The sequence below is a fragment of the Struthio camelus genome, chromosome 12, assembly GCF_040807025.1.
Source record: "Struthio camelus isolate bStrCam1 chromosome 12, bStrCam1.hap1, whole genome shotgun sequence".
Lineage (NCBI taxonomy): Eukaryota > Metazoa > Chordata > Aves > Struthioniformes > Struthionidae > Struthio > Struthio camelus.
This window is the reverse complement of record NC_090953.1, coordinates 23,287,799-23,421,179: the sequence shown is the minus strand read 5'-3', so window position 1 is coordinate 23,421,179 and position 133,381 is coordinate 23,287,799. Positions and strand designations below refer to the sequence as shown.

The 133,381-nt window shown below is 56.1% G+C and overlaps 10 protein-coding genes and 1 long non-coding RNA gene across 27 annotated transcripts in view; 6 read left to right on the top strand and 5 right to left on the bottom strand.

The window, feature by feature from the left end:
• The window catches only part of CSK (C-terminal Src kinase), a 16,697-nt gene extending 3,687 nt beyond the window's left edge, over positions 1 to 13,010 (top strand). For 4 of the 5 annotated variants that reach the window (XM_068958172.1, XM_068958171.1, XM_068958175.1 and 1 more), the window contains exons 2-13: positions 6,003 to 6,080; positions 6,936 to 7,049; positions 7,830 to 7,942; positions 9,174 to 9,393; positions 10,553 to 10,646; positions 10,735 to 10,800; positions 10,958 to 11,057; positions 11,137 to 11,227; positions 11,353 to 11,426; positions 11,509 to 11,704; positions 11,885 to 11,971; positions 12,072 to 13,010. In XM_068958172.1, the coding sequence (XP_068814273.1) occupies positions 6,003 to 6,080; positions 6,936 to 7,049; positions 7,830 to 7,942; positions 9,174 to 9,393; positions 10,553 to 10,646; positions 10,735 to 10,800; positions 10,958 to 11,057; positions 11,137 to 11,227; positions 11,353 to 11,426; positions 11,509 to 11,704; positions 11,885 to 11,971; positions 12,072 to 12,254 (1,416 nt within the window). In that variant the 3' untranslated portion in view covers positions 12,255 to 13,010. Of the gene's footprint in view, positions 1 to 188; positions 317 to 6,002; positions 6,081 to 6,935; positions 7,050 to 7,829; positions 7,943 to 9,173; positions 9,394 to 10,552; positions 10,647 to 10,734; positions 10,801 to 10,957; positions 11,058 to 11,136; positions 11,228 to 11,352; positions 11,427 to 11,508; positions 11,705 to 11,884; positions 11,972 to 12,071 lie in introns of those variants that run through there. The other variant, XM_068958174.1, reaches the window with a different exon arrangement.
• An 8,497-nt stretch (positions 13,011 to 21,507) lies between these two features.
• Positions 21,508 to 25,865, top strand: CPLX3 (complexin 3). The gene is made up of 3 exons (XM_068958759.1): positions 21,508 to 22,466; positions 22,944 to 23,031; positions 24,581 to 25,865. The coding sequence occupies exons 1-3, from the start codon at positions 22,306 to 22,308 to the stop codon at positions 24,803 to 24,805; spliced, it is 474 nt and encodes a 157-aa protein (XP_068814860.1). The 5' UTR covers positions 21,508 to 22,305; the 3' UTR covers positions 24,806 to 25,865.
• Positions 25,866 to 29,737: 3,872 nt separating this feature from the next.
• On the bottom strand, positions 29,738 to 39,266 carry ULK3 (unc-51 like kinase 3). Of its 6 annotated transcripts, XR_011143756.1 has the most exons (18): positions 39,132 to 39,266; positions 38,152 to 38,292; positions 37,770 to 37,890; positions 37,426 to 37,530; positions 36,634 to 36,777; positions 36,091 to 36,173; positions 35,544 to 35,699; positions 35,297 to 35,402; positions 34,824 to 34,864; positions 34,414 to 34,516; positions 33,998 to 34,062; positions 33,739 to 33,817; positions 33,615 to 33,655; positions 32,937 to 32,984; positions 32,789 to 32,843; positions 31,390 to 31,634; positions 30,901 to 31,196; positions 29,738 to 30,795 (listed from the first exon to the last, which is right to left on the bottom strand). XR_011143756.1 is itself a non-coding variant. In XM_068958649.1 (16 exons), exons 1-16 carry the CDS (start codon positions 39,231 to 39,233, stop codon positions 31,618 to 31,620), a joined length of 1,407 nt encoding a protein of 468 aa, XP_068814750.1. In that variant the 5' UTR covers positions 39,234 to 39,266; the 3' UTR covers positions 29,738 to 31,617. The 6 variants fall into 6 exon arrangements, 3 of the variants coding, with proteins under 3 accessions (XP_068814750.1, XP_068814752.1, XP_068814753.1); XR_011143755.1 differs by having other exon boundaries at positions 29,738 to 31,196; XM_068958649.1 differs by having other exon boundaries at positions 29,738 to 31,634.
• Positions 39,267 to 41,581: 2,315 nt separating this feature from the next.
• Positions 41,582 to 58,662, bottom strand: SCAMP2 (secretory carrier membrane protein 2). The gene is made up of 9 exons (XM_068958992.1): positions 58,391 to 58,662; positions 50,872 to 50,952; positions 50,093 to 50,182; positions 48,229 to 48,346; positions 46,669 to 46,797; positions 45,986 to 46,145; positions 45,370 to 45,471; positions 43,150 to 43,267; positions 41,582 to 41,991 (listed from the first exon to the last, which is right to left on the bottom strand). Exons 1-9 carry the CDS (start codon positions 58,445 to 58,447, stop codon positions 41,845 to 41,847), a joined length of 1,002 nt encoding a protein of 333 aa, XP_068815093.1. The 5' UTR covers positions 58,448 to 58,662; the 3' UTR covers positions 41,582 to 41,844.
• MPI (mannose phosphate isomerase) lies at positions 58,568 to 65,479 on the top strand. 2 transcript variants are annotated; one of them, XM_068958989.1, is made up of 8 exons: positions 58,568 to 58,813; positions 59,194 to 59,321; positions 59,781 to 59,981; positions 60,200 to 60,341; positions 60,871 to 61,053; positions 62,662 to 62,835; positions 63,145 to 63,353; positions 64,226 to 65,479. In XM_068958989.1, exons 1-8 carry the CDS (start codon positions 58,798 to 58,800, stop codon positions 64,442 to 64,444), a joined length of 1,272 nt encoding a protein of 423 aa, XP_068815090.1. In that variant the 5' UTR covers positions 58,568 to 58,797; the 3' UTR covers positions 64,445 to 65,479. The 2 variants fall into 2 exon arrangements, with proteins under 2 accessions (XP_068815090.1, XP_068815091.1); XM_068958990.1 differs by lacking the exon at positions 58,568 to 58,813 and adding an exon at positions 58,880 to 58,997 and having other exon boundaries at positions 59,095 to 59,321.
• Positions 65,480 to 66,384: 905 nt separating this feature from the next.
• On the bottom strand, positions 66,385 to 75,342 carry FAM219B (family with sequence similarity 219 member B). 2 transcript variants are annotated; one of them, XM_068958993.1, is made up of 6 exons: positions 75,289 to 75,342; positions 74,597 to 74,699; positions 72,687 to 72,777; positions 71,435 to 71,512; positions 70,776 to 70,824; positions 66,385 to 69,732 (listed from the first exon to the last, which is right to left on the bottom strand). In XM_068958993.1, exons 1-6 carry the CDS (start codon positions 75,334 to 75,336, stop codon positions 69,574 to 69,576), a joined length of 528 nt encoding a protein of 175 aa, XP_068815094.1. In that variant the 5' UTR covers positions 75,337 to 75,342; the 3' UTR covers positions 66,385 to 69,573. The 2 variants fall into 2 exon arrangements, with proteins under 2 accessions (XP_068815094.1, XP_068815095.1); XM_068958994.1 differs by having other exon boundaries at positions 66,385 to 69,729.
• Positions 75,343 to 77,128: 1,786 nt separating this feature from the next.
• On the bottom strand, positions 77,129 to 86,641 carry COX5A (cytochrome c oxidase subunit 5A). Its single transcript, XM_068958467.1, has 5 exons — positions 86,410 to 86,641; positions 82,041 to 82,157; positions 80,489 to 80,610; positions 78,903 to 79,025; positions 77,129 to 77,291 (listed from the first exon to the last, which is right to left on the bottom strand). Exons 1-4 carry the CDS (start codon positions 86,486 to 86,488, stop codon positions 78,912 to 78,914), a joined length of 432 nt encoding a protein of 143 aa, XP_068814568.1. The 5' UTR covers positions 86,489 to 86,641; the 3' UTR covers positions 77,129 to 77,291; positions 78,903 to 78,911.
• LOC138068890 (uncharacterized) lies at positions 86,201 to 88,445 on the top strand. 2 transcript variants are annotated; one of them, XR_011143735.1, is made up of 3 exons: positions 86,201 to 86,298; positions 87,435 to 87,787; positions 88,317 to 88,445. It is a non-coding gene; the product is annotated as an uncharacterized lncRNA (long non-coding RNA). The 2 variants fall into 2 exon arrangements; XR_011143734.1 differs by lacking the exon at positions 86,201 to 86,298 and adding an exon at positions 86,733 to 86,922.
• Positions 88,446 to 90,218: 1,773 nt separating this feature from the next.
• RPP25 (ribonuclease P and MRP subunit p25) lies at positions 90,219 to 92,240 on the bottom strand. Its single transcript, XM_068958466.1, has one exon. It carries the CDS (start codon positions 91,880 to 91,882, stop codon positions 91,232 to 91,234), a length of 651 nt encoding a protein of 216 aa, XP_068814567.1. The 5' UTR covers positions 91,883 to 92,240; the 3' UTR covers positions 90,219 to 91,231.
• An 8,306-nt stretch (positions 92,241 to 100,546) lies between these two features.
• Positions 100,547 to 113,046, top strand: SCAMP5 (secretory carrier membrane protein 5). The gene is made up of 7 exons (XM_068958628.1): positions 100,547 to 100,675; positions 104,607 to 104,680; positions 105,010 to 105,138; positions 108,109 to 108,265; positions 109,510 to 109,611; positions 109,994 to 110,111; positions 110,728 to 113,046. Exons 2-7 carry the CDS (start codon positions 104,674 to 104,676, stop codon positions 110,920 to 110,922), a joined length of 708 nt encoding a protein of 235 aa, XP_068814729.1. The 5' UTR covers positions 100,547 to 100,675; positions 104,607 to 104,673; the 3' UTR covers positions 110,923 to 113,046.
• A 299-nt stretch (positions 113,047 to 113,345) lies between these two features.
• On the top strand, positions 113,346 to 132,735 carry PPCDC (phosphopantothenoylcysteine decarboxylase). 5 transcript variants are annotated; one of them, XM_068958051.1, is made up of 7 exons: positions 113,346 to 113,455; positions 114,291 to 114,459; positions 115,885 to 116,051; positions 121,982 to 122,077; positions 125,425 to 125,553; positions 127,638 to 127,806; positions 132,084 to 132,735. In XM_068958051.1, the coding sequence occupies exons 3-7, from the start codon at positions 115,899 to 115,901 to the stop codon at positions 132,167 to 132,169; spliced, it is 633 nt and encodes a 210-aa protein (XP_068814152.1). In that variant the 5' UTR covers positions 113,346 to 113,455; positions 114,291 to 114,459; positions 115,885 to 115,898; the 3' UTR covers positions 132,170 to 132,735. The 5 variants fall into 5 exon arrangements, with proteins under 5 accessions (XP_068814152.1, XP_068814153.1, XP_009672136.1 ...); XM_009673841.2 differs by having other exon boundaries at positions 113,447 to 113,784; XM_068958052.1 differs by lacking the exon at positions 121,982 to 122,077 and having other exon boundaries at positions 113,365 to 113,455.
• The last annotated feature ends 646 nt before the right edge of the window (positions 132,736 to 133,381 follow it).

The window sequence follows — 133,381 nt, the reverse complement described above, 5'->3', positions numbered from 1 at the left end:
AGCAGGAAAAGCCTCCCCCCCCCACCCGGCCGCGTCGGCGAGGCCTCGAGCAGCATCTCGAGCGCCTTCGGGGCCTCCACCTGCCTCCGAGTATCCCCCAGGCGCGTTTTGTGGTTTGACAGCAACATCTTCTCTCTTTTTTTTTTTTTTTTTTCTCTTTTTTTTAAAGAAGGAGCAGCAAAACCCTTTTCCTCTCTCAGGGCCGACGCAGGCAGCTGAAGGGGGCAGGAGGAGAGGAGCAGCCCAACGGTCTCTGAGAACGAGCAGAGCCGACTCGCTGATGAGATAAAAGAGAAACGTTTTTCTTTCGATTAGGGTAATTGTAGGTGTTACTCATAATAACCGTTGATAAGATCTCGTGGAGAGGGTGAGGACGTCGTCGGCTGTTTTTTTGGGTTGCGTTTTTTTTTTTTTGTGTGTGTGTTGTTGTTGTTTTTTTCTTGTTTCCGAAGTTTAAAGAAACTTCGAGTAGACCGCTGGGAGAAGACTTGAAGCGCCGGCTAGGCAGGCCGCGGGCGAGCAGGCTGGACGTGCGCGGAGCCCGCGCGCGTTTTTCCTGCGGGAATGACCCTTTCTTAACCGCGGAAGCTAAAGCCGCCTGTGAAACGGAGGCGCCCGTCGGCGAGCCGAAGGGCTCCGGGAGCCGGGAGGGCCGCGGGAAAGGCGCCGCGCGCCGCCGGCCGGGGGCTGACGCCGAGGCGACGTCCCCTCCGTATCCGGGACCGAAGCGGGAAGAGGAGCACGGCTGTCCCCTCGGCCGGGGCGAGACGTTTGGAGGCCTGCTGAGGTGGAGTCCGCGGCGCGGGGCGGCAGCCGCCGGCTCCAGCCGTCGTGGGGTGCAGCGGCTGGAAAGGGACGGAGAGGCAAGAGAGAGAAGCAAACAGTGCGGGGGGGGGGGGGTTCGCCGCCTCCTTAAAACAACCTGCGATAACACCCGGAAAGGGGCATGCCTGCCCCGGCGCCGGCGAGCGCGGTCCCGTCCTTGCCCCCGCCGGCGGTTGACATCCAGCATCTCTAGGGAGCGGTGCGGGACGTGACGGCTCTGGCTGCAGCCCTTTCCCTCGGGCCTCCTCCGAACTTGCTCATCGGGCTTGAAATGCACGTGCGGCATCTTCCCTCCTGCCCTTGCCCGCCGCCGGCCCCCTCCGAGGCACCGCAGCCGGCGAGGGGTTTCTTTTCGGCCGTCCCCGGCGGGAGATGCGGGAGAGCTGGGGGGAGCCGGCAAAGCCCAGCTCCTCTTAACGCGATGAAGGACGCTCCTGGCCTCTGCTCCGCTCTGCTGAGCTTGGATAGGTTTTTTTTTTTCTTTTTCTTCATCTTCCTCCGCTTTCCCCCACCCCGGCGTCTCCGGCCCCCCGCTCCCTCCCATCCCGCAGACGGGCTCGGGGAAGGAGCAGGGGGGAGCGTGTCGCGCCGTTCGGGGAGCTTCGCCTGCGGGAGCGCTGGGCCCCCGGATGGATGGACGGACGGACGTGTCTGCCCCGGTGCAGCCTGCGGCGTGGGTCCGGAGCTTCCCGCCGGGCGCCGCTCGCGCCTGGCCGCGGTTCGCGGGTGGTTTCGCGCCGGTGGTCCGGCCGCATCCTGCCACCGGCTCGGAGAGGAGCCGTCGGCCCGCGGCGGGGGCGGACGGGGCGGCTGGGACCCCGCCGCCGCTCGGGGGAGGTTGCGCTGGCGCTGCGCAAGCTCTGGGGCGGGCAGCAGAGGAAAGCCGTGATTTTGGCAGCCCGGCTGAAGCTGCTGTGGGATTGCTCCGTTTTTCAGGGTGCTCTGGGCCCCCAAAGGGGATCGCTGGAAGGGGTGCGAGCCCCCCAGCTCGGGCCGCCGGGGCGAGAGCGGTCTGCCTTGGGGGGCTCGCGAGCATCCAGAGCTGGGTGCCACGCTCCCACGTGGCTGCGGATAACGTCCGGGCCTTTATCCGGCGCCTTCCCGTTTTTCTTGCGGCTGTTTTTCCCTGGGAAGGTCCCTGCCGACCGGAGACGCCGCTGGAGTCCTCCTGCTTCCCACTCCCGAATCGCATCCCGTGGAAGCCCCCGGCGCCTCGGCCGCGGTCGGGAGCCGGCGCGGGAGGACGCCCGCTCCCGTGCCCGGGCTGCCGGCTTTCGGATGCAAAGGTCGGCAGGTAGCAGGGGAAAACGCGGGGCCGGGCAGCGCCGAGGCTTGGCAGGGCCGCCGGCCCCGCGCCCCTCTGCCGCCGCTGGGGCTGGGAGCGAGAGCCCGCGCGGAGGTCTAAGAAGAGCAAAGCCCGAGCGCGTCGAGGGATTTGGTGCAAACCTGGCGCTTAACTTTGCCCAACTGGTCGAGCTGCTCCGCGGCTCTTGTTTTCTTCTTTTCCCCGAGCCGATCTGTGCCGGCGCGTGGCCCGACGCGACGTCCCTCCCGTCAGCCGACCCCGCCGCGGAGCTGCCGAGCTGGCCGCCCCGGTGAGCGCTTCGCCCCGAGAGCCGCGTGCGTCGACTCGCAGCCCGCAGCTGGCAGCGCATCGCTTGCGCGTAGCGATGCCACCTTCCGACCCCGGCCGTTTCCACCATCCGGGAAAGCTGAAAACGTTCGCGTTTGGCCCGAGCGCGTTGCCCTGGCAGCTTGAATTTGCTGGGACGCCTTCCGCTTTGGAAAGAAGGGTTTTTTCCCAGGCTCGAAAGCCCGGAGATGGGCTCTCCGGTTGGCGTCCTCTGGGCGCTACCGTTGAAAGCCCGGCAAGTTCGGGCTTGGAGACGTCCGGCTCCCGTGCGCCGAGGGAAAAGAGCGGATGAGAACGGCAGCCCGCCGTGGACGCCGTCGCCCGCGGCACCGGCACGCGCGCCGGGACGAGGCCGGGTCCTCGGGGCCGGTGCGTGGGACAGGGCGGCTTGAACCAGGGCCAAGCGATGCCCTGCTGCCGGCGGGGGAGCGCGAAATCACGGCGAACCTCAGCCAGGGCGTCCTCGCTGGAGTCGAAGCGCGGAGGGATCCTCCTGCCTCCGGCTTGGGCTCCCTCGGCCGCTTCAACGTGCCAAAGCGCAGAGCGAGCTCTCGGCGGTCGCCCGGCCTCGGCGGTGTCGAAGTGGGGGCCGAGCAGCGCCCGAGGGGCCGGTTTGGCTCCCGGCCGGGAGCTGCAGAGGAGCCCGGCTGCCGGAGCGGCTTTGCAGCGGGAGAGACCAGTGATGCTCATTTAATATGTTAAATGGGTTTTTTTTTTTTTCCCCCCCTTTTTTTCTCCTCCCCCTGATTTCCCCCTCTGGCAGAGCAGTTTCCTTTTTATTGCGCATCCGAGCGCGCAGGTTGGTCGCGTTGCTGGAAGTGGCTTTTCCTGCCGCTTGCGGGGAGCTGGCTTCCTTGCGCTCGGGCCGCCCGGGCATACGCAATCTTGGACCGCCCTGCGGGAACGCAAGGCATCTTTTGTGGAACCGGCTCCTTTTAGGCTTCGGCAGCATCCCTCGGCGGACCTGCCCCGTAAAGGATTACGTGTCGTTCCCTCTCTGTGTTTTTATTGGGTTGTGCTGCGGCCTGGCAGTAACCGGAGCCGTCCCCGAGCTCCCTCGCGCCGAGCCAGATGTCAGCTCCGTCGCCCGCCCGGGCCCTTTAACCAAAACTCGGCGCGCGAGCGAGCGGAGCCGGGGCAGGTGCCGCGGCGAGGGCGGCCGCGGGCAGCCGGCCGCGGGCTGGGGGCCGGCCGGCTGGCCTTCCCGCGCTAGCGGGGTCGGCCCCCGTCCTGGCCCAGCAGCCGCTGTTTCGTAGACGCCTGTTTTTAGAGACGCGTCAAAGCGCTAGCCGCCGTGGGCAGGGGGGGGGCGTTAAACCGGAGCAGCGGGGAGCGCGTTTCGTGCGCGCGACGTCCGCTCGCCTCTCTCTGAACCCCAAAGCGGGAGCACAGGGCCGGGATTCGGGGAAATTGGGGGTCCGGCCCCCGTCCCTCTTGCACCCGACCCGGCCGCAGCCCTCGCTCTTGCTGCCTGGCCCTGGGTGTCTTGTCCCTCCTGAGCCCGCGGCAGCAGCTTCGCAGGGCTCCCTGCGACCCCTCGTCGATGCCCTCTGCCCTGGCTTTTAGCCATGTGATGAGCTGTGCTCGGTCTCTGTCCCCTCTGCGCGGGAGGAGGATGCCCGGCAGCTTTCAGCAGCTATTCAAAAGGCCCCGGACGCCTGGGTCCCATCCGCTCTACCGCCGGTTTTGAGTGAGGTTGGTTGCCGAAACGCAAACCCGTTCGCCCCGCCGTTCCTCATCCTGCCGCGGGCGAAATAACGGGAATCCGGGTGTCTCCGAGCTCCCGAAGGCTGCGTCCCGTGCCCCGACGTCGGCGCGGCCGCGCTGCCAGCAGGGCCCTGCCGGCGTCCGATCTCTTCCTCCCCCCGCCGCCGCCGCTTCTGCCCCTTATCGTCTTCCTCCTCCCGGCCCCGCCGGCCTTGCCCCTCGTTTCGGTTCCTCTTTCCCGAAATATTTTTAGCTGCGTGCTGACAGCAGCTGTCAGCTCGCTGCCCTGCGTCGACGCGGCCGCTTCCGAAACGCCCGCGCTGGTCGGGCGCCAGGGCGAGCGGAGGGGACCGGAGCCGGGGGGGGACGTCGCGGTGTGCCGTGCCGCGCCGCTGGCGGCCGCGCGAACCGGCTGCCCTTCCTCGGCGAGCCGCTCGCCCCTCGCCGATGCTCGCTGACTTCATCCCGGCCCCGGGGCGGGGGGTCGAGAATAAAGGCAGGATTGTTCCCCCTCCCACGCGCCGGCCGGCGCGGGACCGGTTCCCCCTCGGGCAGGATGCTCGCCACAGGGGCCGCGAGCGAGTTCGCCGGGGCTCGGCGCCGGCGTTCGGCCGCTCTGCGTTTTTTCGGTTTGCGGCAGGCGGCGGCGCCGCCGGCGAGGGCAGGGTGGCCCCGCTGCGAGCGGCACGGTCCGGGATTTAGGGTGTTAGGGAGGGAGCGGGGCCGAGGCGGCACGTCTGCCCCTCGCCCCCCGGGCTCGGGGGTCTCTCCTTTGGGTTTCGCATCCCGCCACCACCACGGCTTCCCTGCAAAAAGGGGCTGCGGGCCCCGGGCAGCCCGGCCGAAACGGGAGGGCCGTGGGGGCTTCGCCCTGGCTGCGCTCGGAAGAGCCCTTCGCCGGCGTTGCGTTTTCCCGTGCCGTCCGCTCGCGGCCCGGGAGCGATGCCCGGGGGCGGCCCAGGGGCCGGGCACAGGCGGCCGGCCCCGAGCGAAAGGGCTTTAACGGCGGCCGCGGTGCGCCGAGCTGCAGACGGAGGAGCGCCGGGGCCCGCGGAGGCGGCGCGGTAAATCGGTGCCGGGCGGCTCACGCGTGGCAGCGCGGCCAGGGGATTTCCCGGCCGGCCGCGGGGACTTCCCGGCCCTCTGCCCGCGCCGCCGGGCACGGAGGTAGCGGTCCCCTCTCCCAGCGCCCTCGCGGCCGCCAAGGAAACCCCGGTGCCGCTCCCGGGTACTTTCGAAGTCCTTGAGCGCATCTCGGCAGCGCGGCTTGCCGCCTCTCGGGGCTCCGGCGGGTGCGCAGGGCTCGCCCCTGCCGACGTGGGGCTGGAGAGCAGCGTGGCGGCGGCGCGGTGCGGCGGGCCGGCACCGTTTCCTTCGTCTCTCCTCTTCCTCGCGGGCCGGCCGGCGCGCGCGTCCTCCTCTCCGCAGCCCCACGGAGAGGCGCCGGCGGCAGAGCCGCTGCTTCGGCCTCGCTGCCCTCCGCCGGGGGAAGCCGCTGCCCTCCGCGCCGGGGCCGAGCTGCTGCTCGCGGCCGGGAGGGCAGCCGGGCCGAGCGGGGCGCGGGACCGCCCAAAGCGGGGAGGAAACGGGGTCCCTTGCGTGGGGGTTTCGTGGCGGGGCTGGGGTGGAGGCTGCCGTTGGAGGAGGAGGAGGAGGAGGAGGGCAGGGAGACGGCAGCGGCAGGCGCCGGGGGCCAGGCGCAGAGCCCCTTCTGCTTTGCTCCATGCGGGAAAATCCCGCTGGGGACGGAGAGCCCGGTGGCAGGCTGCTCTCCGCCTGCGCTCCTCCTAACGCGTCCCCGCGGTGCCCAAGTCTCAGCTGTCCTTTCCCTCTGCAGGTCTCATGGTACCGAGCGACGCGTCCCTCCCGTGAGATTCGATCCCCCGAACCTCCTGAGAAGATGTCAGGGATGCAGGTGAGCCCCGCGGGGGCAGGACGGGGAGGGCCGGAGCTGGCTGAGCCGGGCGGGCAGAGACGCGCCGGGGCCGGAAGAGCTCGCGTCAACCTGCGGCTGGGTCCCGTCCAGCCTCTGGTCCACCGAAGGCAGCTCGTGTCCGGCGGGTCCAGCCGGCGCCGGGGGGTTAGGTGGGGACGCCCCATCGCTGTCCCCCCCCGGAGCCCCAGCGGCGGCTCTCGCCTGGGAGGAGGGCAAAAGCCCTGCGCCCTAGCGAGGCCTCCCGGCCCCCGTGGTTTTCTCCAGCTCGGCTTGGGCAGCGCTCGCTAGCCAGAGCGCCTGGCGGCGAGCCGGCGGCTCCTGGGCGCTCTCCGGCCGGCTGAGCCGGGGGACAGCCCTTGGCTGCGGAGAGGAGGCAGCGGGCTCCCGCGCCGGCCGTGGCGTAAGCCCCCGCCGCCGGGCTGGTGGCTGGAGGCAGCTGGCAGCATGTTGATTTAAGCCCGGCTGAGATTTCGCCCCCTCCGAGGGGACAGGGGGCAAACGCCGCTGCCTGAACAGCTGAACGTCGGCCTCCGGGAATCGCCGGGCGCAGAGGCGTTGCGTCGAGTCCGTGCCCGCGATCAGGAGAGGCGCGGGAAAAGGCGATGCGAGCTCTGCCGCCAGTCCCCAAACCGCTGCCGGTTTCGGTGAACCCCGTCCGGGTTTGCGTTAGCTGCGGACCCGGGGCTTGGCGAGGCCGGCGGCTGCGCGAGCGCCCTGCGCTCGGGGGGGCTGGTCCCCGCGCGGGAGCCGCGGAGGGAAGGAGCGGGGCCGAGGGGGTCCGGTGTCGGGAGAGGCGCCCGGCCGCGCCGACGCCTGCGCTGTCTTCCCCGCCAGGCCGTTTGGCCGTCCGGTACAGAATGTATCGCCAAGTACAACTTCCACGGTACCGCCGAGCAGGACCTGCCGTTCAGCAAAGGAGACGTCCTCACCATCGTCGCCGTCACCAAGGTAGGGGCTGTCCCCTGCGGCCACAGCGCGCCGGGCTGCTGCCGCTGCCTCCTGCGAGCCGGAGCCCACGCTGGGCTCGGTCGCCCGAGATGCGCGTGCCAGGGAGGCAGCCGGGCCAGGAGAGGATTTCCTCGGGATGCGCGGAGCTCCCCGGGATGCCGGTCCCGCATCGCACCTGCTCCCCGCATCCCATCGCACGGAGTATGCCGGGGAAGGAGCGGTGCGAGCGGGATCCGGTTGTCCCGCGAGGAAGCGTGTGTGGCTTTGCTGTCCCCACAGAGTCAGCAGGCCAGGAATGAGGCCATGCATTCGGTTAATTAATTCACGGCCTCATTAGTTAAAGTTACTCCGAAATTTAAGTGTCTCAAGTGCGTCCCAGGAGATGGAGGAGGGAGGAGAGAGGGATGCGCTTTGGGAGCAATGCTGTGCTTAGCTCCAGGGGAGAAAAAGAGAGCTGCCCGGGGGTCTCAGAGGTGCCCAGCAGCCCGGGGAAGGGTGACGGCAGGGGGACGGGGTGTCCCTCTGCCCTGGCTGCCACCGCTTCCCCAGCGTGGTGCCCGTGGCGGAGAGGTGCTCGCAGTACCCCCATCCCCGAGCCACCAGCCTCAGGGCTTGCTAGCCGCACCACCGAGCCTGACCAGGAGGCCTTTTGGGGCTCCTCTCCGGCCCACCTGACCCCGCTGCGCAGGAGCACGGGGGCTCGGCCGGCGGATGCCCCGGCGGGGGCCGCATCAGTGTCCCGGGCAGGGGCTCCTCGTGACAGCTCTGCTCTCCCCACAGGATCCCAACTGGTACAAGGCGAAGAACAAGGTGGGCCGGGAAGGCATCATCCCTGCTAACTACGTGCAGAAGCGGGAAGGGGTGAAAGCTGGGATCAAGCTCAGCCTCATGCCGTGAGTACCCGCGGGGGGCGAAGAACGGTCCCAGCCATCGCTCCTGCCCCAGCGCTGCCTGGGAACTCTGCGAGGGTGAATTTGGGGAGCCCCAGCTTTACGTCTAAGCGTCCGTGCTGCTTCAGACCAAAGGCCCGGTTAACCCAGCGCCCCGTGTCCAACAGCAGCCAGAAGAAAATCCCCAGAAGGGCTTAGCGATGTCAAAACGCAAAAGCATCAGGGGCTTGGGCTTTCCCAACAGCAGGCTGGAGCTGCTTTGGCTCTTGCCTCTGCTGCTGTGGCCAGGAATAGGAAGACTGAAGCAGCCTCAGATCTCGTTAATTTGGGGTCTGGGGCTGCCGGGGAAAGCTCTGAGCGCTTCTGGAGCTGTCTGCAGAGTCAGGAAGGTGACGGATGGCTGGACTGCATTGCAAAATGGGTCATTTACCCGAAGCTGTGCCTGCAAAGGCTTCCTAGAGAAAGCAGGGCGATTGCAGGAGATAGGTAAAGAGAGAGATAGGTAGATGTACATAGGTAGGTTTAAGGTCCCTGCTGTATCCCAGAGCCACCAGCACCCCCCAGGCTGGAGAAGCTGGGGCTGCTGTGGGGAGGAAACCCCCGAGGGAGCGTGGAGGGTCTGTGCCCCGTGGCAGGGCTGGAGGAGGAGGAAGGCAAAACCGGAGAGGGGACACGGCTTGCGTGCCTCCTGCTTGCACCGTGCCAGCTCGTCCGCAGCCAGCGGGTGCCGGCTTATCTCAGTGTTTCCTTCAGCCAAAGCAGTTGTGTCCCCCAGATCTCTCCTTCTCCAACTGCTTCTGCCCGATCGGGAAAGTCCCCCCGGGGACCCTTTCTCCGGTGCCCGGGTATTCGCCCCTGCCGTGGGCACGCTGGGCACAAGCAGACGTGGTGTGTTCCCAGGGCTGTTCGTCCCGGCACCCTCTTCTCTTCCCCGCCTGCTCTAGTACCTCCTCCTCCCCGTCGACCCGGGACAGGGCAGAGGGCAGTTTCGGGAGAGCGGGAGCGCGGCGTTGGCCGGACAGCGGAGATGGAGGGAGCTCTAGAAAGCAAAATCCCTCCCCGGGGGAGCCGGGCGCCTGGGAGCTGTGCGAGGGCTGGAGGAGAAGGGGGGGCGGATCAAGGCCGCGACGGGGAGCCGGGCAGGGATGAAGGCTGCCCGCACGGCGCGCCGGCCCCGCGGGATGCGTGGCCGGGGCGCCGCGGGGCCCTGACCAGCCTGCCCTGGGCGGCCCAGGTGGTTCCACGGGAAGATCACGCGGGAGCAGGCGGAGCGGCTGCTGTACCCGCCCGAGACGGGGCTCTTCCTCGTGCGGGAGAGCACCAACTACCCCGGCGACTACACCCTGTGCGTGAGCTGCGAGGGCAAGGTGGAGCACTACCGCATCATTTACTCCTCCAGCAAGCTGAGCATCGACGAGGAGGTCTACTTCGAAAACCTCATGCAGCTGGTGGAGGTGAGGACTTACCCCGCCGGGGGGGCCAGCCCGGCTGGGAGCACGAATCCCCCCCCCCCCCCCCCCGTCTGACCCACGCATCCTCAGCCAGCCTCCCCGCGAGGATAACCCTTCTCTGGGGACGGGTCTTGCTCACCCGCCCTGTCCCGAAACAAGCCGCGGGGCTGCGGCGCGAGGCCTCGGCCCGGCTGGCAGCCGGCGAGGGGACCTGCCATCCCTGTCTTCCCACCGCTGCCAGGCGTCCGGGGGCTCGGGGCTGCTCTCAGCGTGACCCCCATCTCTGTCCCCGCAGACCCGGAAGCGTTTCCCCGCTCCTGTCCCCCTCCGTCGCAGCGTTTGGGGTCAGCGCGCCTCGGGGTTTGCCCGCTGATGGCTCAGAGAGCTCGGCCGAGCGCCTGCTGCTCCCCTTGCCCCCTCGTTCCTGCCCCGTTCCCACCCCCTGAGCCCTGCAAAGCACGGGGAGGAAGGAGCCCGCCCGGGCGGGTGACAGCACCCGAAAGCCTGTGGCTCCGCAGGGGGCGGGGAGGCCTGGGGGGGTGCACAGGGGATCCCCCCCCCGTTTGTATTTCGGAAGGGGGGAGATCCTGGCAGACCTCCAAGTGATGGCGAGGTCCCCCGAGAAGGGCTGGATCTCGCCATCGCCCGGGTGGCAGAGGGGCCTCATGCAGCCATGGCGAGGAGCGGCCGTGGGGCCAGTAGGTTTGGGGGCTGGGGGGGAGCGACAGAGACGTCAGAGCTAGCGTGGCGCGATGGCTTAGGACCCCAGGAGCTGGTGGGACCTTCTCTGCCGAGCCCTTGGGTTGGGTCGGGACTGGCCAGGGGGCTCCGGGGGCCAGACCCTTGGGGCAAGGGGGTGGATGGGGTCAGGATGCACAGAGGGACGGGCAGATGGAGGGACGGAGGGACGAGGGACGAGACCCCTGAGCCGCTTGCTGGTCCCATCCGTGGCTTTGTGCTGCCACCTGGTGGGATCCCAGAGCCTGGCACCGCCCTGGCGGGGACCCCCGCCAAGCTCCCTGGGGCGTCACCCGCAGCCCTGCCTGCTCCGCGTGCCCCCTTGGCCAGGCGGGGGGCCCTGCCCCGCACCCCAAGGCGCGCACCCACCCTGCGGGGGCGGCGAACGCGCGGCGGGTCTGCCTCTCACCCCGGTCCCCTGCAGCATTACACCACGGACGCCGACGGGCTCTGCACGCGCCTCATCAAACCGAAGGTGATGGAGGGCACGGTGGCAGCGCAGGACGAGTTCTCCCGAAGTGAGTGGCATCGCCCCTTCCCCAGCTCCCGGCCTTCCTCCCCGGCTCCCCCTCACCCTCCTCCTCCTCCTCCTCCCCCCCTCCGCAGGCGGCTGGGCCCTCAACATGAAGGACCTCAAGTTGCTGCAGATCATTGGCAAAGGGGAGTTTGGAGGTGAGCCGGGGCTTTGTCCGTGTCCCCCCTCCCCGCGCCGCGGCGGCCCGGAGGGTGCCGGGGGGGCTCCCGTGCAGAGCTGCCGCAGCGCGGGGCGCCGGGCGGAGGGACGGCAGGCCGCGGCCCGTCCCAGCGCCCGTCCCTCCTGCCCCTGCAGACGTGATGCTGGGCGATTACCGGGGCAACAAAGTCGCCGTGAAGTGCATTAAAAACGACGCCACCGCGCAGGCCTTTCTGGCGGAGGCGTCGGTGATGACGTGAGTATGGCCGGCGAGGCGGTGGCGGGGGGGACGCGGCGAGCGGCGCCCCCGCTCTGAGCCCGTCCCCGCCGCGCAGGCAGCTCCGGCACAGCAACCTGGTGCAGCTCCTGGGGGTCATCGTGGAGGAGAAGAGCGGCCTCTACATCGTCACCGAATACATGGCCAAGGTGAGACCCGCTCGGACCCCGGCCCGGCCCGGGCCGCGTCCCCTCCTGCTCGGGGGCCGCGGCAGGGGCATGGCGGCGGCGGCGGGGGGGGGCTCTGACGGCGCCGTGTCTCTCCGTCCGCGCAGGGCAGCCTGGTGGACTACCTGCGGTCGCGGGGCCGGTCGGTGCTGGGCGCAGACTGCCTGCTGAAGTTCTCCTTGTAAGTGCGGCGGCGGCCGGGAGTCGCGCGGGCGGCCGGAGCGGAGCGCGGCGCTGAGCCCCGGCCGTCCCTCCCGCCCCAGAGACGTCTGCGAAGCCATGGAGTACCTGGAGGCGAACAACTTCGTGCACCGGGACCTGGCGGCCAGGAACGTGCTGGTCTCGGAGGACAACATCGCCAAGGTCAGCGACTTCGGCCTGACGAAGGAGGCGTCGTGCACGCAGGACACGGGCAAGCTGCCGGTGAAGTGGACGGCGCCGGAAGCGCTTAGGGAAAAGGTGGGTGAGCGGAAAGGTTTGGGGGGGGTCGGCCGGGTGGTGGGGGGGCCGTGTCGGAAAGGCCGGGGCGGCGCGGTGCCGAATTCCCGCTGGCCGGCCCCGAAAGCGGCCGGCGGGTGCGGCGCGTCCCGCTCACGGCGTGTGTGTGTGTCCCATCCCCCCCCAAAACCCGGTGCGCAGAAATTCTCCACCAAATCGGACGTGTGGAGCTTCGGGATCCTCCTGTGGGAAATCTACTCCTTCGGGCGAGTGCCTTATCCGCGAATCGTAAGTGAGGGCCGCGCCGCCCGGGCCCCCCCCCTCCCCTCCCCTTGGCGCCGGTGGGGGGCTCTGCGCCCCCCCCGCTCACGGCCCGCCGCCCCCGCAGCCCCTGAAGGACGTGGTGCCCCGGGTGGAGAAGGGCTACAAGATGGACGCCCCCGACGGCTGCCCCGCCGTGGTGTACGAGGTGATGAAGCGGTGCTGGACGCTGGACCCCGGCCACCGGCCGGCCTTCCGCCAGCTCCGCGAGCAGCTGGCCCACATCAGGGACAAGGAGCTCTACCTGTGAGGGGGGCGGGGCCTCGCGCAAGCCCCGCCTCCTCGCTCCTCCCCGGGGTGGGGGGGGTAGGACCGGCCCGGCGGTGGCCGCGGGGGGGGAGGCAGGGGACAACCCCCCCCCCCCCCGGCCACACGCCCCGCGATGGCTTCCAAACTTCCAAATCGATCTCTGTATTTTTATTTCCGGTCAGTTTTTTTTTTTTTGGGGGGGGGGGGTTGTTGTTTGTTTGTTTTCTCCCAAGCTCTTTTTATTTTTGATTTTGGGGGTGTTTTTTCGTTGTTCTCAGTTTTTTTGTTCTTTTTGGTTTTTTTGTTTTTTTTTTTTTTATTATTATTTCAAGCCGGGCCCAGCCGAGCGCCGGGCGTTTTACTAAAGTACGAATCTTATTTTTTAATGTAATTAAAAGAAGAAAAAAAAAAAAAGGAGAGGGGGAAAAAAAAAACAAAGGAGAGATGAAGGTTAATAAGGAAGAGAACAATAAAATGAATAAGCCAATGAAACGGACGTGCGAAAAGAAAAAGCAACCCCGCCGACGACAGACGCCACGGTCACAGAGGAGGCGCTGGCCGGGCCGCCCGCTCGGGCGGGCGCGCCGGCCGCCCCCCACCCCCCTCCAGCCGCTTTTTGGGTTGTTTTGCTTTAAACTTGTCGCCGTGTTTGCATGCTGTCTCCAGAGGCCTTTTTTCCAGTCCTGTCCAGTGCTTTATCTCATGTAATGCTACCGACTGTGAGAGTCAAACTGTAATAAAATCCATTCCATACGGACGCCGGGCCGCCCGCCCGCCCGCCCCGAGGGGCCCCGCAGAACTGGCGAGGTTGTGACAGCGATGAGCTCGGCCGCGGGGCGGTGGCCGCCGGCTCACCGGGAGGCGGCGCTGCGGGTTCTCCGGTGTCTGCTGCGGGGCTGAGCGCAGCGGCAGAGCCTCGCCGCAGGGGCGCTCGCCGGTGCCGTTTTGCAGAGCGGCCCGTCGGGCAGCGGGAACGGTTCCGCGCCAAAGACGCGCTCCCGGGCGGGCCGGGCTCGCCTCGGCCGCGGGGACGCGTTTCTGCTGGCCGGAGCAGCGCGCTTAGGAGCGTTAAAAAGTCCTTTCCCCCCCCCCGGCCCTCTGCCGGCGCCGCTCGCAGCGGTAGGGCCGTGCAAAGCCGTTCCCGGCGCCGGTCACCTCCCCGGCTCGCTCTGCGCCTGCGGCTCCCCCCCGGCCCGGGACCCCCGGCCCGGGGAGCGAGGCCGATTCGGGCTCGGGGCTGGCCCGCCCGCCCGCCCGCCTTGGTGTTGGCGGCAGGCGCTGCCAGGAGCCTCGATTAAACATCAATTAAAAAAAAAAAAAAAAGCCGTGAGCCCGCGTCGTGTGCTGTAACACGTGCCGTATCGCCTGGGGTAGGCGCAGGAGGTGACATCCAGGGCTCTGTTTTTCAGTCACCCTCTGAAACGAGCAGTAGGGAGGAGAGCGGCGGGGGCTGCAGCCGCGCCGCGGGCGAAAGGCGCCCCTGGAGGGGCAGGTGGCAGGGGCTCGGCCTGGGACGGGCTGGCGCTGGGGAGGCCGCTCGCCCTGCGGCTTTCCCAGAGCACGGGCACAGATTGCTTTTTTTTCATCTCTGCTTTCTACTTAGCCCCAGCTCCGAGCCGCCCAGCCCATGGAGCGATAGATGCATCGAGCTTGCAGGAGGGGAAAAAACTAAAAAATAAAAAAGCGCGATTCCAAGTGGCATCGGCGCAAGGTTCCCAGGATGCCGAGTTCGGGCAGTGCCACAAGCACACGAGCACACCGCCGAGCACCCCGCTTTTTACCAACTGTGCACCCTGCCAAGGCTGCGGGACTGTGCACAGCACACACCTCGCACTGGCCCCGTTTTCCCTAAACTATGATCCTCCCCTCGATCGCAAACCCCGGCGATGCCCCCGGCCCGCGGCGGGCACCTGCTTCAGCCAAACCCGCGCCGGCACATTGGAGCCAACGCCAGCGGCGAAGGTGTGGGAGCCGTCGTTCCCGACGTGCAGCTCCTCAGCAGTTTTACAAGGCTGTTTTCTTGTTTTATCTGCCTACTTTGACCTGGCAGGATGTTAGAAAAAGAAAGAAAAAAAAAATACCTGCAATTAACTTTGCTGAAACTTCCTCCTATGAGCAGGAGCCAAAGCAACTAGGCACAGGAGCCCTCTAAAACTTCGCTCGCTGCTTCATTTCTCATGGCTTTGCCCTCGCTGAGCCCTTTCCAACCCAGGGACGTGCCGGCGCCGCGGTGCTGCCGCGGGCCGTTCCCGCAGGGCACGCAGCGGCTGCGGGAACCTGCCGTCACCATCGAGGCCCGTCGCCTGGCCCAGGCTAGACCTAATGTGTGCACTAATTTCTACTAAAGACCAATTTGCACCGCTGCTCCCAACGACGTAGCCCACCCCTCGCACTCGGGGCACAACCCTCTTGCCCTGCTCCCAGGGAACGTAATTCGAGTTTAATACCAAATAACCATAAACCCCGCCTTACAAGATTTTTTTTCTCCTTAGGCGATGACAACAGAGATTTTCTGAACTTAAAGGTTTGAGTGCATGAAGTATTGCCGTAGGAAAGGCCTTACATTAAAATAGTTCCCCAGGTCACGAGAAGGCCGGGTTGTTTTTTTTTTTTCATTCCCATATGATGCTGCCTGCTGGGCCGCGTTTCGTCTCGTTTAGCCGAGATGAACTCCAGACTCCTTCAGCTTTATCTAATTACATCAAAGTAACGTGGAAGGAAGTCATTCTAGTTGATAATTTACAACACCCTAACCATAAACCTTGGGGTTTTTTTTTCCCCTCCACGTAAATGATGCGGTGGCACTTTGGCCCCCAAAGAGCTTGGGGGCTCCCGGCCCATCTCGACGCCGCTGCAGCTCAGCACCGCACCCCCCCCTTCCTCCCGCGGTCTGGGCAGGGGAAGGGCGCGGGGCTCCTCGGCGGCGCAGGACCCCTTCGGCCAGGCTTGGCCCTCCGCAGCCCCCTTAGCCACACAGAGAGAAAAAAAATGGGCTGCGGCAGCAAGATCCAGGCTCCCCATGTCCCCGCTCCCCCCCCACGACCCCCCAGGGAACACCCAGGGACCCCCCAAGGACCCCCTGGGACTCCCAGAACCTCAGAAACCTCTAGGGCCCCTCAGTGACCCCCGATGCCCCCAGGGACCCCAAGGTGCCCCCCCAGAAATGCTCTAGAGATACCCCAGGGGCCCCCCAGGGACATCCCAGGGCCCCCAGTAACGCCCAAGGGACACCCCCATGGATGCCCCAGTGACACCTCCAGGGCCCCTCAGCAACCCCTGACACCTCCAGAGACCCCTGGGGACCCTCCAGGGACACCATAGGGACCCCCAGAGCCACTAGGATCCCCAGAGACAGCCCAGAGCCCCCAGCAATACATAAGACCCCCCCCCAAGGACATCCCAGTGACACCGCCAGGGCCCCTCAGCCACCCTTGACAACCCCTGGGGACCCTCCAGGGACAGTATAGGGACCTCTGGAGCCCCCAGGGGCCCCCAGGGACACTCCAGAAACCACAGGGTCCCTCACATATCCCCTGAAACCTGGGGGACCCTCTAGGGACACCCCAGGGTAACCCTAGGGCCACCCCAGAAACACCCCAGGAAAGCCTGATGGACCATCCAGGGCCACCCCGGGCCACCGCACAGACACAGCTTGACCAGCACCATGTTTCTCTTCTGCCTTCTCAGCGTTTCCTTTCACCTGCTCATCCAAAGGGGCCGCGGGCCCCCGCGGGGATCCCCTCCAACCCCGTTTTCGGTCACAAGCGCAGCCATCCCCGCCCAAGCGTCCAAGGGCACACAATGATGGCCCAGCGCTCCCCACGGTGTCACCACCATCATCTCCGATGGGTACAGAGGCCCCACGGCCCCGTGCATCGCTGCCTGTCTGGCGGGATGCTCAGTGCCTGGGTCCGGTCCAGGTGCCACCGCCACGGCACGGACATCCGTCACCGTGGTCCTCACCGCCGGCACCTCTGCTGCGGAGCTGGCACGGGACAGGGCAGGCGGGTAGCCCTCTTCTGAGGCCGGCAGAGCTGGGGATACAGTCCAAAAAAAAGAAAAAGGGGGCAGGCGCACCGCTTCCCTGAGCACTGGGGGGCCCGGCCGACCGCCTGCGCCCTGGACCCGCTGGCCCGGCCCCGCAGCTGGGAAGCGCGGAGGGGAGCGTTCCCGGGCGGCGCGGCGTGCCCGGGGTCACGGCTGCGCCTCTGGGTCCCTGTGTTGGCAGTGACTGGCCTGATCACAAGAAATGACAATCAACGCCGAAGTGTAAGCATGACTTCTCCCAGCAGAGCCACTGTCTGCTTTATTTAGAAATGACTCCTCATTTCCGCCCCCGTTGTGTCTCCGGCACACACACACACGCACACGCACATCTTTCCAGGGCTGAACTCACCTTCTCAGGGTCTTCAAAGGTTTAAATCTTTGCCTCCCTCTGCATTTCTGGCTGACTCTCGTCAGCTCCCTGGCCCCCGAAGACCTTTCCCAGTGCTGTCACTGGTCTGCCAGCAGCTGCGTGGCCAGTCAAGGCCACGGACACCCCCCCTCCCACCCCCTTACAGAAACAGCCAGCCTGTGATTCGCACCCAGGTCTCCAGCAGGTGAGATTTGCCTTCAACACACTCATGCGCCGGTGGCAGCAGGGCGGGCGAGCCCAGGCTGCAGGATGCTGTGAGCCCGGTGCAGAGGGCACAGGAGGGCGCGGGGCGCCTTCGACGCGGCTTTCCAGGGCTCTGCTGCAGGGGCAGCGTCCTATACATGAGGCCTTGCCTCTGAACTCCCCGTCTCAATACCTCCAGGTGAAAGACCAGAGACAGGAGCTAAAAACACCTGGATACTCAGACTATCAAGCTGGCCTAGTTCTTTTTGTGCCTCTCAACGCCATGTGGTCCCTGACAGACAGAGAGAGATTGAAGGGGAGAGAAAGGTCCACGTCACAACAGGTTTCCACAAAGGCTTTCAAAAAACCTTTTCCATAACCGCAAGGACCAGCCACTCCAGGAAATCCTGGCAATATCCAGCCCCTCCAGGGCCCTCTGGAGCATCATACGAAGCCTGGTCGAGGAGACAGCTGCCAAGTGTGGCTTTGGAGCCAGTTCTCCATCGTCACCTGGGAAGAAGAGCGGAAACGATCCCTATCATCATGCAAGCAGATCTTACGGCGAAGGGAAGCCAACTGCTCGCATGCTATTCAAATCAGGTGTCAATGCTGAGAAACGATCCTCTTAACTTCCACCAGCTTGTCTGAGGCTGGCTGCTACTGGGGGAACGTTTCATCTCTCCCTCCTAATCCACAGAGATGTGTGATATAGCATAAGCTAATATAATAGGTCATGCAAGGATTTACATCTCATTATTGCAGGTTAGAGTCCTGAGAGGAAGGATGAGTCATACTTACTTGAATATATTTCAGGGATAAGGAACAGTTCAGCTGCCCAAAGAAAAGCAAGTGGAAAATCAACCACCTTGAGGCAACGCAGTGGGCCTGATCACCAGCCGTCCTCAGCCTCCTGGGAGGGGTGGGACATGTGGGTTGCGGAGAAGACTGGAAGGGGTTCGAGAGACAGTGCCGCCGGTAAATGGGGGACAGAGGGCCCCTTTCACTGGAGAATCTGTTCCTCCTGTTTTGGGATGCAGGTGATGATGAAGCCATGCTTAGTGACAAGATCAAGTGACATGGAGAGAAATAAAGCCTGTTGCAAAGCCAAGAAGTGTGGAAACTTCTCATTTCCCTCTCCCATCTACCTCCAGAGGGGACACTGGCCTCCCTAGAAAAAACATGAGCTAAAGAGAGGGGAGAAGTGCCAGTGACCACCTGGTGGCTGCAAGACCTCGCTGGACATGAGGATTCCCTAGGCCTTGCAGAAGGAAATGCCCTTTCCTTTGCCTTTCGCTCCATCCTTATCAAACCAGTGCCATATCTGCCCTGGACTGGAAGAGGGAAGCAGCCACAGAAAGCTCAAAGTCCTTGGGGCACGGGCACCTCCTGGAGAGTGAGCCTTGCTGCCCCCAGGCCCAGGGTAAGTGGGCCAAGCTCAGCTTTGAGCCACAAACGACCGTGAGTCGGAGTCACGGCTGGGGCTCTCGGACCTTTATTGCCCCCCGCTTCCCTGAGGTGCCCCACCACATGTCGCTGAAGCTGCCCTGGTCTCCGGGGAGCCTCCGGGGAGCCAGGAATCGCGTGCTGGTTTTTCACCTTGCTGCTTTGGCCAAGCAGCTCAGCTCATCAGGAGCTGTTTTCTCTTAGTTTCTCAGACAGGGAGGCTACATAATAGTTGACCCATCTAATCCAGCTGGAAAAATCGGTCCTGACTTCAAGTCTCTTGCTGTTAGTTAATGCTCTCTCCCAGCACGGACTGGAGGCAGTCTCCTAGCTCTGCAGAGCCGAGCAGGCGCCTGGATCCGGGTGCTTCAGGTGGCTGCGGTTTGCACCCCGCTCTGAAGCGGGTAACCGGAGATGGGCTGTACGATTTCGCAGGCGCAGTCCGGTCCAGCCACGCAGACCCGGGGGGCGAAGGGGGGATTTCTGCCGCTGTGTGAAGCGAGCAGCTGCTCTTGCCTTGCCTGATCCACCCGCCTCTGCTGATGGCTGCAGCTGCTGCCGAATCGCTGCTTTTGCCAGAAAACTGGACCGAGCGAAACTCCTAGCACCCGCCGCACCAGGACTCTGCTCTAACCCGGCCAGATGTTCCAACTTGCCCTACATCCAAGGACAAGTGAAGCTGAGATGCATAGCATGGCTGCTTTTTGCTCTCTCTGCCCCTCTTTTCATCCAGCCCTTGTCTGACTCTGTGTTTGCGATCAGAGGGCTGTAGAGCGCCTGGGGCTTTCAGCCTATTTCTAAGCGGGCTGTGAAAGCCCGTGGTCAGTGGGCTCCAATGTGCTTTCCCTGGGCTGTCCATGGGAAAATGCCTGCAGGTCAGGGTGAAGACTGAAGATCATTGCTTCAAACAGTTGACAGGTCTCAGGAGCAGCCAGCTCAGCACTGACTCAGGGCGGCAGCAGCCACAGGCGTGTGTCGGAGCGGCTGCGCGGTGCTCAGGGCGACGCTGGAGCTGTGCCAAGCTGTGCCTTGGATGTGTGTCCCCCTTGGGCCAGCCCAGTGCCTGGGCTGAAGGGCAATTTGCACAAGCGGGTGAGCACAGTCTGAGGCAGCGGGGTGATTTCCAAAGATCCGGATAGCAAATGTCAGGATTGCCCTCGGAGCCGAAGGAATTTGGGGAAGAAAAAGGAGAAACAGCAGCAAATCAAGTTAGGCACTGTCCCTCTCGAGTGTGCTCCCCGCGTGCCCTCCTGGGCTGGTGGTTGCGTCTGGAAAGCTCTGCCAGCCGAGCGGGGGGCCCTGGCATCAGTCGAGGGCTCTCCGCTCCCCTGGATTTAGCCATAGCCCTGCAGAACCTTCCCTGGAGCAAATCCTCTTTGTCACTTCAAACAGTCACCCCTGATGCACAACAGCAGCGAGGGCTGATGAGGGCCCCGCATCACTGCCAAACCCCTGTTTGTGGCCGTCACACCCTGGGTTATTATCCAAGCAAAATAAAGGTTGATTTTTTTTCCTTTCCTTTTAAGAGAAAGTTTCGCCTGGTGCTACCTTGAGGGAGGGGGAAGGGAGAGGATGGGCCAGTTCCCCCTCCCTCTTTCTCTTTATTCTATCCCTTCACAGCTGCTCCATCATTTTAATCTGCAGAGATTGTCTTTAAATTTCGGAAATGAAATGATTTCCCACAAGCCAGGATTGGAGTTTGGATATGCACTCATTTTTCATGAGAGGGGAAGAAAAAAGGGAGAAATGTATGCTAAAGCCAGGCTGGCCATCTGGAAGGGAGGTGCCATTCCTGATGCCGCTAATTGCTCACTCCCCACGGCCTGTGATAGGGCTGCAGGGAATAGCAGGAGTGGGAGTGGGAGTCAGGGTAGGACGAGGGCCGGGAGAGCTAGAGGGGCTGTGGGAATTATGCAAGGAAATCAGTGCCTGCTCTTTCCTCGGCCTCCTGATTTAACTGACCAATGAGCAGATGGGTCCCTAGGCCAGTTCTGGTACAACAGCAAGGCAGCGCTTGAAGGGAGTGTAGCAGCTTTTATTAGAATTAACTAATAAATATCATTGATATCACTAGGAAAGAGAGGGGCAAGCTTTTGGGTACGTCAGCCCTCAGATCTTCACGGCTACAAACAATTGCAACTCGCGTGTGCTGTATGTAGCTTTTATAGGGCACTAAATCCTGTCTGTTCTCCTGCCAGCCCCAAAGGGCGGTGAGCGCAATGGAAAAAGCTGCTCCGTTAGCCTGTGGAGCTGCTCCATCCGCAGCTCCTTGATGCGCACATTGCAGTGTAAAAGCGAGGCATCATCTCTGGCTGTCACTGAATATGTGGAGACGGGTGCAAGACAGACGCTGGCGCGTGTGCGCCCTGGCGGCGTTGCGCAGGCCTCCGGGCTGTCGGCACCTGGCTCTGCTGCACGCAGGACCCTTGGGGATCCCAGGGGGCAGGACCCTCGGGCTTTGGGGTGTGGGACCCGTGGGGCTCAGGGTGCAGGACCTTCAGGGTCTGTGACCTGCAGGGCTCAGTGTGCAGGACCCTCAGGGTTTGGGGTGTGGGGCTTGGGGTGCAGGACCCTCAGGGTCTGGGACCTGCAAGGCTCGGGGTGTGGGACCCTCAGGGTTTGGGGCGCAGGACCCACAGGGTCTGGGGTGCGAGACCTGCAGGGCTCAGGGTGCAGGACCCTCGGGCTTTGGGGTGCTGGACCCTCAGGGTCTGGGGTGCGAGACCTGCAGGGCTCAGGGTGCAGGACCCTCGGGCTTTGGGGTGCTGGACCCTCAGGGTCTGGGGTGCGAGACCTGCAGGGCTCAGGGTGAAGGACCCTCGGGCTTTGGGGTGCTGGACCCTCAGGGTCTGGGGTGCGAGACCTGCAGGGCTCAGGGTGCAGGACCCTCGGGCTCTGGGGTACGGGACCCTCGGGGCCTGGCAGGGCCAGGCAGGGCTCGCAGCAGCCCCCTGCTCCGGAAGCCCCCAGGCTCCTTCCCCCCGACAGCGGCCCCCGGCGCCCCCGTGCTCCGGGCGGGAGGGGCGGCGGCTCCGCCTCCTGGCGGCGGGGCCGGGCCGGGGGCGGCGGGGCCGGGCCGGGGCGGCGGGGCCGGGCCGGGGGCGGCGGGGCCGGGCCGGGGCGGCGGGGCCGGGCGGGAGGCGGTGCCGCCGCCGGCCGCGCACACACCGGAGCTGTCCGCGCCGCGGTGCTGCAGCTCCGCTCCGCTCCGCGCCGCTCCGCGCCGCTCGGGCACCGCTTCCCGGCCAGCCCGGCCCCGCCACGGGCGGCGGAGCGGCGCGGTCGGGCTGAGCCCCGGCGCCCCGCGAAGTCGGGAGCTCCTCTCGGCAGCACCACGCATCCCCGGGCACCCCGGGAACCCGGGACTCTGGGCATCCGGCTCCCTGGCTCATCGGTGACCCGGCACCCCGGGAACTCGGCTCCGCAGCACCCCGCCTCCCCGGTAACCCCGTACTCTGCCAGTCCCGGTATCCTACCTCCCCGGCTTCCCGTTACTCGGGGCACCCCGGCTGCTCGGTAACCCGCTCCCTGGTAGTCCGCTTTCCCCGGTTCTTCGGATCCCTGTAATCCGGCACCCGGCTCCCTGCTGACCCGGTTCCCCGAGATCCCCCGTAACCCGTCACCCCGGCTCCCCTGCTCCGCCGTACCCCAGCTCTCCGGCTCCCCGGCAATCCGGCTCGCCGGGCTCCCCCGTAACTCAGCACTTCGGCTCCTCGGCTTCCCTCGCTCCCCGGCTCCCCGGCACCGGGGACTCCTCGGGCTCCTCGGGCTCCTCACCTCCCCGGCTCCCCACTCGCTCCCCCTCGCTCCCCCGCACCCCACTTCCTCGGTACCCCGGCACCCCCTGGCTCCCCAGCTCCCCACCTCCCCGGCACCCCCGGCTCCTCGGGCTCCCCGGGCTCCCCAGCTCCCCAGCTCCCCGGCACCCCGGCTCCTCGGGCTCCCCGGGCTCCCCAGCTCCCCAGCTCCCCGGCACCCCCGGCTCCTCGGGCTCCCCGGCTCCCCGGCCATGGCGTTCATGGTGAAGAGCATGGTGGGGGGGCAGCTGAAGAACCTCACGGGCGGGCTGGGCGGCGAAGAGAAGAGCGAGGGCGAGAAGTCCCCGGCGGAGGCGCAGGGCATGACCCGCGAGGAGTACGAGGAGTATCAGCGGCAGCTGGTGGAGGAGAAGTGAGTGCGACCGGCCTCGGGCCCCCTGCATGCGGGAGCGGGCAGGCAGAGCCGGGGGGGGGGCAGACGGTGCTGGGGGGCAGCCCGGCCCTGAGGCAGTTTAATGAACCCCTGTAATCCCTTAAGCCGCTTCCTCGCCCGGGAGATGGGATTGCTTTCTCGTTTCAGGCTACATTTTGATGTTGCTGGTGTTGTGGGGAGGAAATGGGGGGATTGGGGCTTCGCAGGGAAGGTGGCGAATCCCCAGGTGGGGGAATGGAGATGAGCTGAGCCCCGGGGCTGCAGGGAGCCCGGCCACCCCCCAGCCGGACCAACCAACACCAGTCTTGGCCGCGGTCGAGCCCAGAGCCCCCCGCTGCCCTGTGCAAGCTGGGGAGCGGGGAAGGCATACACCGGGCAGATGGTCCCCATGGCTCCCAGCCCCATCTTGGGGCTCGGGGCCATCAGCCACCACTAATCACACCCTGTGGTTCACAGGATGGAAAGAGATGCCCAGTTTGCCCAGCGCAAGGCGGAGAGGGCCACATTCAGGTCCCACTTCCGAGACAAGTACCGGCTCCCCAAGGTATGGCCGTGCCGGGAGCGGGGATGTAGAGCAGAGCCCCAGCACAGCCCTCCCGCGGGCTAGGCAGACGGGGCCACGAGGGGACAGGTGGGACCCCCACTCTGCAGGGAGGGGAAGGGGCAGACCAGAGGGCACTGGACCCACTGGCAAGGGCCAGCGCTGGCTGGATGCTTTGCGAGCTACAAAGCCCAAGTTCAAATCAGCTACCCAAAAAAGCCTCCCTTCACCCAGCTCTTGGCTTTTTTCTTGGCCCCTTCCTGCCCCACATGCCCCTGAGTGCCCTAGGTCCCCTGCTCCCTTTGTCTCGAATGGTGGGACCCCTAACGCACATCCTCGGGTTTGCCTGATCCCCACTTTTGCCCCCTAACTTCAGCTCAATGAGAGTGAGCTGCCTTCACCCCAGACTCCCTGCCCCGTCGCCACGAGTGCAGCCAAAGTTGCCCCTTCCCTGGTGGATTAGCCAGCTCTCCCTCCCTGTCCCTCCCCAGGGTGTTTGGCAAACATCTTCTGGCTGAATCCCTCTTTCGGAACTTCTGCCCAATGAGTGATTCACTAGAAACAATCTAATCAGCCATAATTCAGCCATTCTTGGACTTACCGCAAGCTCTTCTCCCCCCAAACACACCCTTTATTCAGCAGGAGCCTTCCGGAGTCTCTCGGTGGTGAATACTCTAAATTGGAGCTGGGCTAATTTTAGTTCCGAAAGGTCAGCTAAGCCAAGGGGTATTGTTCGTATTGTTTGAAATTGTTCGTCCAACCTGGATGAACACCCCAGTCTTACGCCCGTTTTCCTACCGGGATATAAAAAGCTAGAGGATTTGTTTTCTTCTGCCAAAAGGGAAGGCAGGCAGAATAGAAGAAATCATGGAGATTTTTCTCGAGGGGAAATGGGGATTTGTTCAGAGATGGCCCCCGATCCCTTCGCTGCTTGCTCATGCTTGAGATGTCCCTTCGAATATTTAGACAAGTTTCTCCTGCTCATTACTGATCCCGCTTGGCAGTTGGTCTGCCTCTCGCAGAGCCTCCCTGTGGCTCCTTGGTGCAGAGCTGACCCTGATCTGATCTCCGGTGGGCACAGTCTCGAAGCAAACATGTGCCTTAAGTGCATGCCTGCACCTCTCCTTTGTCCAGCCAAATGCTCAAATATGAGCTGAAAGCCTATTCATAGTGCTGGCACACTCCGGTTTCCGTGTCAGCTCTTGCTCGGCCGATTGCTCACTCGGTCCGCTGGTGCGCGCGTGGGCTCTGCTCTGCCGTGTCCCCTCGGGGTCAGCAGTCGCGGGAGTGATAGCGCTCATGGGCACATCCCGGCACACAGCGAGGGCCTGCCTGCGAGTCCCGAGGGACCGACCCATGCGGGCATCGCAACGCAAACAGCCCAAAGCCCTGGGCTGCCTACCGAGGCCCTGGGCTGCCTACCGAGGCCCTGGGCTGCCTACCGAGGGCAGAAACATCGATGTGAGCTTTGCACGTGCCGTTTGTGCCTCCAGACGGCCCCTTTCCCACCAGCTCAGTGCCCCGTGCTTCACTTTCTCCTGGTCCGTTGCAGAACGAAACCGATGACAACCAGATCCAGCTGGTAGGAGGTGACGTGGAGCTGCCCAAAGAGCTGGCCAAGATGATCGAGCAGGACAACGAGGAGGAGGAGGAGAAGAACTCTGTTATCGGGCAGCTCAGCAACATCCAGAACCTGGACCTTGATTCCTTGAAAGACAAAGCCTCGGCCACGCTAGAGGACCTGAAGCAGTCGGCCGAGAAATGCGCCGTGATGTGAGCCGGCTGAGCCCCCCTCCCGTCAACGTGACAGCCCTCTCCCTCGCTGCGCCCGCGGGGGAGAAGGGAGGGGACGCCGCCAAGGGTCTGGCCGCGGCCTGCACGGAAGTCTGCCGCGGGGACCCCACTGATGTTGTCACCCTTGCCCGCGTGAGCCGGGTCCTCATCCAGAGCCATGTTGAGCCTCGAGTCCCTGCCCCAGATGCCCCTGTTTCGTACGTGCCGGTAGCCCTGACGTGCCGTTTTTTGTTCCGTTTTGTTCTCCGGCCGGAGGTTAGAGCGAAGAGCCAGCATCCCCCAGGGCCTCCCCGTGTGCCCGCCGCAGGGCCCAGCGCGTGCGATCGGCGGGAGCTGGGGGGGGTAGCGGGGAAGCGAAGCCCGAACGACCTTGGCGTGTTATTGAACCGCGTCAGCAAGCGGGAAGTCAAAGGCTTTCCAGCAGAGCGGTGGCCGTATGCTGCTGCTCCGCCTGCACGTTTAGACTGAGCCTCCCAGAAGCGACGGGGAGGATCCAGTTTGCTTTGCCAGGATGAGGCACAATGCGAAATGCCCCCCCTCTACCCAGCACACAAGAAATAACATCCTGTCCATGCAAGAAACAGCAAGCGTTTTGCCCTCGAGGGCGCCGTCGGTGTCTCTCGGAGGACTCGGCGGGGAAGGACCTGCCATACGATCCCACTTAGCAGAGCCGGGCTGGGGAGGGAGTGGGGGGGGGGGGCGAAGCCCAGCGAGACAAAGCCTGAATTAGTGCCCGAGCCAGGAATAAAACCCCTGCTCGGGCGGTGCTCATCATCGCCCGCACAAGCCCTTCCCCGCGGCGCGGCGGTCGCGCAGCCCTCCGGATCCCGGCGTGCGGTCGGCTAGCGCCCTTGTGTCTTCCAGGAGAAGAGAGAAAACGGGGGGGATGGAGGGAAGGTCCTGCACGCAAGGGAGAAATGCCTCCTTCTCTGTCGTGGTGTAACTGTGCGCTGTGCTCTTTTGAGTGTCTACACCTACTATGCTGTCCCTGTGCCATGGTACTGTTACAACCGGTGGAATAAATACCCGGAGATGTCTATGCATTTCTTTCTCTCGTAGAGCTCCCTCTGACGCTACGGTCTTGCCTGGAGAGCCATTGGCATCTGTGTCTCCATACACAGGGCCCGCAGCGCCTTAGCCCTTCGAAACAAAACCAGCCCGGGGTTTAGGCTGAGCATAGACCTAGCGGGAGCCTGTGCGTGTCCCCAGCCCCGGGCGCCCGGGCCAAGGTGCCGAGAAAGGGGGACAGCTCCCGGGTGAAGGGCGTTTGGGCGCCGGGCAGCCCCTGCAGCGGCCTCCCGTCCCTGTAGCGGAAATACGCGGCGCTTTAGCCAGACCTTCGCTCGGCACCCAGGCAGGTTTCCACGTCACGCAGCCCTTGCTCTGCCCAAACGGCCCCATAAAAGGGGGAGAAAAATCACAGCTCTCTTCCCACAGCCTGCAAGAAGAGGGGCCCAACCCCTTGCATGATTTCCCCTTCCCATCCCCTTCCAAGGTTTCCAGGGGAGCCCGTCACTTGCCCGCTCAGTGCCAACCCCCATGCCCGCTGCTGAGACCCCCTGCCCGGGGCACGGCCACGTCCTGGCTCAGATCCCTCCGAGCTCTGCCAGCTCCCTGCGGGCCAGAGGAAGCGGCACCATTAACACACGCAAAGGGGAGCCCGTCCGCAAGCGAGGGTGCCGGGCGGCACAAGGGATGCCGCGAGCTGCCGGGGAGAGCGACGCAGCAGCAGCTCAGACACCTCTCGCAGCAGCAGCCAGAGGAAAACGCCGAAAACGCCAAAAACGCCACGCGCGGCTGCTGCTGGGCGTTTCGCGGTGCCTCCTGCCCAAGGCAGGCGGCTGCCCCGTGCCAGCGGCTCGGCGGCGGCCGCGGGCTCTAGCAGCCAACGAAGCCCCGCAGCTTTCGCGGACTTTGGCCCGTTTTTAGCAACCAGCGCTCCGGTCAGGCTCGCCGTCCGGCCGCTTTAGCGTGACGCCCGCGGCGCTGCTCCCGGCAAGGACGCGTCTCGGCGGGGAGGAGACCGCTGCCATCCGCCCCACCGAGCCCTCCCGGGAATCCTGGCACCACCCGCGGATGCCCCGGCCCGAATCACAGCGGGGCGGCTCGAGGGCCATGTGCCGTCGCCGGGAGCACGGCAGCCAGCCGACGCTCCCTGCTGCGCCCCGGCCCGAAGGGTGCTGCCTCCTGCCCTCGGTGTGAGATACCACGCTGGGGCCGGGTAGCCCTGCCGCCGGGGGGAAAGCTGATACACCCCACATTTCGAGGTCATCCCACACCTCGGTGCCTCCTCATACCGGCTAACGGAGCCCCACTGGGGCTCGGGTCCAGAAACGGGCACGGAAAGCGGCCGCAAGGAAGGAGGAGCTGCTGCTGCTGCGCCGGGTTGTTTCAGGAGGCGCCGCGACCCGCAGGCGGGCGAGGAGCAAGCAGCCCGCTGGGCTCGCCGACGCGTCTCAGCCCCCGAAACGCTGCCGGCGCCGATGCCCTCCGGCAGCGCTGCCGTAAACACGTGCCCCGAAATCTTAAAGCAGAGACTCACGGGGGGTTAAACCAGAGACTCAGCCCCCTCCCTTATGTATTATAAACCCCCATATAATTCCCTAACCTGCAGGGCCAGGTTTCGGGGGCAGCGGAGGGGGAGGGCGCCACTTCATCCCTCCTCCGTGCTCCAGCACGGCCTTTCTGGTTGCTCCAGGCGTGATTTTTAAGCCAGGTTTCCCACGTGAACTATCCAGGCAGCGCAGCCGGCAGCTCGCGCAGGGAGAAAGGCGGATTACACCGGCGGGGGGGCCGAGCGGCCCGGGCAGGGGGGACGCACGTCCGAGCAAGCCCCTACGAGCCACTGGAGAACCTCTGCCACCAGGTGCCCTGCTAAATAAAGGTCCCGGGCGCCGGAGGGGCTTCTGCCTTCCTGCGCCCGGAGCCGGGGGCCCCGCGGCGCCAGCAGCGTCGCTCCGGGCCGAAGCCGCGCGGACCTGCCAGGATCGCCCCGAAAACCGGCTCCCGCTTTCCGCAGCCCCCTCTTTAACCCCCCCCGAGCGTTTCGCCGCGCCGGACTCGCGCTGCTGGAGCCCGTCTGCCCGCGCCGCCGCCGTCCCGAAGCGCTGCGCGGGGGCCGGGGGGGCCGCAGGGGCGCCCCGCCGCGCCGCCAGCCTGCTCGCCCCGCGGGGCAACGGCCGGCGATGCTGCCCGTCTCGTCCGCCCGCGCGCTTACACAGACGAGCTCGGCCGGCGCCAGGCAGCTGCGGCCGCGGCTCACGCTCGCCCCGGGCCGGGGGGCGGACGGCTTGAAAGCGCTTTAAAGCTTCAGGATGTAATCTCTGCTCAGAGGTTTTTTGTTTTTTTTTTAAAAAAAAAACCCACATATCAAACGGCCGTGACCCATCTGCCCGGGAAGCTCTGCGGAGCTGGCGCCGCAGCCCGGCGGCCCCGGCCGAGCCCGCGGCGGCACGCGGGACCCCGGTCCGCGGGCGAGCGGGACTCGCGCAAGCGGATAAGCCCGCGGCAGAGCGAGCGGCGCTGCCTATGTTTTACATAAAGAAAGATGCAAAGGGAAAATAAGGTCAAAGCTCGTTTTGGCTGCCTCGTGGCCCCGGGGGTCTTTGGGTGAGCTGGGAAGGGGGGCAGGAGGCAACGGTGGTAAAGCCAGCGAGGGCTACAGCAGAGGAGGGGGTCCCAGCAGAGGAGGGGGTCCCAGCAGAGGAGGGGTCCCAGCAGAGGAGGGGTCCCAGCAGAGGAGGGGGTCTCAGCAGAGGAGGGGTCCCAGCAGAGGAGGGGTCCCAGCAGAGGAGGGGGTCTCAGCAGAGGAGGGGTCTCAGCAGAGGAGGGGTCCCAGCAGAGGAGGGGGTCTCAGCAGAGGAGGGGTCTCAGCAGAGGAGGGGTCCCAGCAGAGGAGGGGTCTCAGCAGAGGAGGGGTCCCAGCAGAGGAGGGGGTCTCAGCAGAGGAGGGGTCCCAGCAGAGGAGGGGTCCCAGCAGAGGAGGGGGTCTCAGCAGAGGAGGGGTCCCAGCAGAGGAGGGGTCCCAGCAGAGGAGGGGGTCTCAGCAGAGGAGGGGTCTCAGCAGAGGAGGGGTCCCAGCAGAGGAGGGGGTCTCAGCAGAGGAGGGGTCCCAGCAGAGGAGGGGTCCCAGCAGAGGAGGGGTCCAGCAGAGGAGGGGTCCCAGCAGAGGAGGGGGTCCCAGCAGAGGAGGGGTCCCAGCAGAGGAGGGGGTCTCAGCAGAGGAGGGGTCCCAGCAGAGGAGGGGTCCCAGCAGAGGAGGGGGTCTCAGCAGAGGAGGGGTCCCAGCAGAGGAGGGGTCCCAGCAGAGGAGGGGTCCAGCAGAGGAGGGGTCCCAGCAGAGGAGGGGTCCCAGCAGAGGAGGGGGTCTCAGCAGAGGAGGGGTCCCAGCAGAGGAGGGGTCCCAGCAGAGGAGGGGGTCTCAGCAGAGGAGGGGTCCCAGCAGAGGAGGGGTCCAGCAGAGGAGGGGGTCTCAGCAGAGGAGGGGTCCCAGCAGAGGAGGGGGTCTCAGCAGAGGAGGGGGTCCCAGCAGAGGAGGGGTCCAGCAGAGGAGGGGGTCTCAGCAGAGGAGGGGTCCCAGCAGAGGAGGGGGTCTCAGCAGAGGAGGGGGTCCCAGCAGAGGAGGGGTCCAGCAGAGGAGGGGGTCTCAGCAGAGGAGGGGGTCCCAGCAGAGGAGGGGGTCCCAGGAAAGGGGGGGTCCCAGCAGAGGAGGGGTCCCAGCAGAGGAGGGGGTCCCAGGAAAGGGGGGGTCCCAGCAGAGGAGGGGTCCCAACAGAGGAAGGGGTCTCAGCAGAGGAAGGGGTCCCAGGAAAGGGGGGGTCTCAGCAGAGGAGGGGGTCCCAGCAGAGGAGGGGGTCCCTTTCGTTCTCCTCCTCGGCCTGAGCTGCTGCAACGCACAAAACCAAAACCGGAGAACTTGGAGAGAAAAAGAAAAGGTATTTAATAAAGACAATAAATTACATTCCCTTGAAACACAGCCGATTCTGAGCAAAGCCCCTCGCTTCACAAGACACGCGGCGCCCACCGCTCCCCGGACGCGGCCAGCAGACAGCGGCCGAGGGAACGAAAAATCGCAGGCCGGGAGCGCCCGTTCGCGGGGCTCCAACGAGGGCGGGCAGGGCCTCGAGCGCTCCTCGGGTACGACGGCCGCCAAGGCGAGGGCCAGGCCCTGCCGGCCCGGAGGGAAGGGGCAGGCGCGACGCCGAGGCCCTCGTCCCCAAAGGCGACTTCTGCTCGCCTGCTGTACCTGACGACTAGGAGCACGCACGCTAAAGCACTGTCTCAGCTGAGAGCTGGTAACACCTTATGACACGAATGACAAAGGCAGTTAGGATCTCCTGAGTCGGGTTACAAAGAGGTTTCGCATCGGGCCCCATCTCTGTCAGTGCGAGCAGACGAAATTTTGCGAGCCTGAACGGCCTCACCGGAGAGCGGGCTTACAATCCCCCGCTCCGCTGTTCGCCGCGGCTGCTCCCGAGAAGCAAGCCTGCAGCCCGACGCCGCGGCAGGAAGAGCCGCGCGTCAGCGGCGATGATGAAATAGTGCAATTCGGCGCTCGAGGCCGGAGGGAAACCCAGAGCGGCGGCGGGGCCGGCAGGGGCCGAGCAGAGGAGCGCGGCGGGCGCAGAGGTAGTCGGTGCAGTGACGAAGGCACGGCTGCGGGATGCTGCCGCAGCAGCCCGTTGCGGTCCCGCTTCCCACCCTCTCAGCTGCTAACGCCCTCCCGGAGCCAACGGGCCACGGAGAGAAATAACAGCAGCCAGCTCCGCAGCCAGCTCCGCAAACAGATGCAGCCCCCCGGCTCTGATCCTCGCTGCAGTCAAAGGTCCGTAAATAGCGGTGGGTTTTTGCCAAGGTGCCACAAAGTGTTTTCCGCCGTGGGTGCGAGCTGACCCCCCGTGTGCTGCTCGGCGCCAGGCACGTGCTTCTCCTGTCACCGCTCGGGTCAGGACAGAGCCGCGCAGGGGCCAGGCGCTGCCGAGGCAGAGAGAGGATCTGGGGGAAGGTCTCCCCACCCCCCCCCCCAAAAGAATTGGAGCTGCGGTAAGAAATATCCAGCCGAAAAGGCAAGAGACGTACGTGGCCGGCGGGGAGTCTGCACGCAGCGGGGCGAATTCTGCAGGAGTCCAACGCCAAGATAAAAATACTCATCCCATTTTAGCCAGCGGAGGGAATTAGAGTGGAATAACCTGCCTGCTGCGGTCACGGGAGGCTGCTTCAGCAGACGTTCGAAGCAGGGCTCGGAGGGAACTCCTTATGACGGGAAAATGAATTAACATATCCCATGGGGGCAGGGGCAGATGGGCCTGCAGATCCATCCGCGAGGCGCTCTCCAGGGAAGGGAGAGCGAGGGCGAAAGGATCAGCTGGAGCGAGCTGGGAACGGCAAGGAAAGGCGGCCGTCACGCCACCGCCGTCTGTTCGCCCGCCCTGGCTTTCCCAGCCGCCGAGCCCCGAGGCTCTCTTCGTGCCGCTGCGACACCGAGACGTGCCCACGTGCACGCTCAGCCCGTCCAGAGCCCACGTTAATCCGTACGCCCCCGGCAGCGCGAGGGAGAGACAAGGTTACCCTGATGCATCCGGCACGAGAGCCTCTCCTTTCTTCCCCTCCGACGGCAGCGCCTGACGCTGTTCACGTGGCTGTCGCAGGGCTCGCGCAGGGAGCGATTCGGGGACAGCGCGAGGCTAGGCAAGGCCAGGCCGAGCCGTACCAACCTGGCAGGCGAGCACTCGGGTCCCGGGATGGCCAAGCCGTCCGGCTGCAGCCGTCGCCGCCGCGGGCCGGCTCCCCTGGGCGTTACTGCAACGTACAGGCTGGGCCGGGAAGAGAGAGAAGGGCTGAACTGGGATGGCTGCTCTTAGACTGGGCCTTGAGAGCGGAGACCAGGCGGCTCCTTCCCCCCTGCCCTGTCCCCGGGGGACCTCCCGGGAGAGGGGGGACAGCAGACACCCATCTGAGGTTGCTCCACTGCTGTTACAACACCGGCTCCGCACTGGGAACAGTATCACAGCCCGATCTTGGAAGGACACTAAATGCTGCTCTAGGAACCAAACAGTGCCACCGATAGACTTGGAACCGACTCGCGCCCCAGACGGCTCCAGCGGAAAGCTGCTAGGCAAGGAGGGGTAACTTCCCATCCCGCGGGGCAAAACAACAGTCTCCGGTGGTCAAACGCTCTCCAAAGCTCTTCCCAAACCCAAGCTGCCTCGGACCCTCCACGCACACACACAGCACATGCCGAGATCTGCAAACCATGCCAGAGCTCGCAAGACAGATGTCCTGGGAAAGACTGAGCGCTCCTGGGCACCGATTACCCCAGACTGAAGGGGAGGAGGCTGTCTGGGGCCAGCACGACCAGCAGGCAGAACAGCCCTACAGCTGCTCAAGGAGGAGGCTCGGGCCGCGGCAGCGTGCCCGCCGTGCAGAGACAGCACTAGAACCCCCCGGCTCTCCCCGGCCCCACTGCCTTTAGGAGCTTATTGCCAAGAAGACGCAGGATTAAAATAATAATCATAATACAAACGCTCCCCCTCCCTCTGAGGGCACAGGGAAGGATTTTCATGTCAAATGGGGTGGTCCGAGCCCTTCACGTCCTCCCACCGCAACTCCAATCCCCGCCTGCCACAGCTGCGCTGGAGATCATGGCTAAAAAGGGATGGACAGTTCCCAGGAGCAGGGGGGCAAAGACCTCAAAGACTCGGGGACAACGTCCCATTTTGTCCTCCCTGGCACTGCACTAGGGCTGCCTTTTGTGTCCGACGGCTCTGTCTGCTTTATTGCTGGCAAAGGCACAGCCGCAGCCTTAGAAAAAGCCTGGGTTTCCCACCAAGCAGGACAACCAGCCAGGGCCCCAAGGGAGAGTGCTTTCCCAGACCCCTTTTGCAAAGCCCCCTCTCTCCTCCCCTGCTTCTGACAAGGAGAGAGGAGACGGCAACGGAGGCCGGGGCAGGACGGATGCCGTACTCACAGCTCCGGACGGACTCCGCCAGCGCCTCCTTGCCCATAGACTGCGCCTCCCGCATCTGCGACAAGAGAGGAGAGTGGTCCAGCCTGCTAACACCGTCGCTTCCCAGCACCCCCCAGCCCATCACCGAAGCCCTCCCAAGCAGCCGTACCTTGATATGATCTTTCAGGTACTCGGCTCGGGCCATCAGCGTCTGGATCTGCCAGAGACACATGCCAAGTCCCTTCAAAGCAATGCCACAGGGCAGGGGGCACACTGCCCCGAGGCCGGGCTCAGACCCCGCGATGGGGATAGGCAATTGACCTCGGCAGGGTTTGCTGACCCACTTCTGGCAGCCACTTTAGCCCCCAGCACGTGGGCAGCCAGCACCAGTGCCCCTGGGGAGACGGACACCAGGCGCTCCAAATAACCCCTGAACCAAAGCCCACCCGGCAGCCCCCGATGCATCAAAGAGGAGGTCCTGCGGGCTCACACCAGAAGACCTGAAGCACTCGGTGCACCAGGCACCTCTAGAGATAACACCAAAACTGCCAAGAGCCAAAACTCAGGGTCAGCCGAGAGAGGGTTAGGATCAGGCTGAGTCTTGCCAGCAGGAGAAGGACCCCAGGGGCGGGAGGCGACCGAGACAGCTATTTTTGATCATTCCTTCCATCTCCGAGCCCCTCTGGCCCCTGTGCTGCAGGCTACCCTCAAAGAGCTCTTGGTAGCCTGCCTGGCATCTGTGCTTTCTGCAGGAAGCCCAAGGCCTGCCCTGACTCTAGAGAGATGCCAGCCCCCAGCGAGCCCAGCTTGCCTGACCTCCGTGCCAAAAAGGCATGCTGGCACTTACCTCTGCGTGGAGCAGCTCCCGTCTCCTCCCCGCAGGCTCTGCTGGAGAGGGAAGACGTACCATCAGCCGGCTGCACCAGGCGCAGGAGCAGCCCCGGCCTCTACCCACTGTGGCCACAACTCACCAGCCAGAATGAGCAGCAGCTCGCCCAGGCTCTGCTGGTAGAGCTCCAGGGTGTCACCGTCGTCTTTGCCTTCCTCCTCCTGCAAGAGACCCCGCGGGGCTCAGTCAGGCTCAGGGCACGCGCAGGGATGATGCAGGATGGCTGCCGGAGGGATGCTGGGGGGAAATGCGAGTTCCTTCTCCACCTGGGTTTTCTCTTTCCCCTTCCGGAAACCCCCTGCCATTCAGAGGGTAGAGGGAGCCCCCGGTCCGCGGCTCACCTTAGCAATGGCTGCGGAAGCCATTTCCAGTGCAGCACAGAGACGAGGCTTGTCCTTGGCCATCTCTGCAAGGAGACATTTCAGGACAGGCATTGCAGAGCAGCCCCGGGCTGCAGGGAGAGGGAGCTACCCTTCAGCCCACAACCACAAGAGAGGCTCTCCTTCTGCTACGTTGACACCCCTCTGCAACTTCCTCCCTGCCCAGCGCCTTTCTACCCTTCTCAGGCGAAACTCTGCGTCACGTAACACATTGGGGTGCGTGGCAGAGGAGAGATGGTCCAACCGTCTTGCCAGCCTGTGGCCAGGCAGCAGGGAGAGACCTTCTACATGAGCCTCAGGCTTTGCTCCCGTCTAGCAGGGGTCCAGTTCCCAGCTCAGGCTTGTCAGGGGTTGGCTCAGCCCCACAGGAACGATACCTTTAAGGATCTCCCTGGCAGGGTTTCCTTGCTGCAGAAGACTCTTGCTGTCGCTCATGACCAGCGCTTTCAGCTCCTCTGCTCGGGAGATGTACTGCCCCACCTGGTGACAGCAGGGTGGCAGGTTAAGGGGGCTCCGGGGGCCAGCCCGTGGGGTATCTCAGTGCCTGGGGTGGCTTCATGCGATACAGTCAGGCCAGCCTCCCCCTCTCCACTGCTTGCCTTGGGGATGGTAGCAGAGGGCACTAAAACTCCCCAGGGCAGCATCAAGCATCACACAGACAAGCATCACATTGCCTGGCAATGCACAGGGGGACTCTCCCCAGGAGAGAGGACCTTGCAAAGCCAGACTGGACAGGGAAAGCAGGCAGTGCCATAGCCCTTTCCCCCACCAGGACTATTTTGCTCACCTTTGCCCGGATGGCTTCCTTCCGGCGAACATCACTTTCATCTGGGGGAAAGAGTGATCAAACAGCAAAGGCCAGGGCTTGCGAGGGGCTCGCAGAGTCCACAGGTCATCCCGGGACGGGCTGGCTGCAAACCAGGGGCTGCAAACCGGCTGCTGGCGTCCCCAGAGGCTGTGTTGCAACGCTGAACTAATCGTTCCTTGTGCCCAGCTCAGCTGCCTTGCAGAGGCCCACGTGAAAACGAGCCCCTTCCCCTTTGCAGGCAGCACTCGCCTCTTCCCTTGTCCCCCCTCGATTAAAGCACCCCAGTGTCTCCCAGTGTCTCCTGGGGCTCAGGCTTTCCAGCCCTCCGCTCCTCCCCTGCAGGGAAACACGTCTTGGTGCAGCCAGCCACCCCACAGCACAGCCTGGGGACAAGCACAGCTCCATGGCCTCTTCCACTGCCCCACATCTGGGTCAGAAAGGGATCAACTCACAGTGCAGAGCAGGCACAAAATACTCCAGGGCTTTGCAGTAGAGCGAGAGCGCGGCTGATACATCCCCCTCCTGGTCCTTCTTCACTGCCTCCACCACCAGGCTGGTCTGGGGAAGACAAGCCAGCACTGGGGCTCAGATCCAGGCACTTGGCCCCGCTGGGTCCCAGATCTACGCCATCGGGAACTTGGCCCCCCGTGGCCCTGCGAGCTCGTGCTCCAGCCCCCCACGACCGTGCTGCCCACTCACCGCTTTGCCAAGGCTCTCCGGGCTGGGCACGTGCTCCATGTCCACGAAGGGGTGGGCGAAGAACTCCTCAAAGGAGATGCGTTTCAAGGGGTCCCTCTCCAGGAGGCGTTGCAAGAGATCCCTACACTCCGGGGAGAGCCGGGGCCGGCTGGGCAGCTGGGGAGGGAAGGGGGCTGACCCCACGCTGCTGCTCCAGCCGGCCCAGCCGAGCGCCCTGGAGGAGGCGGGATCTACTGGCTGCGTGGAGACCACTGACCCCAGCATGGACCACAGGCAACCCCTTCCCAGGCTGGCACAGCCCTGCCGGGCCCCTGCCCCCGGGCCAGCCCGCACTGCCCCTCCGGATACAGCGCTGCTGCCCTGGCATGATTCAGCCCTTTCCCCTCCGCAGGCTCCAGGGCCAAGCCCCAAGGCTGCTGACCTCGGCACGTTTTCAGGCAGCTGCGGGACATACCACGAAATCCTCCCTGCACCATCCAGCCCTCGCCCGCGAGGCAGGGCCTGACCCTGCGCCCGGCCACCCTGCCCCGTGGTGGCCTCACGTTACCTCGATGACCCGGTCACTGCGGATCTTCTCCTCTAGCTCGGCAAACGACCTGGAGGCGAAGGGCGGCCTCCCGAAAAGTGCCTCTGCCGGGGAAGACAGCGACCAGGGTGAGCCCAAGGCAACAGCACCCAGCCAAGGGGCAAGTCTCTCCCAGGAGCACCCCTGGGTCTACCTCGCCCCAGGAAGGGGACACCGACCCCTGAGGGCTGGCGGCTGCCGGTCCCATGGCTTTGCTCCCCTGGAAGTGCCCTACATCAGGTCTGGGAGGGCAGGAACCACCGTGGGGCTGAAGGATGTTTCGGTGGAGGAGAGATGTGCAGGGGATCTCGGGCCCTACTGCACGGGAAGGGACAGGGGCTCCAAATTTCCCTGGACTGCAAAGGGATTCGGTGCCCATCGTGGGACCGGTCCCTCGGTTTGCAGCAGCCACAGCCAGGCCCTGGGGCACTACCGGGTGCAGGGAGGCAAGAGACGGAGCAGGGAAAACCTCCCTGCAGGCCGCAGAGCCAGGCAGTAAAGGCCAATAATAAAGTCAAGGCCCACCGTAAAGGATAACGCCCACCGACCACAGGTCCACCCGCGCGTCGTACTGCTGGCAACACACCATCTCCGGCGCCATGTAGAGCGGGGAGCCCCTCAGGACGTGCTTCTCGTCCCACGGGGACATGTACTGAGCAAAGCCAAAATCTGCAGGGAGACACGATGGGGAAAGGTTGTGAGAGCTGCAGGGGAAGGAATCGGCTCTGCAGGGGGCTCGCTCTGGGCTGGCTGCTCCGCTTGCGGCACCAGGACCAGCAGCGGGAAAGGTTTTCCCCATGAAGGGCAGTTCAGATGCAGCCGGAAGGCTCCTCGCCCAACAAGGTGGACCGCCTCGGCCTAGCCGCTGTCTGGAGAGAGGGGATCGGTCCCTGCAGTCCTTCCTAGTCGGGACCCACGGGTGAAAAAGAGACCAAACGTCCCTTGGGGACAACAGTGGTCAGCTCCAGTGCTCCCTTGCTCCCGGCGCCCAGGTCCGTAACCCAGCCAAGGTCTGGGAGGAGGGGACAGAAGCCCTTAGGGGACACACCACCCAGCACGGCCCTGGGACCTGCTGTTAGACAGCTCCCTCCCACAGCCCTTCTCCTGTCCGCACCCAGCACGGCAAGAGGCTTCACAGCAAGGAGAGGCTCAGGGACACCCTTCTTCAGCAATGGGTCATGCTGCTCTCCACCAGGGAGACACCCCCCAGACAGGCTCCAGCGTTGCAGCTGGGGAGGAGCTCCGGGGTCCCCTCTCCCCCCCAGCCCTGGGGAGCAGCCCCGGTGCCCACGCGGGGCCCGGCCTCGGCTCTCCCACCTGCCAGCTTGAGCTGGGGGTTCTCCGGGGCGCTAAGGAGGATGTTCTGCGGCTTGAGGTCCAGGTGGGAGATGTTGTGGTCGTGGAGGAACTTGAGGGCGCAGGCTGGATGGGCAGAGGGGCACGTGGCAGGGGGGATGGAGTCTTGCACCCCCTCGCTGCCAAGCTCCCTGCCCCACGCGGATGGATCCCAGCCCCTCGCATCCCCCCACTCCTCCAAGTCCCCTGCGAGGGTTTCCAAAGGAAAAAGGACTCGACGTTCGGACAGGACCAGCTGTCTCCCGGCTGCCTAGCAGCGAGGGCCGAGGGAGGCGGGGGGCAGCGGGGAGGCAGGGTGCCCTTACCGAGCTGCTGCAGGAAGATGCGCGCCACCTTCTCGGGGAGTATCCTCCGCATGCGGATGAAATGGGAGAGGTCGCCCCCCGCGCAGAACTCCATGATCAGGTAGATGTGGTCGCTGTCCCACTGCCAGGCAAGGTGACCCCGTCACGTCGCCCCGGCGGGGCCCGCCGCCTTCCCGGCCCGCAGGCACGCCGCACGTGGCCCTCGCCGGCTCCAGGCGTGGGAGTCTGCCTGGACCGGTCCAGCTGGCTGGACCCTCGCGGAGCCCGAGCCAAGACGGAGTGGAGGACCCCGCAGGACCAGCTGGTGTTGGCTCAGCCCCGGGGGAACCAAGCCCCAGGGAAGAGCGAGCCCCGGCCCCCGGGGAAGCCCACGGCGCCCCACCTGGAAGTCCTTCAGCTCCACGATGTGCGGGTGGCGGATGGTCTTCAGGATCTCGATCTCGGTCAGCAGGTTCTCCACGGACGCCCGGTTCAGGCTCCGCTTGCTGACGCACTTGACAGCCACCACCTCGCGGGTGTTCCTCTGCGCAGGGAAGGGAAACCACCCACGTCCGGCTGGCAGCAGCTACGCGCGGCCCTGCCGAGACCCGTCCCCAAGAGAGGGACCGCGGGGAGCTGGAGGCCTTCGTGGCCCTACCGGCCGTGCCAGAGACACGTCCCCGCAGCCGCACGGGGACACTGCGCGCAGCGCTGCCCTGCCGCCCGCGGGCCCAGCGCGCCGGGGACACCCAGTCCTGGCGGCCGGCCTCTCCCAGCAGGGCAGGTTTCGGGCTCGCCCTTATTTCAGAGCGGGGAAACTGAGGCACGGAGCAGCCGAAGGAGGCACCCGGGCGTCCCGGCAGCGAGTGGCGTTCAGGGACCGGTTCGGAGGGTTGGGGCACGCAGCACCCGCCTGCCCCGTGCTGCACCCCCCCCCGACACCCCTCCCCGGGGGTCCTTCCCGGCCCAGCTGGGGCCAGCGAGGGGCAGAGGAGGAGTACGGAAGGGAGGCGGGGGGGGGGGGAGCAGGGGGCCCCAAGCAGGTAGGGGGTGGGTGCTCGGGGCGCCGGTGATCGGGGGGGGGGGACCCCGATGGGAGGCTGTGGGGGGGGGGGTCCCGTGAGAGGAGGGTCCTATACGGAGGGCTGCCGAGGGGGTGCCACGGGGGGGGGGGTCCCAGCAGGAGGGCTTCGAGGGGAGCCCCACACGGGGGTGTCCAAGAGGGGGGGATCCCAGGCGGGGGGGGGGGTCCTGCATCGGGGGGGGGACCATACCGGGAGGTGCTGCCCCGGGGCGGGGGGGGGGGGGGCTGTCTGCCACCCCGAGGGGTGCTGCCCCGGGGCGGGGGGGGGGGGGCCAGCCCGCCGCAGGCCCCGGCCCTACCTTCCTGTAGGCCTTGTACACGGTGGCGTAGGTGCCGGTGCCCAGCCGCTCGGTGAGGATGAACTCGTCCAGGCGCGGCGGCGCCCAGCCGGCCCGGGCCATGCCGCCCCCGGTGCCCCCCCGGCCCCGCCGCCGCCGCCGCCGCCGCCCCCCTCCCGGCGCGGCGCCGCTTCCGGCCTCCTGCCGAGCCAGGCCGGGGCCCCGCCCCCTCGGCGGCCCCGCCCCCTCGGCGGCCCCGCCCCCTCCCCAGCACGGATGCCCAAGCAGGTTACAGAGGGTTATTTTATTTTAAGCACAAAAGTTTAACTTGACATATACATTTTCCCCCCCCCCCACGAAAAAGACGCGAAGGGCGGGGGCAGAGGGGGGAGTACACGAGGAAAGGGGGTTTTAAAAGTCTCAGGGCTTCTATCGCCACCCGTTCCGCGGGGGGGGGGGGGGGGGGGACGCCCCCCAACCCAAGGCAGCGGCAGCGCGGAGCCGGCAGCAGCCCCTGCCCGCGCCGCCCTGGCCCCGGCCGGCGGGGGGGGGGGGGGGGGGGGGGGGGGAGCGGGGCTGCTCCCCCCCAGCCTGCCTCTCCCTCTTCCCCAGCACATCAACGCCTGCAAGGTGTCAAGCACTCAGGGAAGAGCCACCGAGCCCCTACCGAACCCCCTGGGGCACCCGCCTTCATCAGGAAGGATGTCGGGGGGGGGGGGGGGGCTAGAGTACCAATTTCATAGAAAACCCCCCTGGCCCGCAAGCCAGCCGCTTGCCGGACCTGCCCTGCAACCCAGGAGCAGAGGCGGAGGGAGCACCGTTCCCCTGCTTTCCTCTCCATCGCTGCCTTCCCTCATCTCATGACCACGGACTGCTAGGCTGAAGCAGCAAAGCCAGCAGCTTCCGGACAATCTGCTCTCAGTGAAGAGTTTGGGAGAGGAAGGCCCCTGTCGCAGGTCCAAATTGGAATTTATTGCCACGTCATGTGCAATCGCCCTCTGTTTGGGGACTGCACGCATCACTTCCCAGAGATGCGGGTTTCTTTGATGTGTGCAAGCATTTGTACTTTTTCCTTGCAAGGAGAGGCTGCCTGGGTTAGAAGGAAGTCAGCCCTTCCCTCCCACCCCCTCACATATATACATACTTTCCCCAACGAGAAGAGGAGCATAAAATTCAACATCCCTCCTCCAACAGGAGGGGGAGAAGGGATGAAAAGCAGTGGAGGGAAAAAAAGACAGAAAGCCGCACCACAGAAGTCAAATCTGTAAGTAAAACCAGAAGAAAGCCACCCGCAAAACCGGCATGCCAACAAACTCCCTCCAGCTTGGTATCAAAATAGCCTCTGGAAAGCCAGATATGAACTGCTCAGGAGGAAGCTCTGTCCACATCATCCCTTGCCAAGGAGGGCACACGAACCCCTGCACCCCCAACCCATCTCTTGCAATGTCTGTTTTGATGTAGACCATGTGCATCTCGAGAGATAGGAGAGCACCTCCAGAGGACATGCCTGACGCCAGACACGCTGGAACACGTGCCCACAGCATGTGCCATAGGCTTAGCACAGACAGCTTTGCAAGTAAAACACACGTCAAACCGTTCTTTCCCAGCTAAAGATGGGGGAGGAGGAGCGCAGGGAGGAGTTATCCCTGGGGAAAAATTCATTCACGCTTTAGGATCACAAGCTCTCATTGGAGAGGGAAGCAGAGACGAATGTTACACGCATCAAATAGTGTTCTGAGCTGGGGGAAAAGATCTGAGCAGACTGGATAAGGTCTATAGCACCTTCTGTCCAAACTAGCTTGGCTGGCTCTGCTTGCTTCCCATGACTTCTTTCTCCCCCTAAGGACTCCTCTGCTTTTTAAGTGAGATGGGCACATGTGGTCCTGCAGGTTTCCCCCAAAGCTGCTGGCTTCTTCAGCACTGCTGCTCCAAAACAGCAGAGCTGGTCAGGAAAGGAAATCCCATTTCCCTCCCTCCCTCCCTCCCCAGGTGTAAGGCTGTGGTGAACACTGAACTCCCACAGATCCACTCTCTCTGCACGCCTGGGGGCAACGAGCGCCGGGGAAGGCCACAGGACTCCAGAAGACCATCATCTGTGGGGTCCTTGTGGAAGCAGACAGGAGATCGACAACACGGGAACAATGAGAAAGAAGTTCCCCCTCCTCTCTAACCCCGCTTGCTCCCATGTTCTCCTTTGTGCCATGTTACCCAGACTCTCAAGAAGCCGGGCAGTTAAGAGGTCAAAAATGCAGCATCACGTAAGTGCAATAAACTGAAACTGCAGTTCCTGCTCTTAAAATTAACAATGTAAACTACATGCAAGTTACAAAACCCCCAAAACAGCAGATAATCAAATTCTTCTTAGCAAAGGTCATTAGAAGAGAAAACTAAGTAAAATCAAAAATCCGCTTCCTTTCACCTTTCTGCTGCAAACAGGGCAAGGAGAGGAAGTGAGACAAACACTCAACGTGTCCTGGATAAGGAGAAATATATTTGCTTTAGAGAGTATCTCCTCTATCTCCCCATACCCTAAAACAAGAAAGGAAAAACTAACCATCATAAATGTAGGCCAGCTGAAGCTTTTTTTTTAAAAAAAAAAAAAAAAAAAGACCTCTTCTCATCTGGAGTCGGCATCACAGAGCTAATGTGGTACCCACAGAAAGTGCATCTTTAGAAAAGGAAGGTTGGGGTCACGATGCAAGAGGAAGCAAGGTGGAGACCCCCACACGAAGGGCTAGTTTCCCCGGAAAGCGCTCTGTGCAGCAGAGGAGGCCGCCCCAGCTGCTGCGTTCTGGAAGCCCCTGTTGGTGAGGATGCCTTGGGAAAACTCTTCCTGGGCCCTTTGGAAACTGGCTCCTGTGCGCCGATACAGAGAATGCACCTGGCAAACAGAAAAGCAGAGAATCAGCCCCCAGGTGCTAACGGAAGCCCAGCGACCTTGCCACTGCACGTACCTCTCGCCAATTTGCTCTCTCCTCGGCCCCACCACTAGCCGGCCTCCTTGGCAGCTAGAAAGGATGTGCTGGACCAGCTGTTGGCTCCACCTCACCCAGCACATGATGCTGCAAATTTTAGGAGACCCTCATTCATTGTAAAATGCGGAAATCCCAGCTCAATAGGAGATGCCAGATCAAAACCTCCTATCCCCTACTGTGACACACAGACGCTCTGTCCCTGCATTTTGCAGGGGCAGAATCTGAAGGTACCTGGTCCCTGTAGTTACAGGTATCTTCTTCACTGCACTTTAGAAGAGAAGGAGGAAGAAGCAATAGAAACAGGATCAGTTCAGTCTGTCCTTGCCTCCCTCAATGCTATCTAGATTTCTGCCGTTGAATGCAGAAACGCAAGCCTCGTGTGGCTGGCCAGAAAGAAGGGTGGCTTCCATTTGGGAACCAGAGGGAAGGCCCTGATTCATATCCCATCATGCTTTGAACAGCCACACAACGTTGCAGCAGCAGTGATTTTAGAACCTGGAATACCAGAGCAAAGGAACTGCCTTCTCTGCTCAGCCAGCGCACTCAGCGAGTCTGGACAGAGCCATAAGCTCCAAAAGGAGGTGCAAGAAACTTCATGTTGAATCTGTGTTTGACGAGAGTGACACCTGGGACCTTGCTGACCGTCTTCTGACTGTTAATTTAAGTGACGGCAGCCAACCCAACCCCCCTTACTATCCCCTTCTTTATTCTAATGTGCATTCGAGGCCCTTTATATGCATGGTTAATGGCAAGCCTTACTGAAGGATAGCTGTATGTTCCTCTTACTCTCCCCGCAGAGGCTATTTTCTCACCTGTGACTTCCCTTAGCGTGCAGAAGACTTGGCATCGATGCAAGAAGCACAAGTGAAAATATTTTCATTAAAAGCTTTTGGCCTGACAGTAATTACGTAGCCTACCACCCTGTACCTTCAAAAACAAGGTCCCTAGTCCCTGGCCAGAAGAGCAGATGAGAGGATGCTATACCCCTACCCTAAGAACAGCCCAACCTGAGGATTTGTGACTCAACTGAGACCTTGCTCTTGTCTTGCCTCTGAGCAACTCACCTGCTTCAGGAGGAAGAGCGAGAGAACTGCGCACAGCGTGAAGAATCCTGCCACCACCATCATGATAACAGCCACAGCCAGGTTTCCATGCAGCTGGGACAGAGCTGCAATCCATCCACTGTAACAGAGGGAGAGCGACGTGAGCATGGCACGGCTCAGAGGACTGTGCACACGGAGAGACAGGACTCAGGACAAGCATTAGATTCACTGGGGTCATTCAACGTGACCACAGAGGGGCATGCTTCACTGGACAGTCAGGCCATGAGAAAGAAGCCTCCCTGTCTTCACATTCATGCATTAGGAAGCCCCTTCCAGCATGCCAAATACTGGAGTAACTTTCAGAAGAGCCATAGGGTTCTACGCCCGCTTCCATCTCTTAACTAAGAGTACACTTCAAAAGCAAGTTCAAGGCACACAGAAAGCATTCGCACGAGGAAGATGAAGTAGAGGGAGAAGCACCACTGACAGTCGTGCAAGAACCTTTAGGTCAGGGTTACAGGGAAGTGCGAAAAATCAAACATAACGGCTGTGGAAACAGGGACCCAGAGCTCAGTCAGGCACTTGTTTCTGGGACAGGATTTCCACCGTCGTTTTTAGAAGCAATCCATCCCTATACCAAAGCATCGTGCTCACTCCACCAGCGTTACAGCTCGGCCCCCAGATCATCCCACCTTGGCAACAATCCGTAGGATTGGCGCCATCACAAATTAAGTCACCTAAACAGACAAAACACCTTCCCAAAATTTAGCTAAGTATTGTAAAGACAGGCTGGTACATTTGAGAATTGGAAGAGAGGCTGGTAGAGCTAAAGCCTAGTTCTATGTGTGATCATGACAGTTCTGCACGGCCAAGGATGTAAGTGTTGGGAGGCAGAGGAAGAGGAAGGAAGGAATAAAGTTAAGAGCTACAGAAAAAGCTCCTTCGGAATTGGCAGCTGTTGAAGTGCAAAGGAAGGGAGGATTCTGGGAGTCATCGGCACTTGGCTGGGGGCGAGAATGCCAAGATGCCTCACTCAAAACACCCTCTTGCAATTCTGGAGAACAGACTCTCTCCAATTGCTAAATTGAGCAAGCTACGTTCTGCCAGGAGAGACGGGATCAAACAGGACAGTTTGGCTCACTTCATTTGCTGCGCAACTTCTTGCTCATTAAAAGGAAGCGGCAATGCACACTATGCACTACAGCCAAAAATACATACGCTGTCTGGCTTGAGAAGGCGCAGGAGAAAGCTCAACGCACGCTCTCCAAAGCCAGGCTAAAAATGGAGTGTCCCCTCCCAGTCCCCCCTGACTAAGGCAGCACCAGCCAGCTGGGAAGGGAGGGCGCAAGCATGAGGACAGCTTTGTCCATGAGCCCTTCTGCAGGCAGTGGGCAAAAATAGACAGCAGTTTCATTGCACTCATCACCTGCAGGTTCCCCTCAGGAACAAACCACTAGCTGTTAACTTTTTCCACTGCTCCTCACTAGCACTCCAGTAACTTGGGAATTTGATCCACAGCCAACGCAGCAAGGTGAAAAGAAACCTAGAGCTTCCATTGTGTTGGGGAACTGCTGCCAGGAGGCCTGTTGGACCCACCTCCAGAAGCCTGCACTTACCGTTCTACACAAGCAAGGGTGAGGGGAAACCCCTCTTTGCACAGCCCTTGCTAAAGAGACTTTTCAAAACACAACCCACTGGCAACACATTAAAGAAAATCAGGAAGAGCGTGGGGACACGATCAGGCTGCTGGCAGCAGCACGGAGTTACGCTGTATCCAGTCTCTGGGTCACAGATTCCTCACCTCCACGCTGCACGCACAACCTCCATCAGAGAAGGCTCCATTTTAAGACAAGGCAGACAGTCAACACTGAAGACTCAGCATCAAAAAAAGGGATAAGAAACACTTAGAAAAAGAACTACTGAGAAAATATTAAGGGAGGGGACAGGCAACAGAGGAGGAGAGGGAGAGCCCACATACTCCTTTCTGTTCTGGCAAGCAATGGTAGTAGAGAAGGTACATGCCTTTGCTTGAACTAGGACAGGAAGAGCGGAGAAGAGAGGCACCTCAGCTGAAATCTGCCAAAGCTATGTACCACGTGAGAGAGAAAACATGGAAGAAAGAACAGATACCTTTCAGAAACAGAGGAGCAAAGGACCCCAAAGCTTCTGACAATCATAGCCCTGTTGAGATAAAGCATCAGTGCAGGGCCGTGACATACTGTCCTGTTAAGCCAAGCTTACCTGTCTCCCCAGCCAGGAATGCCAACTGCCTGGATGATGTAGATTGCTATTTGGCAGAAGAAGATGAAAAAGAAGATGAAGAAGCTGAAGGAGCTGTCAGACCTGCAGGAGAGAAGGCAGCAGAAGTGAAACCCAGGGACATGATCCCTGTACAGATTCCCTTCTCTAAGGGGGAACAATTTCAGTGAACCAGTTCTGCCAGGGGAAAGCTGCTAAGGGGAGGCGACTTCAGGAGGAAATCACGCAGCAACACAACTTGCAACATGTCCACTGCATAATGCAACCCCATCACTTTTCCAGTGCAAGAGGGGGGTGAACATAACTTCCTTAATGCATATAGCATGCTCAGCATATTAACGTACCAAATAGTTTTCTTAAAACGAATAAAAAGTAGAACCCTATGACTGGCTAGGCTACTATACTAAGATGAAAAAGGACCACCACAACCAAGTTCCATCAGATACTTTTAAATGTTTAGGAACAAGTGGTTTTGAGCTTAAAAAAAAAAAAACAAACACAAACCACACACACACCAAAAAACACCTTCAAGCAATATACAGTAGGAACAGATAAAAGAAAAGCTATATTCCCCCTTACAGAAAAAAATAGTACTTGCCTGAAAGCCTTGTAAATTGGCCGGTACCAACAAAGGAAGGCACAAGGGGTGAATAAAATAAACCACAGGATTGAGAGACCAAAGTCTACTCCTCTCTCTGTCTGGACTGTGAACCAGGCCAAGCAAGCAAGTAGGTTTAGGAGCAGGGTAACTGAGTGCACTGTTCAGGATGGAAGAAAGTAGAAACATATTAGCAAATTATTGGAAAATTCACAGAAATGTCCCAAGCATCCCTAATTTCTCACCAAACACACGGAGCTCTACAGATACTAGGGACCCTCTGGGACATCTAATTTCCTTCCCTCACTTGAAAGAGAAGTGGATCCTGCTACTTACACCCCAGTCTTAAATCTTTGCAACACATCAAAATTGACAGGGGGTTGAGACTATTTTGCACCTCCAAGCTCTGCTGTGTGCTGTCTTTCAGAGTCTCAGATTGTAAAGTCTCTCTTAAAAGACAATCAAAGTTCTGTCATGAATGAGCTACTCCCAGAGTAAAAACTTAAACTAGAGTCCTGTACAGTTGTCTTCATTCAAAAAAAAAAAAAAAAAGTAAGAGAAGCATCATTTTACTCCTGCAGATGCAGACAACACCTAGAGAATTTACCTTAGGGAAAAATTCAATATGTGATACAGAAACTTCTTAGAAAAAACTTCTGCTGCAGTCATAAGTTGCTACTTACACATCCACAAGTAATATAGCATCTTGCATATTCGCTGGTAGTCAGCTGGGATGTCTGCAGAGAAATCCTGATAGAAACAGGGCTTGATTGGACACTTCCTGGGAAGAGGTGGCCAATTGTTTTGTCTCGCTGCAAAAAGAAGAAAGGAGCAACTCTTCATTTGCTCTTCTCCCGCTGAAAGATTCATTAGCGTGCCAAAATTTACAAGTATCAGTTCACATACACTGACATTAAAACCTTGGAAGAGGCCAAGATCTTGGCAAGTAACTAGATTTGAGTTGGTAGCACAGAGGGATGTTTTAACTCTGCTAGAACCAGTGAGACAGGTCAGCTTAGTTTATGAGGGTTTTCCTCTGTGAGAGGCAGCATTTCCCTGCAACGGCCAAACGACCATCACAAACATCACCAAGTCCAGAGCGCATTTCAAGCTCTGCAGCAATACACGTCTAAAAAGAGCAGCTTTAGTAGGGTCTCTTTGTCCTCTTCTCTCAAAGAAGGAAAAAAACTGAGGAAAAGCTGCACGTGGTGATCAACTGCCTCACTGCGCTCTGAGCAGACACTCAGAGGAGGAGAACAGAACAACTCATGCAGAGGCTAAGTTACAAGAAATTATAATCAATATGGCAAAGGCACATGCTCAGGCTCAGAAATGCCAGAATTCAATGAAGTCGTTAATTGCCAGATCTGTAAGAAGGTGCCCTTTCCCTCCTCCCCAACTTTGCCTCAGGTGGAGATTTACAGAAAATTTCAGCTTCAGTCATTCAATCATTTGAAACTAAGGGTAGAGGAAAAACACACTGTTTTGCCCTGGCTAAGAGAGCCTTGAGACTGTTTGGTAAAAGCTCTATTGCCCTCATACTCTGAAGCCAGACCGCGATCAATTCAATTTTGCTAGAGGGTCAGTACAGGGATTCCCATCCATGCCCCAGAAGATACCTGGTTTTGCTCGGATGTTCCGAAAGCAAGCTCAGCCTAAGGCAGGCACAGAACAGAGAACCTTTAGCCACTTGCAATTTTCCATGATAAAAAATAAGAGGCTTCTAGTCTGGCAAAAAGCATCAGGTACTGATGGCATAGAGAGCCCTCTACAGGCAAGTGCGCAAGAGTACCCCACATCCCAGTGAAAAACCTTAATATGGCAACATCACACAACAGATCAGGCACGGATACAAAATTCGTGATTGAACTCCCTAACCTGGCAAAACGCACAGACACTGAGAGCATGCTCAAGGTCGCAGAGACCCAGCAGAGCTGCTCTTCAGCACCTCAACTCTGAACTTGTTTCCTGCCCACGCCAGCAACAGGTAGCCGCATAATAAGTTACAGGATCACAGGTACAGTCTCAAGAGGGTTGCCACAAGTGTGATGGGCTAGAGGAAAGACATATGGCTTGTAAAAAGCTGATGCATGCAGGGACAAAACACACACACACACAGCATTCATTTGAACAGGCTGAGCCTTCATCAAATCCGCTCCTACCAGCCGTTGTCCTGACAAATTAAGCGACCCAAGCTTCCCTGGGCATCACACATTGCAGACAGGGCATGAAATACTACTTACGATTAAAGTCAGCTGCGTTACTTTGCAATTCCCTTTCCTTCTTCTCCAGCTCAGCTGCCTTCCTCTCTAACTCTGCCTGCTGCTGAAGGAGCCCAGCCTGTGCTGCTGCAGCCACAGCCTAAAGCAGGGGGAGAAAGAGATAAGTCCTTCCCTAATGAAGCCAGTGGCGATAGCCACCAGTAAACATACTAGATGCCAAACAGGAATGTGGGCAGAGGCAATTCAACAGCAAAGACTGAAGACAATTAGAAAGCTGAATGCTTGTGGCTGATCTGTCTTGAGGCTTTCTGCCTCAACTGCTGCAAGACTTAATTAAGATCAGTGCAGAATTCCAGGCATTCCTTTCTTATCCCACAGGAAGATAGGACTCAAAGAGTCCTCAAGACGTTATCTAGTCTGCTGCCCATTCTCCATGCCCTTCCCTTTCAGCAGAAGCATATACTCCCTTGCAGGGTCTCCTACCTCCTAGTTAGCCTCACTGTTGTAAGTGCCTTCCAGTACCTCACCCACATCTTCCTCTTCAAGGCACTTAATTCCTGGAAGAGGATATCACACCTGTAGGCTCCTGTCAAAGTCTTGCAGGTGCCTCTAGATTAGCCTTAACATCCTGGATCCCTTTGTTCCCTTTCACTGGTCCAAACTTCAGCTTTCCTCATTTCTGACAAAGCATTTGTCCTTCAGGTTTTGGATTCACCTTTACCTTCTTCCATCCCCCATAGACTGTGTGGCTTCCAAGGAGATCCCTTCATCTCTCGGTGCATCATCTCTCGGTGCAGCTGACAAATATCTAGTAGCATTATTCTCCCCCAGCACAGAGGCCAAAGGAGGCAAGGACAGGACCTTGTTTTCCTTAGCAAGGAGAACAGCTCATACTGCTGGGGATCCACACTAGATGGAGGAATTTGGAGCTGCTGATTTAGCTCTCAAGTGTTTTAAGATTACAACGTGGAGTGGGGAAACACAGAGTCAAGAGTTTCCTCTATTCAGAGGGCCAGGTGTGAAAAGTTTCATTTCTCATTTGAAATCTTCACCCCTCAGAGTCACCTGTCTGAGTTGCAAGGCATGTAAGATCACAGAGGGCACGCTAGAATTGCCCTGTTTGTTCACACACTGGCTGAATCCTGCAGCCTCTGAACAGTAGCGGGTGACAGAAACTAGAGTCTAGAACAGACACATGTCGGCTGCGGCCTCAGGGAAACAGGGCAAGTGACCCCTTACAACACAGGGCAGCGAATAGGACTCCTGAGTTTACCAAGGCAATTCTTTTCCCAGTGAGGAGAGGAGGTTCAAAGGAAAGAAAAGGCAGCTATTCCTCTTCTCTTTACACTACATATCTTTCCCTTGGATCTCTTTTACCTGCTTGCTATTCTGAGAACTGAAGCTTTCTCCTAGCAGCCTCTGTTTCTCTGAGCAGTCTTTGGATGAGGCGATCCTGGGACTCAGGTACTTGCTGGCCTGTCTAAGCAGCAGCTGCAACATATAACTAGACTGCATTTACACTCCTGGAACCGAGCATGTCTGACCAGCCACTGGAGCTATGCTAAAAGCATTAACAGGTTACATTTTAGGCAGCGTTAGTAGAGGGAAGCCAGGACAAGTAGGATACAAGGCTAAGTTAGTTCTGCCACCAGAGGAACAGGCAAAAGACGCAAATTGAATTACATCTATGTATTCCCCACAGAGATCTACTTCATAAGGTAGATAAAAATGAAAGCCAAGGAGATCACCTGCCACTTCCCACATCCAACCCCAGAGAATCCCTTGCTCCCTTTTATTCCCACATGCCTTTATGGAAAGCACACGAGAGCTCATCCATGATCTCCAGCCCAGCTCTTTGGGAAGGCAGCAAAGGGGTTTGCCATACCTGCGGAGTGGGCTCCACAGACGTCTGCAGAACAGCAGGTTGTGAGGGGGCAGAGGGCTGTGTCGCAGGCGTCGTCCGTGCTGCGTTTGTCTGGATGCAAACAAACCAAGAACGACAAGGGAAAAGCATTACATATTGTTTCTATCAGCAAAGAACAGTTCAGATTTTAGTACTGCTAAAGCTGGAAGCACAGGGACCAACTAGCAGGAGGCAGTTCTATGTTTTCAGAAACGTGCGAGTTCCTTAACGCCTTGGGGAAAGGGCACCTGAGGATTACCGGTATTAGCAAAGAAGTAGCAACAAGGGGTTTGATCAATTGTTTATACTGTAACTATTGTTGTATCCCTGTTTCCTGCTCTCCTTTTCCCGCCTCGTGCATTACATCAGCCAGGAAAAAGGAATAGAGTTATTGTAGCAATCCATCAGTAATATCAGAGCAGCAGTTCGGCTCCCAACCCAGAGACCAAATCAATATTGATGTGTCCTGCCACAAAGGATCTTCTCCTTCACACTTCATACGGCTTTACTGTGAGCCAGTACAATCAGTGAGAGTTTGAGAGAAACCGTTCCATATGACTGGAAAACTCCAGCCGGGAGTTTATTAGTGCTCCAGTGTAGGAGTCTCTTGCTTGCAGCTTGCCATGCACACAATGAGCAACTGTCCACGGGGAAATCAGCTGCGAGTGCCTCTTTTTTTTTTAAACTGCACCTACCAAGGGACCTTCTGGACTGCTAAAACCACCACTGAGATAACTACTGCAAACATGTACCACACGTACCAGCTGGGAGCTCTCAGAAAAGGGATTGAATTCATCCAAGCCACCTTGGCTAGCATTTGTCAGCTGTGTTACTGAGGGATCCTGAAAGGAGAGAGATCAAAGACAGGTTAGCATCAGATGTGAGTTATCACTAAGCTTACACACTATCTGCTCTGCTTCTTTCCTCCACTGTGCGAGGAAGAGAGCGGGCATAAAAGCTCATCTGATTTTCCCTGGGAATAGGAGAACTGGGGTAAAACACATCCCTATCACAGGCAGATGACCTTATTTGGCAATACCTCTAGACTAGGTGGGGAAGACATCAGTTCATTTGTACATGCTGTAAATTCAAGAGGACCCAGAATCTCTGGAGGTAGCCTGGCTGACTGAGCAGAGAGGTGGATTAAGGACACCAGCCCCTGAACATCTTTTGCATCTTTCAGCTCTCCCAGCAGGGGAAGAGCCTCAATTATTCTCCTTCTGTACAAATAGGGCCTAGCTATGGAGAAGCTATCCCCTGGGGCATGCATTCATTCAAATAGGCACTCCAGATACTTGCCCAGTCAGTTTACCACTTCTTCAGGGCTTTACAACTCACTTTGACCACATAACGTGGTGGCTTTTACCACCTGAGGGACGTTTAGAATAGGTTCTACCTCCCAAACCTCACTGGCATCACAGAACAAGTGAGGCTCTGCCAAGTACAGGAGAGCCCCACAAAACGAGTTTCCAAGTACAAGCAGTCTTCGCTGACAGGCGTCAGCTGCCATCAATGGCATTTGGACTAACAAGCTAGGATGCCAATGAGCACTCTAGAAAGGTAACACAACCATGAAAACTAAGATAGAGGTGTCAGGTCAATCACTTTTGGAGGTTTTAGCTAGCTGGCCTGCTGACATATCAGCTGTGCTCTCCTATACTCACAGCATCAAATAGTTTGCTTTTACATATATATATATATATATATGTATGTATGTATATACACATATATATACACACACACACCCCACACAGAGCTCTCTGCACCTCTACCAGAAGTGTCTTTCTTTTCTCACCTGTGATGTTATCTTGTACACACATTTTTGTAATTTGTACACATAATTATGTTATCTTGCACACACATTTCCTTCTATAAAAAGGTCCCTCTTTAATAGCCCAACTTTGCCCTCTGGAATCTTCCTACTCCCAGTTATTAGGGAAACAAGGCACTGTTTTAACTCAGAAGTCCTACCCCAAGAGCAACCTGGCAACCCGATAGTCTGCATGTGGGTAGAAAAGAAAAGAAAAGAAAAGAAAAGAAAAGAAAAGAAAAGAAAAGAAAAGAAAAGAAAAGAAAAGAAAAGAAAAGAAAAGAAAAGAAAAGAAAAGAAAAGAAAAGAAAAGAAAAGAAAAGAAAAGAAAAGAAAAGAAAAGAAAAGAAAAGAAAAGAAAAGAAAAGAAAAGAAAAGAAAAGAAAAGAAAAGAAAAGAAAAGAAAAGAAAAGAAAAGAAAAGAAAAGAAAAGAAAAGAAAAGAAAAGAAAAGAAAAGAAAAGAAAAGAAAAGAAAAGAAAAGAAAAGAAAAGAAAAGAAAAGAAAAGAAAAGAAAAGAAAAGAAAAGAAAAGAAAAGAAAAGAAAAGAAAAGAAAAGAAAAGAAAAGAAAAGAAAAGAAAAGAAAAGAAAAGAAAAGAAAAGAAAAGAAAAGAAAAGAAAAGAAAAGAAAAGAAAAGAAAAGAAAAGAAAAGAAAAGAAAAGAAAAGAAAAGAAAAGAAAAGAAAAGAAAAGAAAAGAAAAGAAAAGAAAAGAAAAGAAAAGAAAAGAAAAGAAAAGAAAAGAAAAGAAAAGAAAAGAAAAGAAAAGAAAAGAAAAGAAAAGAAAAGAAAAGAAAAGAAAAGAAAAGAAAAGAAAAGAAAGAGAGAGAGGAAAAAAGTGACTTTTATCCCTCCCTCCCCCAGCAACTAATGTCTTGTGCTCATTTTACTTCTGTGGTTAATGGGGTGAGAAGCAATTGCGAGGCTCAGATGGGGGCAGAGAGGGTGAGGAATTCAGGTATGCAAAGGCTGACCGAGTCTGCGTGCTCCCAGAAAGTCAGCTGGCTCCTCTGAAACACACTGGAGCGACCCCCTGGCTTTTTAGTGCAGCCTTCCACTGAACAAGACACTTGTGTGAAGTTACTCATTAACTGTTCTGCATCTCCTTGATATCAGGCACTCCCTATGCAACAGGTTGCACTAGTTGATGAATCACCCAGGGGTGAGGACTCTCAAACGACTGGAGGTTGCTGAAGCTGGTCAAGGAAGCACAACTCCCTGGCCAGACAGGGCTGTAAAAAGCAGAGGATACCAAGAGAACCACCATCCTGGAAATAAGGACTTCAAGAACTCAACGCACGTGTTTTATTTCTTTTAATTTCTTTTTAAGCTTTAGCTTAACCAGCTTAGTAGATGCTGAAGACAGCAGGTGCTGTCAACACAAACTTACAGTAGCTATCATCTATTAGTTAACTAACTTGTGTGGTAGCGTGATACCTACCACGTGCTAGCATGATACTCTGTAATCCAGGCCAGACAAGGTCACGGACTGACTAAAGTCCAACAGGAGACAACTTTCCGAGGAAAACCACTCTTAAAGGTAAAGGTGTGGGAAGAGAAAGCAAAGACTGCATAACCATTCAGAGAGCTTGAATGGTCAGGAAGGAAGGAGAGTGCTCATGAACAAGGAGAAACACTAGAATACCCGCGCAAAACACGTTTTTCTTTCCATCACCATCTCTGCACAAAAAGCAAGCCCCTGAATTATCACGAGACTCGCCAGCACAACACTGCAGATCTAAAGGGCAGGATGCCCGTGGCCTGCAGCAGGGCAGGGAACAACACTGCCCTGGGGTAACAGCTATGGTAAGAAGAACAATTTCCTCATTTTATAGAGCAGCTGCAGAACAGTTCAATTTTAGAGGGAGATGGCCTCTCAGTTCATAGCTTTTTAAAAAATCGCTAAGTTAGCCAGTGCTGCCAAGGGAAGGCAGCTCAACTTAATTTACAGGCTATTACGCAACTGTATCTAAAATAAAGATGTACAAAGAATTTGCAACGAAACTGAAGCGTGCTTGGACACAGATCTACGTACCCTAGAAAGGGCAGGAAGGAAAACAGCAGCTGTTAAACCGAGGGCAATACAGAGGCATCAGCTTCTGGGAGCCTGGACTAGACAGCATAAAGGATAAGTAAGCACAAGAAACACAGGGGAGCTTTGCACATAAATGAGGAGTTACCACAAGCTTCACACCTTCAAATTATTTTTTGCAAGCTGCAAAAGTAACAGACAGCTGACTCTCCCGAAGCAAGAGCACACCTGGTTTTATATGCTGCGAAGCACGGGCGCAGGGAGGTTCGAGCGAATGAAACCCCGTTTCGCACGTTCCACAGACAGCACCCCAAGCGGCCGTCCCTTCCTCTAAGGGAGCAACCACGCTCCCCTCCCTCCTCCAAAGGCCCCAGATGCCTTTCCTTTCAGAAGCTCTAGCTTGCTAGGACACCTAGTCAAACCTGCAGCAATTGCTCTCAACTTGTTTCCTGCTTTATTTCAGGCTCAAGTACCTGAAAGCTTTCACTTCTCCAGCTATGCTACCTGATTTAATAAGTATGTCTAACCACAAACTTAATGCCATTTGTTCACAAGAAGTCAATTATTAGATTGATCTGTAAAAATGCCAATGAGCAGAGTCACACTTGTCGCCTTTTTTAACGTCGCTTCTACAATTGGTGAGAGTGATGTCATTTTGCAGACTAAGCTCACGCTTGGACCAAACTTAATACATAAATTAAAGCTTTGATCTGCTTTCAAACGCAACATTTAATTCAAATGCACAGTTTGCTGTAGCACTGCACCAGTTGATGGACCTGCTGAAAGGCTTTGATGCAACAGGCTTGTGCAAGAAAGGATATTCTTCAACTCCTTTCTGTTCCCACAGGTAACAAAACAGTTTCAGGACTGAAGATCAAGGCATAAGAGCTCAAACAAGAAGCACCTGAAGTTTAACACGGTTGTTCAAATAACACAGTAATCCCACAAATAAGGCTGTCCTGTAGCACCACTGAAGTGCAGTCAGCCACAAGCTTGGGTGTCCGCACCAGGCCTCAGGGCGCTGCCGTTCACCAAGATACGATTGAAAGAAAGCTTAAAACTTTATTACCGATATTTCTAAAGAAGATGGAAAATTCCAGGCCTGTCTGACACTCACATCCAAATTCTCAAAGACTGTGGAGGTACCTGCCATTTATAGCAGGTTACAGAGTAAATGAAGGCATCTATTGTTAGCCAGCTGGAATAGACCACAGGGGGGAAAAAAAAAGCCAAAGATGTTTTTAATGAGACCAAAAGCCTATTGACCACTGAACAAAGTCTACTTAAAAGGCAAACATCCCTCATTACATCAGGATTTGCAATGAAGCTATACTAGGGTCTGTGACAAGGAAAGAGCCCAGGTCCTCAGGCCCAAGAGATATCTATTGGCATGGCAAAGCTGAAAAGGCAAACACACTTGCAGTCTTTCAGCAAGAACAAGAATATTTGGAACCGGATATCAGAAGCGCCTGCTGGGCAGACCAGCCGTTCACCTCAGTCTTTTGAGCACAAAGCCAACATGTGGATTCAAACATCGACAGGGAACTGGCCCATTTCATCAGACTTATCAGATTAGGGGAATGCTATTCTACATCCCAAGAGGCAACTTCTAAAACCAAAGAGATAGAGCTTCTAGACTTTAGGCAGCAGAAGCTGGTGATTCTTCACATCAGTGACATGGGGCAATTTTTTAAAAAAGGACAACCGTAAACACAAAGCCTTACAAGAATCTCAGACTCCAGAAAGGAAAATATAAAAAAGACACAGAAGAACAGCTGCGAATGCAAAGAGCTGTTGGACAACCACAGTGGCATCTGTGGTGCTGCTTGCATTTTTTCTTTAACATCTCTAGCAGGGAAGCACGTGGGAGGAGAGCTGGGGGAGCGTGCGGGCTGGCATCTCAGACTACACCAAGTGAACACACTTTTCCTTACTCCAGTGTAACTTTTTGCTCAGCACTGCTTATTCTTTCCCGTTGTCACTTGACAACAAGCCAAAGTTGGACAAAACACAGTTGTCTTCCTACAGAATCGATTCTGGTGCCCACGAGCAAGCCGTTTGAGACTCTTAACCCTCTACCTCACCTTTTCTGCAGGCACACCTTGCTCACAACATTAAATACAATCACATTCAGAAAGGCTCGTATTACACCAGTCAGGTAAAAGTCACTCCTCTTCCCCCAGAGGAGCCTCACGGGGGCTGAATAAAAACCCTGCTGGAAAAGCAGACGACTGAAGTTATCTTGTCTGCGGCAAGAGAAGGAATGCTAGAAGCCGGAGTTGTTTGGCATTCCTTCGTTTGGGATAAATGCCTTGTACGCATACGCTTTCAGCTCCTACTCTAACCCATTTTACAAGGGTCATTAAAAAGTAAATCTGACATCAGTTACCTGTTTCTAGATTGTGTCTAATCTTTTGTTTAAAGAATGAGTAAGGCGTGAGCACAGCCCTGTTTGGTCAGGTACTATGGCAGCTTTAATATGCATAAAGCAGAGTATTTGCTTCCTCCATACTTGAAGCAATAAACCCCTACAGGAACAGCAATCGTACGTGTAAGCCATTAAACGACCCAGATAGAAGGACTATTACAGAAACATAGCCATTCAAATCCTTTCTGTTCTCAAGAAACACAAAAGCGTTTAAAATATCTCACTCAGGCAAATAAGATTTTTTCCTTCTCATTTCATTTTGATCTCTAAAAACACAAAGCCTGGTTAACAAATGGATTTCATTTCTGGTCAGTCATGGAATAAGAGGATAAGAAACCACCTCCTCCTGCAAATCATGGCCCAGTCAAATAGCAAAGGTAAAGCAACATCTGCAGTGACACACTTAGGAAAGGCAAAGCCTAGACGTTCATTTTCACAGCACCATCATGTGAGCCAAGTCCAGAGGCCACTCCTGGAGCTACTAGCCAACTCCCTACATAAATGAATGCATGTTTCAAACCTGCCTGTGCAGACATCAATCCCAAACAGGAGAAACCCAGCAAAAGCAGGCAAAGTCCTCATGAACCTTAGAAGAAAACCCAGGCTTTGGCTATAGTTGGAATCTTAAAACTACAGCCAGAGGATGCATTTGGCCCCGCAGGCTCAGTTTTAGGAGAAAGCACTACAGCATATTAAAAACAGAACGCAAAATAAACCGGCAGTTAGGTAGTCAAGAAAAACTCTTCACAAGATTATTGTTTATACATCTCCAGCTCAGATTTTGACATCTGCAACCATTTCAGTATCTTCTGATGCCAGGGCATGAGACTGTCACTGCAACTCCTTCGAGGGCACCCTGCGCGACTGTCATCATGGGACCCACCAAGAGCACGCTGCTTCAACGGCGAGCGCGGTTCACGCTGCCTGCTCCAGCAGCGCAGCGAGGGATGAACATGGGCCAGAGCAGGCAGAAGGCTGTAGTGTAAAAACGAAGCAAGGATAACTAACAAAGACATTATAACATGATTCTCTCTGCTGCTCCTCAGTGATTTTCTGGGGCCATGTCATTATGCACAGAACAGGGGCCGACCTCTGTGACAGAAAAAAATCTTCCTCTTTCTGCCCTCCACGTTTTCAGAGCGGTAACAAAGTTGGTGTCAATAGGCAATGGCTAGCACAACACACAGAAACAGTCACTTAAAGGAGAAAAAAAAAAAAGTAAAAAAAAAGTAGGACACGATTAGGTCTTGAACCACAGGATAACCTGCAATCTCTTCTCAAAAGGGTAAGCGCTGTCTTCCACAAAGAAATCTGAGCTTCAAGAACACGAAACAGAAACCAATCTCACAGTTAGCACTGCGAGCTAAGCTGGACTCCCAGCTATCCCACAGATTTCCTGCACGATTCGGGACACGTTCCTTCAACTCGCTGGCAAACCGGGGGCAGCCGGACATCACGGGACCCACAAGGAAGCAGAGAACATCTCCCACAGATGGTAAACAAGACCCCCCCCTACGCACAGGGCAAGAAATACGCCCCTCCGTGCACAGCACAACAGGACCTCCCGGCGACCCCGGCCCCCAGCGGCTGCATTACAGGCGACCGGCGACCCCCGGGTTTGGCCGGAGCGCGGGCCCCGGCCCCGGGGCAGAGGCCTGCCCTCAGGAACGGCGCTGCAGCAGGCAGAAAAGCCACAGGGAGCCGCAGACGGGGCACAGGAGGGAAAGCAGGCTGCCGCCAGCCCCCTGGGGGGCCGCACAGGGGAAAGCAGGGGGAAAAAACAGGGAAAAGCAGGAATTTATTGGGGGGGGGGCACCAGGGCAGAGCAGGCCCCGGGGGGGGGGGGCGACCCGCACACGCCCCCCCTAGTCCCGCCCCCTCCCTCTGATTGGTCGCGGCAGGCAGGAGCGGTAACGCCATTGGCCTGCGACCCTTCACTCAGTGCCACGTCCCACCGGCGGCCGGCAGGCAGGGAAGGAGGGAGGGAGAGGCTGGGCGCCCCCGCACCCACCTGGAAGGGGTTCACGTCCACCGGGTCGGCGAACGGGTTGGTGTCGAAGCCCGACATCGCCGCGGTCCCTCAGCGGCGCCGCGGCCGCCCCGCAGCTCCGCTTCCTGCTTCCCGGCCGCCGCCGCCGCCGCCACTGCTACTGCCAGGCACTTCCGGGGCAGCCAGGGCGCCTGCGCCGCGCCCGTCACGTGACAACCGCCGCCAGTGTGACCGCAACGGCCGCCGCGCGCAGGCGCCTTGGCCCCACCGGCCCCGGGAAGGGGGGGCGGGGCGCCCTAGAGGGGGCGGGGCAGCCCCATAGGGCCGCTCCTATGGCCGCTATAGGGCGCGCGTAGGGCCGCGTCCCCGCCCAGCGCCGCGCCGCGCCGCCGCGGATCTTCGGCTGCCGAGCGGGGCCGGGCGCGGCCATGGCGGAGCTGCGCGGTGAGCGGGGGGCGGGCAGGACGCCTGGGCCCGCGGCGGCGGGGGGTCTGCAGGGGGGGCGGGGGGGACCCGCGGGGGAGGCAGCGGAGGCAGCGGCGCCGTTGGCCCGCGGGCGCCTGCGCCTCCTGCCGCCGTCCCGCCGTGAAATCCCCGAGTCATCCTCTCCGGCGGTTACAGGTTCCCAGCCGCGACCCCCCCCCCCCCCGCCGCCGCCCCGGGGCAGCAGCGGCAGGACCGCGGCCACGCAGCGGGCCCGCGTCCCCGGCCCCTTCGGCCTTCAGGCGGCGGCGGGGGGGCGGATCGGGGGCTTCCTCCCTCCCCTGCCGGCAGGGACAGGGTCGTTGCGGCCCCCGCCTAACTTCTGGCCTCCTTCCCCGCAGTGTTTCCCCTGAGCTGCGTGGCGCAGAGCTACGCCTGGGGCAAGCTGGGGCTGGAGAGCGAGGTGGCCAAGCTGCTGGCGAGCAGCGATCCTCTGGTCCGCATAGAGCCCGACCGGCCCTACGCTGAGGTGAGCGCCCGGCTCCTTCCCGTCCCCCGGGTCCTTCCAGGCCCTGGCGCCTGCTTTGGGGAAGGGTCCCGCACGGTGGCCGAATGGGAAGGGGGGGCGCGAATCCACGGTGAGGGGAGCAGGGCCTTGAGGCGCCGCGTGCCCACCGCGGTACCCAGCGCGGCAGAGGAGCCGCTCCTACCTCGCGTGGTCCGGCCTGGGTCCAGTACCAGTCCCGGGTTTCTGGAGGTGCCTGGGGTGGCCGAAAGGCGAGAGAAAGCACTTTGAGGAGTTGGTGTGACTCAGCCCCTGAGGATGAGGCAGGAACAGTAGCTACCTTGGCTCTATTGATTGTGTCTCGGGCCTAATTGCTCTGAGAAAAGCCGGTCATTCCCGGCGGTTCCCTACCCGCGACCCTGCTGCCTTCCTGGCGGCGGAGAGCCGGTTGCTGACGGTGGTGTCTCCTCTGCCTCCTGCCAGCTCTGGATGGGCGCGCACCCCAAGGGCGACGCCGTGATCCGGGATAACCGCATCCCCCAGCAGACCTTGGGCCAGTGGATCGCTGATAACCCTGGCTGCCTGGGGGCCAAGGTCAAGGACACCTTCGATGGCCAGCTGCCTTTCCTCTTCAAGGTGCTCTCGGTCAACACGGCCCTCTCCATCCAGGCACACCCCAACAAGGTAGGAAGAGCTCTGGACGCAGCTCACTTTGGGCTGCCAGCCCTCAGCCCCGCGCGGTCGGCTGTCCAGCCCGACGCATGCCATGCCAGCCCAGCTGGGTTTGGGGCGCCTTGGTAAGCATGTCTCTCCCAGAGCCTGCGTCTGGCCGACCCTGCTGGCGGCAGGGAGAGGTGGGGTGATGGCAGGCGAAGTCACCTGGCTCCTCTCCTCCTTTGCAGGAGCTTGCGGCGAAGCTGCACGCCCAGTTCCCTGAGCACTACCCGGACACCAACCACAAGCCAGAAATGGCCATCGCGCTGACCCCCTTTGAGGGCTTGTGCGGTTTCCGGCCCGTTGAGGAGATCGTGTCCTTCCTCCAGAGTAAGGGATGGCTGCAGCAGGAGACACTGAGGGGGGAGCCGCTCTCCAGCTGGCACGAGAGCCGAGAGAGGGTGCCTGTAAGGTGGCTGTGCTGGAGGGCTGGGTTGCCCTTGTTGGCATCATTCCTCCCTTTCCCTGGCTCCGAGCCTGCGGCAGAGAGGCATCCTGGCAGCAAATGGTCAGAGATGGGCACTGGAGCATCCCGTGGCTTGGGGAATGCCGCGGTGATTCCCTGGGACACGGTGCTGGGGGGGGGGCCTTAGCTCGTGGCTAAGGATGGCCTGGGGCAGGGAGGGATGCGGGGCACTGTGGCACGTGCGCTAAGCTACTCTGCCCCCCTTCCACAGGAGGGCAGGAAGGACCCCAGTCCCTCCAGTGTGGCCCAAAATGCTTTTTGGTGGCATGACCCCTAGGAGGGGTGATGGGGCAGGGGGCTCTGCGGCCGGGCAGGCTGGCTTTATGGTGACAGGAGCCAGAGGAAGAGGGGCAGCCCTACCCCAGTTCACACTGGTGCTTGCTGTCCTCGCAGCCGTCCCTGAGTTACGGGCGCTGATCGGCGACGTGGCCGCGGAACAGCTGGAGCGCAGCGTGAGCGACGACCCCCGCGGCGTGTCGGCCGCCCTGCGCGTCTGCTTCACCCGCATGATGAAGAGCGAGAAGAAGTTCTTCGTGGACCAGCTGAACATGCTGGTGAAGAGGATTTCCCAGGAAGGTTGGTTTTCTGCTCGGTGCAGAGCGCGGCACGGGGAGCTGGGGTTGGGGGAGAGGCACCAGGCATGAGCTTCCCTGAGCCCAGAGGAAGAAACGCCCCGGTCCGTGCCCAGCTTGGCAGAGGCCATGTGGGGACACCGCTCCTGGAGCACTAGGCTGTCCTTGCTCTCCTCCCTTGGCTGCCTGCCAGCCTGGGACTGCAGGGACCAGAGCCTCTCTTCTCCCTGTAGCAGTTGGTCTATACCAGATGCAGCTCCCTTTGCCGGCAGCTGATCCTCAGAAGCTGTCCAGGCTAGCGAGTTGGGCGTCAGGAAGGGGCTGTGGGGGTGGGGATGGAGGTACAGCGCTCAGAAGCGGGTGTTTGCTGCCTGCAGCTGCTGTTGGGCCAGGAGGGTCCAAGGGTATCGCCAGAAGCTGCCCACACGGGGGGAACGTCTTGCCTTCTGCTGAGCTGAGTGACTCTCCCTTAGCACCAGGCAGACAGCGGCTGCACCGCCCTGGTCTGTGCAGGCCAGTCTCCTTGACGTGATGGCGCTCCAGGAGTGGTCCCAGTCCCGAGAGCTCAGCTCTGAACCGATCTCTGGCCTGTGGGTAATGCTATAGCCTGGGGCCAATGCTGGTGGGCTCCAGTCTCTCCTGCTCCAAGGCTTATCCAGTAAAAATAAACTGGAGGAAGCTGCCAGCCAAGGCTGGAGAGAGACGTGTGTATTTATAGCTGTATAATAACTGGGAAAGCGTGCGGACAATGCTGCCCTCGGACAGGGCAGCTGACCTGGGCAGGGGCAGCACAGTTAACCCCTCAGGCTCTGGTTATTTATGCTCACCACAGTGCTTGTCAGATGGGGGTGGGATGAACCGACTGGAGCAGAGGCACACAGCTTGCCCCAGGACCCTGCCAAGTACCTGGCGTGTCTTCTCCAAGCTGCAGGGCATTGTTTAAAGGGAGCCTGATGTGAAAGCTCTCTCCAGCGCAGACACAGCAGCCTACCCCACTGCTTGCCCGTGGGGTGAGAGTTGGGAGGGGGAGACTGTGGTTGGAGGATCCACTGGAGGAATGCTTTGGGGGAGGCTTTCCCTTCTCCTAGGAAATTGGAAGTAAACGCTGTGGTTAGTAGGAATTGTGCTTGTGGCCGTTTTCTCCATGGACAGGAGAGCGGAGGGGAGGAGTGCCAAGCCCTGGGGAGCCTGAGCATGGTCAGGGTATGCATAAGGCGGGGGGGGGGGGGGGGGGGCAGCATGGGAAGGGGATGGCATGGTGACTGCTCTAGATGTGCCTGCCCTTGCATTAGCAGCCTCCTGGGGTGCTGGTTTGGGGGTCACAGCCCATGTTTCCTCCTGGCTGTTGGTTCTGGACATGGAGGGATGTACACCAAGGACAGGGGCTCATTCTAGCCTGCAAACGCTTCTTCCTGCGCATGCCCTCTCTGCTTCCTCAGCAGGGACGGGGTGCAGCAAGGGCTGCCCTGCCTGAGGGTATGTTTTGGGCAGAGGGAACACAGGGAGCCCCTCACCCCAGCTCCCTGCAGGACACTGCTACCCAGCACTAGGGAGAAGTGACTTCAGGGTTGCCATTAACCTGAGCTTTGCTCCTGGGCTCTCCTCGCTGCAGCTGCTGAAGGGAAGGACACATCGGGGAGCAACGGGGACCTGCTGCTGCGGCTGCACTCCCAGTACCCAGGAGACATCGGCTGCTTCACCATTTACTTCCTCAACCTGGTGAGGCTGGAGCCGGGGGAGGCTATGTTCCTGGGAGCCAACGAGCCGCACGCCTACCTGCACGGAGGTGAGCACTGGGGCTGGCCGGGGCCACCCTGCTCTTGCACTGAGAAGAGCTGCGTAGAGATGTGCGTGCTGGCCACTGGCCTCTGTGTTTGGGACGGGCATTTCTAAGCCAGGACCACGCAAGGGGCCAACAGCCGACACTGTCACTTGTGGGTTTGCAGGGGGAGAGCCACGGTGTCTGTGGTCTCTCGCACAGTCGGGGCAGGGTTGCATCCTCCTGGGATGTGCCAGAACAGAGCCCTCAGATCAGGGGGACTCGTGGATGGGGAGGGCTCCTGGGTACGCTGACAGTGAGGCCTCTTCCCTGCAGACTGCATCGAGTGCATGGCGTGTTCGGACAACACCGTGCGAGCCGGGCTCACCCCGAAGTTCATCGACGTGCTCACCTTGTGCGAGATGCTCAACTACACACCAGCACCCAGCAGTTCCAAGATCTTCCCTGCTACACAGAGCCAGCTCGATCCCAGTGTCTACCTCTACGACCCACCTGTGCCAGACTTCACACTCATGAGGATAGAGGTGAGTGGCGAAGGGGCCTGGACAGCAACATAACAGGGAGGTGGGCAGGAGGGAAACCAGGCCCAACAGCATTAGAGCACTATTTTTCTTCCAGCAGTGCAGCTTGCAGACTGTACTGGCAGTGGCTGGGTGGAACCGGCATGAGAGAGACCTGGATGACTTATAAAACTCTGCTTACCTGTGCAGCACCAGGGGGCCAGGGAAGCTGGGCAAACTAGCTCTGCAAGGAGCTTAACCCTGACTTTTGGGATGCTAGTAGCATTGCTCCAAGGTGATGTGTGCAGGAGAGATCACATGGTCAAAAGGAAGCTTGCTGGAAACTTGCATCCTTCCCGCCTTGCCAGTTAGAGCTGGAAAGGATTATCAGGTTCCTCCGGAACGGCTAGCTTGGAGCTAAATCCAAGCTGCCCTATGATGCCGCATAGAGATCCCAAAGCACGTGGCTAGGTGACGATCCAGTGTCCATCCCGCAACCAGCTGGTCTGCTGAGGTGTCCTCTTGGGTTGCCTTCTGCCTGTCCCCATGCCAGGGCACGTTTGCTTCCTGCTGTATTTCCTGCTTGGCCTTTGTCTGTGGAACCAGTCTGCTCTGGGGCTATGAGGGACACCAGCTTTTCTACATCCTGGCTGTGTTCTTTGTGCTCAGTAGATCTTGGTGTTGGTTGTAGGCTGGGGTTTTCTTGGTGTCCTCAGCCAGCCTCTGATCTGAGGGCCCCTGAGCTGCCTGGGCTTGGGCTGCTACAGGCATGGGGTGGCCTGGGCACAGCAAATGGAGCCTGCAGGGTGAGAACAGGGGCAAACCCCTTCCAGCTCTCTTCAGAGAAGAAAAGCTGCAGGAGAAGTTTCAAGCCACAGTGACTGTTTTTATTGCAGATTCCTTCCTCTATCAAGCTGTACCTTGTTTCTGCTGTGGACTCTGCTAGCATCTTGCTGGTGATCCAAGGAATGGCTGTGGGTACCTCCACAGCTGCAGCGTCTGAAATGACTCTGCGTCGTGGCTCCGTGCTGTTCATCTCTGCCAACGAGAGCATCTCCCTCCACCTCTCCTCACCAGATGGGATGCTGCTCTTCCGGGCCTGCTGCCTCCTCTGAGTGGGGACCCCAGGACCCCTCCCCTGCAGTGACCCCACTTTAGAGTAGATAGAAACTGGCCTGGGCAAAGTAGGCTTGCCAGGTTGGGTGTTAGCTTGAAAGTTGCCCTTAATCCACCATTAAACCCAAAGTAACCCACACTCAATTTGTAGCGAAAGCAATTTCACACTCACCCTCTGGCTTCTGAATCAACTCCTTGATCATGGCCCAGAGTAAAGGGGTGAGGAAGAACCTCTCCCTTCGTAGCTTTGTAACCATGGCCCTGCGTGCGTGGGGTGGGGGTGTATCCCCTTAGCATCACACCACGCAGGGCCAGTACTTGTCAGTGCTGCTAATGCCATACGGCAACATTTTTTTTTTTTCCCCCTCTCGCTGAAAAGCAGCAGGGAGACATGAGATCCGTGCCTCTGGTCTTGAGAAGTCCTTACCTGGCGCTGCAGAGCTGCACCTTTGCCCGTCTTGTAGGGACATTCTGCTGCCTACCCATGCAAATGTGATGCTGAGGTTTTCTCCTGGGAGGGGAAGAGGGAAGAGAACTGGGGCTGCAGTAGGGCTTAGACCTGGCTTCATCAAAAGTGCTTTGGGAGACTGCAGGCAGGGAGAGGGGCTTGGCCAGTGTCGGGGAGTACTTATTCGCGATCCTTCTGTACTGCACATCACTGCCTATTGCTGACAAGTAACTGTGAAACACCTAACTCTCATCTAAAGGAGGGGGTGTGATCACATCAGACACCTCCTGGCTCTTGCCAGCACCCAGGCATGTTGTGCAGAGGTGTGCTGCAGCAGGGGAAGGCAGGGCTGGATGACAGCAGCCCAGGCCCTGGGGTGGGGGGTATGGTGGGTGGGCGCGCTCCTAGGTGTTTGGTGTTCTTACCATGCCCGATTGCTTGTAGGCAGTCATGTAAGCTGTATGTCCCCTTCCCTCATCTGTAAAAGGGAAAAGGCACAGTCCTACTTCACAGGGTGGTGTGAAACTGAAGGGTTGGAGATCCTCAGATGAACGGTGCTATGAATAAAGTGAAAACTTTGTCCTCAGTCACAGGGAAGTATTGTGTACTGAGCAGCCAGAGAAAGGGGACAAGCCATGGCATCTACCTGCTACAGCTGCGAGTGTACACGGGATCAGATAAAGCAATAGGAGAATCCACTTCTCTCTAAAAGCAAGTGAGTGCTGAAGCAGGAGCAGAGCGCTGCTGTCCTTGCTCTTCAGCCTGCACTGCACCCTCTCCAGTGAGGACTGACCTGTGTTCCTCACCCTGCCTTGGGCTGGAGGGCAGGGAGCCCTGGCTCAGGCTCCCTCCAGCCCAGCAAGGCCACGGGTGCAGGGTTGCGCAAGGTCATTTGGCTCTGCGAACGCGGTTCTTGGACAGGAAGAGGAGGCTGTGGGCAGTGGCAGCCGGTGCCTGCCTTCCCCTGCCTCAGGCTGGCACCCTGAGAGGGAAGCAGGCAGGGCTGAAGGTGGAAGTGACCTTTCCTATTCAGCCTAGCCCTCGGCTATGGGTGCTGCCCACCCTGCTTCACCCTCAGCAGTGCTATAAATTGCACAGCCAGGGGCAAGGTGTGCCACGACAGCTTTGCACTGTAACAGGACACCAAAGCAACAAGAGCCAGGCAGTTGTAAAAAGGAAAACTGGGTTGCTCCTGAGAACACACAGAGCGCTGAGTGCTCTCCTCCCTGCTCCAAAAACCTCCCCTCTGCCCGCAGGTCTCCCACCCTGGCTGCTTGAGGGACCGAGTAAGCAATGGGAGAAAGGAGCTGGGGAAAGAGCCAGCCCAAGTCCTGGGCTGCTGGGTCACAGCTCAGACTTCGCCCTCCCCACTCAGCAGGGGCCAGAGCAGCTCAAAGCAGCTGCAGGTTTAAGTGAACCAGTTCTTTAACTGCCAGCCAGGACCCTTTCATTTATGCAGCTCCTGGCCAGAGTAATAACACATGCTTTGAGTAACACAATCCAGTTTATTAAGTGCTTCCTTCAGCAAGGAACATACAAAAAACAGTTCAGTTCTCTAGACATCAAGTATTTAAACAAGGTTTCTTTATAAGAAGCTGATTGTCCTCTATATAGTACAGCTGGACCATGATTTAAGGCAGCTTTTAAAACTCATATGAGATAGATTCCACCTGCCCCAAAATCACACACAAAATGACTGACCTGTGCACAGCTGACACTGAGAGGGTCTGTGCTGCACTGGAGCCACAACTCCCTCCTACTGCCTTGGGAGCTCACTAGCACTAAAGCAGGTTTGGAAAGAACTGGAACAAGCTATGAGCTAAAACCAGACTGACCAGGAAGTCGACTTCCCCTGCCATGGAAAGCTGAAATTAAGGTCCTGAGGTTTAGCAGGTGAGCACAGTGCTTTTCAACTCCCTGTTTCAATAAAGCAAAGGCAAGTCAGAGGTTAAATATGAAAAAGGAGTCAGCCCCCAAAACACACATCCTACTCACAAGCTGCATGGCCCTGTAACACCAACTCCTCTGCGCCAAGAAGAAAACATTCCTTGTAAGCCCTTCCCTTGTGCCAAATTAGCGTGCTGACCACAACATGCTTCTGCTTGCTACATACTACAGTAAGGCAGCAGGTTTCTACGTGGTGGCAAACGCAAATCTGCTATAGTCCAAGCACTTTGTGCAATGCTGCTTTTTTCTGCCTCTGAGCGCAGCATGCAGCCCTTGAAGAGGGCTGCCCTGTAAGGAAGGGAATGTAAAGAGAAGGTCGAGCTTGGCTGCGCTGCTCTGGGGCTGCAGCTGGGAAGGGGCCCAAGGGGAAAAAATATAAATCACTTCATAAATACAGTACATGGACTTCATCAGCCAAGGACAGAACCATCAGCAGCAGATGGTACCACGTGCCAGGCAGGCCGTCAGCAGCACAACACGCTGCTCTCAAGCCCCCCACTTAAGCCAGGACGCAGCAGTCGCCGCCACTGTAGCGTTACTGCAACTCCACACGCTGTCCCCACTTCGAATCCTCACACCTGCCATCCTCAGATCCACAACTCCGAACAGCAGTGATACAGACAGACAAGTGTTCCCTGTGATGGACACCACCCTGTGGACACAAAGACCTGGGGGCTACAGCCTGTAGCCGCTAACAAAAGAAAAGACAGACAGATCTGCAGAGATATTGCACAGCTTCATCCTTTTCTGTGACTATCTAATAAGAAAGAAAAAAAAACATATATTCCAGTGCAAAGCAGGAAGACCTTGGTATCAGCCCTGGTCACGCTCCTCCACAACACAGACCCACTATAAAGAACAACTCCTCATGTCCGAGGGACAACCAGGCCAAGCAGAGCCTGTTCAGCCTGCACAAGCAACAGCTATGTTCAGCCTGGCAGGACAGGGAAACAAGCAGCACAAACACGTGGCAGAAACTGCACAGACACTGAGTGCTGAAGGACATTACTCTGAAGCTGAGTTGTTTCAAATTTGACTTTTTACGGACAGATGAAGGAGGATCACAGCAAGCTATGTCCTCATAAGGGTCAGCAATTTGTGGCTTGGGAGCACTCTGGATGCTCCGGCATGGTGAGTGATCCAGGACAGCATCAGTAGCAACTCACTGGTGCTCCTACCAAAGAGCAGGACGGACTCACTCCCAGAGGTGCATCTGTTGTGCTGATCTGACAGCAACAATATGACTGAGCAGACAATAAATAAATGTCCCAAATAAGAGTTTTGGGAAAACTCAACAGACTGAAGTTTCATCTCTGTTCTAGAGTCTGCCTTTCCATGGTCACAAGTGGCCCTGGACTCCCTCAAACTCCTGAGTAAGTAGAGAGGAATGATGGCTTTGGAGAGCACAGAGATCCCAGAGGAGTTACTCCAATACCAGTGGTCCAGTCAGGTTGCCATGAATCAGCCATGTAACTGGTCTCTCCAAGATGCGGAAAGCAGGGAGGCTCTCAGCAGACAATGCAGTAACTTCTAGTGCATGTATCAGACACAATTGCTTAAAGCTCTGGAGCCTGCCATGTGGTTTCCTCCTATCTTATCTTCTTAGCATCCACCACTGCACTGTCCTCCCTCAATGGACAGCAGCAATCTTTGGTTCAGATCAGCACGTCCAGGCTTTGGGAGAAGGAAACCCAGCAGCAATTGCAAGCAGCATTAGACACATTAATTAGGCAGCTCTCCTCCAGCAGCGCTTCCCCAGCACTCTGCTAGCCTACGCTGACCTCTGTGGTTCGGCCTCACCCAGCCAGGGGGAGAGGTAACTGTGCTGAGGATAAAATAAATAAATAGAAAAGGTTCCTTCGGTCCCCTCCACAGGGAAGGAAAAGGCTAGGGCCTGGCCACAGCAGAGTTCCTTAACCCTCTGTCTTCACAGCTGACGGGTGGGCTGGCAGGTCCCGCACAACAGCAGTTCAACCCCACCATGAACACAACTTCCGAATGACGGAGGTCCAGGGTAGGACAACTACTGCTTGTAGTCAAGACCCCCACTAAAAATGAACTCCAGAAAGACAAAGCAGGGGAGCTCCTGAAGGGCTAAAGCAGCGCACACAGGCAAATCGAGCCAGGGCAGTCAGCTCGCAAACAGCTTATTCCAGCACAGAATTTCACTCCTCCTTCACTCATCTGCTAGGCCCTGGGGTCCTGCTGGGAACAGGCCTCTGAGGAGACACGTGAGCCCCTCACTGCAGCACCCTCAGACTGTGGTTCAGGGCAAATGCTGGATCCTAATCCTCAGGCACAGCAGGCTGAAGGAAATCAGAGCTGGCCAGGCAACCCAGCATGTTTGCTGCTGCTGTCCGCATTCCTGCCCCTCATCAGTGTGAGCTCCACGCTCTTTCCCTTTACACCCCTTGAGGAGGGTACCTGGCTTCTGCCTCTTTTCTCCCCACCTCAGCTAGCAAAGAGCTTCTCATGCCTGGCAAAGTGACAAGTCCCATCCAGGCAGGCTAAATGTCGCTGTGCAATCTCTTTTATATTGCTATGTGTAACAAAAAGTAGTGTTGGGTTGGTCAGCTGCTGCTGCTCACCAAGAGCAGCAGCACAGCAGTGTAGCAGCATTCAGTTTTTGAGTCACTGTCCCAGTGCGGGACATTGACACCCACAAACATCCCAAGGGACAAACAAGAAAGTGCTGGCTCATGACCTGTTCTGGGCAACCCAGCCGAGCAGCCCCTACTGGATCACGCAGGAGAGAGAGTCGCCGAAACAACACAGGCAAGAAGAGGAGGCAACAGGTTTAGGGGGGATGAGATCCAGGTCTTCATCATCCGGGACCTCATCTAGATGGTACCCATCCTGCAGCAGCTGCCGGCTCAGATCCTGGTTCACCTGCTGGGTGGAGGCAGAGGAGACAGAGCTGTTGAAACGTGTCGGCACAGCAGGAAAACTCGAGCTGAAGCACTGGCCGGCACAGTGGAAACGTTCCCTGTGCTACCTGATGCCTGATCAATGCTCCAGACCCAGCGCCTGTCAGTCAGTGTTACTTGCATTCTCGTTAACGCGACTGGCAGGACGCAGACATCTGCGTGTGACAGCTCAGAGGTGAACAGAGGAAGAGGATTGAAGCACCAGTTGCCAGAGAGTGACTGAACAGAGCCAGAGCCCAGCAGATTTTAGGTTAGTCTATGTGACCTCAAAAACTAGCTGGATTATTACAGCGATTAGAAGCAGGGTTGTAGCCTCCAGAAGTTTGCAAACCTCTAACTGAAAGCAAAACAATAGTTAAAATTCAAGTGCCAAGGCTAGCCCCACGCACTCCCACAAAAGGTAGGACTGCAAACCAAAAGAGCATCGAGGTCTCCCTTCAGGGCTGCTACCAGCAGCTTCACACAGGGAAAAACACCACAGCCAGAGAAGACAAGCAAAAGATCAAAGATCTCTAGCTCCTGGGCTGCAGCACCCTGCACACAGCAGGACTGCAGCTGCAACTCCTTCCTCGCAAACCGAGCTCATCAGCTGCAGCGCTTTGGGGTCTGGAAGGACACGACGCTTTAGGCACAAAGGATGAAGCATTAATATACGACTGGCACCAGCAGAAGGGAGCTTTACGCATCTCTTTTTGCAGTCTGAATATCAAGCAGCAAAGGCACATGTTTGCAAAGCAGACTAATGAGCTTCAGTTAACCCTCCAGGCTGAAAGGGACACACACAGCAAGAGCGGGTTTGGCAAGGCAACAGCCCCTTCCTCTTACTGTTAGGGCTGTGCCTGAACAGAGCAGTGACAATTCTGAGTTCACCATTGACACTGCCCTTCAGTACCCAAAAGAGAGGGGTACGCTTAATTCCACTCTCTGTGCGGAGCTCAGATGTGTAACTGGGGCAAGGAAGCCTATAGGAACCCTACAGTCAGACAGGAGCGAAACACCTCCACTTGCCTCAGCGGAAGAGTAGCCAGAGGAACATCTTGATTCCAGCTCCCCGTCACTAAGAGAAGAAGGCAACAGTCAGAGTGAGCCGGAAGTGTGGAGCACATAACTCTCTGCTGCACCAGCTCTGAAAGCACAGGGCTACATATCGACTTGGCAGGGAAGCTGTGGCTTTACTTGAATGACCAGACAAGGGAATCTCCAAACCAAGGGAGCTGACAGCATAATCCCAAGGGTTTCAGGGGCAGAGTCATTTGTTAAATTTGGGACAACAGAACTGTTTCACTGCTCATAGGTGTCCAATCTAATCAGTGATGCATCTTTAGACTCCTTGCTCCAGAAGTGACAAGGCAAATCAATCACACAAAAGGTGAGGAATTTTTTTTTCTTATCTGTAGGTTTACAGATAGCAGTAAGCAGACTGCTTTTCATGACACATCAGCTCCTTTGACTTGGCAGAGCCTACTCAGCTCCCTCAGTCCCTCTCCCTTCAGCAAATCCCAGCACAGAGAAAGGCCGCTACATTTTTCAAGTCCATTAATCTCTTCCACGCTGAGGACAGCAGCAGCACACAGCAGGCTCACATTCAACACACAGTACGCAATCAGCATCCTGTAAAAACAACTACCCCAAAGCACAAGTGTGGGATATACATGCAGAGCTCTCACCTGTCTGAATCGAGGGATACCAGCTGTTCGTCTGCTGTCTGGCTGAGAGCTGTGTAGCCCTTGTTAAATTTCACTGACCTGCGAAAAGCAGACAAATGAGCCTGCAACAGTCACTTTGCTGTGGAAATGTAGTCACAGATCTGACGGACTGAGGAGCGAGAGCAGAAAACCCTGTGCTGGATGCCAGGCACATCCTCTCCCATGTAACTGCTAAGCTATGCCTCCCTCATCAGACACCATGCAGGGACACCACTGGCTGAGAATAAACTCTATCTCTAAGCTCTCTGCTTAAGCTATCTGCTCAAATCCTTAACACCAGACCACATCCAAGACAAAGAGAAGAAATATAGAGCCTGGTAGAACAATTTCCAACTTCTGCATGTGGACTGATGACTGTGGTGCAGCCTTTCTCAGCCTTCTCTGCCCTGCAACTCCCTTATTCCAAATCAGGTTTTCACAGCCTGATGTTTACCGCAGCAAAAAGCACTCTTAGCGAGCGGGAACGAGTTTGTGGACTAAAAGGTTACCACCCATCAGCTACACCGTCATAACCAAGCCCACAGGCAGCCCTAGCCTGCCCCAAGCAAGACATATTTTCCTGGCTTCCCCATCTCCCCTGAGACTCAGCCCACCCGACAGTCAAGGCCAGCTATGAAAACACAGTCATTCCTGGCTCCTAGACTGTCACTCGCTGACCCACCGTAACTAGCAGCTTGTCGGTCAGGTGCTCACACCCTTGGCCTATACCATTTATGTACATTATGAAAGCTGAAGAGAGGACTCAGTCAAAGGGGAGAGTGCAGGGAGGATGGGGAGCGATACAAAATTCTCTGCTTTCTCCGCCTCGCAACAGCCCAATCAAGGGACATTTCTGAAGCATCTTCTGTTATCCCAGAGAGGAAGCAGCCAAGGCAGCACCAACACGCTCAGTCCCGATCTGGAGGGACTGCCTCTAGCAAGAGGCAGTTCAGCCCCCAGCCCAAGGCTGCCAGCACACGAGTGCAATTCTAGCTTGAAAAGTGCTATATTTTATTGTACCAGACAAACTGGGAACGGGGAGAAGACACCAGCATCTCAGATGGGCTGCTGCTGACTGGCCTCCAGGGCTTTCTCTTACTGTATACCTGGGCCAGATTAGAACCAGCTGCCTGGAGATGGTCCTGCGCGCCGTTCTTAACCCTACAAATTGCCCAGTCTCACAAACGCATGTAAAAATACATCTCGGTACAAGTAAGAGCAAACGGGATCAGACCTTTTAGCTGCTGGCTTTGGTTGATGTGGAGCGGTTCCCCCCAGCAGGCCTTGTCTTCGCAGCACCGCCTTCGCCAGCTCTCGCTGCCGGTCTGAAAACCAAAAAAGGGGTCAGAGCTGCAGGCATCCAACGGTCCCGTGGTCCTTTGTGGGCCAGTGCAGGGCATGCTTCAGGAGAGCACAGCTGCCTTGCAGTGCCCTTCACAGGCAACTCAAACTTCAGTTCCACGGCGTCTATTCTTATCACTTTGACAAGCTGAAAGAAGCAGTTGATCCTGCTGCCCATATGTGCAGACTGCACACAGCAGGGCTGGTGTGAGCTTAATGTAAAGGCGCTCTAACTCCAGCCTAACTCCCTCTGTTCCAGCACCAAACACCAACCGGAAAAAAAAAAATTACAAAAGCATCTAATGTCAGCAACAGAAGTAATATTAGCTACCATGAAAATTTATGCCACCCTCAAACACTTCCTAGTACAAAAGCTATCCTCTTTTATACCAAGCCTGAGAGAATTTCAGACTGGGAGAGGTCAGTTCTGCCAGCATCAGCCTTCTGGGGATGTTCCCCAGCACCAGCCCAAACGGTGGTGTTGGCAAAGCACCCGCCGTCCGGTCAGCACCAGGCACCTCACTGGGGCAGGACGGACAGCCCACGGCCCACAACCTGAACTCTGTAACGCTGGGGATATCAGAAACAGTAGCGTGAACCAAAGCTGGGAACAAGCAGAGAGCAGGTGTGGACTCTATCACACACTCCCGTGACTCCGCCTGCCCAGGGGGAAGCACTCCAGCTCGGGGCCATCTGTCCCAGGGCCTCTCAGCCACTGCTCCGCGCAAGAGCAGAAAGTCACCTGCAGAACAAAGCCAGTAAAATCCTACGTACATCCACGCTTCCGAGCGGCTGGCGGGCAGGTGGCAATGCCTGCCACGGGACATAGTCCAGGGCTGGCTCCCAGCTGCTGCGAGTGCCCAGTTTAAGTGTTTGCAGCATTAACAGCCCGCACGGTTCTGTGAAGCAAGGCAATTGCATTTACCAGGAGCTAAACTCTTCACCATCCAGACTCTCAACAGCCAAGCATGAAGGGACAGAGAACAGTCAGTGGATTTGGTTTCCTTTCCCCTCAGGAGGCCAGCCAACACTCTGGTTGAAAGGCCGGTCTGAGCGACCAAAAGCAGGCCTAAGTTTAGCAGCGCTTGATTTACAAAGTATGTGGGCTCTTGAGGAGACCAGTGTTATAGTCACCTAGCTACGGGGGCAGGAGGAAAAGGTGTCTGATGGGCATCGCCATTCAGAGCCCTCCAATTTGCAAACTGTCACAGACAAAGAGTGAGCCGCTAGACAAGAGCGCAGAAACTACCACTGGATTTTCAAGATGCTTCTTCTCTGTTAAGCCCAGGATAAGGCACCTCACGCTCTGAAACCTTCTCAAGCCGTATGGGGAGCCTCAGGCTAGTCCACCGGTAAAATAACCACCCCTTCCCCGGTAACTTAACAGCACCATTACGGGGCGAGAATTAGCTGTAGACCAGCGGGGCTAACTAGCCAGGCCCACCAAAAGAATGGGTGGAAGCTGCATTTTAAATGCAGAAATTCTAATCCAGTCAAAGCTGTTTTTTCCACCTAAAGAAAAGTAGTAGTTTGTAGCATCGGACCAAAAGAGACTTTCCTTAGCTGGCACATGCAATTGCTAAACGGTGCAATTTCAACTGCTCTTTTCTCCACAAGACAAGCTCTGCAAAGGGCAGGGATTACCATCCAGTGCTTCCACTTAAAAACATAGCTGAAGCCATTACTGAGCTGGAATAAAGCACCCGACAGAGGTCTGGGGGCTGAGGTTTCTGCCCACAGAAGAGGCAAGGGGCAGGCATCACTAGCTTCTGCTCTGCTTCGGGAAAGCGCGGTGACACTTACGCAGTTTGGCGTGAACGGAGGGCGGCTTGCTCATGAGGTACGGTCCCCTCTTCTCCACCGCGCCTGCCTGCCGGCTCATCCTCTGGCTCTCTGCTCGAATCGGCTGAAAAGGAAAAGAATAAGGAATAAGAAGGAATAAGCAGATCTATTCGCAGATGCAGGGATTACTCGGGCAAACCGGTGCTAAGCTAAAGGGGCGCACGGTGGCCGGCAACTCCTTCGCAAGCTGCCTCCAGGGATAAAAACACACGGGAAGACGGGACAGAAGAGACTTAAAAAAAAAATAAATACCACCCATATTGTGGTTTAACTCGCAGGTTTTGAGCCTTTCAAGCTTCTCCCCGTGCAGTAAGGCTTCCACGTAAAAACACACGGTTAAAACGAAAGCGGAGTCCAACAATCACGTTTCAAAGCCCGGGTTTGGGGGGAAAAGCCGCCTTCTTCCCCCCCCCCCCCCCGGTTAAAGGGTTTATCAGCGAGAGGACACGGCCCTGCGAGCGCCAGAAACCTCCACAGGAGCAGCGACCCACCGCGCAAAGCCCGAAAACCACGCAGGCAAAGCTCCCCGCCGCCCCCCGGCCGCCCCCACGCGTGTCCCGGCCCCCCGCCCCCGGCCGCCCCCACGCGTGTCCCGGCCCCCCGCCCCCCCGGCCGCCCCCACGCGTGTCCCGGCCCCCCCGGCCGCCCCTCACCGCCTCGGCCCGCGGCCCGCCCGGCCGCCCGCCGCCGCCCGTCGCCATGGCCGCCCCGCCGCCGGCCCCGCCCCGCCGGACAGCCAATCAGAGCACCGAGGGGGCGGGGCGGCCGCGCCCCGCCGCGCATGCGCCGTTGCCCGCCGGGCTGCCTGCAGCCCCTTCTTTTTATTTCCGAGGCTGGTGAGATTTTTTGCAAGCTCTTGGTTCTCCCGTTCTCCAAAGCCCTGCGTGCAACCAGGACCTGCGCGCTTCGTCATGTCTGAAAAGCGAATCTTTACCTTTTGCCTCCCGAAGGTGGAGCTAAAAGCTCAGGCAAGGCCCAGGGGGAGCCACGGGCTCTGCAACCTCTAGAAGCAGCAAAGCACAGGAAGCAAGTAATGCTTCATAAGCCTTCTTCCTCCCTGCCCTAGGTGCTGGAGCACGTTTTCAGGAAGGTATTTCAACCTAGTAAGCACTATGCTAGAGGCATAGTGATGTTTCTAGACCACTGGGTTTGCTAGAGCACCCACACAGCAGCAAATCTGGAGCTAACACTGCTTGCATGATCACATCTGGACACTCACCACTTCAAAACAGCAACAGCCAGCAGTGCACAGCTGACAGAAGTCATGACAAGTAACTGCTTCCTCTCTGGCTAGCAAAGAATGAAAGACCATTAGTATCCCTTTCCCCTTCTGTCCTGACAGCAGGGCAGGGCTCACTGCACTAATGCACAGGCAAGATGAAGAGGATCTCCAGTTGCATTTAGCAGTTGTGACTGCACAGCCCCGCTGCTCCACCTCTCGGCCGTGGCAGAGCTCGGGCAGCGCTCAGACCGGGGAAGCGCGGTGGAGTCCAGCCTCCGAGCTGCCACAACACAGCAGGCTTGCTCCAAACATGCCTCCGTTTTGAAAGGAAGCCCTTGGTAGTTCAGGTATCTACTCCAGTGGCTTTTAGAGCTTTGTGAAGTATCTAGTTATGAGAACAACAGCTTTCAAGCGGGCAGAAGAGAAGGACACACTATCTCAGTGTTTGGGGAAAAATCTTTTCAATTGGAATGATAAATTCCATTGACCTAGCAAATACAGCAATGCATAATATTACAATTCATTTCCCCCCATCCATCCACTTTGTCACAGAATTCACCATGACTTGTAATATCCAGAGGGAGCAATTGGCTACCATTAATCACTCTGCATACAAAGACCAAGGCCCTTATACAGAGCCAGCAAGATAACGACCAAGCAACCTGCTGTACTGCATAAAAGCAACTGATTCTCACCCTCGCAGGCTCTAGCTTACAAACATATTCACAAGGCTCATGTCTTCAGTACTGTCTAGCCAGCAAAGAAGTCAGATTCAAGGTATTTCATTGCACCAACTTCTGAAGGCTTCCAAACCTGGTCCTGCAACAGAGAATAGCTATGGCAAAAAGCTGCTAGGGGTAGAAGAAAATATTCATGAAAAGGCATTATTGACACTACCTGTTCAATTCAAAGCCCAGCAATGATGCCAATTAGCACAAAAAGTCGGGTGCACATTAAATCCCATCCCAGAACAGGGCATGGGTGTTTTTCTCCAATTAAAAAAAAAAAAAAAAGAAACAAATAAGAACATTTTGCTTTACTAGCGTGACAAAGTCAGGATGACACTGTCTTGCAAACACCACAAGTTTCTTGGCATGCTGTACCTCTAAGCTAACACTACAGTTAGATTAGGAAATCAGCCATCTCCCTGAAGGCATTCAGTCAGGGCAGGCAAGTTTGCTCTTCCTTTTGCTCTTAGGAGAGTACACTTCTGTTTTGTCCCTCCCTTTTCCTCCCACTAAACAAAGCAAACAAACAAATCACACACCACATCAGTCAAAACAGTTTTTCCTTTATTAGGTCCAACTTCACATCACATACATTGTGACTCAATAAAGGAAGAAGTTATTTCAAATAATGTAATATTTTAACATTTATGTCTCCAGAGGACTGCATACAATCAAATAGCATCAGTAAAATGCACGAGTGATCCACCTGGAAAAGAACAGAAAAGCCATTAGATTAGGAGCTTTCCACATGGTTTCACGGGGTCACAAATAAGTTATTTCCATTCTTCACTTTTACACTTGCAAAGCCCAGTTTAACCACACTCAACCCCCAAATACAGTTACGGCATTCCCAGTACCTGTACCCCATTGCACCAAGACTTCATATCCCAGGGGAAGAAGGGCATGGAGGAAAAGTTGCAGAGTTTACTACTACTTGCAGCCTGAGACTTCACGGATCAATTTTAAGAACAACATATAGGTATTTAGAAAAAAAGAGAGGGCTGCACAACGTCAACACGGCCTTCCCCTGAATAAACTGATGTGTTAAGAGACTACTTCTTTATAGCTTCAGTTCCATCAGAATTTTTATTTGGGGCTTCACTTTATTCTAGGATTAGAACAAGTTAGGTAAGAGTCTGGTATTTATTATGGAAACCTGGATGTTTTAGTTATACTCATTTTCCACTCAGAATTTCAGCCAAAAAGGAAAGCCGCTCACTTTCTGAGACTTGAGGCCATTAGGCCTCAGACGCTACCTGCAATGTTCCTGAAGTTATCTACTGAGACTAAATAAAAGTTCTGTTCACAGAGCACTTAAGCTCTGGCTATACTAGAGCTGATCTGTTTATTCTGTAAGCAAAGCGTCCTCCAAATTAGTTCTGAATCAAAGAAAAAACACTGGTACTTTAAGTGCAGCATAAAGAAACTTCAATGTTGTTGGGTCATTAGCATCAATGGGGCCATTTCCTAGCATAAGGTAGTATTTAGTGTCTCCCAGTTTTCTAAATTGGCTAGTCTGTGACAATGAACTGAGCGCGTGTGTACTTCCAGAGGAAGTGATCCTCCCCTTTGCTAAAAATGCTTGCCAGTAAAAGCTAATGAGGAGCAAAGGTCTACATACTGCCAAACAAGTGCTGCAGTATCTGTTGCCTTGGCAATACGATTTAGATCTGCCTTGATATTTCTAGCAACTGCTATCCAGAAATCTCTTGAAGGCTGAGTACTGTTGCCAGCTACCCCATCCTCCCCTCAAGTAGCTGTACTATTTATTTTCAAACCTTCTTTGAAAAACCTTCTATTGCCTTTTCTAGAAGATCTGTACTTATACAGCCATTTGGTGAACCATCTTGATTTTTTTCCGTTAAGGAATGGGCACTCCAGATTCTACAGAGTTTCCCTCACTTTTAGGCAACAGATACCACAGCAAACATTTTAGGACTGAACAGGCCCACAGAGGTTGTTTTGTGCAGCAAGTCTTTCCTCTTAAACCACGATCAAGTTTAATAATGAAATCCAATTCTTCCTCAAATGCTCGAATTTCCCAGGAAAAGACTACAGCTAAGGAATTAACTGTAAACCCCACCTCAGATTTACACTTCTTGACACGCGGCCATAAACATTTCAATGTCACTAAAGTAATAGTTTCCTCATTACCAAATTCACCAATGTCACAAACTGCAAGTTTCATGAGAATCACTGTACAAGACCGAATCTGTGAAAGGCTGCGTAGTTCATGAAGGCAAGAAAGGATATTCTGTCTTTGTCAGGAGAGTTGCAAGGTACAGGAGTCCCATGCCAAGGATACTGTATGCCTTACCGATAAGGTTTATGCTTTGTCCAGGCCCAGTTCCTCTGGAGTGGAGATTCCCAGTTCACTCAAAGTTGGTCTAAGTTCCTGGATGACATAAGGGTAGATTTCCTTGTGAGGTCCTGCCTTGTCCTAAATAAAAGGAACAGCGTTAATTTGCCAGCAAGTTGTTGTCAAATCAAGGTCCACCATATCCCAGTTATGCTTACAGTCAAGAGGTGTGCTCACAAAACGGTCCGTGGCCTGAGCCACTTGCTGCTCATGAGAATAGCTCCTGCAGGACAGGAGGGCACAGTCCAACATTATCTCTGTGTGTCAAATAAACAAGGTTTTCATACATCTATACCGGAAAGTTCTCCTATCGATTGATCATGGCTGTGAAGCACTCCAGAACAGTGCTGAACTCCCAGCTTGGGGGCTTTTCAGAGTATTAACAACACTGACCTTTCCCTCGCTCAACATCAGGCTCATGCGATGTGTTGTAACACATAAAACTAAAGGAGTAGCTCCTTAAAGGAGGGAGGCTTTGCAAACCAGCCCAAAGACTGCTTAGGAAATAAAATGAAAACAATATCCAATCTGTAAAAGTAGGAAAATAAAATCAGTTTATGGGCAGACCCAAAAGAAAATTTATCTCGCTTGTGAATTAGGGAAAAATATCACCCCTTGAAACAGTTTTAGGCAAAGCTTCAGGAAGACCGCATACTAGCCTTAGGTTTCCCCACAAACTGAGTTATCCCCTACCTGAGGGGATGAAAGGACAGGAAAAAGGAAAGACACAAAAAAGAAACCACACACAGAAAGATTCTTCCATTAGTTTTAGGTCTCTAAAGCCACCAAAGAACTTTGGTTCTTCAGAAGGCTGTTGAAAGCAGAAATAGTGAACTGAGACAACTACTTGCAGAAGAGAGTTACTTGAAGCAACTGGATCCAACAGCTTAGCACTCAAGCCCTCCATGTCAGCCCTTCGGCATTCTGGCAACAATCAGTTAGGAGATTATAGCTGCCGGCTTCCGAGACTTAAACAGAAAAGCTCCTGCCTCCTTCCCCACCCATTTTAACTCCCTGTTGAATGAAGCCTAGACTCAGGTTTCAAGGCTGTTTTTCAAACCTAGCTTGCTTCCTAAGTCATTATTCCCAGCCAACTCAGTATTCAGTACAAAAGAAGCCAGTAAGGTCTCCTTCGCCTGGACAGTCTAGCAATGCTTATAAAAAAAAGGAAAAAAGGTCTTTCAGACTTCCCCACTACAGTTTTGCATAGGGGGAAACAGGAAAAATAAAGTCCCCCATTCTATTCTGGACTGCAATGGTCAGAGATGCCTGTTTATTCAATGGAAGAAAGGATCAAAAAGTCAGTATCAGGAAAGGAAAATATGAAAATAAGAACAATATACTTGTGCTCCTGTGCTGTTGAGCCCTTTTACCACAAAAGGTATTTTAAACCACCAACCACGTGATCACGGTCAACCTATTGCTTCTGGAAGCAGGAAACTGTGGGTTACGGTCTGCAGTAAGACAGGAAAATCCCTCTTCCTCTAGAGGGCTTTCAGCAATGCCAAAGCAGCAGTTACACCTTGTACTATCATTCCACTTACCTTTACAGCTTCTAAGATGCGGACTGCACTGGCAAAGTCATTTAACCGTCTGCATGCTCTCAAAGCTGCATCGATGATTTTTGGTTCCGGAACCAGGTCATAACCCACAAGTGTATTTATGCCTACGAATATAAGGAAGCATTAAGACTAATTTGTCATCAGGTCATCATGCGAATAAAAGGAACCTGCTGAGCATGGTTTGCTCCACCTCTCGAAAGCATTAAGTATTACCACATCACCAGTCACTGTTGGAATCTGACTACAATTTTACAATTTTCACTGCTATTCCGGATTCCCCACCACCAGGAAGTGTTTTATTTTGCTCTTCTCCATCTCACTTTTGTTCATTACTATAGCCGTAACCAAATTTTAACTGGGCCTCGTGAAATCCCAGTGGGCCAATTCCACCTATGCTCCAAAAAGGAGTCAACGTATCTACTGTGGCAAGCCAGTAATGGAATTAAGTGACTTTGTTCCTACGGGTGCAGGAAGAAACTAGAACTTGAGCTGTGTCTAATCCCTTCCTCTCCTTTCAAAGGGAAGGGCTCAATACCTAGTCCTCCAAGTCATCTTCGGATGAGCCCTCTGGCTGTTATGCAAACATTTATAAGCCTTAATTGGGGTAGTTTAATAGGAGCTGGCAACTCCACAGCAAACAATAGCTGGAGACAATCAAACAGTCTACAGCGAGTTAAGGCCAAGCCCTCTAGTGAAAGTCCAAAAATATTTTGTGTAGTTATCCACTGAGCAACAGTTGAGCTCAAATACACTCTTCTCAGAGCGAGTATCCCCCCAACCCCCCTCCCCGCAAATATGGTGTTAAAATGTATACTCTGGAGGCATTAGAATTAAAAAAGCCTGGATTCCTACCACCTCGTACCCCCAGCCTCCCTCATTCTGAACATCCTAGTTCCAGCATCCTTGCGTGGCTGGTGAAGTGCCATCACTTGCTGCAACAGGTTTAGAGCTGAGCAAACATCAGCAAGCCAATCCATATGCACAGGCTGATCGGCCAGATGACTCAGAACGGGAAAGAGCTCAGATATTGCCTTGCACTGACCGGTTATTCACAACATTTCTCTCCTGTACCGAATTCCCAGTTTTGACAGTCTGTAAGAAAGGTATGCTTGGGAATGCTATCCCTCTGGGATACACAGTATGCTTTCAGTACAATTGTACATAGAAGCAAATCAGAACTGAACCAGCTTTTTAATACAAGTGTATAAATTATTCATCACTGTGAAGATCCAAACACTCCAGATTGGCCCCTTCTGCATTAGTACTCAGTTATAAGCACATACTGAAGTGACAGTGAAATCCATCGCATTATTGACTTATAAAGATACTAACTACTTGGATCAGTGGCCACATACCTCTATCATTTCTACAAATCGAGCTAAGAAGTTTTCTAGAAAACACACTACTTCTGCTCTCAAGCAGTTCAGCAAAAATAAGTTACAGTCACAGTAATAAGTCACAGTGCTACTGCATAGTAGTAGCATTTTTGCCATATTACAGTAATAGGTACTTCTTTCCTTTTCATGCAACATACCTTTTCTTAGCTCCCAGGCATCGATATCTGGCTTGTTGAAATATGTCACCCAGCGAGCATCAAATTCTTCATCTGATTCTTGTGACCCATGAGAGTAGCAGCGGGCAGGCAATACAGCTGAATGAGGAAGGAAAGAAAGAGCAAAAAGGAAGTACAGTTTAGTTATGACCAAGATCTATAAAAAATATATATTCTCACTCAGTACATTCAGTCTGGATCAGCACATAATGTGGATAAACTCTGGGTCAGTACAGCTTATTTCATATCAGTTGCTTGTCTTGTCACAAAACGTTTATTTTCTATTCCAAAGCACAGGCTTCCAAAGCACTCTCAGATCCTTCAGTCAGAGCAAGATTATTTGGGAGAGGGAGGTGGAAATGCAAGGAAAAAAGAATGCTATAGAACCAGTCCCTACGAGAAGTTTTCTGGGTCCCTTGTTTCCATAAGACAAAGGAATTTTCCCCACAGAACCAAGAAAGCCAGCAAAACATTACTTTTTAGTGGTGCAACCTTCAGTTATGATTTTTAAAATGTTATTCAACAATAGACACTCTAAAGTAGCATGGTTGTTCTGTTCCCAAACTCAACCCTTCTCAAAACCATGAGGTTTGTCTAGGCAATCAGTTTGGCTAAATTAATCAGTTTTGCAGTAGCATTCACTCCAGAAATGAAAACCTCCATCCTAGATTATACAGCTATTCAGTTAAGATTAATACCCTGTTTTATTTTGAAGTAACCTCCCAATGTATACAGCTCCTGAAACTGCTTAGTAACTGATGTTGTAATCCAAGAAAGGAAGATTTCCCAACTAATAAACTGGCTCTGGGGGAGGTGACTCAATAGTAACAAGCTGTAGGTCTTCGATTCAGTCACAAGTTCAGAGCTGACAAAGGTTTGTTCTAAAGCCACAAGGGTTTAGGGGTCTATGCAAATGACCTGAGAACATCTATATGGGCCCTCAAAGGCATGAGGAAAAAGAGCTTTTCATTCAACAGGCTAGTGAAGATCTGGAGGGGTGGCGGGGCAGGAATACTGCTCTCTCCGCATCTATTGAAGATAAAAATCCTGTATCTTAAGGTTATAATTGCATTAATATTTGACAGTTAATAAAGAACGAGAGTGAACTGGACTCCAACAGAGAAATAAAACTGATATGGTTATAATCTAATTTCCTTCCTCGACACTATTCTTTTCCACAATTTTTGTGTATTTGTGTATCAGCTTTTGCCTTTTTTTTTTTTTGACCACCACAAAGGTTGGAACAGTTTGCCAAAAGGAACCAATACCCAGATACTTTGCAAGCTCGCTTGCAAAGTCCGGGAGTCTATAAAAGTCTGGGAGGACTGCTTCCTCTTCTCTGCTGCTCCTTTCACTCTAGTACTATTTGCAAAGAGGTCATACTCAGTGCAATGCCATCTTTCTGTTCTGAAGCACTGCTTCTGAGGAAGTTAGATATAGCTAACCAACCGCTTGTACTATCTTACTTTCTTAATCTAATGTTAACTACTCACATTGACCAACTACGAAGTTTTCTTCAAAACAAAAACACCCAAACCACGTGTTTTGTATTCTACCCACTAGTTACTACACCAGGCTGCATTTTTCCATCTTTCCCAGATGCACTTTTCTATTCATAATGAACAGTGTACTGTGAAGCAGATTTTCAGTTGTGCATAAAGTATAACGGCATGAATTCCAACTATTCCAAGGAATATCTTTAGCATGATTCCACAGCAGCCAAATCAGAATAAATTACAGTAAAAATCTGTATTGCAATGTGGTCCAGCATTTAAATTGCAATTCTGATTTATGCAATGCATACTTCCCAAACCGTGAAGTTTTTTTTTAAATCTACGTAATTGAATTAGGAATCACTAGCACACCAGGCATCTAACAGCCTCACGCGCACCTTGAAATTGACTTTTTCCAATTATAGAGTTCAAACTCATTAGGCTCAACTAGAGTGACTTCACGTTTACAACACCTCCTAGTCATCACTTCCCAAAAGAGAGAGTCCTGAAATTCATCTCAGTAATTAATCATTTTTTTCCTAGGTTAACCTCATATTTAAGCCTTGTAGTACATATCTAGTAATGGCGATTGTCTACTTCAAATTGCCAATTTTAGCTAGTGTTCTTCCAATGTGAAGCTTTAAACCGAACGAAATGTAGACAGCAATTTTTTTCTTCATCTGAGCCCAGGTAAGGGAAAGGTAGAAGAGAGGCCAGACCAAAATTATGGTACTCTTCTGCAGTCCTCTAGGGAGATTCCCCATCCTTTACCCAGCTCCAAAACAGATCTTTGACTTTCCTTTCTCCAGGACATCATACATGCCAGATGATGTCAGAGAAAGAACACTCCTCTATATGTGCTCCTGTACTTAGGTAAAATATGAGAGGACGCTAGTGAAAAGCCCTCAGATACTCTGTGTTTAAAAAAAAAAAAAAAAAAAAAAAGAGAAAAACCTAGAAGTTCTGAAATGTCATCTTTAAGTTGAAAAACAAAAGCCTCTCTCTTTTAGCCAAGTGCTCAACAAAACCATTTCCTTTAGCCTTAAACAAAGGAGCGACCATAAGAGCCATGGCTAGACTAGAAGAATCCTGGGGAAAAAAAGCCACAAAAATTCAGGAACTCCAGATTTACAGGATATATTCTTCAGCTGCTAAAAGGTTTCTTTACGACTCTTTGTTTACCACAGTAGCACTTATATCTGTTATCAGAAACATATATCAGCAACCAGACTTCTGCAAGTCACTTTGGCACAGCAGAAGTGCCACATGAAGGAGCTGGGAGCCTCTCATTTCATGCGGGGTCCATCAAGGTCACTCTCACCCAAATATGACCTGTATTTGATGGTCAAAATAGGCCAACCCATCCATGTTTGGATCCACAATCCAAAGAACAGGCAAAAGGCACATACGTTTTCAATGGCACAAGTATTTTCAGGGGAACTTAAGTTTCAAGAGTCAGAGAAGTGCAAAATCAGAACATCCTGTGTTACACAAACACAGGATCAACCTTCCTCGATTCCCGGAATTTGTGAAATTGATCATTTGCTTGTTAAAGAGCACAGAAGAAACATACACATCAAGAGGAGCACCAGTTTATAGACTTTATAGAAAAAGATCGCACTGAAAAACAAGATGCATGAGGGTGCACATGTCCAGACTGCACAGCAGAACGTTTTGTAGCAGTGGCAGAAGAATCTGCCTGACTACAGGTGGAAACGTATAAACACTAAGGAAGCTAAATGACAATGCAAGGCATGGCAAGAGTAGCTGTACACAGCCTCGTGAGAAGAATGCAATGACTTAGATTTGTTGAAATACAAATCCATGAGGCCAAGAGAACCAGCAAATCAGGTCAGAAATGTTAAGCAGGGCACGTGTAATACAAGACCTTGAAAACAAGCACACAGAACCCGTTCACTAGAAAAGGTGTGCAGAAAGGAGGATTACAAGACAGGATTCACTATGAGTATAAAAACACTGAAAAAAGGATTTTAACATTTGGGATAAGTGGTAAGGAGGCTTCTAAGAAACAACCTGGAAACCCCAGCACGCAAGCAGTGAGATCGCTTACTACCTTGCACTTCAAGAAAAGCAAAAAAACCCTGCAGCAGTCCACTCCCTATGGCAACTGTTTAGCTCAGATTACCGCAGGAGAGGCACATAGAAACCTGCATGCGATATAGTCTTTCGAATCTCGTCACCATCTGATAACCAGCTGTTACTTTAGACACACACACCGTGTCCGCAGCGGCCTCAATATTTCGCAGTAGCATTTCGGTGCGGTCAATCGACCAGCATCACCCTGCGCTGCTGTAAGTGCTTTTCTCCCCCCTCCTATTGAGTGACACGTTAATATGGAAAAACATATAGCCAGAGGAGGGGAAGAGCGGGCAGCAGCAGGGCTGCTCGGCAGAGGCCGGGACTGACGCGGCACCGACGGCCCCGCTTTCTCCGCGGCCAGCCGCCTTCCAGCCCCGCTCGCCGCCGGCCAGGAGAGGAGGCGGGAAGGGCCGGGCCGGTACCGGCCCCGCGGGGGCCTCGCCCGTGCGCGGCCGGAAGGGCCGCGGCGCTCAGGTCACCGCCGACCTCCGCTCAATGTCACCTTGCGGCGGCGGGAGGCGCGGGCGCGGCGGGGCCCCGCCAGGGGGCAGGACACCCCCAGCGGGCCCGGCCCGTTGCGGCGGGAGCGGCGCTGGCGGCGGCGCGCTAGGCCGCAGGTGCAGCCTGCCCTCGAGTGACGGCGGCAGGTCACTGCAAGGACGCGGCGCCGCCGCCGCCGCGGGGCCGGGCCGGGCCGGACCGGGCGGGGCGGGGGGAAGCGGGGTCGGGCGGCGCCAAGGGCGCGGGCCGCCACTCACCTGCGGGGCGGGCGGGCGGACGGGCGGCGGCGCGGAGGCCGGCGGCGCAGCGGCGGAGGAGCGCGGCGGCGGCCAGCATGGCGGCGGGAGGGGGCGGGGGGCACCGGGAGCGCGGGGCAGGCGCCGCTCGCTCCTCGCTCCGGCCGCGCTCTGAGGCGACCGCACGCGCCGCAGCGGGGGGAGGGGAGGGAGAGAGAGGGGCGGGGCGGCGGCTACGGCGGCGCCGCGGGGACACACCGGCCCCGCCACGTGACCCGCGGGGGAGGCGGGAAGCGCCGCAAGGGGGCGGGGCTTGGCGGGCGGCGGGGGCCGGCGGCCATTTTGTGTCGCGGAAGGCCGTTGACAGGCCGGCGCGGCTTGGGCGCCGGTGTCTCGGCGCCTTCCCTCATAAAAGCCCGTCGCGGCGTCTCTCCGCACGCCTCATGCCGCCCTAGGGCTTTGGGCTGCCTTTGCGGTGCCCCTCGGAGCCGTGAGGTGCAGGGCGGCGGGGTGCAGGCTCCGAAGCGGCTGCCTGTGAGCGCAGGGCAGGGCAGGCCCAGGCTGGCTCTGCCCGGCGGGAGCGGCCGCCGTTGTGCGCCGTTTGCTGCCGGGCGGGAGGCGAGGCCCGGCCAGCGCCCCGGCGTCTTGGCAGCTGCGTTGATGCAGGAGGGTCTTTGCCTCGTGGTGGGAGGCAGCGGCTGGCGCTGGGCTCGAGCGGGGCCCTCGAGAGCTGTCCGAAGGGGCACGCGTGGGCTGCCTAGCTGCGCCTTGCCCGAGCGCCAGGGCCTCGGCCCTGCCCGGCTGGCAGAGCAATTCCTCTTCAGCAGCGCCGAGTCTGTACGCAGCCCAGCCGGGCTGCCAGGGTTTGCAGGCACGTGTCCGAACGTGCCGCTGCCACGTGTGCTGAGCTGCAGGCACGGCCCCTGCGTGGGATCCCGTGCCAGGGGAGGGGCCGATCCTACTGCTGGCCGCAGCTTTGTGGGAGCGCGGAGAGGCAGGATGTGGCCCGATGTGACTGACCACCCCTGTCTGTGCTCCCTGTGAAGTGTCCAGGGCCTCCCTGTCCCTGTGCCATCGGGGATGCTGTTGGGAGGATGACGAGAGAGGCCTTTCCAGCAACCGCTCCTGAAGTCGGACGAGCCCTCCTGGGGATGTTCGCAGATCTGCGCTGCTGAAGGGACAGGACCCGCGCGTGCCCACTGACCGTCACCACGGGCACCTCTGCGATACTCGCCCGGGGTGAGGCAGACGTGCCCGGTGACGCCCCCCTTCCAGCTATGGCCCTGAATCTCTCTATAAACCATCATCATCCTGGCGGCTGAAATGGGACCTTGTCCCTGCGGTCTCATCACTGCCTACCGCTAGCCAGGGCAAGGGCGAATCACCTTACGTCTTCCCGGTAAGTCTGGGGAAACTGCCGCCCGGTCTGGCCCTGGGTACGATATCCCGCAGCGCCAAGGCTTTCTGGGGCTCTGACCAAACGAGCTGGCAAAAGCAGCAGCGGGTCACCTTGGACCGGAGATTGCCAAGTCAATTTGCCAGTTCATCAATGCGAGGATCGCAGCCTCCGTCACATCACCGAGGCACAGTCCCCAAACCTTTTTGCCCTGACTGCAGGTCGCCGTCAGCCGCTAACACCCCCGCTCCCAGGCACTGTAGGAGGCCAGCACAGAGCTGACCCTGTCGACCAGCCCGAAGGCCAACCCGCCTGACACGACTGGGCTCGCAAAATGACCCTGCAAATTGTTTTTCAGGGGCACACGGGGCTCTGACTCTGCAGAGCAACACGAGAGCTCCACGCCGGCTCTACTCGCAGCATCCCCTTAGTACCCCATGGAGCCAGATGCCATCAAGCTATTTTTAAACGCTTCGTATTTTGGGTTACAATCTTTTTTTTTTTTTTTTTTTTTAACTATTTTCTCTTGCAGGAAACCCTTGGTACGCAGCCAGCAGAGCGAGGAGTTTGAAATCCCCAGGCTCCTGTTGCCTCCAAGATTGGAAATTGCCTGCGTATAAAATCAATTAAAAATAATTTTCAACATTAACAAAATAATAAGGAGAATGAGTGATTTTTTTCTCTTCCTCTCCTCCTTGCTGGGAGCAGTGTGAGATGGCAGCAGGGTGTAGGGTGGGCTGGGGAGGGAGGCGAAGGGCTCGCAGTTCTCAGCTATGCAGCTGTGAAAGTCTTTATGCTTCAACCAAAGTGTTTATTGAGCGATGAGATGTCTCTATCGACCTGCCTGACACTGGGGAACGGTATAAAGCACAAGTGACGCGAGGTGAGAGGGTCTCAGCCAGGTGCCAAAATGAACACAGGCCACAAACTACATCCCCACCATGCCTAACGCAGAAGATAAGAAACATAAGGGCTGGACTAGGACAGCGATGAGTGTGGGATGGATGCGTGGAGGGATGGGCAGATAAAGACAAGGTATTTAAACGCTGAAATGCCGTGACGAGCAAGCGCGGCGCAGGCAGATGGCTGGCTGGCAGGTCGGACGGCAGCGGACGTAGCGGGGATAGCAAAAGAGGGGTCTAACGGGGCAGCCTCGGGCTGTGCCCGCCCGGCCAGACCTGCACCTCGCTCTCGCGCTCCGCTTCTTCTGCGTGCCTCGTCTTCCCTCGTGTGCCCTTCCCCTCCGCGCCCTGCCGCGGGCACCCGGGGTGAACTTCGCTCGTTTTGTCTCCGCGGACGTGCCCAGCTCTTCTTGACAGGCTCCGCTCGTCCGCTGGAAAAGCATCTGTCATCTCTTGCGGAGGTGTCAGAGCGGCACCAGCCAGCACAAATTAAACCCATCCATCAGTTTGGCTCCCTCTGCCCGTTAGTTCAGCAGAGAGCAGGCAAAATAAGCGGAGGGGAGGATGCCGGGACCTGAAGAGGTTGGGGGCGAAGAAGGACGAGGATTTGGGATTGTTGCACGGCGGGGAGGCGGGCAGCAGGCTGGTGTATTGCTGTATTTGCCAGCAGCCAGCTTAAGCCTGAATCACGAGCCGCCTCGCGCACCTTACAGGGATGGCCTGGGACAGTGGTTTTAAAGCGTTTTATTTCTTCATATCTTTTGAGCACAAGATACGTGCAGAACAGGAGTCGGCGCTGCTGCGGGGTACGAACGCGAAGAGCGAGCCGCCAAGCTGTGCCGGCCCCCGCTCCTTGCGGAGACAGCAGCGGTCCTCGCCCAAGGCGCAAAGTATCGCCAGCCCCAACGCCGTGCCGCTGCCGGCCCCCCAAAATCCCGAGTCCTGTGCAAGAGGATCGCTGCGGCAGGGCTTCCTCGGCGTGATTTCGCGCACGAGTCCCGGAGCCCCGGGAACTTTTTTCTGCATCAAAACAAAGAGACTTAAAACGCCAAAAAGAGCAGAGGAGCTCTGCACAGTTACAGCCCCGCGGCCCCTGCCGTCCCTGTCCCCAAAACCACATCTTTTGGCATCTTCCGAGCAGAGATCTGGGAGGGGAGGGAGGCTGGACTCGTATTCCCCCGAGAAGTGAAGACTGGATTTTTAACGGAGCAGGACACTGACCCTGAAAACCAACTCCCAAGCTAGGGGAAGCTTCCCCGTCTCGTGACTTCCCCCCCGCTCCCCCGGCTTTGTCCCTGCCTGGGAAAACAAAACGAAACAAAAGGCTTAAAAAGCAAATAAAACAACAACAACTGGGAATTAATATTCAATTACACGGCGGCAGATAAGTGAAAGGAATCAATCTGTGGCAGGGCAGATAAGCACAGGCCTCGGGCCGGAGGAGCAGCTGTCTGCTCGGGGAGATAACAAGGTCATGGCGAAACAAAACGCCCGAAACAAAACGCCCGGCTTCCTCCTCCTCCTCCTCCTCCTCCTCCTCCTCCTCCTCCTCCTCCTGCTCCTGCTCCTCGCCTTCGCCTGGCGCAGCCCTGAGCCGAGCGGAGCCGGGTGCCTTCGCGAACAGCCCTCCGGGAGATAAAACGCCCGGGGCGGCGCGGACCCGCTCGAGGCGCTTCGGAGCAGAGGGCAGAATAAAAACGACGACCGAAAACCACGCGAGCCCGGACCGAGCCGAGGCGGCTGCTCGTTTGCGAGCCGTACTCGGGACGAATCCCAGAGCCGCGAGGCGCTGAGCCCGGCTTTAATAAACCTGGCAGCTCGTCTCCGGGCGTAACTGAAGCCGTTCGGATAACGAAGGCGTTGCTCCAAGGGGCTCTGAGCGAAGCCATCGCGCCTGACGTCGGAGACATCTCAGCGCGCATCAACGACACGCGGGCGCCGGACCCGCGGGAGCACCTCTCCGAAAGGCGAAGGCTGCTCCCGCTCCTGCGGCGGGGCCGGCGCCGTCCCGGAGAGCTGGCGAGAGCCCTGCCCGGGCTCCGCGTTCCCCGCCGGCAGCCTGCAAATCGGCCCCGTCCCCTGGCATGCCGGGGAGCTCAGCGCTGAGACCCGAGCAACTCGTTGCTCGTGTGGTCAGCACAAGGCCACCCTAACCGGTTCCCACCCCTCCCTCCCCGTCGCTTTCCTCTGCGCGGGGGGCCGGGGTGCCGTCCCGCCGGGCAGGGGGAAACACCCGAGGTGCTGGAGACAGAGGGTGGTGGCGGGGAGAACAAATTTGGGACCGGAGGGTTGTCCCGCGCCCCGACCCGCCGCGGCCCCCCCCGTTCCGGCCGGCGGTGGTGCAACGGAGAGCCGGCGGGGCAGAGGGGCTGCGGCGGCCCGCGGCACCCGCCGCCGGCCGGGACCAGCACCCGCCGCCGGCCCCAGCCTGCTCCCGCGCCCCGCGGAGGGTCCAAGACGCGGGCGCTGGCTGCTCTTCCCCCCGGCCCCGGCGGCAGCCCCCGCGGGGCGAGCACCCTCGCCGGGCCGAGGGGCGCCAGGGGAGTCAGTGGTGGTGGCCCGCCTGGAGGTCCACGGTGCCGGCGCCCCGGGGGCCGTCGGGGACCTCTACCTGCACCTTCTTGCTCGCCAGCTCCTCGCGGGGAGGCGCCGGGGGTCTCTTCAGCCCCTTGGCGGACGAGCTGGGCGCCTCTGCCCCGGCCTGGCTCTCCTCCGCCCGCGGCCCCGCGCCGGGCTCCGGGGGCTGGTAGCCCGTCTGGGTGGGATCCAGGGGGTCCCGGGAGAGCAGGATGCAGATGGAGGGCACGTTCTTGTGGACGGTGAGGTTCTGCGCCGGGCTGCCGGGCAGCGGGTCCTTGTTCTCCCACACCTCCAGCAGGGTTTTGTAGCGTACCTTGGTGACCTGGTGAAGGCCTCCCAGCTTCCTCTTCATGATCTCCACGCAGGTGATGGTCTTGGTGACCGCCCTGCCGCAGCCGCTGAAGACGATCTGCCGGCTGCCCTTCAGCTCCATCTGGGCCATGGCGAAGCCCATCAGGTTCCTGATCTTGCTGCCCTCCTTCACTTTCATCTCCACCACGCCGGGCGGCAGGTCGGGGAAGGGCAAGGGGCTCTCCTCCTCCGACGTCCTGACCTTTCGGAAGTTCTCCATCCTGGACTGGGCGACGGGCTTGGCTCCCCCTCCTCCGGCAGCCATCCCTCGCCGGCGGGGAGCGCGGATCCGAGGGGGCACCTAGCCCCCGGCCACCACGACGCGGGTCCCTCCGCCGCCCGCCCGGAGGAGGTCGAGTTTGACGCGGCACCCCCGGGACCACCAGCCCCTACCGCTGTCCTTGGCTGGCTGCGGAGGAGCTAGCAGCTGGCGCGGCGGCGGTGCCGGAGGCTGTCCTGCGGGGAGCCGGAGCTGCTGGGTGCCCGGGGTGTCCCCTGCGTCCTCGCGGCGGCGCTGGGCGATGCCTGGGCTCCTGCGCTCCCGCTGCAGCGCTCGCTTCTGCTGCTCTTTGCTTCATTCTGGACTTCAGCAGCCCCCAGAGCCGTTGTGTGTAATTAGCAGATCCTCCCCCTCTCCCTCCCCTTCCTCCCCTCCTCCTCCTCCTCCTCCCCCCCCCCCTCGCTCAGCCTCCCAGCCCCGCGCCCGGCGGAGGCTCCCCAGCGCCCAGGGCCGGCGAGCGGGCGACGGCGGGGAGCCCGGCGAGCCCCGGCGAAGGCGGAAGGCAGAGCCCAGCGCTCGCCCTCGGCTTCCCAGCGCCGCCCGAGTCCTGCCCCTTAAAGCGAACCTGGTCGCTTCGCCCCCCCCGCGCCGGCCGTCTCGGCGCTGGCTGCGACGGGGCGGCGTGGATAACGCAGGGACGGGGCGCTGGGCAGCCTTCGGGATCGGCCCGCGGCCGCCTGCCAGGCAAAGCCGCCCTGGGGGCGCCCAGGGAGCGACGAGCCCCCAAAACGTGCCTGCCCGGCGCAGAGCTGAGCCTGAACCGCTCCCCGGGAAGAGGCCGTGTCCCTGGCCGAGGCTGGCCCTTTGGCTGCCCTTGCCACCTCCCGGCGTGCCTGTCCCCTCCTCTCCCCCCGGCGGATCATCGCACACTGGAAAGACATCCCGCGTATTGACTTGCACTCAAATCTTATCGGCCTCTGGAGGCCCCTGGATTGTTTTCACCCTGGCAGGGCTTGAAAAATACGTAAATAAATCACTCGACCTGATGCCAACGTAGGTGAAACCTGCGGGACGGCAGGCCGTGGCCGGTCCCCTTCCCGGCCAGGACGTCTCTGCGGGCCCCAAACAACCTGCCTAACCCAGGGGTCCAAGCGCTGGGGCTTCGGGACACCGCAGGGACCCACGTTCGGGGCGGGCGCAGAGCCTAGCGGCGAGGTCTGCAGGGAGAAGGCTGCTGCACCCAAAGAGGCCGGAGACTGGATCCCTTTGGCGCAGACAGGGGAAACCGAGGCAGGGAAGGTGACGCCGTTGGCCCAAGCTCACACCCGGCGTCGGGGGCGGATGGAGGCTTGGAGCGCCCGCTAAGTCCCGCCCGGCGCTCTGCGGCAGTGAGCCTGCCTAGGCGCTACGTTTCCAACGCGAACCGCTCGCTCGCACCGGGAAACACAATGTTGTTTTTTTCCCCTTACATGTGATGAATATTTGTGACATCCTTGCATAAGCCGCTCGGCTCCGTTCTCCGGCAGGCTGCCATGGATTAAGCCTCTCATGGAAACTGCTGCCTTTAAGAGATGCATCTTCAGGCTAAAAGACTAGGAAAATAAATGGGCAGGATTTTGGCAACCATTCACAGAGCATCTCGGCTCAGAGCGAAGGACCGGCAAAGCAGCTCTCGTTAACTTTACACATAAACTTTATAGGCATGGAAATTAAAAAAATCTCCATAAGCGATGAAATAGCTCCAGAAACACATTGCTCCGGCACAAAAGCCACGCGTCTTGCGGGAGTCCGGCGCGCTGGGCTGCTCGAGGCGGACGCAGAGCTCGGGCGCGGATGCAGCGCGCCTCGGAGGCTGGAACGCAGCCGGGGCTGGGGCTTGCAGCAGGATGAGTCCCTGGCGCTGAGCCAGCCCACCCAAGGCTCCCTGGGCCGGGACCAACTCCTGCCGCCGGCGGTCCGCGTTTTGGGCGCAGCGTGGTGCCGGGACGCGCCACGCCGGTCGGATGCTGCATCCCGGGCAGCTTCACCCCCCCCCAATTGCTGCTTAACAAACTCGGCTCGTTTGCAGCCTCCGAGACGAGGTGCGATCACGCTAAAGCGTTTCCGCATCGCGAGCAGGGGTTCGGAGGGCGCGCTCCCCCCGCGGCGGGGGGGCAGCAGCGGCAGGGTCTTGCTGTTCCTCGGCAGCGCTTAAAATGCAAATGCATTTCATTATTAGCAGCTCCGCCGCTAATTACCATCTGAAGCCATTCATTACCCTGTCAGCTTGTTTGTTGGAGGACAGCAGAGCGGAGGGGTTATTCCGAGCTGCAATGAGCTCATGCATAAAGAGCAGCGGAGCGGGAGAGGGGAGCAGAGCGGGGCTGCGGGGGGGACACGCCGGGGCAGGAGAGAGCGGGGAGTCGATTAAAATGCGGAAGAGGCAGATGGTAAAAGCGGGGATGGAGAAGCGAGGAGCGAAGCAACTACGCCCCGCGTGCTGCCTGCCTGCCTGCCTGTCTGTCTGTCTTCCCTGAGCATCCGCCGCTGTCGGGGCGGGCGCGAGGCCAGCGGCCGAGGCTGCGGGAGCCGGCGGCGCTTCGGGGGCACGGAGGGAAGGCGAGCGCGAGCGGGTGCAGAGCTAGACGTGACGGTGGCTCAGGCCGAGACCGGCGGGGGGGGAAATGGAAACAAATTCATAACGGAGAGTAGGGAGGCAGAGAGGAGCGTGCCGTAACCCGAGCCCCTGTCCTCCGCCTGCCCTCTCTATATTTTCTTTCATGCGAGGTGCGGGAGTCGTTCGGAAAGTCGAAGCATCCGATACAAGGAAAGTCGCCGTCCATCTCTGCGTCACATCGCCCCGGCTCAGGTCTCAGGCGGTCATCACGTTGCACGCGGCGGCCGAGCCGCCTGCCCTGAGCCTAGCCGGGGCCTGGGAGCGCAGAGCCCCGTCCTTCCGTCCGCGCTCCCGCAGGCGGCGGCGGCGCGGCCAAGGATCCTGCTCGTCCCCGAATCGCTAGCAATAGCGGCGAGCAACGCTGGCTTGCTGCGCGGCGGCTTTCTCCCGCCTGCTCCTTCAGCGCGGCGCTTGCCCCAGGTAACCCACCGAAATGACCCCAAATCCCAGCCCGTGCTACCCGGCAAAGGAAACGTGTATCAGGTTGCCCCTTTGGGTTATGCAGCTGCTATGGGCTTTGGCCCAGGACTAGGAGACCTGCAGCTGGGGTCACCACAGCGTTCAACCACGGTCTAAGAAATACAAGGAGGAACGGCCCTCCAACACGTCTGCCGAGAGGACGCGGGGCCCGGGGCGCCTCCCTGTGCTGCCGAGGGGCTGTGCACCCCTGGGGGTCCGTGCGTGGAAACCACATGCAAGGCAAACAGGGCCGGGATCAACAGAGTGAGCCTACAAGTCAGCAAATCTGGTGTCCATCACAGGGCCTAGTGGAGGTCAGTCCTTCTGTGCTGGAGAGAAAGCCCTCAGTGATGGCACCCTCCCCATGGGGCTGGGCAGGAGCCGGGCTTCCTGGCATAGGGACAAGAGCAGCTTAAGAGGGACCTGTCAGGGCCCTGAGGGCACTAAAATTTCTTAATGGCCCTGACCAGCATCACCTGGGGCCTCCACCTGCCCACCCTCAGTGCCCATTTAAGTTCAGTCTATGGCCATCAACTCTATTGTAGGGGTGTTGCTCCTCAGCCTGGCCACAGCTGTGCCTGGCTGGGGATGCGGCTGGTCCAGACCCCAAGCTGTGGGCTGACTTCCTAGGCTGGCCTTTGGCTCTGCCTCCTCAGCCTGAGCTTGCTGCTGGTCTGGACTCCTGGGTTTGCCCTGCTTGGGCCTGTGGGGTTGGGCCAGGCCCTGGCTGGTGGAGCCCCTGCCCTGCTGGTTGTGTGTTTGCTGGCCCTTGCTTGTGCCCTGGCAGAGCTGGCACTAGCCTTCCCTGGGGACCCCAGTGGAAATGACCCTTTCTTGGACACCTCAAATTACAGGCAAGTATCCAAAAGGGAGAGACCTTGGGTTTGAGCTCCCATGTGTGGGAGCAATGGGGGCCAGCAGAGTGACTCCAGCTCCAGGCTGGAAGAAGGAGCAAGCCAGCCTGACTGGGCAGAGCACCCAAAGGGAGCAGCAAAGGCCCAGCAGTCCTCTGGATCCCATGGGCCACCCCACAGTGGCTGTGGATGTGACCAGCCCCTTTGAGAAGCCCTCCCTGAGAAGGAAGAGCTTCCCATTTGCTCTGGAAGGGAAGCCCTGGAGGATTGCAAACTGTAAAGAGAGAAGCAGGCAGAGGTTGGGAAAGGAATGGAAATGCTAGTGGGTATGTGTAAAATGTACATGGAGGAAATATGCCTAGGAGGGCCTCTTGAGGCCAGCTGCTTGTCCACCCTGCCCCCTTCCTCCTGTGGAAGGTGCTGGTCACCCTGATTCCCCTGGGTGGATGTCTCCTAAGAGGACTTTTATTTCTAAAGCAAATATCCCAGCCTAAATGCCCTCTCCCACCATCAACACCGCCCAACCCTGGTCTATCCAAAAAGAAACTGGTCCTCCAGGTACGTGCTGCCTGTGACAAGGCTCTTCTGCCCCTGGAGAAGGTCACTTTGCTCCTGTGTAGCTCTCACTCAACCTCTCGCAGAGAAACTGGCTTCTCTGCTTCCCTCTGAGCCTGTGTACCTGAGGGTTTGTGGTGCTGCAGGGCAGAGTGTTGCTCTCTTGTGTCCCTGAAGGCTCCCAGGCACCTGCCACCTCCCCTGGCATCATGGTGGGAGGAGGAGGGGACATGGGTGCAGGTGGAGTTCAATGATGGCTGGTCATGGGAGCGGGGCCCCCAGCAGAGGAGGAGCTTTGCAAGCCATCACCCTCTGGAAGATGTTCAGTTGTACCAGGTGGATGGGGAGCTCTGGAGGCTGCAGGGGAGCTGGCATGGCTGTGTTCCTGGACTCAGAGTTGCTGCAACCCATTTGCATGTGATTGTGCCCTGAAACACTGAAAACAGCAGTTTTCAGATGAAAACATTTCCCCATACTGAACTGGCTGAAGGCACTGGATTGTCGCTTCATACTTCTGGCCTAGGAGGCCACCGAGCCACCCTGGGGTGAAGGCAAGTGCTCCTGCTGTAACATCATGGGGACAGTTTCCAAGCTAAACCTCCAGGCCCAGCTGGGTAGAGGAAGGAAAAGGGCAAATGCAAGGCAATATTATCTCTAAGCAGGCTGTTATACTGAGGCATCAGTCACTTTTCCTCTAAAGCCTGCAGGTGGGTAGAAATTTGGTGTCCGGGGGTGGTGGTGGGCAGGGAATAGCTCTGCAAACTGGCAGTCTGCGGAGCCTAACCATGGGATAAGAGGAAAAGCAGAACGGAAACAGATGGTGAGCTGGGCAGGTATGGGAGCCTGGGGAGGCAGGCACAGCAGCAGGTAGGAAGCGAATCCAGATGGGAGAAAGAGGGAGAAAGCTCAAGAGACAAGAAATGAAAGAAGAGAAAGGGAGACAAAGCAATTTGTGGTACTGGGCCTAACAAAACCATCTCGCTGCTGATTTTTAGGGAAGTCCAGGAAAGAGCCACACATCTGCTGACAGATGCCTGCCCAGGGAGCAGTGCGGGTCTCAGGGTGCTCATGCCCAGCCCCAAACCACAGCGCTGGGCCCTGCGGAGGTGCAGGGCGTGCAGGTGCCCGCAAGCAGGGCTGTGCGGGCAGGGGAGCTCGCACGTGCCAGCGCAGCGCTCGGTCTCAGAGCACCCCCGTGAGGTCTCGCCCGCGCTGTATGGCCTGGGTGAGCAGCGATGCTTGGCACGAGTAAGGATCTGCTACCGAATACTCCTGTCTGATTGCTTTTAACGCTTCTGTCCCTTTCTTTCCCGCTGCTACGTGGGAGCTTGACCTAAATGCGTGGCGGTCCCACGCTTCAAGGAATAAGAGCTCAGATCTTGGCTGCCGAAGGCAATTAGAGCAGACAACTGGGCCCTCAGCTCTGCCAAGGGGTCATGTATCTGTGGTGCACGAATTCTCCGGGTTCCCTCTGTTTTACTGCCTGTGAATTGGGTAGCATCCTCCTTTCTGTCAAGTTTCCTTCCCAGCATCTCCACTAAGTGATGACACCCATCCTGCTGGGGGTCTGTGAGTGACAAGGGCTCCGTAGATATAAAGTGTTCATTTTTTTTCCTTGGGTCTGGGAGAAAAGTTCACCTGCTGCCCAGCAGCTGCTTCCCGAGCCTGCTCCGCACAGCTTCTGCTGGGAGACTTCCCCCTGGCAGACCTCTGTAGCAAAGCAAGTACAATATTGTAGCAAAGCTTGAGGCCGGACCTCCCACAATGGGAGGGTGAAATACAGCCCGTTTCATGCTTTCACGCTCACAAACCCAGGTCGCAGCAGTCTGCCCAGGGCTCCTTGTAGCGACGCTGAGGATGCAGGACGCTGCCTGCAGAGTCCCCCTCACATTGTGGGGGGTTTGGGGGTGGTTTGGGATGTCTCGTGCCCCCCTTGGGAGCTGACAGTGGGTTTTTGTCTCTGTTTTGTCCCACCTGTGTGAGTCACTCTGGTCTCCTCCCTGCCCAGCTGTCCTCTGGCTCCTGCCCCATCCTTCAGCTGGTGCCACCACCTCTTAGCAGCTCCTGTCTGCGCTCTGTCCTCTGCTTTGGCATGGGGGTAGGCTGCCCCTCGGGTTTGGCAGCCCCTTGCTTTATGGGTGTCCTCCAGAGCTGCAGGTTGGGGTGCTGGGATCTGAGTGAGCTGCTGATCCGGGTGCTGTTGCCCCCCGGCAGCCCTTCTGCTGCTGGAGACCCTTCGGGTGCCACCTGCACCCCTGGCTGCTCGCACCAGTCCCCTGATCCAGTTACACAGCTCTGCAAGTCTATCCCAGGGCTTAGCTGCCTCGAGCATTGGGTGCGTCCCAAACTCTTGCCGTGAATGAAGCCAAACCCTTCTTCGATTTCCCACCCACCTTTCCTGAAGAGATGCCCCTGCACATCTCACTAGTGAGGCTCCAGCTGTGATGAGGGGAGCAGGGGGACTGATTTGTGTGCCTTACGGGGGCGAGTGTAGCCTTTTTCCCCATGCTCATGGCTCCCAGCTAGGTCATTGCCCCCTCGACCCCTTTTTGCAGGCTTGCTTGTTAGACAGCGGTGCTCCCCCTGGCTGTTGCTGGTTCCTACAAAGTGCAGCGCTTGGCACTTCCCCTTGTTTTATCGCATGCCATTTTTTCCAGACCGTTTCTCCAATTTGTCAAGGCTGTGTTGAATTCTAACCTATTCCTGCAAGCTGCCATTGCCCCAGCTGGGCACCACTGGCAAATTTAATCAGCTTATTCTCTGCCCTTCATCCAAGGTGCTCATGACTGCATGGAGCAGCAGCAGCTGCGAGGCAGACCGCTGCGGAAAGCCGCGTGGCGTGTCCGTCCCGCCTGGCTGACCGAGGGTGACGGCCGGCTTCAGCCCAGCCCAGGACAGCGGGAAACTTTCTGCTCACAGAGAAAAGGGACGTGGGATTTTTGGCATCCCAAAAACTGCAGCAGCCCTGCAGTTGTGCGGCCTGGATGACAGACGGAAAAAGTGACGGCACCGTGTCTCCTCCGCCCGCCCTGGGAGCGGGACTGGGAACAACCCGGGGGAGAAGTGCTGCCTATTGAAGTGCCAGCATGCTTGCTGCAGCACCTGGCTTTCCTTAGGCTGTTTTCTCATTAAAATACTGGCTTCCTTGACCTTGCTTGCACGAGATAAAAGCAGCCCACGTCCTGCAAACACAAACTCCTGTGGCGGCCTCTCGGCCGGGAGTGCCGTCCTCCCAGATGATGCCCGTTTCTGCCCTTTGCGTTGCCCCTGTGCACCGGGCAGGCAGGGCCGGTGGTTTCCGCGTGGGAGCGCGGCGAGCCGCGGAGGTGCGAGGTGCTGCACCTTTCCCAGGGAAGCACGCTGCAGAGCCGCCCGGGAACGCACATGCCGTACCGCCGGCTGCCTGAGCAGCTCCTCTGTGCTTGCTTGCAGGCTTAAAGGTGGTTTAAAAAATAGTCATAGTCACAAAACATGGCATAAATCCACAGGGAGGGGGAGGCAGGTGTTGTATGGAGCTGATGGCAGGGCGATATGACCGTGCACAGAGGGACCCCCTAAATCCGGTCCTGCCGGCGGGGCCAGCGATCTCCCGATCACCAGCTGCGTGCAGGCAGCTGCCCCGACCCAGGCTGCCTGCGGGGCACCCTGCCCCAGCCGGGCGCTGCCCTCCTGGAGCCGACCCACGGAGAGTTCCCGTGACCCATATGGAGCCTGCTGTACCCCTGCCCCAGAAAGAGCCCCATGTGCCCCATGGAGAGTCTTCCCTGACCCATATGCAGCCTGCCAAACCCCTGCCCCATGGAGAATCTCCCGTGCCCCATAGAGGGTCTCTCTGCCTCTTAGAGAATCTCCCGTGCCCCATAGATGGTCTCCTTGACCCATGGAGAATCTCCTGTGCCCCACAGAGGGTCTCCCTGACCCATATGGAGCTTTACATGCCACTGCTCCATATAGGATCTCCCGTGCACCATAGAGGGTCTCCCCGACCCATACGGATCTCACCCCACCGCACCCCATAGAGGGTCTCCCGTGCCTGGCATGGAGCCCCGCCCCCGCCCCGAGGCCCCGCCCCGCCGGCGGCAGCAGGACCCTGGACAGCGCCGCTCGGCGGCGGCGGCTCTCGCGAGAGCTCGGGGCCGCCCATAGCGGGGCCGGCGGCGCAGTCTCGCGAGAGCGCGGCCGCTGCGGCAGGCGCAGCGGGTGGCGGCGGCGGCAGGGCGCGAGCAGCCGCCGGGCCCCGAGCAGCGCCGAGCCGAGCCGAGCCGAGCCGAGCCGAGGCGCTGCGGGGCCCCCGGGCCCGCCGCCCTCCGCACGGTGAGTCCCGGCGCGGGGCGCGTGCGGGGGGGGGGGATCGTCCGCCCCCCCCCGAGGTGTGCGTGCAACGGGGGTGCTGCTGGGGGGAGTGCGTGTGCAAGGAGGGGGCTGCACCCCCCGCCTTTGCGCGGGGGGGCATGGCCCAGTGCAAGGAGAGGGGGCTGCACCCCACCCCCTTGAGCGGGGGGAGCATGGCCCAGTGCAAGGAGAGGGGGCTGCACCCCCCCCCTTGAGCGGGGGGAGCATGGCCCAGTGCAAGGAGAGGGGGCTGCACCCCCCCCCCTTGAGCGGGGGGAGCATGGCCCAGTGCAAGGAGAGGGGGCTGCACCCCCCCCCTTGAGCGGGGGGAGCATGGCCCAGTGCAAGGAGAGGGGGCTGCACCCCCCCCCTTGAGCGGGGGGAGCATGGCCCAGTGCAAGGAGAGGGGGCTGCACCCCCCCCCTTGAGCGGGGGGAGCATGGCCCAGTGCAAGGAGAGGGGGCTGCACCCCCCCCCTTGAGCGGGGGGAGCATGGCCCAGTGCAAGGAGAGGGGGCTGCACCCCCCCCCCTTGAGCGGGGGGAGCATGGCCCAGTGCAAGGAGAGGGGGCTGCACCCCCCCCCTTGAGCGGGGGGAGCATGGCCCAGTGCAAGGAGAGGGGGCTGCACCCCCCCCCTTGAGCGGGGGGAGCATGGCCCAGTGCAAGGAGAGGGGGCTGCACCCCCCCCCTTGAGCGGGGGGAGCATGGCCCAGTGCAAGGAGAGGGGGCTGCACCCCCCCCTTGAGCGGGGGGAGCATGGCCCAGTGCAAGGAGAGGGGGCTGCACCCCCCCCCTTGAGCGGGGGGAGCATGGCCCAGTGCAAGGAGAGGGGGCTGCACCCCCCCCCTTGAGCGGGGGGAGCATGGCCCAGTGCAAGGAGAGGGGGCTGCACCCCCCCCCTTGAGCGGGGGGAGCATGGCCCAGTGCAAGGAGAGGGGGCTGCACCCCCCCCCTTGAGCGGGGGGAGCATGGCCCAGTGCAAGGAGAGGGGGCTGCACCCCCCCCCCCTTGAGCGGGGGGAGCATGGCCCAGTGCAAGGAGAGGGGGCTCCACCCTCTGTTGTGCGGGGAGGGGTCTGCACCCCTTTTGTGGCAGGTTGCACGTGTGCAAGGAGAGGGGTGTCCGCTTGCCCTGCAGGGGGGTTGCGCGTGTGCAAGGAGGGGGTGCGCTCCTGGCGAGCCCCCGTGGGTGCAAGGGCAGCGCCTTCCTGCAGGATCCCCCTCTCCGGGGCTGCGGGTGGGTGCGCAGCCCAGCGCACCCCAGGGGGGTGGGCGCCCACCCGTGCAGCCCAAGGGCCTTCCTGGAGGGGCTGCCTGCGTGCGGCGCTGGGGCAGTGCGTGACGGGAGCGTGACCCGGGGACGCTGCCAGCTCGCGTCCTGCGTGCGCATCCCCCCTCCGCGCTCTGTGCGCGACCGGTGGCTGCTCCTGAGCTCGGCACAAGCCGCTCTCTAGAGCTCCTACCCCGAGCCTGGGGCTGCGTTCTGGCCCCCGGGGATATGAAACCATGATAAAATGAATTCCTCACCGAGGTTGCAGGCGGTGCGATGCTTTCCCGCCCCGGGAGCGCCCCTGCCTCCGGGCTCGTACCCCCGCGACGGCCCCGCAGCGCGGAGCGGGGCTGCCGCCCCGGCACGGCGGGGGGAAGGCAGCGTGCGCGGTTTTCCCGGCGTCTGGTCTCGCACAGCGCGCAGGCTTTTGCAGTGTCAAGGCTGGCGGCTCACGTCGGTGCCATGGGTCTAGGTGAGCGGCTGGCCCCTTGCTCCTCGCCGCGCGTGGCAGGCGCAGCGTCGCAGCTCGGCGAGCTGGTGACTTCAGTCGTGCCGGAGAAACGTCAGCCGTACAGACGGCTCTTATTTATAGCCCGGGCTGCAAGAGGAGAAGGAATCAAACGTGGGCTGCCGTCGCATGTGGAGAGATGACACGCGGGGAGGGGGGATTTCTTTGCCTAGCCGGTGTCTCCGGCGCTGGGTTTTTTCCTTTTTAATAATATAAATTGAACCGACACCCGGCCCTTCAAGCGCTGCCAGTGAAAGGCAGGCGCAGCTGACGCGCCGCCCGCTAAGCCCTGCTCTGATAGAGCTGGAGCAGAAAGAGGAGCTGGGATGCGCCTGGAGATGGACGCTGTCCTGCCCTCCGTGGGGTTGGAGGATGCGTCTGCTCGCCGGACGGGTAGACTCGTCCGTCCGCTTTGCCTTTGGGAGGAACGAGCGCGGTGGAGGATGTGGCCAGCCCTGCGAGCTGCCCGCGAAGGTGCGATCCCGGGGCGGAGAGGGGAGCCCAGCGGCGGTCGGTCCCCGGGGAGGAAGGGCTGCTGCCTGCCTGCGGAGCCAGGCTCCCCGCGAAGGCGCGTGGCCTTAAGCCCCTCCGGAGGGGAGCTGAGGGTCCCCGTGCCGGTGGCCGGGTGCTCAGCTCGGGGCCGGTGCTGGGGCGTACCGGGCTCCCGCGGCCTTGGCGCAGGCACCTGGGCTCTGCGTCCTCCGAACCGTCTCCTCTCTTCTGGAGAGCCAAACGCGCCGACTGGCGGGACCTCGTCTCGCCAGCGTGTTCGCGCTGTCCGAGGGAGTTAGCTGAGCGCAAAACCCAGGGGCAGCACCCGATGGAGCCCCGCGGGTCGCTAGGCAGCATGGGGACAGAGGGTGTTACCTTCGCTCTGACACTTAAAACCTCGGTCCTTAATTTTTGTTTTTAAGTGACGCTGCATGCCCGTTTTGCTGCTGGGACAGGGCTAAGCGTAGCACGGTTCAGAGATCTCACCCAGAGCTTGAGCCTTTGGAGCATGAAACACTGTCCAGCAAACCGTCCCGGGGCGCCTGCCTTCCCCCTGCAAGACGGGACCAACGTTAGCACCTCTGGAAATGGCACCAGGTGCCAAATTACATGAGTAACCGTTAGGCTGACTCGTTAGTGACAATCACCAGTGATGAATTTTTGGCTGATTTCCCTTTTCCCTTCCAGGCTGGTTTTTGGCTTGGGCTTGCAGAGGGTGCGATATTGCCTTGCTCACGGCTCGGGGCTGTGCCGGAGGCAGTTAGCGCCAGCGAGCCCCAGCTGCGCGGGGCCGCCCGGCTCCGGGAAGCCAGGCTTGCAGGGGTTGCCTCCCAGAGCAGTTGCGAAAGCTCCTGGTTTGGGCGGTGATGTCAACACTGGGTTTTGTCTGCTGGTTTTTGTCGCTCGTGGGTGCACCGGGCGTCGTGCCTGCTCGCTGCGGGGCGCAGCGGGGTCCCTTCCCCGTCCCCTGACCGGCCGTCTCCCCTTGGGTGAGATGGGGGGTGGATGTAGGTCACTCGAGGAGGAGTGTGAAGCTAAGCCTGTGCCCTGCCCCACATTGCTGAATCTTCTTTTTAATCTTCCAGCTCCAGCCAGCGCTTTAATTGGCGCGTAAGCTTTGGGCCTTAGTAGCCTGGGTTTATCCTGTAGGAAGCCAGGCGTCGATGGTAAGCCTGTATGTGTAAATACTACAGAAGAGAGTGTCTGCTTAAATAAAGCAAACCGCCTTATTATAGCGCTGACCTTGAGTTATTTTGGAGCAGTGGAGGAAGGTGAAGGTTGTCTTCTCGGGGAGATCTCGCAAAGGGAGCGAAGGTAGCTGGGATTTGCTGTGCGCCGCTTGCTCCGGCGCACGGAGCTGGCGCTTTGCTGGCGTGGGGGAGAAGTTGGCTCCTTCCTGGGTCTAGGAAGATCAACGCTGCCGGCTGGACAGTGCCCGACTGCGATGGGAATTGCCTAAATATGAGTTGGGGGCTGTGGCAGTGGGCAGGCACTTCTGCCTCCCAGTATCCGGGAGGAAGACTGTTTTCCTTTCTGGTAACACCTTTCCCAGGCGCACAGCCACCTCCGACGGTTGCTCTACTTCAGGTCGTTCTCTCTATCTGCTTCCTTCACATCACGCTTTTTCTCTTGTTTTCCTCCAGCTTTGGCAGAGATCTGAATTGTTTCCCTACCTTTTCTGTGGGACAGAGAGGCTGAGAGCGTGCCGGCATGGCAGGTACAGAGGTCTCCGGCTCGGCTCTTCCCGTGTCTTGCCTATGAAAGGGCCTGGGGCTCCGTTCACCGTAATGCTTTGGCCTTTGCAACCCTGTTAGTCCTCGGTGGGATTGCAGATGTCCAAGCTTGGCCGGGCAGGATCCGTCCAGCCACGCGGGCAGAAGTTGCGTTGCTCTAAAGCTGTGGGTGGGCTGCTGGTGACAGAGGGGGAAATCTTTATTTTCTGTTTGAAACTAGTCAGTTCTGGGGGTTAAATAAAGTTAACCAGACAGACGCGGGATTTGTCTTCCCTTCCCTGCAGTAATCAGCACTGATGAAACTTTGTTGCAGAAAAAGTGAACAACTTCCCTCCCCTCCCGAGGTTCATCCCTCTGAAGCCATGTTTCTACCAGGACTTTGACGCGGAAATCCCACCGCAGCACCGTACCATGGCCAAGCGGCTTTACTACCTCTGGATGCGTGAGTCGGTGGGCCCGGCCGTGCTGGCGGGAGGGCTCGGACGGGTTGTGTCCACCTGCCTGAAGGCGGCTGCTTCTCTGGAAATCACCAGCTCACGCAAGAGCAGGGGAGAAGCGTCGCTCAGCCCCTTTGCCCCTCCGTGCCTCTCGCTCTGGTTCGAAGCCTTTCAGAAATGTCTTAGGGAGGGGATGGGGGCTGCAGTATCCTACTCCAAATCCCACCCGTAAGAGTGGGTTTATGGCCGGATGCGTGGATCTGGCTGCCCAGCTCCCTCGGGCCTGAACTTCTGTGCTGTGCCCACCCATGACCACGGCTTCCCACCGCAGCCCGCTCCAAGGGGGAACGGCCCCAGCAACCGTCTTTCCTCTTGCTGAAAGATTTACTTGCCTCTCTGTCCTGCTCCGCTACCAGCCTCATCACCCAGGGAAGAGCCAGAGCCGCCTCTGGTTTCCTTCTGCCCCTTGGCTAAGGAAGGGCCTTTCCCGTCGCCCCAAGCTGGTCGGGACCCCTAAGTTAGCTCCCGAGAGCTGTTGAGCACCGGGGCTCTGTAGTAGTCCCTGACCCTAAGCTGAACGCAGCCCAAAGCCGTATACGTGGGCTGGGTTCCTGGCAGGGGTCCGCGGGGGCGGCGAGCGGCCTCGCTCAGGCAGCGTGCCGGCTCCCCGAGGTACGGCAGCTCGTGGCTTTTCCCAGCGCCGCGTCTTGCCTGTTCCTCTCCTGTGCTCCTGCGTGGTGTGCTGCGCTCCGCGCTGAGCGAGCCGTCGCGGTTTCTAACTCCTTACGCCAGCCGGGATCTCTCTCCCTTCCCGGTTTCCCCCCCCCCCGCCAGGGCAGGTAGCACAGCTAGAGGGACGGATGGCTGCCCGAGGGGCTCCAGCGCTGGGAAGGGATGTCCCTGGCCCCAGCCTGCCCCGGGCTCGCCACCCCTTTGCGCTAAGGAGGGGAGCGGGGCAAGGGGACGCACGTGGCTTGGCACGAGCCGCGCCGTGCCGCGGGGCGATTTTTTTTTTTCTGATGAGATCCGCTTGTTTAGGAAATCCCGCAGCCGGCTCCTGCCTCGAGACGCTCGGGTGAGAAGAGCTTGAGTCCGTGGTGGGTACGTTTAGCTTTTAACCCTTCCCCGGAGCCAGGCCTACCATGCCGCTTTCAGACGTGCACCCTGTCTGCTGCCAAGAGCCGAACGTGGCAGCGCGTATGGGAAAACGTTACTGAAGATGACGCTAATTGCTGGCTGGCTCAGCAGGGAAGCAGGGGCTTGAATGGAGGCTAAAACTGAGCTTGGTGCAATTCCCTCTGGGCGCCAGTGAAAGCGTGCTGGGGGGCAGCGGGAGGGAGCAGGCAGGGCTGCCCTCAGACCACCTCTTGGCTAGTTGCCCTCCCTGGGGCTGAATCAGGGGCTTTTGCGTGGCCGGGGCAGCTCAAGGACAGGAGTTGCTGCCCGCTCGCTACGGAGCAGACCCGAGCGAGGCAGGAGGACTCTTCCCACGGCTCGGCTCCTGAATTCCCTGCCGTACAAGCAGGGACGGGGCTGCTCGCGCTGTCTGCGCGCAGATAGCGGCTGTGAGCCCTGCGAGGGGACAGAGGCGAGAGAGACTCGCTCTCCACCAGCACGGCGCCCGCTGGAGCGTGGGCAGGGCAAGCTGGCACCATCCGTGTTCAGCAAAACCTAGTTCCTTCACCGGGCGGTTCCCCTGAACTTTGGAAGCGGCCACCCTCCCTGGGAGCGGCTCGCGCTCTGGGTGCAGGTTTCGAGGAGCCGAGGCGAGCTGGCGCCGGAGCGATAGGGCGCTTGTGCTTGCGATAACGCTCGGCACCGTGCCGCTGTCCCCAGGGGGGTACCGCGCTTCAGCTCTTGGGGGCTGCGTCCCAGCAGGAAGGTGACCCTAGGATAACTCCCCTCGGCATGTCAGGAAGGTTCCTATAGCTTTCCTCTAGGTGGGAAAACAACTTCCCCAAGCCTCAGAGAAGCACAACATTTTTATCTGGGGCACTAAATCCCTCCCTACCTGCTCTGGCTGTTCTTGCTACGCTCGGTTTTGCAGAGCGCAGTCCCGGCACTAGGCTCTCCAACAGCACGAGCACCAGCCCTCTGTGCTGGCTGCGTGTCTGTTGGTTCCTAAATTGCCTTGGGCTGCTCTTCCAGCGAGCTCTGTCTCTGGAGCTCCTTTCTGGATTATTTTCTCCTCGACTCCCCCACAAAGAGTCACCCAGCCAGACAAATGCAGACGGCCTGAAAGGTCCTCTTGGTATCATTAGGGGCTTTATGAAGCAGCGAGCGCCCATCAGCTTCCCCAACTGAGCTCCCTTTCTTGTGCGGTGGAGAGCTGCAGCTGGCCGCTCTCTTACGGGCGGTGGTGGGAGGGTTTTGATTCTCATCAGAATAATGAATCATTCTTAGAAATCGGAGGCGTCAGAATGCAGATGAGTCTTCTCTGCTTTGTCCTGTGTCTGCCAAGCTACGTTTCACAGCAATAGCCCTTGTGTTGCCGAACCCCGAGCAGAGGTGGGAGAAATGAGCAGACCACCCCGCCGAACCGGCGCGGCAGCGTCTGAGAGTTTGACTTCAGCTCTCAAAAACGCTCGGATGGGGTTAGCTCGCCCCGGAAGGGAACTTTTGCACGTGTGCTTTCAGCAAAGCCGTAGCTGGAGGCAAGTGAAAAAGCTTCACACGTGCTCCGCAAACTGGACCTGCGGGGCCTCGTGCCCCTGCCCCTTAGAGGGGAGAAATGTGCCAAGCAGCCACAAGTGAACTGCTTAACTGCTGTCATCTTACTCGCTAGCTTGGCCCCACTGCCCGAGGGAGGGGAAATCTGGCTCGGAGAGCGCGCTGCTGACGACACCCCGCTTTAGGTTAGACCCGCATGGACGTCCCTGGATCCCGGGGGTCGGAGCTGCTGCAGGGTCTCTCTCATCACACTTACTTCCTTGTGCTACTCTGCTCCCTCTGTGTGTGTGTGTGTGTGTTTGCAGTGAACAGCATCACCTTGGCGGTGAATCTCGTTGGCTGCCTCGCATGGCTCATTGGAGGCGGCGGAGCTGTTAATTTTGGACTGGCAATTCTCTGGCTCATTCTCTTTACGCCCTGCTCCTATGTCTGCTGGTTTAGACCTATTTACAAAGCTTTCAAGTAAGTGGTCACAGCTGAGCCCAACTTTTCACAGCCTTTTTTCCTGCCAGTTGGTGCTTAGCTTGGGGCATTGCCTGGACATTGGGGGATTTTCTGTTCTTTCTGTCCAGCCTTCTAGCTTTACTTTCTAACCTTCAAAGTAAGGGTGCTCAGGATTTCCAGAGGGCCAAAAGCCCAGCCAGTCACTGTAAAGACAATTGCCTGCCCCTACGTGCAGCTCGGCTCAGCACCACAGAGCTGGGAGTCCAGGGAGGCCTACGGGTGTGCGTTGTGCGCTCTGCGGCTGGGCGCTGGGTGCAGCGACAGGCAAGGGGAGGAGAGCCGTCCAGCTCTAGAAGTCTCTGGGGTATTTGTATTGACTAAACATGCTGCTGAAATCAATCACTCGGCACTGCTGCATGATATAAGCTGGTCTGCCCATGGCCCTCCGTGCAGTAACCCTCCCGGGAGGAAGGCATGGCCCCCTCTGCCAACCCTGAGCAGGACGCTAAGCTCATTGCACAAGATGGGTTCAAGTCCCTGCTCCGTCGCAGGCTTGCGGAGCGAGCGGGAAGTGCTCTTTGTCTGCCCTTGGTCTGAGTTTTGCCAAATCTGCAAAACTGGGGGCGTATTCTTTCCCCCTATGGGAAGAATGAGAGTGATGGTAGGACCACGTCAGCCGAGAGTCCTGGGGTTTGCCGCTCGTGTTTGAACGCAGATCCCTTGGCTGTCTCGCTGCGCTGGCCGAGCCGTGGGAAGGGTCTGGTTGAGCGCTCTGGCTTGGTGCATCTGAGATGGCTTGACTTGGCCTCAAAGAAACAGCAGTGGGAGGCCCACCTTAAAGGGGGTTTTAGATGTAAGCTGTTGGAGGCAGCTCAGATGCTCACAGAGACGCTTGCCATGGCTCTGCTGGCCTACAGCAGCCTGCCTGAGCAGGGGGACGTGACTGCGAAGCTATGTCCCTGGGAGAGCAGATGCCTAATGGGTTTCCCAGCTGCCCTTTCACCACCTTGAGCCTCTCACATTTTCTCCTTTGTCCTCGGTTTTGCTCTGTGCCTGCTGTCAGCAGGAAGCTACTATTCTCACTGACCTATCACACCCTTCTTCTCAGTCACTAAACCTTGGCCCGGGGAGGGGAAAAAAACCACAGCCCCTTCTGTAATAAAAGGGTCTGAGGTGGGAGCCCATAGCGACAAGAGCATCTGCCTTCCCGAGGAGTGCAGCAGGGATGGAGACCTAGGAGATGACTGAGCCCTCTCTTGCAGGACAGACAGCTCCTTCAGCTTCATGGCTTTCTTCTTCACCTTCATGGCCCAGCTGGTGATCAGCATTATCCAGGCAGTGGGAATCCCAGGCTGGGGTGTCTGGTAAGGAAGGAGCCGCTCTCGTGTCGGGTGCCAAGATGGTCACTGTTGCTGTGGTTACTGTCAGGGCAGTGCTCAACAGGCGTGTGGAGGAGATGCCAGCATCACGGTTGCATGGCCCGCTGGGGGCCTCCTTGGCGTAGCGCTGGGAGCACAGAAGGGAGGCATTTGCGCGTTGTGGGGGAAGCCCAGCAATGTGGAGAAAAGCAATGGGAGCAAGCTGCCTCTTGCTGTTTGATCATCGGTGCTTCAGTGGCTTCCCGCCTGGGAAAGACTGTTTGAGGAGCTGGGAGGGTTGAAGGAGAGAGATGTTGGCAGGCTGCAACGCGCAGGGCCAGCGGGGACGGTTGCAGGCTGCTTCAACGGTTGCCTGATCTCCTTGCAGTGGCTGGATTGCAGCAATTTCCTTCTTTGGGACCAACGTGGGGTCGGCCGTGGTGATGCTCATCCCCACCGTCTTGTTCACAGGGATGGCAGTCTTCTCCTTCATCGCTCTCACGATGGTACGACTGCTGCTTGGCGGGGAGGAGGGATGAGTGGCAGAGGGAAGAACAGCTACGCTGTCCGTAGGCCAGACGCCCGGGGGGTACCGCGTCCTTCCCCTGCCCAGTTAAACTCACAGTTTGCTGTTTCCACTGCTCCCGCTACATTTTGAGCTGGCCAGGAGTGGCTTTGTCCAGCTCAAAGTCTAAGATCTAGAATGGGGCACCAGTCTTTGTGCTTAAGCATGTGCAAGCCCTGGGGTGAAGGCGGTTGGGGAGCAGAGCCGAGCCCGGGCTCCCTGGCTGTAGCCGCTGCCTGGAGGTCGTTCCCTCGGCGAAGGGAGCTGAGTTTTGGGAGCAAAGATGGAAAAGGCAGGGACAGAGCTGCGCTCGCCCTCCGGGGCACGAGCCCGTGGGACTCCCTCTGTGTTGACACAGCCTGTTTTGTGGGGACAGGCACGCACGTTTTTAGGGTGCCGTGCAGCTTGAGGGAGCCCTGGCCGCTACCCTGGAGGTCCGCGGGAGCTGGAGGCGCTCAGCACCTCCAGCGTCAGGTGCGAGGGGAAGAGGAGAAGGGTGGGATCGCGCTGCCTTCCCAGGCAGGTTTTCTCCTTTTCTGACCTGCTGTCTTCTCCAGGTGCATAAATTTTACCGGGGGAGCGGCGGGAGCTTCAGCAAGGCCCAGGAGGAGTGGACCACGGGCGCCTGGAAGAACCCCCACGTGCAGCAGGCAGCGCAGAGCGCGGCGGCGGGGGCCGCGCAGGGGGCCATGATGCAGCACGAGACGCAGTACTCGGCCACCCCCAACTACACCTATTCCAACGAGATGTGAGCAGCCGGACCTTGTCCTTGGGCGCCAGATCGGGGGGGAAGGGAGGAGGAGGAGGAGGAGGAAGACGGCTGAGCCGAGTTTCCTGCGACTGTTTCGGAAAGGCGGACTGTACCATAGCGGATCTTTCTTTTCCTTTGTTCTCTGTAATGACTTTTTTTTTCCCATTGTCTTGAGCTCTTTTTTTCTCTATCTTACTTCTTCGTTTTGAAGAGGCCATGAGTTGACCTGCAGGACTCTTGTTGTGCGTGGTAGTAGGTGTACATTCGTGCATTTTCTTTTCCCTGTGAAATAGTGGATGGTGATGGGTTTTTTTTTAAGATTACTGTGGTGATAGGTGTATGTTAGAAGTACATCAGCCAAACCACCCTCCCCCCCCCCCCAAAAAAAAAAAAAAAAGGGAAGATAAAAATAGCAACCAGCACCTGTCTCCCTTTTTGGGATAAGAGCTGAACTACAGATTTTTTTTCTCTCCTCTTTCAGTCGGTAGTGTCCAGCCTTTTGCCACTACTTCTACCCGGGGCAAACAGTCCTGGGAATTCTCCTTTTCTTCTGCTTTTTAACTAGCAGGTGGCTGGCTGATTTAGTGTTTAAAAGTAAATAAATAAGGTAACTCGATCCTGCTGTTCATATGCTGGAAGCTGAGAGATTCCTAATCTACACCCTGGCTCAGGATCTACAACTTCTCTCAGTACGTGGTGTCGTGAGTAGTTCACACTTTTGACATGAACAACCAGTATCAGTGTGTGATTGTGAACAAGAGCCACAGTGCACCCTGTGTGCGTGTGTATGTTGGGAGTGAGGACAGTTTTCCCGGTAAAACTGGCCCATTTGAAATTCTGCATCCTGAGTCTGTTTTTTTAAAGGATTCTGTTTAGAGAAGTGACTATGACTGGCAGAGTGTTTCCCAGAGGACCTATTCTTGGGTGATGCTCCAGGTCCAATCCTGCCACCCCACATGCAAGCACATAAAACCAGTCTCATTGACTGACTAAACAGGGTGAATAAGACTTGGCCCCGTTACCTTTCGAGGCATGCAGTAATTGAGGGCCCTTAGGAAACCTCCAGGCTAAAAGCGGATGGTGGCAATAATTCCTTCTCTCTTGCGACTTCTAAAAAGGGCAGCGGAGCTTGGCCTTGTAACTCCGCTAGGCTCCCTTGCACGTAGCGGGTGTAGTGACCCAGAAGTCCCTGCTCCTCCGGCCCTGAAACGCTGCCCAGTTAGGGCATGTCGGGCTCCAGGGAACTATCTTGCACATGAGCAGGAGGCAGCTGGGCTCACACAGCTTCGTCTTGCGGTGGGAGATGCAGGGAAGGGCAAAGGTGTCCAGCAGATCCTGGAAAAGACTTTGATCCATAAGTGGAGATGGTGATGGTCCTTGCAGGGCAGGAGTACGAGAAGCTCCTTTTTCAGAGATGTTTTTCATGCTCTAATTGCACTTTAAATAGAGCGGTCAGATTTTTCTCCCACTCGTGGAAAAGCAGCCCCAGTAGAAGCTGATCTGGCCCCTTTGCTCAAACTACTGCTGCCGCACAAGTCTCCCGCGTGCAGCAGGCGGGTGCTGGCCCTGCAGGTTACTAGCTCAGTGTGCTGCAGCCTAGCTGTAGTCTTCCCCGCAGCCTTGCCCGCGAGAGCTTTGCAAGTCGCCAACCTCTTGACCCCCCCCATCCCTCTAGCTGCTTAACGATGCTTGTGTGTGCAATTTATCCCCAAGAATCATGCCAAAAAGGACTTTATTTTTTCCAGCCAAGCGCACCAAGAATAGTTTCCTCTTAAGGGTACCACTTCAGTCGTTCTGCAGTAGCCGGTTGTCTCTTGGCAAGACTAAAATGCAGCTAACGATAAAGATGCCTCTGCGTCTATGTGTGTGTGTATATATACGTATGTATAAAACGTAAAGAGAAAACTAATCCTTTGCTGAGCCTATTATGTACTTAATCAGGTTTAACTATTGTGCAATTCCATTTATAGCTAGCCGAAAACTTACTATGCCAAATCATGTGCTCTGTCATCCCGTGTGTGAGAAATGCTGAATTAACAGTAACGTCACCTTTTGCATTTATAGTAAGATGCATAAATGATAACTGTAACGAGCTATAACTAATAGACATCACTTCAGCATCTAACCACCCTCTCCAGTGCGTCCAGTAACCTCCTCCCAGTGTGCAAACGTCGTGGCTGCCCCCTCTCAGAGGGGCTGTGCCGGCGGGCCGTGGGCCGCGGTTGGTGCCACCCCCGCGTGGTTTTGGGGCTGGGGGGACCGTTTCCAGCCCTGGAAGGGACCGCAAGGTCCGGGGGCGGAGGGCCGAGGCGGCGGCTTGGCCGACCGCAGCCGCGAACCCGCCACCTCGGGACCGCCGCGCCCTCCCGGCGGCAGCGCGCATGCGCGGGCGCCGCGGAGGACTACATTTCCCATCGGGCCCTTGCCCTTCCGGCGCGGGTCGCGCGCTTGTTGCTGGGTGACGGGGGCGGCGGAGGAAGAGGAGGAGGAGGAGGCCCGAGTCGGCCCCGTCGCGGCGGCGGGGGGGGGCGGGGGTGAGTAGGGCCGAGCTCTCCGGCAGCCCCGCGCGGCTCGGGCCGCGGACACCGCCGCGGGACGCCCCGGGGCCCGCGCGGGAGCCGCCCGGCCTCGCCCCTCGCGCCGGGGCCGTTCGTGGAGGCGCCCCGTCCCCGCGAGGCGCTGGCCCGGGCCCTCGGTGCGCCTCTGGTGGCGTCATGACGCGCTCCCGGCCTCCCGCCCGAGCTTAGCGCTCTGGACGTTGCTTATTGCGGAAGTCCCCTGGATTCCTTCCTCCCGTTTTCTGCCTTCACCGCCTTCTCAAAGTGTTTTCAGGGCTGTAGTTGAAAACCAATGAAATAATCGAGTAGGCTTATAAATTGCTTGCTTTCTCCTTATTTTATCTTTTCAGTTAATTTTCCGGACCTGTGTTTCAATAAGAGCAAAGAGCTCCCCGGAATATCACGTTTTACCATTATCATTGAAATTAATAGTTCTTTTAAAAAGATACCTGTTATGTCTTATTCCTGAAATTTCAAACGTAGATGCTTTGGTGAATTCAGTGTCACGTGATAATCAAATGAGAAATATATCCGGTGAATAATTTGTGATGACTTTTGTTTAACTTTAATGAGGTACGGATAGCCGTGTGAAGTGTCGCAGTAGTCCTGAGATACCCTAGCCAATATATGTGTTGAATTTCTTTTTCTCTGGTTGCTCTTGGTAGTAAGTGCTTAGAAGCTCAGTCTGAAATCATGCTCCTCTCATAGTAAGTTGTTTTTACAAATACAGCGAGAAACCTCAGGGGCCCAGACTTAGATGAATGCTAAGCAGAGCGTGGAAGAAGGAGGTATTGTTCTCTTTATGTTCCAGGTGACCAGTCCGAGGAGATTAGGAAGGATGTTTGCGCTCCTGCATCGCAGGGACTGAGCGAGGAGGTCAGGCCTGCATGTAGCTGCTGCGCAGGTGCGATCTGAATCACCCTGTGAAGGATCCTGAATTAAACTCCTGGTCTGAATCATCCCAGGGAATGAGCAAAGCGGTAAATTCCTCTTTCTTGGGAATCTGGCCTCCTCACACTGATGTTCAACTCGGTATCTAGAATACAGGCAGCGTAAATGTTTCTTTCTTCCTCTTTCTTTTCTATCCAAAACACTCCCAGGTAATTTCCTCCAAATAACAAAGGTGTATACGAAATAGAACAAAATTTACTGAATCCTAGTGTAATGTTTTCACCAGAAATACATTTTTGACTTTCTTCAAAAAGTGAATTTGCTCCTCGTTAATTATGAGAGTTTGTTGAAGAGAGATATTCCTGTCTAGTCTGTAGATGAATGCTCTTTTTAATAGGAATTTGTGCTTTATCAGTATGACAGTGGCTCAGAAAAGCTCAGAGGAGGCAGAAGAGCATCCTTGCGAGTCAAAAGTACTCGCTTTGTATGCCTTTGTGAACAGCCACTTCTAGCGTAAGCCTGTAGGCTGCCTTGGTTGGCACTGGTTGGATGAGTGAATAGTTCTGACTTTCACATTCCTGAGAAGCTATTTTCACATTGTGGTTGTTTTGTTCTACATTTTATTGGCTGACTGTTTTGGTTTTTTGTTTTTTTTTTTCCCTTCCATCTGCTATATCATGGAGAAACAATCCTTGAGAGTAATTTCTGGTGCCGCTATAAATATAAAGTAGTGATACAATAAGCAGTAAGATGATAATGCTTGCCTGGGGGCCCCGAAAAAAGTTACTTACTGAAATGTCTCCCTGTACTTATTACTTATCAGAGAGGGTGGAGGGAGACCAACTCAGTTAACTGAGTTGTCCGTCTTCCCTGCAGGCAGTGTGAAAGGTGTATTGTAAATTCTGTACCATGTTCAACATGTGAGACTGTATCTTTGTTTTTAGGGCTCTTGGCTTGGCCTGCTTTTGTAGTTTTAGCACTTTGTGTACTAACATCCTCAAAAAAGAGTATAATTAAAGAAAATTGGAGGAGGGGACTGCTCCCATGCTTAAAGGTCAGCTGATGCTTAAAAGCTTTGCAAATTGGGGCCTAAATGTTTGGCACCCAACTGAATTACTCTGGGTCCTGCATAGGTCAGGCTGAAGTCCGTGCCCTTGGGAATATGTTGTTGCTGGAACCCTGCTGTACTAGTCTACTAGCTTAAAGCTAGGAAGCATAGATGTCGGTATGGCAAGTGCTTGCTTAATTTCAGTACAACTTCTGCTAATTTGATTATCACAGAGACAGAGCACTGTGCCCGCTCAATGAGAAGATCTTGACATTTCCGTGATTTAGATAGAGCATTCCAGATTGAAGAGGGATTTCAGGCTGTGCTTTGGAGTTGTCAGAAAAGAAGTAAATAAGTAATTGAGTAATAAATACGTAAATAAGTTTCTCAGTGCCATTGTCACTAGCTAAATCAACCCTGGAGGTAGGAGGATGGTTAGTAAAACTTTGTTTCTCCATGCTTGTAGACTTTGATTGGCCCATGGAGCCCATATCACTTCCAGACCCACAGTTTCCTTCAGAAAATAGCTCATCTGTGCCACAGAAAAAATACCATATCCTGGTGGGTGTGACTGGAAGCGTGGCTGCCCTGAAACTGCCTCTCCTCATCTCTCAATTGCTGGAAATCCCTGGGGTGAGTAAATCTTATGTTGGTAGAAACATTGTGAAGTTGGTGTTACCCTGTTTCTCGTTTCTAGTAGAGTTTGGATAGCCTCTGTTGAAATGCAAAGTTGTCCCTGGCTTTGAGTCCTGAAGTGTGAAGATTTGTTGTGAGGTTTTTCCTCCTGTTTTTAAATATCAATTAAATTTTTTTCCTATCATTTTAAACTTGTCTACGTTTAAATGTTACTTTGGAGTCAGGTAAGGTGTCAGTTTAAAGGGCAATAGCTATTCTCGAATAATTCTATGGGCAGACATTTAAATTCTGGAATATGGCAGTAGCTTGTTCTAGTTCAGCTTACTTAATTTGCTCAGAAATGACAGACTAGTTTCTTGGTGTGTTTGTGTAGGGGGTGTGTGTGTGTCGTCGTCGTCGTCCCCCGCCCCGGGCCGCCCCAGAATAGGTCCTTCTCAGGCAAATTAGCAGATCTGGCTACAGACAGTGGATGCTTTCTGGAATCACAATCTTGCAATTCTGAGACGGTGAACTGTAGAATTTACAAAGATGGACATTGCTATCTAACCGGCAAAGGGAAACCACATCTTGTAAAAACAGAAATAGAAAATACAATAGCTGTATACTTTTTTTACAGGAGTTCATTGTCTGAAGTAACAGCAGCGTCCAGCAGAGGCCACTACTGACTAGAGTCAGGGAGGAAAACGTGGTTAACTTTTGCTTTAGAATAAAGTTAGAGGAAAATGTAGAAACCTTTAACTTTTAAGAAACAAATTGTCTGTTTTGAAGCAGTGAAATGAAAGTGTGTGTGGAGGGAAGACTGTGCACTTAAATATCCAGATATATTGGTTAGAATGCTTAATGAATATCCTTTTGGATGATTTGGGAGGCTTAGCCTCAGAGCTCCAGATATGTTAAGAAGGGAGTCAGAAGAGATATGGTATTCCCTGAGTAATTCTGAAGTATCTGGTTGATGCAGATATCCAAGCCAGAAAGGACACTGAAGATGCAGAGAGCTGCCAGCACACCTGTGCTGTCTGTCTCTGCCATCTGTTGGAAGGACAGTTCAGCTGGCATTCTGGGTTGCAAAGAGGGGACTCAGTTATTTATTACTTGACCTGAAAAGATTAGTAAGGCTAATGGTCCTAGCCTGGCCTGAGAGGGTCCAGGAATGATTAAGAGGAAGTAGGTGGCTAGACCCGGAACCAGCTCCAGCAGTTAATGAGGGATGCAGGATATGTGGGAACTGCATCTTCCTCTAATCCTGTCCCCGTCTCCTGGATCTTCATGTGTGGCTTATCCTCAAAACATACCATGTTCCTCACACACACTCTTGGATTTATTTTGTTGTTGCCTTTTTTGGTTTTTTTGGGGTTTTTTTGTTTTTTTTTTTTTCTTTTTGCCCTTGATGCTTGGATCACCCTTTTTTGCAGTTGACAGGCAGAACGTAAATGATCCACTCTAGGAATCCAGATCAAACACATTCCTTCCCTGTGAGTATTCGATTCATAATTAAAGGCTGCAGAAAGCTGGCCCTAAATTCTGTGTGAAGGCCCGGGGTTCCGGGACATCAGTTGTAGGCTTTGTGGCCACTGGTTTTAGGCTTTCGTTGCATAAAAAGTGAAAGTCAAGTCTAGTCAGTTCAGGGGCTTCTGGTATTTACTTTGTAATAAATTATACGTACTTATTTACTGCCTTCTGATGTGATTTCAAAGCCTGATCTGAAGCCTACTGAAGTCAATGTAACTTTTCCATTGAGTTTGGCAAATCCTGCACAAGTCCATTGCATTAATTTCTTTATGGACACAACAGAACTTCCTGAAAAAACTGTCAGTGGAAGCAAGGCAGAAGCAGAGTAAGTTTTTTGATACCCAGGGAGATGTGATCAGAGGTTTGAATTTGGAGTTGTTAATTTAATTTGATATTTCTGCTTAAAGTGGTTCTCAGCAAGCAACTTGGTGGTGTGAATTTTGCACTCATTTAACTCTAACATCTCCTTGAAGTTGATAGTGGAAGTGACTGCATCTTACTGCCTTTCGTTTAAGCTCTCCGAAGATCTAGAAAGTTAATACTGCATCACCTTACATTTTCCAGTTTGTTACCGTGGCATTCTGTTGTGGGGAGACAAAACATAATGTATTATCAGGACTACTGGGTAATTGTCATGAATTTTCACACATATTGTATCAGTCGGATGCCTAATATTTTTGAATGGCCCGGCAGGAAAATAATAACAAAAAATGTGTTGGTTATCATTTAGCCATAAAGAAAGGAAACAGCAAACCTTTCTCTGGGTGAAACCCGTTGGTCTTGAAGCTTCAAGATGTCGCCTGGACTTCTAGGTTTAAATCATGTATCATGTGATTCTGCTGCACTCCTGCCAGATAGCATCTACCTCTGCTTGTAGGTGCAGTTTAACAGAGGAGCTAGTCATCCTCTTCTGTAGCAGTTCTTACTGAAGTTGGGTCTGTCTTTAAAAGATTTTGCCGTCAAAACTGGGAAAGATATGAAAAAATCGTATGTGCGTCCTTTGCCCAAGCAACGTAACTGTGACAGCAGAGACTGGCAATAATGCATGAAGACAAGAAAACAGTTTTGCAAGTAAAGTTTATTCTGGAGAACTGGCTTAAGCCATACAAGTAAGAGAGCTCTTAACTAAGTCTGAACTGTCTCCAATAAAGGAGTTTGAGTGTGGCTAGACTGACTGTTCTGTATAAGCAGAGATATATCCACAGACAAATAGAGGGCGTGCCAGATAAACAGAAGGAAAAACTATGTAGGCTAAAGTGATCTTGAGAACGCTGATCTCTTTCCAACATAGCTGGAAGGACTTGAAGGACTTGCTCAGAACAAAGGACCCCGGAGCCCACCCCACCACAAAAACTTTAGTCGACGAGAATATTTAACCACTGGAGCAGCTTACACGGGGAGCAGCGGAATCGCCACTGCTACTCGAAAGCGTTGAACATCCCTCTGATGCGCTCTACCTCGTAATGGCTTGGATGCAGTACTCGGTACCCACCTAGTCCCTGTCCTGGGCTTATGCCCCATAAGAAATGTGTATTTTTAAGACTAGAGCTGATTGGGAAACTATCTAAAAAAGGAAGAGTATTTTGTGGGGATTTTTGTGTCTCCTTTAGCCATAGATAGGTATTTCTGGTCTAGCTTTGAACATTTTCAGCGCTGAGGGGGTTAAAGGAGCAAGCAACAAAATATCTCCAGAGGTAGATACAGTTGTGTTATCTAAAAATCTTTACATTGTTATGGCTAACTAAAATAAGAACAGCGCTAACAAACCTTACCGTTCAAAACTTTTAGTGTGGACCTGGCTTCAATTATAGTGGTAGCATTTCAGAGAGCAGACAAGCCCCTTTAAACGACAAGCCTTATGTTGCTTTTTAAAGTCACCATATAAATAGCACCTTGCAGACTGCAAGGTTAACACCTCATTGAAGCCACTGGGATAGCAGAGAGCAGTGTTAGCGCCTTTACTGGTGTTGCTGTTTGGCTCCAACAGCTTTCTGCAAGGTGAAGTTAATATGGAAATAATGCTCATTGTTACGAATATGAACTGCATGCTGGAAGGAGCTAGAAATATGACTCTGACATCCAACCAGGGGCCCTGGAAAAAGAGCAGACCTTTCAGGAGGGCCAAAGAACCAAGCATATAGTACCAAATATTGATATTATGTGCAGCTAAAGTTTTCAGTATTTTTTTTCTGCAGGAAATGGGGAAAAAATACCAAAGGCAATGACATTTTATGGCTGGAGTTTCTGCTGCTCCAAGCTCTCCAAGCTTTTATTCTAGTTATGTAGGGTGCATATAATCAACACTGCTCCCTTCTTAGGAGTAACCTGACAGTAGAATAGATAGCGTTGGGGAGATAGGTTAACATATTTTGTCACTTCAACCACTGCTGTTGAAGATAGTTTCTCAGAGTTGGAGGTTTTGAGCAGTCTGTTTTAGCAAGAATGCGCACACTGACAACTTCATCACATGTGTACCTCAGGCCCTCAGTGGGAGGGATTTGTTGGTGAGGCCTGCTTCTCCCTGGCCCCTCTGTTGGGCAAGTAGAGCCATGTAGTGGGTTGCACTGTGAACTGGATCAGGGAGCAGACTGTAGTCAAAAGTAGATAATAACAAGGAAAAGGACTGTTTTTCACTGTGATCGGTTCACTGATCTGCTTCACAGTATTGCCCTACAGATGCCAGTGTGAGCACGACTAAGTGGATGGCATATACTGGGTACAGGGTGAAATCTTTTTCAGCTGGTGTTGGTCCTCTTGTTCCTTGGGTTGTATAACTATGGCCTGAGGTGTGTCTTCCACATGAACAGTCTTTTTGGAGCTTTCCTGGCGTGTGTTGGCCAGTATATTGACTGATATTAAGGCACATCCTTTGGAGGAGTTGCAGGCGCAAAAGAAGTTGCCTGCATTGTACAGGTGATCAACACATGTACAGCCAGTCTGACGCTGGCTCTGCTTTATGATTGATCCTGGCATGTGCAGAACGCCTCCGGTTCACTAGGTGTGGTAAGTGGCTCTTTGTGATGTTTGTCAGAGCTACAGCTTTGAGCAGGTCATGGGACATGTGGCAGCTAGAACAAATGGACAAATTCCACTTGGTAAGATTTCTACAGGAGGAAATAAAAGGACCGCATGTCACAGGGCATCTTACCACCTCATAAGTATTCATGTCAAATAAATGTCCAGGGAACCTGAAAGAACTTCCCCAGTGTATACCATGTCACTGAAACTTCAGCCGCCTTTCAACAAGGCGGACAGATTTATCTAAGATAACAGAGAGAACACTTGCATACTTTTACCCTCTCTCCCTTTTCTGTGTGGAAGCCATTGTTTTAGCTGCACAGATGCCTTTTGCTGTGAACATTTTCCTCTTTCCTACATCTTGCCTTGGTAGGAACAACAGCTATAAGATGCTGCCCCAGACTTCCTTCTGTTATTTTTACCCCAGGTTGGAACAGATTTGATTAACATGGTTGTAAAAACATAACCAGTAGTCTGTAGTTACCTCTCCAGCGTTGGCACTAGAAGGTAGCGCTCTTATCCAGAGAGACAGAGGCACGAGAGACAGAGAGAGACGAACTGAAGCCAGAAGCCAGCATGATCTGTTGGACCAAGGTATCGTATTCAGTCTCTCAAAGCAGAAGCACTGGTATTTGGGTTTTATCACTTTCATAGCATCTACAGGTAGGCGTTAGTAAACTAAAATCCTGCTATTCCAAAATAGCCCCAGGAAATTTGCCCCAGGAGCTTTGAGGCATCGTTTCTCGTGAAGCCTTGTGCAGCACAGGTGGGCTTATTTGTGCTCGTGGTGCTAAGCCCCAGCTAGCCAACCTCTCTCTCAGTAGGACTTATGATCACTCAGCACTGTGTGTTCACAGAGCTTTCCTTTGGCTCCGAGTGTGGGAAGAGTGATCCTGCAAACACCATGTAGGCATGCCACCCTGCAGCACCCCTTTGTGCTGTGGTTAAGAGAATCCACGAAGGCAAGATGCTCTCCTACTTCCTTTTGCAGGTGTATTTAGTGATTAAAGGATATCTTTCACAGACCTTTGGTTTGCTGCTTCTTACTGTCTCTTTGAAGTTCTGTGCTGAACTGCATCTCAGTTCTGACCTGTTCTGTCCTCTTTGCTGTCCCTGCTGTGAACCGGCTGTGGAACTGTTTGGCAGACAGTGACTAATCACCTACCTGTTTCAGGGTGGGAATGAAATGAATGTTCATCTCCCATGAACACCTGCAGTGGCCTGACCTTTCAGCTAAAAACAGGTGCAGTTATGCATTGTGTGCAGTAGGGGAAAGTCCTCTGAGAATCCACACAATTCTCAAAGTCTTTGCCATTCAAGCCCTCCTCCTCTACCCAGTTTTAGAGGATCATCCTCAAGTTGTAACTGTTGGTCTGTCTTTCCCTTTCTTTTCTGAATAGCTTGAAGTGAAGGTGGTCACTACTGAGAGAGCAAAGCATTTCTACAATGCCCAGGAGATTCCTGTCGCCCTCTACAGTGATGCAGATGAGTGGCAGGTGAGTTAATCTTCCTTTGGAGATTGCAAGGGCTTCTCTTCTGCCCTCACGAGCCACATGTTTTGTGGTTCAAGTAGTTCTGTCATGCGCTCATGCTTTCTGCTTCCAGCAATGGCCAGTGGGTCATGCTTCACAAAAAGGCAGGCTCCCTGGGGGATTCACTTAGAAACTTGTTCAGGTGCTGAACAGAAAATAGAAATGTCCCTTCAAGTTCCTCTGCAAGAGGCTTTTTTTTTTTTTTTAAATCCAGGGCCAGAGTTCACATCTTTATTGTGGTAACGTATGCTTTGGAATACGGCTTTTAAAGAACATGGTACCAAGCGTGTTGTAAAGCAGGGTGAAGAGGACTGCCCTGACTGTACCAGAGAGCTTTGCACCACCATAGCAGACCTGCAGCAGGCAATGTGGGGAGAAGCAGTCTTTTGCCACATTGGGCTCATCAGCTATCCACAGCTGTCAGAGAAGTGTTAGGAAATGTTGAAAAAGCCATTGCAGAGCCATAGTGAGGGTGTTAAGCACTTGTCATGAATGGCACTTGTCATGAGTCATACTTGTCGTAGAGGCAGCAGCTTAATTCTCCTTATTACTACCTGTTCTAAATCTATGGGCGCCTCACAAAACGATTCGGACTGCTTTAAAACCTAGCTTAGTGTCTGACTGCGGGTAACCTTGGGTGCCGCTGAGTATGTATTACAACTTCTTGCTCTGCATTTTCAGAATCTGCCTGTGACTCAAGAGGGGGAAAAAAAAAGTTGGTGTGACATGTCTGATTTGGTTGTAGAATCGGGTATCTTTGGAGAGCTTTGTGCTAGTAGGGTCAGCCTGGTTTAGCAGTGTAGATGAAGACCACTTCCTGGAGATGGTTTGCACCAGTGTAAAAGGTGGCTGGAACCAAGAGAAGTTCTCCTGGTGAAAGTGGCATTTGTCTCAGAGTTGTCTGCATCTGCTGGGGCACATACATGGAAGAGATCAGGTCATTGTCCTTTGACATTTACAAAGGAATCTGAGATCAGCTTGACCTTCTTCACAAGTTTTCCCCTCATACGAGTCATGGATGAAAGCACCCTACAGGATCCAGCAGTAACAGTGGCCTCTGGCATCTTTCTGAGCCCTTTCTACAGATTCTCCAGCATGAGCTGAAGCGCTCACACATTTTTCCATTCCAGTAAGAGGTAAGGCAGTTGTCAGGATTGCAAACATCTCCAAGCTCTGTAAAATGTCGTCTTCTCCTAACTACAGTTTGAGTGACGTGCTTTGAGGCTCCCTGAAGAGAGAGAAAATCACTGTATAAACATCCACATTTATTTTTCTGTGTTGTTTTCTCTCAGCTGCACGGTATTGGGTTGTGGAAATAGTTAGACCCTAGGTTTCCAAGGAGCAGTGTCTCATGCACATATAGCAGCAAAATTGATTATTTATTTCATTGGCAATACAGCAAAGTAACAGCTCGAGCTGGGTGCTTCCAGGGAGGGATCCCAAACAAAGAAATTCTGGGGTAATTATACCCTTTACAGTCTTATTTCCCCGCCTGCCAGTGAAGGTCTCCTCCAATCTTCTTTACTGAGTCGGTGGTCTCTCTCCTTCTGATTGGTCTTGGCCTACATCCCAGGCTGGTTGCCATGTCTTCGTCTTCCATAGTCCCTTACCTTACTCGAAGGTCAACCACAACCCAGGTGCATCCCATCTTGTCTCCTGCATCCTGTTTTATCCTCGTTAGCTGATTTTTTTTGTATCCTCATTAGCTGGTTTTGCGGTTGCATCGTCAGCAGTGCTTCTCGAGTTCATTGATGGTTTGGCCTTGAGGCCTGCAGGCTTCATCTACTTTAGTCACTTATGTTAAGCAAGAGTCAGACTTATGCTAAGCTGAAGCTAAATCAGCTACAATGTCCTTCTCTAACAGTGCTGAAGCTAAATCGGTTATGATTTCCTTCTATAAGAACTGGTCTGAGAGAGTGCAAGGTGATCTGTTCGTTACCAGTACTCTTGCCAATGCGCTCATAAGCAAGCATCACTTTTATGTGCAGAGAGGCATGTTAACGGCAAAGGCCAGGAAGCTTTCCAGTTGGTATAGGAAAGTGGTGGAGATCTGTTGGGTCCCAGATTGCTATGGTTCAGGCAAAGTTATGTGTGGGGAACCCTAACTGGGTTGATAGAAGAGGTGCAGGCCAGGCTTTGAGGTCTGCTGGCAGAGCTGGAAAGGGGACATGGAGCCATTATAACAGGCCATTCTGACAGAATGGCAGGCAAGAAGTCCTGTCAGCATCTGTTTGCGAGATACTTTATTTTGAAAATAAAACTACAACCTTTAGTGTTTCTAGAAAAAATAAAAGTAAGTGGAGGGGCTGGGAAAGGTTTCAGGGAGCGCCAGCTTTCCGGATGCTGCCTTTTTGTTGTGGTTTCCAGTGACTCAAAGAAGGAACAGTCTGTGGCCCTGACACACCTCTTGCTGGCCTGTGGTTGTGTGTGGCCTCTGGGGATTAAACACCTAACGCTGTTTGCCGCTTCTCTTGACGCTTTACCAGCTAACTGCGCTCTTAAGAAAGTACAAGAACTCCCTTAAGCAAAGCAGAGCTTTGGTGACAATAGAAGTGTTTGCTTAGAGCCAGAAGAGCAAAGAATAGGCCAGTTAGTGAAGTCTAGTGCATCCTAGATAAAGCTAATGGGATTTTTCCCTGCTGTAGTCATGAGGGTTTACTTTGCTATTGTGTGTAAATGGCTTAGGAGCATGCATCCTGATTGAAAAATAGCTTGTACAGTTAGAGATCTAAACCTTGTTTAAAGCCAGCGGAAGGCATCAAAGTGCTTAGAGCACCTGAAGAAACCTCGCTCTTCTAAATCACACGGATTGCTCAGGAAATGCTACCCCTGGTTTAGCCCCGTCTGGCTTCATTTGGCTGATACTGTGGAGCTCTTTTCCCACTCATATGCTATGCGTTGAGGAAGCTTTTGTGAACGCTTCTAAAGTTGGAGGATGATATGAATGGGAGGTGGATGGAGAGATCTCTTTCCTGTAAGCTGGAGTCCATGGTTGCTGGATGTGTAAGTTGCTGCCCTTGTGGGGAAAGGATACCTGTTTGTAGAGCAGCTGACACGTTGGCACTGCTTGTTAACTGTGCTTCCTGGACACTGCTGTGACATAATCTTTACTGGAGGAAGAGGGAAGTCAGAAAAGCGAGCACTGTGGCTGCAGTCCCCGATTCCCCCCTTGCTGTCAGATCTGCCTGATGTGTGTGTGATTCTTTCTCCTTAAGTCTACATGGTAGTTACATATGTGGGATGGGTAAGGTGCAAATTGTTCATAGCATGCATCAGAGGGTTCAGTAGTCGGCATCTTGTCTCATCCGCAGCTGTGGAAAGGCCGTTCGGACCCGGTCCTGCACATCGACCTCAGGCGGTGGGCTGACCTCATGTTGGTGGCCCCTCTTGATGCAAACACGCTGGCAAAGATAGCGAATGGCATCTGTGACAACCTGCTGGTGAGTATCTGGAGCTCTGACTGAGAACAGACTCTTAAGTTCTCTCCCCTCCTGGTGTTAGTCTGTCTGGCCTTTCTTTCACTGGAAACTCTTAGACTCTACAGCATCAAGACTGCTTGCATGTTCTGCTGCCACTTTGTATACATATCTCTCTTCCTCCAGTGTGCTTGCCCTATTCCTTCTCAAACATGCTGTCTTTCTTTATTTCCCTGACCTACGTCCCTTTCCACTCCTGGGCTCTCTCTGGTTCTCCCATTATTCCCCACGCCCTGTTTTGCCTTTCCTGCTTTTTCTGATGGCTGATATTTCTCCCTTTTTACCTCCACCCTGTCTCTGTCATGTGCGCGCGCACACACACACACACGAGTTCCTCTCTGCGTTTTTTAGATGCAATCTAGAAAGACACCTGTGAGATCAGATAAAATTGTTTACTTCCTGCTACCTTACCTCCTCTCTCACCTAACTGCATAGCATAGAAATTCAAATATGTGCACATTTATTTACCTTCCATTTTCAGCTATAGGGATTTTTGCTTGTTCAGGCATGTTTTCTGGTATTGAAGGTGGCTCTGGCAAAAAGACTGATTGGAAAATGTATTAAAAGAGTATGCTTCTCTGCTTGGTGATGGGGAAGTTAAGTGGGGCTGAATCTTTTGCGTGCAGGCATTAGGGGTTCATTAGGAAGAGGAGTAGGCTTTTAACCACCCAGAAGATCTGCTGGAAAGCTGCAGGTCTGCAAATGCTGCTGTTGTGCATCACCTTTCAGTAATGCAAGGAGGCAAGAACTAGGAATGGCGCACAGGGTATCAGACCTGAAAGTATGAGCTTGGCCGGAGAGCCCTACACAACCGACTTAGCTGTCCAGGAAAGAGAGAGTGCATATAAGTGAACAAAATACACCCAAACCAACTGCCCTCAGTTGTATGAGCAGGTCAGTGGAGATGTGGGAAAGCTGGAAAGAGCTGTGAGAGGGACAGGCAAGGTCTTGTCTTTCTACATCCGCCTACTACTATATGTGTGATAGTGGTAACAGCAGAAGAGCTCAGGAAGGATGTTAGTGACACATGGCTTCAAAAACCCCTGCTAGTCCTTTTGGAGAGCCTTATGGAGGCATGAGATAACCTCAGGAAAGGAAAGCAAGTGTTGGAGGTGCTGGTTGGCAAGCCACAACAGATTCTAACAGACTTTCCCTGTGCTGGGAAGGGTTCACATCACAGGGCATAAAAAAGGAGGGGCAGGGTACTGTAAGTACCCTGTAAGTACTGTATTAACTGAGCAGAGATCCTGTACCAGGGACTGCTGTGAACTATTGCTGCTTGGGAATCTCCCTTTGCATGATTTAGACCCTGTTAGACCTAGGCAAACGGCTGAATATTGCACTGTTCAGGTAAAACTGTCTTTTATCTTGTTTAAGAGATGAAGTGATGCTAGGTTTTTTGGAAGCTCTGTATCACTGAAGAGTCAGGTATGACCCACTGTAGCATGCAGGAGCTGCTAGATGGTTTGCAATCTGCCAGCATCTTCTATAGCAGGCCAAATGTGTTCCTGTTATCCTCATTTTGTATCCTGGAAGCAGCAGTGCTTCATCTGAGAAGAGTTCTGGATCCATTTGGCATCTTGCTTAAAAAGACTCACTTGCCAACTTCTTGTGTTCAGCTCTACAGCTGGCTTATCTGAAGTGCTGCCTGGGGATTTCGCTTTAGCTGATATGATCTGTGGCCACCTTTCAGCTTCTCTTGGTCTCCCACATGGGCTGTCAGTCTGCACGCATTGTGTTCCAGCTTGGTTTGCTCCAGTGATTGGACTGTTTGCTTGGCCCCAAGCTGGTGTAGGATGGGATCTATCCTTTCTGTAGCTTCCCTCACCGCTCTTCCCTGTCAGAGATGAGCTTTGCTGGAATGTATTACAAATTAGTAGCAGCCCTGTGGATCTGCTCATGGGTTAGCCCAGCTGCACTGACAGATGGAGGATTTTGGCCCTCTAGTGATAGTGAGGCTGGGAAAGGGCTTCTGTGCAGCCAAGTGATGAGGAGGAATGAGGAAAGTCGTCACATCTCAGAGCTGAAACTCTTGGCTTCTTTTGCAGACCTGTGTAATCCGCGCTTGGGATCTGAGCAAACCTCTGCTTTTCTGCCCAGCTATGAACACAGCCATGTGGGAACATCCCATCACAGCTCAGCAGGTGGAGCAGCTGAAGGGCTTTGGCTACACCGAGATCCCCTGTGTGGTGAAGAAGCTGGTGTGTGGAGATGAAGGTCAGTCCTTTTGCATGTCTTCTGACTGCTTTCCTGCACAAGTGCCCCCACTAGGCTGAAGGGATATGCCTTCTCTTGCCCTGTGCCCTTCAAAACGTTGGACTGTGGTGAGCAGGTGCTGTAACTCCATTGCCAAGGTTTATACAAACAAACTGAAGCTTTGCCCTTGTGTCAGCTGGTATCTATTGTTCCTGTTTGTTAATTCTTAGGTAGTTGTATGAGACTTTCCGAGCCAGGCTTTCAAATTTAGGTTTGCCTGATATTTAAAAGAAATACCCCTTCAAGAAGAGAGTAGATTGAAAAGAAGGAAGGCTTTGTGGTGAGTGTATCAGCCTGGCGTTTGGGTGTCCCTACCCTGCCCTCTACTTGCGCTGTGACCTGTGGACCGTTTTCATCGTGCTTCAGTTTCTCGTCTCTAATATAGGGGTAATATCTTATCCCTCAGAGCAGGCAGCGAGGATAAATAGTTTGCAGATGTGGCTGAGGGTGTAGCTGGATGTGCATTTAGTATTTGTTGTTTGTTACCCGGGTTACTTTTCAGCTAAATCAGCTTCCCGATCTAGTTTTGATTTGGGGTTTTGACATCAGACTTGTCAATGAAGTGCAAAAGGAGGGTGTAGGGAAAGTTGTCAGATTCAGTTTCAAATGACTTGACTTGTAATGTTATGCTCTGCTATTAAAATGGTCTCGTTTTTATTTTGGGAGCTGCCTTAAGTAAAGGTATTTTGACTTTGGGGAGACTTTTGGAAGGGTTTCCGTACAAGCAATTTGGAATTTCTTTTTTTTTCTATTCAGGCAAATTTTTTTGGACAAGGTCTGTAAAATGTCACCCAATTCTAGCCATAATAGCAAACATGTTATTATCTGCACAGTAATATATTTATACTTTCACTTAACCCCAACTATAGCAGTAATTTAACCCCTCTGTTGGTTAGTTCAGTGAACAATCTATAGTGAAGACAGGGTGTGTGTTCTTCATGGTTAAATTCTAGGGCTGGCTTTCATAGCTTCTGAATTCTTAGGTAGATGCAGTGCATCTAGAGAATATTTTTTGAAGCTGAAGACTAAGAAATATTTATGGTTAGGTAAGTGTAGTCAAGTAATCAGGCATTAGTTAAAATGCCCTGGACAATTACGCTTTCGCTGGAGTTTTAGATCTCATTACATCAAATTTCTTGCATGCTTGTAATAAAGTTAAGGGAAAACGCCCAAAAGAGGTCATTCCACGCAGACGTTTTGGCAGATATGGAAAGGCCATCTGGCATATCTTTGTCCTTTATAGCTTTTTCTTCATCTATTTTAGTACATATATAGGATCTCTGTTGCGGTAGTAAGCATCCGAGCACCTCATAATTGGTAATGCGCTTATTCTTGCAGGCTTATGCATCTGAGGCAAGGCTGTGTTGTTGTCCCCTTTTCACAGATGGGGATCCGAGATGCAGAAGGGCCATGTGTGTTGACTCACGAGCACAAACAGATCAGAGTTGGATGATGAACGTGGTTTTTGCCTTTTGCTGTTCTGCCCTGCCACTTTCTTGGGGGTTGCCGCCCTTGCGGCAGGGATGTGTGAGCCACATGAGAAGGAGCCTGTGAATCACTGCGGTTTGCAGCTCAGAATGGCAAAGTAAACCAGTGTTGATCAGGAGTTATCTCATTACACTGGCAGTCATTTGGGAGCTGCTTCATATTTGGTGCTGTGGGGACAGGCTCCTGAAGTAGTGGAGTGGACAGCTGGGGCAGTAGTAGCCCCATTTGACTGGACTCTGCTTGTGTTTGTGAGTCAGTTTCCAACAGGATTTTCCGACAGTATGTAGGAAAATTGTGGCAAAGCAGGAACAGACTCTAGGTCTCTGAAGACCTAAGGCAGCTTCAACCACTGACTTCTTCCTCACCTTCCTCTCTTTTTCAGGCCTTTCACCCCAAGGCCTTTTCTTCCAGACTAATTTCTGTTTCATGGGTTTCATCCACAAAGGGGTTTGCCTGGATTTCACCTAAGCAGTAGGTAGCAAAGCTCAAACATCTGGTGCAGAAGCAAAAAGATTCAGTTTGCACCAGTTTTGACTGTTGACGTTGTGGTTTATGTTGCTGTAAAAGAGATTCATCTTCCACTTGTGTCACCGGTCCCACCTGAAGTGGGCCGGATCCTGACTGTCACCAAGTTTCTGTGTGACAAGCTTTTCCTGATAAATTTTTCTCTCTAAGTGGGTGTTTCTAGGCGTACAGATGTCCAACTAAAAAGGAGTTAAAACAACTAACTGAGTTGAAAATTAAAATAGGTTTTCTTGATTGGATAGTTAAATGTAACTTACCAACTGTTGGCCTTGATGATATCCATGTGCCACCATATAAAGAGAGCTTTGAGAGGTGCTGTACCACACCTGGGCCTGCCGCAATTTGCCCTTGCAAAACACTTTCAGACTGTTAGTGTCTTCGTCATCCTTGGCTGGATTTCTAGAGCCTTGCAGACAGGAGGATTTTTACCTGTAGGCATGATCTGTGCTGCAAGACAGGCTGCTTAGCAAGCTTTTGCTCAGCAAAACCTAAAAATCCAGCTGTGAATTGCCAAAGATGTTGAGGATGTGGGTCATGGAGGACAAAAGCAGGCCTTGGAAATGCTCTCAAAGGATATGGTTTTGCCCAGCTGTGAAGAGTCAGGGGATTTCTGTTGTTTAGAAGGACCTGTCAAGTGCAGTTCCACTTGAGATTAGGAGGTAAAGCTGCCCAAACCTGCCTGCCTTTTGTCTAGATGATGCTTCGAACCTCCTGGGATTTACAGGTCTGAAAGACTCATAGTGGAGAATGACAGTCTTGCTCTGCAGAGACACTCTTGTCCTTCCAGAATCATCATTCTTCATCCCAGATACTCACAGGTTATATCCAGCTATGTCTTTTATCCCAGGCAAAGCTCAGGTAACTCTGGAAAACAGCGAGCCCAGTGAGATTCAGTGCTCTCATCTGCCTGTGAAGAGCACCTCTCCCTACTGTTTAGAACTGCCTTTCCCCTTCCTCTGTCTCTTCCCTGCCCTCAAGTTGTTGCTGTCTTTTCAAGACTGCTAGTTTAACTGCTCATCTGCACGCTCACTAACCCGATTGTGTAAGCGGTCCTGGGAAAAAAAAGGGAAAACAAAACCTCCTAGAAGTAATTTCTGATGACAAATAAAGCCTATAGGTTTGAAATAATTAGAGCAATTAACCTCCAGAACAAAAGATCAATAGACTTCATCTTTTGTATCTTCTAATGGAGACAGAGGCTGGTGGAGGAAATATCTTTCTTCAGCCCCAAGCGTATTAGAGGAGTGAATGGACAGAGTCCTGTTGACATAGTGCAGTGGGTTGGATGAGCTGACTTAATGATCTCTGCTGGCCTTAGAATTCTGAATCTAAGTTAAAAAAAATTACTTCAGAGGGAAGCAACAGTTTCAGTGTAGATTAGATGTTCATCTGGCAACTAACCAGTCCAAAAGGAACAGTTTTTGTATTTTGTTCTGTCCAGCACTTAATCTTCTCCAAGAATTACTCCCAAGATTCAAGCCAGTGCAAAGTCAGGATAACTTTCTCTCTGATGTGGGTCTAATTGCAGAGTCACTGGAATGGTATGAAATCAGCAAGTATTTTTTTTTAATAGGCAAAAGCCATTTTGAAAAGATACTAGACACACACAATGTGAATATGTTCACACTGGAGAAAGAGGAGGAAATGAAGTATCTTGTTACTTCTACATACTAAGATGCTAGCTCCCTGTGCGGTCAGGGATTAGATACAGACACCTCTGGAGATGATTCAGAGCAAGAGGTACTTATTCAGGTCATATGAGTTGCCTTTTGAGGTTTCCAGCCTCTCTCCATTGACTGTCTGAGGAACCTGTACTCCTGCTTAGACATCTGAGTTAGGAGTCAGACTAAGCGTAAATATTCTTCTCGCTCTCCTCCTCACCGGCATTCAAGCATGCCACAAAATCCGTGCAGATTCAGCTGGACTGCGCAGATCCTGTGGCCTCCTCTCAGGATCTGCGGTTGCTTTCTGTCAGGCAAGATAGGAGGAAATGCATGAGGGATTACTTAGAGGCCTATGGTTAATGGCAGAGTCCAGCCTAGTAGGTGTTGTCAGTGAGAGCGAGCTTTTCCCCGGCCTTGCTGTGATGTCCCACTGTTGTGTGCGCAACTCACTGCAACACTGCTGAGCGTGTAGAGGAAAGGAGGTGGGATAGGGGAAGCATGTGCCTCGTGCTGTCTCTGGGGACCTGGATGTTACAGTGTATGTTTGGTCTTGCCCTCCAGGTCGAGGTGCCATGGCAGAAGTGTGGACCATTGTGGAGAAGGTGAAAAGGATCCTTGCAGAACGGGTCTTGCCAATGCAGAGCTGATTGCTAGGCATATGAATTGCATTTGTTTCCCTCCCCGACGGTTTGAAGATGAAACCAACAGGAAGCTGAGTTGAGATGGCATGCGTCCCTGTAGCAAGCTCTTCAACCGGAGGAGCGAGACGGTTGTGTTCCAGCTGGGGCAGAACTGAAATGTGGTACATCGCGGCAGCCTTTCAGAAACTGAAGCCAAGAGCATGTATCTTTACTGTGGGAAAACTTTGTGGTATCTTACAGAGAGGGAGTAACGTTCCACTAGGCTAGTCAACCCCAAGTATTTCACGTGCGATCCCTTCTTTGGAGGTTGCAGGAGGACTTGCCAGTGTGTTCCAGATCGAGCAGTTCTCCCAAGGGGAGCTAGAGAGGAGATGGTGTGAAAGTGCTGGTGATGGGAATAGTACCAGCCCCTTCCAGCCCATCATTATGGGGATGGTGAAAGATCACTGGTCTTCAAAGCGTGATCTGTAGCTGTGCTGGCTTTACCTTTCCAGCAGGAGCCACTATCCAAAAAAAGCATTTTCTCTCTGGGTACTTAATAAAAGAGAGCTTTTAATTCTGCTACTGAAGAATTGCCTCTTGTAGCTGTTTTGGGGGTGTTTGTGCTTAACATCGTAGCTAACATCTGTGTGCTGTTTTTATCAGATGTGAAAAAAAAATTGACTGAAAGAAGCTGTCTCGTCCCTGAATTAGCCTTTACCCTTTTGTATCTGTTGACTGGATAGGGATGCAGACATCAAAATGACACCTGTCCATCTGGGTACTTGAGTCAGGAAGCGAACAGGCTGGGCCCTTGTGGAAAGCCAGGTTGGGTGTTCCCAAGGCAGTGAAGTCAAACTGCCTACGGCAGTCCTTTTCAGCTTGAAAATTAACTGGTGTGAAAAAATTGGGAAATCCTGAGCCCATAGGCCAGACCAGCCAGAGCTCCCCCAGTCCAGCCTTTCCTTTGAAACGTGATGCTGCCCCAGAGGAGAATGGGGGCGAGCTTTGTATACATCGCCACAGCAGAGCGCTGCTGACCAGAGAGTTTAACTATACCTAGTCAAATGTAAGGTTTTCAGTACAGAATGTGCATCCTGCTTATGGGGGGCAACCTTCAAGCTGCTGAGCACAAGGAAAGAGGTTATCGGGGTATGTTTGCTTTCCTTATCTAGTCCACATAAATAAAACACTTTGAACTTTCCCATTTTTGGCTCCTCCACAGAAAGAGAGCTGAGG

Coding starts and splice junctions, on each gene's coding strand:
- CPLX3 (XM_068958759.1), top strand. CDS start 22,306: ATGGCGTTCATGGTGAAGAGCATGGTGGGGGGGCAGCTGAAGAACCTC. Junction 22,467..22,943: donor CGGCAGCTGGTGGAGGAGAA/GTGAGTGCGACC, acceptor TGTGGTTCACAG/GATGGAAAGAGATGCCCAGT. Junction 23,032..24,580: donor ACAAGTACCGGCTCCCCAAG/GTATGGCCGTGC, acceptor GGTCCGTTGCAG/AACGAAACCGATGACAACCA.
- ULK3 (XM_068958649.1), bottom strand. CDS start 39,233: ATGGCCCGGGCCGGCTGGGCGCCGCCGCGCCTGGACGAGTTCATCCTC. Junction 35,403..35,543: donor CGGAGAGCCTTGGCAAAGCG/GTGAGTGGGCAG, acceptor TGTCTTCCCCAG/ACCAGCCTGGTGGTGGAGGC. Junction 32,985..33,614: donor GGGAGCTGCTCCACGCAGAG/GTAAGTGCCAGC, acceptor TGTCTCTGGCAG/ATCCAGACGCTGATGGCCCG.
- SCAMP2 (XM_068958992.1), bottom strand. CDS start 58,447: ATGTCGGGCTTCGACACCAACCCGTTCGCCGACCCGGTGGACGTGAAC. Junction 45,472..45,985: donor CCAATTTACAAGGCTTTCAG/GCAAGTACTATT, acceptor TCTCTCCTGCAG/GTCTGACAGCTCCTTCAGCT. Junction 41,992..43,149: donor CGCTCTTCCTCCTGAAGCAG/GTGAGTTGCTCA, acceptor TCTGTTTGCCAG/GTGCATTCTCTGTATCGGCG.
- MPI (XM_068958989.1), top strand. Junction 59,982..60,199: donor TCCAGGCACACCCCAACAAG/GTAGGAAGAGCT, acceptor CCTCCTTTGCAG/GAGCTTGCGGCGAAGCTGCA. Junction 62,836..63,144: donor GCACGCCTACCTGCACGGAG/GTGAGCACTGGG, acceptor TCTTCCCTGCAG/ACTGCATCGAGTGCATGGCG.
- FAM219B (XM_068958993.1), bottom strand. CDS start 75,336: ATGGCGACGGGCGGCGGCGGGCGGCCGGGCGGGCCGCGGGCCGAGGCG. Junction 71,513..72,686: donor CCAAAGCCAGCAGCTAAAAG/GTCTGATCCCGT, acceptor TGCTTTTCGCAG/GTCAGTGAAATTTAACAAGG. Junction 70,825..71,434: donor GTATCCCTCGATTCAGACAG/GTGAGAGCTCTG, acceptor TTCTTCTCTTAG/TGACGGGGAGCTGGAATCAA.
- COX5A (XM_068958467.1), bottom strand. CDS start 86,488: ATGCTGGCCGCCGCCGCGCTCCTCCGCCGCTGCGCCGCCGGCCTCCGC. Junction 80,611..82,040: donor TGCCTGGGAGCTAAGAAAAG/GTATGTTGCATG, acceptor TTATATTCGTAG/GCATAAATACACTTGTGGGT. Junction 79,026..80,488: donor GCATCTTAGAAGCTGTAAAG/GTAAGTGGAATG, acceptor CCTTTTATTTAG/GACAAGGCAGGACCTCACAA.
- RPP25 (XM_068958466.1), bottom strand. CDS start 91,882: ATGGCTGCCGGAGGAGGGGGAGCCAAGCCCGTCGCCCAGTCCAGGATG.
- SCAMP5 (XM_068958628.1), top strand. Junction 105,139..108,108: donor GCTTTACTACCTCTGGATGC/GTGAGTCGGTGG, acceptor GTGTGTTTGCAG/TGAACAGCATCACCTTGGCG. Junction 108,266..109,509: donor CCTATTTACAAAGCTTTCAA/GTAAGTGGTCAC, acceptor CCTCTCTTGCAG/GACAGACAGCTCCTTCAGCT.
- PPCDC (XM_068958051.1), top strand. CDS start 115,899: ATGGAGCCCATATCACTTCCAGACCCACAGTTTCCTTCAGAAAATAGC. Junction 116,052..121,981: donor AATTGCTGGAAATCCCTGGG/GTGAGTAAATCT, acceptor TTTTCTGAATAG/CTTGAAGTGAAGGTGGTCAC. Junction 127,807..132,083: donor GCTGGTGTGTGGAGATGAAG/GTCAGTCCTTTT, acceptor CTTGCCCTCCAG/GTCGAGGTGCCATGGCAGAA.